The 144,179-nt window shown below is 43.5% G+C and overlaps 2 protein-coding genes across 4 annotated transcripts in view; one reads left to right on the forward strand and one right to left on the reverse strand.

The window, feature by feature from the left end:
- The first annotated feature begins 31,062 nt into the window (after positions 1–31,062).
- TMEM116 (transmembrane protein 116) lies at positions 31,063–110,622 on the forward strand. Of its 3 annotated transcripts, XM_069754834.1 has the most exons (11): positions 31,063–31,390; positions 37,800–37,846; positions 56,740–56,803; positions 60,398–60,523; positions 86,074–86,166; positions 88,231–88,280; positions 101,633–101,710; positions 105,940–106,069; positions 106,343–106,484; positions 107,433–107,500; positions 108,385–110,622. In XM_069754834.1, the coding sequence occupies exons 1-11, from the start codon at positions 31,325–31,327 to the stop codon at positions 108,580–108,582; spliced, it is 1,062 nt and encodes a 353-aa protein (XP_069610935.1). In that variant the 5' UTR covers positions 31,063–31,324; the 3' UTR covers positions 108,583–110,622. The 3 variants fall into 3 exon arrangements, with proteins under 3 accessions (XP_069610935.1, XP_069610945.1, XP_069610940.1); XM_069754844.1 differs by lacking the exon at positions 107,433–107,500 and having other exon boundaries at positions 31,195–31,390; XM_069754839.1 differs by lacking the exon at positions 101,633–101,710 and having other exon boundaries at positions 31,195–31,390.
- A 33,141-nt stretch (positions 110,623–143,763) lies between these two features.
- The window catches only part of MAPKAPK5 (MAPK activated protein kinase 5), an 87,962-nt gene continuing 87,546 nt past the window's right edge, over positions 143,764–144,179 (reverse strand). Inside the window, exon 14 of the mRNA XM_069754854.1 lies at positions 143,764–143,990. Coding sequence (XP_069610955.1) covers positions 143,893–143,990 — 98 coding nt within the window. The 3' untranslated portion in view covers positions 143,764–143,892. The remainder of the gene's footprint in view (positions 143,991–144,179) is intronic.

The following is a 144,179-nucleotide window of genomic DNA, read 5'->3' on the forward strand; positions in this document are numbered from 1 at the left end:
CATATAACTGTATTATACCAGTAGCGTAGCTACCGGGGGCAGAGGGTGCGGGCGCCCCGGGCCCGGTGCTCAGAGGGGGCTACTGTAACTGTGCGCGCGCCGATACAGTTACATTCTGCGGCAGAGCAGGGAGATTTGATCTCTCTGCTCTGCCGCTATGGGGCCCCTGAGCAGGTGGGGGGCCAGGTGCCAGCAGTGGGCCTCCCGCCTGTCATCGCAGGGTCAGCTGTACCGGCATTAAGCCGGAACAGCTGACCGCAATGATGAGGGAAGGAGCGCTGCACTGCGCTCTTTCCCCCATCATCCCCCTGTCAGCGTCTGATGTCGGCGACGCTGACAGGGATCGCGATGAGTCACTGCCCGGCACCAAGACGAACAGGAGCAGCGCAGGAAGCAGGAAGAAGAGAGGTGAGCAGAGGCATAGCTAGGGTTTTGGCTCAGGGGGCGAAGCTTCTGAGTGGGCCCCTAACTAGGTAACCTTCATTACAATTCTGTGACGAGCCATAATAGTGGAGGAGAACCTCAGCAGATGACTGCGCTGTTACTGAAGATAATCTCTATATAACGACCAACATGGATATTAACGCCATATGGTTAGTGGTACATACCAGTCCTACAGAACATAGATCACAGCAGTTACAGATAATGTCTTACCGCTGACGTTCTTTATGATGGAGTCGTCACTTTTCCCGTCTTTTCCATCTGGCCCAGACCGACATGACAACTTCTTCCAAGCAGGACTTGTCTGCAGAGAATACAACAAAGACACATTTCACTTCTTATATTCCAGCCCCATCATCATCTATTCCCAACCTGCACAAACTCCTCATCCTGCTGATACTCCAATACTGAGCCGCTGCTGCCGCATGTGTCCCTATTACTGCCCCTGATACCCCAATACTGAGCCGCTGCTGCCATATGTGTCGCGATTACTGCACCTGATACCTCAATACTGAGCCTCTGCTGCCGTTTGTGTCCCTGTTACTTCACCTGATACCCCAATACTGAACCGCTGCTGCCGTATGTGTCCCTATTACTGCACCTGATACCCCAATACTGAGCCGCTGCTGCCGTATGTGTCCCTATTACTGCACCTGATACCCCAATACTGAGCCGCTGCTGCTGTATGTGTCCCTATTACTGCACCTGATACCTCAATACTGAGCTGCTGCTGCCGTATGTGTCCTTATTACTGCCTCTGATACCCCAATACTGAGCCGCTGCTGCCATATGTGTCCCTATTACTTCCACTGCTGTGTGATTCTCTGTGCCCTCTAAATTCTAAGGCACCACTTCTATAATATAGCAATGCCGGGTGCAAGTTCCCTAGAAAACAGTGCCCATATTTTGCCCCCTAGAAAGTAATATTGTCCTGTGTGCCCCTTTGATAGTCACATTAAGCTGAGTTCCCCTTTAACAATATGTGCCCACTTTACATTTAATAATGTCCCGAGTCTGCCTCCTGTACAGCTCCCCTATACACAGCATTATGCTCTCTTATACATAGTATACTGACCCCTTAGTGGCCTCCAAACTGAAGGCTCCAGCACTGTAATCTCCACACTGTATGATGCCCCTCTAGATAGCCTCCATATAGTATAATGCACCAGATCGTCCTCAATGTAGTATAATGCACCAGATAGTCCTCAATATAGTATAATGCCCCAGATAGTCCTCAATATAGTATAATGTACCAGATAGTCCTCAATATAGTATAATGCACTCCCCATAGGCAGACTCTATAGCACAAGGCAGCACCCATAGGCAGACTCTGTAGTATAAAGCAGCACCCCTATAGGCAGACTCTGTAGTATAAGACAGCACCCCTATAGGCAGACCCTGTACTATAAGGCAGCACGCCTATAGGCAGACCCTGTAGTATAAGACAGCACCCCCATAAGCAGACCCTGTACTATAAGGCATACCCCCCATAGGCAGACCCTGTAGTACAATGCAGATCCCCCAAAGGCAGACCCTGTAGTATAAGGCAGACCCCCCCATAGGCAGACCCTGTAGTATTAGGCAGACCCCCCACAGGCAGACCTTGTATTATTAGGCAGACCACCCATAGGCAGACCCTGTAGCATTAGGCAGACCCCCATAGGCAGACCCTGCAGTATTAGGCAGACCCCTCCATAGGCAGAACCTGTAGTATAAGACAGCACCCCCATTGGCAGACCCTGTACTATAAGGCAGCACCCCTATAGGCAGACCCTGTAGTATAAGGCAGCACCACCATTGGCAGACCCTGTACTATAAGGCATACACCCCATAGGCAGGCCCTGTAGTATAATGCAGACCCCCCAAAGGCAGACCCTGTAGTATTAGGCAGACCCCCATAGGCAGACCCTGTAGCATTAGGTAGACCCCCCATAGGCAGACGCTGCAGTATTAGGCAGACCCCTCCATAGGCAGACCCTGTAGTATAAGGCAGACCCCCATAGGCAGACCCTGTACTATAAGGCAGACCCCCCATAGGCAGACCCTGTAGTATTAGGCAGACCCCCCATAGGCAGACCCTGTAGCATTAGGCAGACCCCCCATAGGCAGACCCTGCAGTATTAGGCAGACCCCTCCATAGGCAGACCCTGTAGTGTAAGGCAGACCCCCCAGAGGCAGACCCTGTAGTATAAGGCAGACCCCCCAGAGGCAGACCCTATAGTATTAGGCAGACCCCCCATAGGCAGACCCTGTAGTATTAGGCAGACCCCCCATAGGCAGACCCTGTAGCATTATGCAGACCCCCTCCCATAGGCAGACCCTGTAGTATTAGGCAGACCCCCATAGGCAAACCCTGTAGTATAATGCAGACCCCCCAAAGGCAGACCCTGTAGTATAAGGCAGACCCCCCTTAGGCAGACCCTGTAGTATAAGGCAGACCCCCCATAGGCAGACCCTGTAGCATTAGGCAGAACCCCCCATAGGCAGACCCTGCAGTATAAAACAAACCCCCCACAGGCAGACCCTGTAGTATTAGGCAGCACCCCCATTGGCAGACCCTGTACTGTAAGGCATACCCCCATAGGCAGACCCTGTAGTATAATTCAGACCCCCTAAAGGCAGACACTGTAGTATAAGGCAGACCCCCCATAAGCAGACCCTGTAGTATTAGGCAGACCCCCCATTGGCAGACCCTGTACTATAAGGCATACCCCCCATAGGCAGACCCTGTAGCATTAGGCAGAACCCCCCATAGGCAGACCCTGCAGTATAAAACAGACCCCCCACAGGCAGACCCTGTAGTATTAGGCAGCACCCCCATTGGCAGACCCTGTACTGTAAGGCATACCCCCCATAGGCAGACCCTGTAGTATAATTCAGACCCCCCAAAGGCAGACACTGTAGTATAAGGCAGACCCCCATAAGCAGACCCTGTAGTATTAGGCAGACCCCCCATTGGCAGACCCTGTACTATAAGGCATACCCCCCATAGGCAGACCCTGTAGCATTAGGCAGACCCCCCATAAGCAGACCCTGCAGTATTAGGCAGAGTTCTCCATAGGCAGACCTTGTAGTATAAGGCAGACCCCCCATAGGCAGACCCTGTAGTATAAGGCAGACCCCCCACAGGCAGACCCTGTAGTATTAGGCAGACCCCCCACAGGCAGACCCTATAGTATAAGGCAGACCCCCATGGCAGACCCTGTAGTATTAGAGGCCTGCTGCATCCTGCTAAGTGTGCATTTGTCATCAGACAGGGTTTTGGGAAGGCCGTATCTCATGGTATGCATTTTTTCTTATACTACAGGGTCTGCCTAATACTGCAGGGTCTGCCTATAAGGGGTCTGCCTAATGCTACAGGGTCTGCCTATGGGGGGTCTGCCTTATACTACAGGGTCTGCCTATGGGGGTCTGCCTAATACTACTGGGTCTGCCTATGGGGGGTCTGCCTAATGCTACAGGGTCTGCCTATGGGGGTCTGCCTAATACTACTGGGTCTGTCTATGGGCGGTCTTCCTAATGCTACAGGGTCTGCCTATGGGGGGTCTGCCTTATACTACAGGGTCTGCCTATGGGGGGTCTGCCTAATACTACTGGGTCTGCCTATGGGGGGTCTGCCTAATGCCACAGTGTCTGCCTATGGAGGGGTCTGCCTTATTCTACAGGGTCTGCCTTTGGGGGGGGGTCTGCATTATACTTCAGGGTCTGCCTATGGGGGTCTTCCTTATAGTACAGGGTCTGCCAATGGGGGTGCTGCCTTATACTACAGGGTCTGCCTATAGGGGTGCTGCCTTATAGTACAGGGTCTGCCTATGGGGGTGCTGTCTTTTACTACAGGGTCTGCCTATAGGGGTGCTGCCTTATAGTACAGGGTCTGCCTATAGGGGGCTGTCTTATAATACAGGGTCTGCCTATAGGGGTGCTGTTTTATACTACAGGGTCTGCCTGTGGGTGCTACCTTATACTACAGGGTCTGCCCATGGGGTGCTGCCTTATACTGAAAAAAAACCCACAAACAGTATTTTAGCCCACCCTTTCTGGAGAGATTCCTGTAGCCCATGGGTAATCCGAGCACGGAAAGTGCTTCTGCCAGAGCACTCTTGGAATGGTAAGGATGAAAATGGTTGTCCTTCCATCCATTGTTCATTGCTGATTCTGACATGCAGTGTTTCCATTTTTAAATATTCAGAATAAAGAATTTTTCATTTTATATATTTTTCCTGAGCTGGATTCTCTTTTTCATCCTTGCTGCCTTATACTACAGAGTCTGCCTATGGGTGCTGCCTTGTGCTATAGAGTCTGCCTATGGGGAGTGCATTATACTATATTGAGGACTATCTGGTACATTATACTATATTGAGGACTATCTGGTGCATTATACTATGTTGAGGACTATCTGGTGCATTATACTGTACTATATTGAGGACGATCTGGTACATTATACTATATGGAGGCTATCTAGAGAGGTATCATACAGTGTGGGGATTACAGTGCTTGAGCCATCAGTTTGGAGGCTACTAAGGGGTCAGTATACTGTGTATAAGAGAGCATCATGCTGTGTATAAGGGAGCTGTACAGGAGGCAGACTCGGGACATTATTAAATGTAAAGTGGGCACTTATTGTTATAGGGGAACTCAGCTTACTGTGACTATCAAAGGGGCACACAGGACAATATTACTTTCTAGGGGCAAAATATGGGCACTGTTTTCTGGGGCACTTGCACCCGGCATTGCTATATTATAGAGGGGGTGCCTTAGAATTTAGAGGGCACAGAGAATCACACAGCAGTGGCAGTAATAGGGACACATACGGCAGCAGCGGCTCAGTATTGGGGTATCGGGCAGTAATAAGGACACATACGACAGCAGCGGCTCAGTATTGGGGTATCAGGTGAAGTAATAGGGACACATACGGCAGCAGCGGCTCAGTATTGGGGTATCAGGTGTAGTAACATGGTCACATACGGCTGCAGTGGCTCAGTATTGGGGTATCAGGTGCAGTAATAGGGACACATACGGCAGCAGCGGCTTAGTATTGGGGTATCAGGTGCAGTAATAGGGACACATACGGCAGCAGCGGCTCAGTATTGGGGTATCAGGTGCAGTAATAGGGACACATATAGCAGCAGCAGCAGCTCAGTATTGGGGTATCAGGTGCAGTAATAGGGTCACATACGGCAGCAGCGGCTCAGTATTGGGGTATCAGGTGCAGTAATAGAGACACATACGGCAGCAGCGTCTCAGTATTGGGGTATCAGGTGCAGTAATAGGGACACATATGGCAGCAGCGGCTCAGTATTGGGGTATCAGGTGCAGTAATAGGGACACATGCGGCAGCAGAGGCTCAGTATTGAGATATCAGGTGTAGTAATAGGGACACATACGGCAGCAGCGGCTCAGTATTGAGGTATCAGGTGGAGTAATAGAGACACATACGGCAGCAGTGTCTCAGTATTGGGGTATCAGGTGCAGTAATAGGGACACATATGGCAGCAGCGTCTCAGTATTGGGGTATCAGGTGCAGTAACAGGGACACATACGGCAGCAGCGGCTCAGTATTGGGGTATTAGGTGCAGTATTAGGGACACATGCGGCAGCAGCGTCTCAGTATTGGGGTATCAGGTGCAGTAATAGGGACACATATGGCAGCAGCGTCTCAGTATTGGGGTATCAGGTGCAGTAACAGGGACACATACGGCAGCAGCAGCTCAGTATTGAGGTATCAGGTGGAGTAATAGGGACACATACGGCAGCCGCGTCTCAGTATCGGGGTATCAGGGGCAGTAATAGGGACACATATGGCAGCAGCGTCTCAGTATTGGGGTATCAGGTGCAGTAACAGGGACACATACGGCAGCAGCGGCTCAGTATTGGGGTATCAAGTGCAGTAATAGGGACACATGCGGCAGCAGTGGCTCAGTATTGGAGTATCAGCAGGATGAGGAGTTTGTGCAGGTTGGGAATAGATGATGATGGGGCTGAAATATAAGAAGTGAAATGTGTCTTTGTTGTATTCTCTGCAGACGAGTCCTGGTTGGAAGAAGTTGTCATGTCGGTCTGGGCCAGATGGAAAAGACGGGAAAAGTGACGACTCCATCATAAAGAACGTCAGCGGTAAGACATTATCTGTAACTGCTGTGATCTATGTTCTGTAGGACTGGTATGTACCACTGACCATATGGCAGTAATATCCATGTTTGTCGTTATATAGAGATTATCTTCAGTAACAGCGCAGTCATCTGCTGAGGTTCTTCTCCACTATTAGGGCGCGTCACCGAATTGTAATGAAGGTTATCTGATTAGGGGCCCACTCAGAAGCTTCGCCCCCCCCTGAGCCAAAACCTTAGCTATGCCTCTGTATTATACTGTAGTATAGAATCATTGCCCAGCACTTAGGTAGCCCTGTCACCATGCTTTACACTGCATTATTTCTTGTCCACACTGGTTGCTGTGCACTAGTTGAACACATGGAGTGACGTTAAAGGGTTATTCCCATCTCTTAGATCCTATCTCAATAAAGTAGGTGTAAGGCCGGGGTCACACTAGCGTAGAATACGGACGAGTGCTATGTGAGAAAACATCGCATAGCACTCGGACCAGTGTCAATCTATGGGGCAGATCACATCACCATATTTTTTCTCCGGCGTATTCTACGTGCGTGTAAAATCGCAGCATGCTGCGATTGTAACAGAGACGCAGCCGAGATTCGCCAATGCAAGCCTATGGGTGAGAGAAAAAAATCACACAGCACTTAGACCATACGAGTGTTGTCCGACTTTTATGCACTGGTGTCTTTTGAAAAGCCAACAATTCATGTGCGCGTACAGTAAAATCACACTGACAGGTTAGAATAGAATAGATATATACAAATAGAATACATATATATATATATATGTCAGAAACACACACACATATGCAGTATGTATATATATTGCATAGATAGAAAGAAGAAAAGACGGTAATTCTTCTGCCATGTTCTGTAAAATCAATACAGGAGCTGACAGGATAGAAAAGATGGATTACATACAGTAAATACAAATGGAATACTGTATGTAGATGTATAGATGTCAGTGACAAATATAATTAGTACAGTGTATGTGCAAATTACTGGACGTGTATTTAATTAATAAAAGATAATTTTTGGTAAAAAAATGGCGTGGGCTCCCTCGCAACCTTCATAACCAGCAGAGGGAAAGCCGACGGCTAGGGGCAGATGTTTATAGCCAGGGAAGGGGGTAATACCCATGGAGCTTCCCAGGCTATTAATATCAGCTCAAAGCTGTATAATTAGCCTTTACTGCCTATTAAAATGGGGTAACCTTAAAAAAAAAAATGACGTAGGGTGCCCTATAATTAATTACCAGCAAAGGCTAAGCAGACAGCTGTGGGCTGATATTAATAGCCTAGAAAGCCATGTATACTGCGACCGTCCAGGCTGAGAACCACTGGTGACTGAACTGCTGGGAGCGCAGCATTAGTGACTGGTGGTGGCGTCACTGAGGCTGCGTTCCCAGCTGGGATGAACTGCGGTGACCTAGGTGAGATCCCCGCTAGCACCATGAGAAAGTCACAAGGTGCAGAGGCTAGTTCACCAGGAGAATGTCACAGTAGTGACTTTCAATTGCGGTGAACGCGCCACTGCAACATGCGATTTTCTCACGGTGCTAGCTGGGATCTCACCGAGGTCACCGCAGTTCAGCCTGGCTTGGAACGGAGCCTCAGTGACCGGAGGTAACCTCTGTGATGTCACCTTTAGTCACTGAGCAGCAGTTCAGTCACCAGTGGTTCTCAGCCTGGACGGTCGTATCTTGGCGATATCCAGTTTGAAAACTATTTCTCCCCCAGACATGGATTACAGCGTGGGACAGAACGACGGACAGGTATGGTATATATTTTTTTTTTTTAATTTTAGTTTTATTACAGGAGAACGAGGGCTTCGGTGGAATTAGGCGAGTTTGTAAGTATGGTTTAATTAAGAATATTAACCCCTTCCCGACCCATGACGCCACGTACAGTGGGGCAAAAAAGTATTTAGTCAGTCAGCAATAGTGCAAGTTCCACCACTTAAAAAGATGAGAGGCGTCTGTAATTTACATCATAGGTAGACCTCAACTATGGGAGACAAACTGAGAAAAAATAATCCAGAAAATCACATTGTCTGTTTTTTTAACATTTTATTTGCATATTATGGTGGAAAATAAGTATTTGGTCAGAAACAAAATTTCATCTCAATACTTTGTAATATATCCTTTGTTGGCAATGACAGAGGTCAAACGTTTTCTGTAAGTCTTCACAAGGTTGCCACACACTGTTGTTGGTATGTTGGCCCATTCCACCATGGAGATCTCCTCTAGAGCAGTGATGTTTTTGGCTTTTCGCTTGGCAACACGGACTTTCAACTCCCTCCAAAGGTTTTCTATAGGGTTGAGATCTGGAGACTGGCTAGGCCACTCCAGGACCTTGAAATGCTTCTTACGAAGCCACTCCTTCGTTGCCCTGGCGGTGTGCTTTGGATCATTGTCATGTTGAAAGACCCAGCCACGTTTAATCTTCAATGCCCTTGCTGATGGAAGGAGGTTTGCACTCAAAATCTCACGATACATGGCCCCATTCATTCTTTCATGTACCCGGATCAGTCGTCCTGGCCCCTTTGCAGAGAAACAGCCCCAAAGCATGATGTTTCCACCACCATGCTTTACAGTAGGTATGGTGTTTGATGGATGCAACTCAGTATTCTTTTTCCTCCAAACACGACAAGTTGTGTTTCTCCCAAACAGTTCCAGTTTGGTTTCATCAGACCATAGGACATTCTCCCAAAACTCCTCTGGATCATCCAAATGCTCTCTAGCAAACTTCAGACGGGCCCGGACATGTACTGGCTTAAGCAGTGGGACACGTCTGGCACTGCAGGATCTGAGTCCATGGTGGCATAGTGTGTTACTTATGGTAGGCCTTGTTACATTGGTCCCAGCTCTCTGCAGTTCATTCACTAGGTCCCTCCGCGTGGTTTTGGGATTTTTGCTCACCGTTCTTGTGATCATTCTGACCCCACGGGGTGGGATTTTGCGTGGAGCCCCAGATCGAGGGAGATTATCAGTGGTCTTGTATGTCTTCCATTTTCTAATTATTGCTCCCACAGTAGATTTCTTCACTCCAAGCTGGTTGGCTATTGCAGATTCAGTCTTCCCAGCCTGGTGCAGGGCTACAATTTTGTTTCTGGTGTCCTTTGACAGCTCTTTGGTCTTCACCATAGTGGAGTTTGGAGTCAGACTGTTTGAGGGTGTGCACAGGTGTCTTTTTATACTGATAACAAGTTTAAACAGGTGCCATTACTACAGGTAATGAGTGGAGGAAAGAGGAGATTCTTAAAGAAGAAGTTACAGGTCTGTGAGAGCCAGAAATCTTGATTGTTTGTTTCTGACCAAATACTTATTTTCCACCATAAAATGCAAAAAAAATGATAAAAAAACAGACAATGTGATTTTCTGTATTTTTTTTTCTCAGTTTGTCTCCCATAGTTGAGGTCTGCCTATGATGTAAATTACAGACGCCTCTCATCTTTTTAAGTGGTGGAACTTGCACTATTGCTGACTGACTAAATACTTTTTTGCCCCACTGTAGGCGTCATGAAAGTCGGTGCCAATCCATGGCGTCATGGAAAGATCGCATCTCTGCAGATCGGGTGAAAGGGTTAACTCCAATTTCACTCGATCTGCAGGGACAGGGGGAGTGGTAGTACAGCCCAGGGGGGGTGGCTTCACCCCCCCGTGGCTATGATCGCTCTGATTGGCTGTTGAAAGTGAAATTGCCAATCAGAGCGATTTGTAATATTTCACCTATTAAAACTGGTGAAATATTACAATCCAGCCATGGCCGATGCTGCAATATCATCGGCCATGGCTGGAAATACTGGTCTGCACCCCCCCTCACCCCACCGATCGCCCCCCCCCAAGCCACCGATCTGTCCTTTACACTGCTCCGCTCCCCTCCGTCCTCCTGTCCGCTCCCCCCGTGCTCTTGTCCGCTCCCCCCCATGCTCCAATCCCACCCCCGTGCTCCAATCCACCCCCCCTGCACTCCGATCCACCCCCCCGGTGCTCTGATCCACCCCCCCGTGCTCCGATCCACCCCCCTCGTGCTCCGATCCACCCCCGCCCTCCGATCCACTTCCCTGTGCTCCCCCCCACCCCATCATACTTACCGAGCCTCCCGGGGTCCGTCCGTCTTCTCCATGGGTGCCGCCATCTTCCAAAATGGCGGGCGCATGCACAGTGCGCCCGCCGAATCTGCCAGCCGGCAGATTCGTTTCAAGTGCATTTTGATCACTGTGATAAAACCTTTCACAGTGATCAAAATAAAAAAAATACTAAATGACCCCCCCCCTCCCTTTGTCACCCCCATAGGTAGGGACAATAATAAAATAAAGAATTTATTTTTTTTCTTCCACTTTTAGGGTTAGGGTTAGGGTTTCGGTATGTGCACACGTATTCTGGTCCTCTGCGGATTTTTCCGCAGCGGATTTGATAAATCCGCAGTGCTAAACCGCTGCGGATTTATCGCGGATTTACCGCGGTTTTTCTGCGCATTTTGCTGCGGTGTTACAACTGCAGTTTACTATTGGAGCAGTTGTAAAACCGCTGCGGAATCCACAGAAAGAAGTGACATGCTGCAGAATGTAAACCGCTGCGTTTCCGTGCAGTTTTTCTGCAGCATGTGTACAGCGATTTTTGTTTCCCATAGGTTTACATTGAACTGTAAACTCATGGGAAACTGCTGCGGATCCACAGCGTTTTCCGCAGTGTGTGCACATACCTTTAGAATTGGGCTATGTGCACACTGTGCGGATTTGGCTGCGGATCCGCAGCGGATTGGCCGCTGCGGATTCGCAGCAGTGTTCCATCAGGTTTACAGTACCACGTAAACCTATGGGAAACCAATTCCGCTGTGCCCATGGTGCGGAAAATACCGCGTGGAAACGCTGCGTTGTATTTTCCGCAGCATGTCAATTCTTTGTGCGAATTCCGCAGCGTTTTACACCTGTTCCTCAATAGGAATCCTCAGGTGAAATCCGCACAAAAAACACTGGAAATCCGCGATAAATCCGCAGGTAAAACGCAGTGCCTTTTACCCGCGGATTTTTCAAAAATGGTGCTGAAAAATCTCACACGAATCCGCAACGTGGGCACATAGCCTTAGGGTTAGGGTTGGAATTAGGGTTGTGGTTAGGGTTGTGGTTAGGGGTGTGTTGGGGTTAGGGTTGTGATTAGGGTTATGGCTACAGTTGGGATTAGGGTTAGGGGTGTGTTGGGGTTAGTGTTGGAGGTAGAATTGAGGGGTTTCCACTGTTTAGTCACATCAGGGGTCTCCAAACGCAACATGGCGCCACCATTGATTCCAGCCAATCTTGTATTCAAAAAGTCAAATGGTGCTCCCTCACTTCCGAGCCCCGACGTGCATCCAAACAGTGGTTTACCCCCACATATGGGGTACCAGCATACTCAGGACAAACTGCGCAACAATTACTGGGGTCCAATTTCTCCAGTTACCTTTGTGAAAATAAAAAATTGCTTGCTAAAACATCATTTTTGAGGAAAGAAAAATGATTTTTTATTTTCACGGCTCTGCGTTGTAAACGTCTGTGAAGCACTTGGGGGTTCAAAGTGCTCACCACATATCTAGATAAGTTCCTTGGGGGGTCTAGTTTCCAAAATGGGGTCACTTGTGGGGGTTTCTACTGTTTAGGCACATCAGGAGCTCTGCAAACGCAACGTGACGCCCGCAGACCATTCCATCAAAGTCTGCATTTCAAAAGTCACTACTTCCCTTCTGAGCCCCGACGTGTGCCCAAACAGTGGTTTACCCCCACACATGGGGTATCGGCGTACTCAGGAGAAACTGGACAACAACTTTTGGGGTCCAATTTCTCCTGTAACCCTTGGGAAAATAAAAAATTCTGGGCTAAAAAATTATTTTTGAGGAAAGAAAACGTATTTATTATTTTCACGGCTCTGCGTTATAAACTTCTGTGAAGCACTTGGGGGTTCAAAGTACTCAGCACACATCTAGATAAGTTCCTTTCAGGGCCTAGTTTCCAAAATGGGGTCACTTGTGGGGGGTTTCTACTGTTTAGCCACATCAGGGGCTCTGCAAACGCAACGTGACGCCCGCAGACCATTCCATCAAAGTCTGCATTTCAAAAGTCACTACTTCCCTTCTGAGCCCCGACGTGTGCCCAAACAGTGGTTTACCCCCACACATGGGGTATCGGCGTACTCAGGAGAAACTGGACAACAACTTTTGGGGTCCAATTTCTCCTGTAACCCTTGGGAAAATAAAAAATTCTGGGCTAAAAAATTATTTTTGAGGAAAGAAAACGTATTTATTATTTTCACGGCTCTGCGTTATAAACTTCTGTGAAGCACTTGGGGGTTCAAAGTGCTCACCACACATCTAGATAAGTTCCTTTCAGGGTCTAGTTTCCAAAATGGGGTCACTTGTGGGGGGTTTCTACTGTTTAGCCACATCAGGGGCTCTGCAAACGCAACGTGACGCCCGCAGACCATTCCATCAAAGCCTGCATTTCAAAACGTCACTACTTCACTTCCGAGCCCCGGTATGTGCCCAAACAGTGGTTTACCCCCACACATGGGGTATCGGCGTACTCAGGAGAAACTGGACAACAACTTTTGGGGTCCAATTTCTCCTGTAACCCTTGGGAAAATAAAAAATTCTGGGCTAAAAAATTATTTTTGAGGAAAGAAAACGTATTTATTATTTTCACGGCTCTGCGTTATAAACTTCTGTGAAGCACTTGAGCGTTCAAAGTGCTCACCACACATCTAGATAAGTTTCTTTCAGGGTCTAGTTTCCAAAATGGGGTCACTTGTGGGGGGTTTCTACTGTTTAGCCACATCAGGGGCTCTGCAAACGCAACGTGACGCCCGCAGACCATTCCATCAAAGCCTGCATTTCAAAACGTCACTACTTAACTTCCGAGCCCCGGCATGTGCCCAAACAGTGGTTTACCCCCACATATGGGGTATCAGCGTACTCAGGAGAAACTGGACAACAACTTTCGGGGTCAAATTTCTCCTGTTACCCTTGGAAAAATAAAAAATTGTGGGCTAAAAAATCATTTTTGAGCAAAGAAAATTTTTTTTTTTTTTCATGGCTCTGCGTTATAAACTTCTGTGAAGCACTTGGGGTTCAAAGTGCTCACCACACATCTAGATTAGTTCCTTTGGGGGTATAGTTTCCAAAATGGGGTCATTTGTGGGGGATCTGCAATGTTTAGGCACACAGGGGCTCTCCAAACGTGACATGGTGTCCGCTAATGATTGGAGCTAATTTTCCATTTAAAAAGCCAAATGGCATGCATTCCCTTCCGAGCCCTGCCGTGCGCCCAAACAGTGGTTTACCCCCACATATGGGGTATCACCGTACTCAGGACAAACTGGACAACAACATTTGGGGTCAAATTTCTCCTGTTACCCTTGGCAAAATAGGAAATTCCAGGCTAAAAAATAATTTTTGAGGAAAGAAAAATTATTTTTTATTTTCATGGCTCTGCGTTATAAACTTCTGTGAAGCACCTGGGGGTTTAAAGTGCTCAATATGCATCTAGATAAGTTCCTTGGGGGGTCTAGTTTCCAAAATGGGGTCAATTTTGGGGGAGCTCCAATGTTTAGGCACACAGAGGCTCTCCAAACGCGACATGGTGTCCGCTAACAATTGGAGCTAATTTTCCATTCAAAAAATCAAATGGCGCGCCTTTCCTTCCGAGCCCTACCGTGTGCCCAAACAATGGTTTACCCCCACATATGAGGTATCAGCGTACTCGGGAGAAATTGCCCAACAAATTTTAGGATCCATTTTATCCTATTGCCCATGTGAAAATGAAAAAATAGAGGTGAAAATAAATGTTTTGTGAAAAAAAAGTACTTTTTCATTTTTACGGATCAATTTGTGAAGCACCTGAGGGTTTAAAGTGCTCACTAGGCATCTAGATAAGTTCCTTGGGGCGTCCAGTTTCCAAAATGGGGTCACTTGTGGGGGAGCTCCAATGTTTAGGCACACAGGGGCTCTCCAAACGCGACATGGTGTCCGCTAACGATGGAGATAATTTTTAATTCAAAAAGTCAAATGGCGCTCCTTCCCTTCCGAGCCTTACCATGTGCCCAAACAGTGGTTTACCCCCACATGTGAGGTATCGGTGTACTCAGGAGAAATTGCCCAACAAATTTTAGGATCCATTTTATCCTGTTGCCCATGTGAAAATGAAAAAATTGAGGCTAAAATAATTTTTTTGTGAAAAAAAGTACTTTTTCATTTTTACGGATCAATTTGTGAAGCACCTGAGGGTTTAAAGTGCTCACTATGCATCTAGATAAGTTCCTTGGGGCGTCTAGTTTCCAAAATGGGGTCACTTGTGGGGGAGCTCCAATTTTTAGGCACACGGGGGCTCTCCAAACGCGACATGGTGTCCGCTAAAGAGTGGAGCCAATTTTTAATTCAAAAAGTCAAATGGCGCTCCTTCCCTTCCAAGTCCTGCCGTGCGCCCAAATAGTGGTTTACCCCCACATATGAGGTATCAGCGTACTCAGGACAAATTGGACAACAACTTTCGTGGTTCAGTTTCTTCTTTTACCATTGGGAAAAAAAATTGTTGCTAAAAGATCATTGTTGTGACTAAAAAGTTAAATGTTCATTTTTTCCTTCCATGTTGCTTCTGCTGCTGTGAAGCACCTGAAGGGTTAATAAACTTCTTGAATGTGGTTTTGTGCACCTTGAGGGGTTCAGTTTTTAGAATGGTGTCACTTTTGAGTATTTTCAGCCATATAGACCCCTCAAAGTGACTTAAAATGTGAGGTGGTCCCTAAAAAAATGGTTTTGTAAATTTCGTTGTAAAAATGAGAAATCGCTGGTCAAATTTTAACCCTTATAACTTCCTAGCAAAAAAAAATTTTGTTTCCAAAATTGTGTTTATGTAAAGTAGACATGTGGGAAATGTTATTTATTAACTATTTTGTGTCACATAACTCTCTGGTTTAACAGAATAAAAATTCAAAATGTGAAAATTGCGAAATTTTCAAAATTTTTGCCAAATTTCCGTTTTTTATCACAAATAAACGCAGAATTTATTGACCTAAATTTACCACTAACATGAAGCCCAATATGTCACTAAAAAACAATCTCAGAACTGCTAGGATCCGTTGGAGCGTTCCTGAGTTATTACCTCATAAAGGGACACTGGTCAGAATTGCAAAAAACGGCCAGGTCATTAACGTCAAAATAGGCTGGGTCATGAAGGGGTTAAAGGAGTCTGTGTCATTCTTTCATTAAAGGACTTTTTTCTGGGTGTCTGTATTTTTTTACAATGTGACTATGGGGTTAGTAATGCGGGCGTCTTACTGATGCCTCTCCATTACTAACCTTGGGTCTTGATGTCACCTGACAATACATAGGTGACATCAACCCCCTGCAACTATCACCCCATTTGCCACTGCTACAGGGCAAGTGGGAAGAGCAAGGCTAAGTGCCAGAATTGGCGCATCTTAGAGATGCACTTTTTCTGGGGCGTCTGAGAGCTGATGCTTTTAGCCTGGGGGGGCCAGTATCCATGGCCCCTTCCTAGGCTATTAATATTAGCCCACAACTTTCTGCATAGCCTTTGCTGGTTATTAATTATAGGGGGACCCTATGTCATTTTTTTTAGGGTCCCCCATTTTAATTGCCAGTAAAAGCTAATTATACAGTATATACAGGGGTTGGACCAAATAATGGAAACACCTGGAAACATCAACAAAAGTTAGTTTAATATGGTGTAGGTCCACCTTTTGCGGCGATTACAGCCTCAATTTGCCGAGGTATGGGTTCATACAAGGTGTGAATTGTTTCCAAAGGAATTTTAGCCCATTCTGCAGTTAAAACACCCTCCAGTTCTTTGAGCGACGATGGCGGTGGAAATCGATGTCTAACTTGAATCTCTAAAATCGACCATAAATGCTCAATAATGTTGAGGTCTGAGGATTGTGGGTGCCAGATGAGATGCTCAACTTCATTAGAATGTTCCTCGTGCCATGCTTTAACGATTCTAGCTATATGAATTGGTGCATTATCATCCTGAAAGATGACGTTCCCCTCCGGGAACAGTGCTTGAACCATTGGATGCACTTGGTCGCCCAAAATGCCTAAATAATCTCGGCTGTTAATTTTTCCATGAAGGGATATCATTGGCCCGGCGGATCTCCATGAAATAGCACCCCAGATCATCACAGAACCTCCAACATGTTTTACGGTTGGGAGAAAGAAGTCTGGATGGAATGCTTCTTTCGGCTGTCTCCAAACGTACACTCGGCCGGAAATAAGGTAAACGATGATTCGTCTGAGAATATCATATGTTTCTTACTGCTCGAGGGACCAATTCTGGAGGTTTCTACACCTCTCTAAACGCTTGGAAATATTTGTCATTGAGAGCAGCGGTTTTCTAATTGCAGCTCTTCCGTGGAATCCAGATTTGTGCAACTCCTGACGAACAGTTTTCGTAGAAACTGGGTTCTGTAGGTGTTCATTGAGCTCAGCAGTGATTTTCAAAGCCGTGGTCTTGCGATCCTCTCTCACAATTCGCTTTAGAGTCCGACGGTCTCTCTCAGTCAACTTTGACTTTCGACCTGTGCTTTGCTGCAGACGTTCTTCCTTCGCTTTCAAACGCAGTCATTACTTTGGAGACAGTACCTCTTGACACGCCAAGCATTCGGGCACTTTGTGTTACACTAGCGCCTGCCATACGAGCACCAACAATTTGGCCACTTTGAAAATCCGAGAGGTCTGCCATTGGTACAGGTTCTCATCAATGTTCTTACAAATCTGCAAAACAAACAGTTAATTTACATACACATATCACAGAACACAAATAATCAACTACAAAACATTACCATATGTCACAGTTTGCATGTTTATAACATGTTCGAAGATTATGATGCCAAAACATTAGGTGTTTCCATTATTTGGTCCAACCCCTGTATATCTGTTTTGACGAATATTTCCTTTGAAAACGATCTGTAAATGACTATATACTACCATGTAGGTGACTATATTTCCAGTCTGAGTGCAATCTGACACAACATCGGATCACACTCACGCCAATATTATACTATGGGCAGTACACATGTCCGAGTTTTCCTCGGACAGAGTCTGAGAAAAAAAATCTCAGCGTGCATGATTTGCATCTGATATTTGTATCCCACTTGACCATGCAAGTCAATGAGTCAGTGGAAAAAAATCTGACTGCATTCAGATGACATCTGAGTGCATTGCAATTTTCATGGACTGACGGAGAGGATAGAAAATTTTTTTTTACAATTTTCTCATCAAAGAAAATACTGTGATCACACTGTTATAAAACTGTGATCAGAGTGTGATCCCAATAATCGGCCCGATACTCTTGGATGAGAGAAAGTACTGAAATACTATTGTGTGAACCTAGCCTTACAGGGACCGTTCATGGGGATCTGGCAAATCTAGACTTTGCACTAGCCACTACACTTATCAAGTCCTATCGAATGATAGGAATGCTTTTCACCCTTTCACCCCTGTATAATTGGAATTTGTGTCAAAACCAGATATAAGATCTGATGAAGGTCAGAAGGATAGCCCTGAGTCTAAACCAGCAGATCGGAACCAGAGGTAAATCGTAAGGCAAGAGAGGGGTTAATCAGTCCAAGTTCAAGTGCACATATGAATCCAAAGGGTCATCCGTGAGAAAAGTGAGATAAGCCATATCTGATATCAGAATCATTTCCAAGAGTGTATAGCACCAAAAACTGTAAGAATGCTTATAAATGATAGGGTCAAGATGTTCATATGAGCTTTGTACAAGGCACTATGTGCTCTGTTTGGTCTGCAAACCCATCCTGCTGTTAACTTGCTGACCAATCCCTGCCACTAGCTCACCAGCATGATGCCAACACCGCCCACTCTGCCATTAATGGTGCTCGCTGGATAAGATGGTGCAGGAATGGGGCTAAGCGAGTGTGTAACAATAACATGGTAAAGAATAAGAGTACCAAAGCAATAATTAAGAGGAATATAAAAAAACTACCATATATTTACTAAAGCAGTAGAAGATGGACCACCAAAGAACTGCTCCATATCTACTAGAAGATAAAGGTCGGCCAGCTGGAAGAAAAGGTAGTGGATATAAGGGGCATTTATATTGCAAATTAATTGTTGAAAAACTATCGCTCATCTGGTGAAATGATCTTTTGTGCAGCATAAAGATCATCATTCTCGGTGATGTATCGTCCTATGTAAACAGGACTTGCACTGCTGAGAACAATGGCAGCCTATTCTCACGGAGTGATCTAGTATAGAATGCTCAGTGCGCATCATTTACTTTGGTCTGCCCGTGTAAACAGGAATTCAAACTACCACTGATAGGTAAAAATGTACAAAATTGGCGGTTACGTCATGCTGGCGATTGTTTCCCGACCAGCAGTTTAATAGCCTGGTAGGCTGCACTGTTTGGGCAGGCTGTGCTAAACGATGTGGACTGAACAATCTGTGATCGCTCTGTGCACATAGGCTGTATGTTCGCAGCTCATCATTCTGACTAAGGCTACTTTCACACTGGCGTCGGCACCGGGCCGTCGCCATGCGTTGGCCCAACGTACCGACGGACAGTGTGTTAATGTAGCACAACGTGGGCAGCGGATGCAGTTTTACAACGCATCTGCTGCCCCATTGTAATGTCCGGGGAGGAGGCGGCGGAGTTTCAGCCGTGCATGCGCGGTTGAAAATGGCGGACTCAATGTACAAAAAAAGTTACATGTAACTGTTTTTGTGCTGAGGGTTCGCCAAAACACGACGCATCCGTCGCACGACGGATGCGACGTGTGGCCATACGTCGCAATGCGTCGCTAATGCAAGTCTATGGAGAAAAAACGCATCCTGCGGGCACATTTGCAGGATGAGTTTTTTCTCCAGAATGACGCATTGCGACGTACAGCAAACAACGCTAGTGTGAAAGTAGCCTAAGCCTGCTTAAAAATCATTGCACCTGATGATCGAGCATTTTACTCATCAGGTGATTGACAGCCTGTTTACAATACAAGAGTATCATGAAACGAGCGAGCCTTGGATGTAAATGCACCACAGTCATTAGGTTGCGACAGAATGGACTGAGCAAAGTATTGGAGGCATTTTCAGGAATTAGTAAAAACTGATAAGGGATTACGTACTGATATCGTGCATAATAACTCACCCCATAATGTACTTTTCATATGGCCCTAGTGGGAGCCTGAGTGTGTCTCTGACTGTGTTTTAGTAAATAATTGTATTCCCAATGAAATGCAAAATCTGCATCTTTTCTTAACCCATTACTTGCCAAATTAGAAATTTTAATTTTACTGATTTTTCAGAAAAGGGCGTCCCAATATTCAATTAAAAATGACAATGACATGATTTCCTATTTAGAAAACATTCATTTTACAAACACAACACAAAAAACTGGACCTGATTATAAAAATTATAAAATCTTAGTTGCTAGAAGCAAAAGATTAGGCGGCCCAAAAAAAAAGGACATTGGTAGATAATGGGTTAACAATCTTCTTTGTGCCACTTCTCAGTTTGTTTGGAAACTGTCAAACTGAGTAGGAACTCACTAGTGATGGGAGGAAAAATAACGCACAGTTGGTATATTATTCATACATTTCCAAAAGGAATTATAAAGGAGCAGAACAAGCCAGAGTTCTAAGAAGAGATGTACCAATAATATATCATATGTAATAATAATATTTCTTAAATCAGGCATGGCAGAGGCTGAAAGGTTCTCTTTAACAAGGAGACATACTTAGATGAGAACTTGACTTTTATTGCCCTGACTGAACCTGAACCTCTGTTTGTCCACTGTCACCTCACACCTCACTGGTTAGCTGCACAGGACAATTATTGCTACGTGTTGTCTGGAATAGTTAGTCAGCATTTAGGTATTTAATATGAATCATTACCGCACTCTAGTTTTGTCAGCAGTTTTCCATTTGTCCAGTCTTTGTTGCAGATACTGTCCCATGTCCTTTATTCCTTTCAGTTTGACCGAATTTGGAGTAGCAATCCCGCTGCATGTGACTTCTCCATGTCTTTGATCGATTAGTATTTGCAGTATTTGCATGAAGCCCTTTTATGTTGGCATGCAAAGGCACTTTACAGAAAGCATTTTAATAACACTTCTTAAGTGTTCCTACTTGAATGTTTTAGGTGTTGAGAGGTAAAATTTTACTGCCAAGTCAAGGATGAATGTAGGAGCACATACAGTAAGTTCAGCACTGTCAGAACAGGTCCAAGACAACACCAGGACAGAACTCTCCGGCAGGTTGAGTAAGGGAGGAAGACTCTGCATTGACAACGTATTGACAGGGGAGAATTATTTAAAACTAGTGCAAGGTGAAAGAAGAGGAGTTATCCATAGAAAGCAATCATATTGCTACACTTCATTGCCAAAATGGCTCTTTGAAATAAGAGCAGGAATCTGTTTGGTTGCTATGCATTGCTGCACTTTTACCTTTCAGCAATCTGAATAGCGTTGTCAACTACAGAACATCCATTCTTAAATGACATAGTTCGGCCGCCATCCCCTAAAAAAATAAATACAACACATATGGCCTAAAAGTCCCATGGCTTCCATAACTATCTATACACTGATGAAACCCAGATCTACCTCTCTGGCCCAGACGTCACCTCTCTGCTGTCCAGAATCCCAGAGTGTCTATCAGCCATATCCTCCTTTTTCTCCTCTCGCTTCCTAAAACGTGTGGACTAAATTAAACTCATCATCTTTCCTCCATCTCTCCTGACACCCCTACCCGATCTATGTGTCACAATTAACGACAACACCCTTATCAGAAGTCTTCTGCCTCAGAGCTACTCTCTACTCTGCCCTCTCCTTAAAGCCGCACATCCTGCTGCCTCCAACTCAAAAATATTTCCAGAATCCATCCTTTTTTCAACTCTGAATCTTCTAAAATGTTAGTACATGCCCTCGTCATCTCCCACCTCGACTACTGCAATATTCTCCTCTATTGCCTCCCTGCTAACATTCTCGCTCCTCTCCAGTCCATCATTAACTCTGCTGCTTGACTTATCCACCTCTCTCCACGCTACTCCTCTGCTCTCCCATCTGCAAATCACTTCATTGGCTTCCAATTTCCCAACATCTCCAGTTCAGACTGCTAACACTGACCTAAAAAATTGTCCATAATCTGTCTCCTCTGTATATTGCCGAACAAGTCTGCAGATATCTTCCAACATGCAACCTCTGGTTCTCCCAAGACCTCCTCCTCTCCTCTACACTGACCCAATTGCCTCCAAGACTTCTCCCAAGTGTCCCACATCCTCTAGAGTTCTCTGCCTCAACATATCCGACACAATCGGAACCTTCAGAGAGAACTTGAAAACCCACCTCTTCAGGAAGGCTTACAGCCTGCAATGACCCTGCTGCCACCTCACCACCGCAACTCTCAACCTGATGTCTCCTTCTCCATTATTCTTAACAACAGTGGGCCCCAACCTGTATGTGATGGACACCATACCAGACTCACTACCGGAGACTGCACTTGTCCAAGAATGGGCAGGAGAACCCTGGGGAGGAGTCCTACAGAGACGAGTGAGCGCGGTTGGGAGTGTGCTGCAGGTGAACAGGACCTGCAGCACATGACCAACGGGCAAGTGGCTGGAGGCGGAGAAAGGCCCCGGTCTCCCTGGGACGATAATGGGGCAGGCAAGCCTGTAGGCGTGTCAAAACTTGCCAAGGTCAGAAGCCAGAGAACAGCGCGGTAACCAAAAGGGGCAGATGAGTAGAGTGGTCAGAGACAAGCCGGGGTCAGAATTTAGAAGACGGAGCAGTACCAAAAGGACAAGTAAGAGGGCAGTCAGGGGACGTAGCCGAGGTCAAAAGCATGAGTGTAGCAGACAGTACAGAGTCAACAGGCAGATAGCAAACGAGGAACAGACCGGGTCATTCACAAGTAAACATACAAAGCCAGGCAATGTGCACAGAAACACAGGGGTCAGCTGCCCAGCCGAGAACGGATAAACGTATAACTGACAACCAGCACAGCACAGAGGCCACAAACCCTAGAAGTACTGCCAAAGAACTACTGGGCAAACTATGACACTGTAGTTCGAGAGCCACAAGTGTCTCATAGGTCCATGATGTGTGGCTTGCAGCTGTCTGCCAGCTTGGGGCATTAAGATGCAGCTGTTAAGAGTAGATGTCTAGATGGTAACTTTTGAGTGTAGCCCTGCACAGCTGCAGGATGTCTCAAGCAGTCATAGTAACATAACATAGTTAGTAAGGCCGAAAAAAGACATTTGTCCATCCAGTTCAGCCTATATTCCATCATAATAAATACCCAGATCTACGTCCTTCTACAGAACCTAATAATTGTATGATACAATATTGTTCTGCTCCAGGAAGACATCCAGGCCTCTCTTGAACCCCTCGACTGAGTTCGCCATCACCACCTCCTCAGGCAAGCAATTCCAGATTCTCACTGCCCTAACAGTAAAGAATCCTCTTCTATGTTGGTGGAAAAACCTTCTCTCCTCCAGACGCAAAGAATGCCCCCTTGTGCCCGTCACCTTCCTTGGTATAAACAGATCCTCAGCGAGATATTTGTATTGTCCCCTTATATACTTATACATGGTTATTAGATCGCCCCTCAGTCGTCTTTTTTCTAGACTAAATAATCCTAATTTCGCTAATCTATCTGGGTATTGTAGTTCTCCCATCCCCTTTATTAATTTTGTTGCCCTCCTTTGTACTCTCTCTAGTTCCATTATATCCTTCCTGAGCACCGGTGCCCAAAACTGGACACAGTACTCCATGTGCGGTCTAACTAGGGATTTGTACAGAGGCAGTATAATGCTCTCATCATGTGTATCCAGACCTCTTTTAATGCACCCCATGATCCTGTTTGCCTTGGCAGCTGCTGCCTGGCACTGGCTGCTCCAGGTAAGTTTATCATTAACTAGGATCCCCAAGTCCTTCTCCCTGTCAGATTTACCCAGTGGTTTCCCGTTCAGTGTGTAATGGTGATATTGATTCCCTCTTCCCATGTGTATAACCTTACATTTATCATTGTTAAACCTCATCTGCCACCTTTCAGCCCAAGTTTCCAACTTATCCAGATCCATCTGTAGCAGAATACTATCTTCTCTTGTATTAACTGCTTTACATAGTTTTGTATCATCATTTTGTATCATCAGTCATGTGATATTATAATGTCATGTGATTGTCAGGAGACACAGTGGGGAGATTGGAGGATTATCAAGATGTAAGTATAGTTTTTTTTATTTTCTGGAGACTGGATCTAGTAACCTCTTCAGGTCATATGACATACATGTATATCAGTAGATATAGAAAAACTGACTGAACAGCAATCTAATCTGAACTGGTACATAACCAAAAAAGTCATATAGCAAATAGAGCAATGGCTGCACTCAAAATTAATCTGTGCCAGAGCAAGGAAATGTGTGATACATGAAATGGGAATAGCATAATGCAGGGCCGTATTTGCCACTAGGCACTTGAGGGCACGTGCCTAGGGTGGCGGGATGCGGGGGGGCGCCCTTGAGCTAGGTTTTTTTTTATTTTTATAAAACTCCGGGATCAAGTTTCCGCCCCCCCTCCTCCCTCCCTCCTTCCCGCCCCCCCTCCCTCCTTCCCGTCCCCCTCCCTGCCTCCCTGAAGACGTAATACTCACCTTCCTCCAGCGGTGGCTGCAACTGCGTCTCAGCGCCGTCCTGTCTTCAGCGGTCACATGGTACCGATCATTAAGGGTGATGAATATGCGCATATTCATCTCACCTTAATTAGCGATACCATGTGACCGCTGAAGACAGGAAGGAAGACGCTGCAGAGATGCCAGGAAGTTCTGTGCTGCGCGGTGAGAGGTAAGTATGACAGGGAAAAAAAGTGGGGAGCCGTGAACACAGGGGAGAAGGATGGGGAGCCGTGCACACAAGGGAGAAGGATGGGGAGCCATGCACACAGGGGAAAAGGATGGGGAGCCATGCACACAGGGGAGAAGGATGGGGAGCCATGCACACAGGGGAGAAGGATGGGGAGCCATGCACACAGGGGAGAAGGATGGGGAGCCATGCACACAGGGGAGAAGGATGGGGAGCCGTGCACACAAGGGAGAAGGGTGGGGAACCATGCACACAAGGGAGAAGGATGGGGAACCATGCACACAAGGGAGAAGGATGGGGAGCCGTGCACACAGGGGAGAAGGATGGGGAGCCATGCACACAGGGGAGAAGGATGGGGAGCCGTGCACACAAGGGAGAAGGATGGGGAACCATGGGGAACCATGGGGAACCATGCACACAAGGGAGAAGGATGGGGAGCCGTGCACACAAGGGAGAAGGATGGGAAGCCATGCACACGGGGAGAAGGATGGGGAGCCGTGCACACAAGGGAGAAGGATGGGAAGCCATGCACACGGGGAGAAGGATGGTGAGCCGTGCACACAAGGGAGAAGGATGGGAAGCCGTGCACACAAGGGAGAAGGATGGGGAGCCGTGCACACAGGGGAGAAGGATGGGGAACCGTGCACACAGGGGAGAAGGATGGGGAGCCATGCACACAGGGGAGAAGGATGGGGTGCCATGCACACAAGGGAGAAGGATGGGGAGCCATGCACACAGGGGAGAAGGATGGGGAGCCATGCACACAAGGGAGAAAGGTGGGGAGCCATGCACACAGGGGAGAAGGATGGGGTGCCATGCACACAGGGGAGAAGGATGGGGAGCCATGCACACAGGGGAGAAGGATGGGGAGCCATGCACACAGGGGAGAAGGATGGGGAGCCATGCACACAGGGGAGAAGGATGGGGGAGCCATTCACGCAGAGGAGAAGGATGGGGAGCCATGCACGCAGGGGAGAAGGATGGGGGAGCCATGCACGCAGGGGAGAAGGATGGGGGAGCCATGAACGCAGGGGAGAAGGATGGGGGAGCCATAAACGCAGGGTGGGAGGATGCGGGAGCCATGCACGCAGTGGAGAAGGATGGGGGAGCCATGCACGCAGGGGAGAAGGATGGGGGAGCCATGAACGCAGGGGAGAAGGATGGGGGAGCCATGAACGCAGAGTGGGAGGATGGGGGAGCCATGCACGCAGGGGAGAAGGATGGGGGAGCCATGAACGCAGGGTGGGAGGATGGGGGAGGCATGAACGCAGTGTGGGAGGATGGAGTATAAATATGGAGTATAAATACTGGGCCCTATAAGGGGGACACAGTGTGAGAGGACAGTGTGAAGAGGGGACCGGTATAGAAAGGAGAGGTCAGTGTGAAGAGTATGTACCATAAGAGGGACAGTGTGGGGGTCATATTTTGTGCAGACAATATAGTGAGGGGCAATTTTTTATTTGGGAGCATTATAATGACACTTGTATCTTTAAGGGCGTCATGTGGAGACTTTCTGCAAAAGAGCGGCGAAGATGGAAGTCTGCAGAGACGGCTGTGGATGAGAAAAAACTCATCATGGGATCTGGACAAGATGAAGAAAAGGAGAACGGCTCCAGAGGCGACGTCATCTATCAGGTACCTGGATGTAAATGTTATTTGTGATGCTAACTCTCATGTTTTTATATATGTTAGGAGATTTAAAGGGACACTGTCACCTGAATTTGGAGGGAAAATTTTCAGCCATGGAGGCGGGGTTTTTGGGTGTTTGATTCACCCTTTCCTTACCGGCTGGCTGTATGCTGGCTGCAATGTTGGATTGAAGCTCATTCTCTGTCCTCCGTAGTACATACCTGCACAAGGCAATCTTGCCTTGCACAGGCGTGTACTATGGAGGACAGAGAATGAGCTTCAATCCAATATTGCAGCCAGCATGCAGCCAGCGGGTAAGGAAAGGGTGAATCAAACACCCGAAAACCCCGCCCCTATGGCTGAAAATTGTTCCCTCCAAATTCAGGTGACAGAGTCCCTTTAAAGGGGATGTCCAGGCTTGTGATGAGTCTGCAGTCATTCTTTGTGACTGCAGACTTCTGAATTCTCACAGTGCACACTGCACGCTGTCAGGATTCTCTCATGCTGGGGATTTACATTAATGCGATCACGTGCTGACTAGACATGCGTGACCTCCGTCAATGAAAATGAACTGAGCGAAGCCGGGCACATCTAGTCGGAATGTGGTCAGAAGTATACAAATCACATACTTGTGCTGACATGACCGTCCACCGGCAAGGGAGAATCCTAAAAGTGCAGTGCATGCGTTGTGAGAATTCAGAAGCTGCGATGTCAGGATTCAGCTCTGCAAGTTCCAGTAGTCGTCACATGGACACGTCACTCATATGCGATTTTCAGACTTAGAGTATGTGTCCGCGTTCAGGATTGCATCAGGATTTGGTCGGGATTTTTCATCAGTATTTGTAAGCCAAAACCAGGAGTGGGTGATAAATGCAGAAGTGGAGCATATGTTTCTATTATACTTTTCCTCTAACTGTTCCATGCCTGGTTTTGGCTTACAAATACTGATGAAAAATCCTGACCAAATCCTGATGCAATCCTGAACGTGGACACATACTCTTATGGTCCTGCGACAACGAGCTTCTCTTCTGCTTCTCTTAGTTTTTCACTGAACATTGAGAGCATTAGGGAGAGGAGCTCGTGGGCACATGACTGAGTGTGCAAATCACATGTGTCCTTGGCGGAGGGGGGCACCAAAATGAATTCTTTCTTTCCAGGTGCCAGAAACCCTAGATACACCTCTGCTGGTATGCTACTGCGAGCGGCGATTACCGGGTCCGGTGGAGGGAGGTCTGTGCACAAGCAGTGAGGCAGGGACTGAGGGTGTGCACAGAGAGGATGGAGACCCGGACACTGCCCGTCCCAGTCTACGCCGTAGCCTAGAGCCTCATTATCATAGGAATATGTCAGTTAATAAATTGCTTTTCTGAAGCTTTATAGTGTAGTTATAGGTCAGGGAGGGTTGGATAGGGATGAGCTAGCAAGGTGCAGGGACAGGTAGTGATGGCTACTTGCGAACATGTGCGGCAATTGCGGTTTTGCTCTTACGATGATACATAAAACACTGCTAGCAGTGTTTTTTTCTCATTGCTGCAAGTACCGCATTTGCCGGATGGCGGCAAAACCGCAAGTGCCGCACATGTCTGTAAGTCCCATAGGGAATGAATGAGGCCGAACGCAGTGTTGCCATAAGTGTTCCATTACGCGGCAGATGCGGAAAAACTGTCGGATCTGCTGCAAAAGGCGACTTTCACATCAGCGATTTTTGCCAAAGTCACTGCCGATAGTGTCATACTCACCAAAGGGGGAGGCAGCGCTAAAAGTGCCTAGGGCAGCAGAAACTCTAAATACGGCCCTGGCATAATGGCTTGTGAAATATATGAAAAAACACGAGATTCTTAGCACAAGATTTGGCCAAAAGTTGTGAGCCCATCCACCAATCGTCAAGGTAATCTCAGAACGGATGGGTACCTGAGCTGACTGCCTAGTGTGAACACTTACCTATGGCTAATAACGTGGTAAAGCCTGCTTTTATAGGAAGCTCAGAACCAACTGTGTTAGGATGTAATTAAAATCACAGCATGGTGAAGGGCGGGGCGTTCAAGTCAGAAAAAATGTACATAGTAGATATAGAAAAACTGACTGAACAGCAATCAAAGACCAGCTAAGGTTACTCTCTTTGCTGATTATCTTATTTACTCAGCAGCACCTATCTTCTGTTTCTTTTTAGAAAAGTAGGCGGCATTTTCTCTAACAGTACGTACTTAATCCTTTATTTTCTATTTCATGGTTTGTTTTACTTACTCTGGGATCTTTTTAGATTTTAGCACAATTTTCCTTCTGTAGGTAATTGAACTCTGCTCTGCCCTCCGGTTCTTTAGGAGGAACATGAAGCACTCAATGGCTTTTCAGGCAGCATAGGTCCTAGTTGCCATTGTCTAGTCCAGGAGTCTCAAACACACGGCCCACATGCGACCCGTGAGGCAAGCGTTGTAGACCTCTTGGCATTGCAGGTAATCCAACGACGGTAACCTTTTACTCCAGCTGAATGTGCGCCCTTAGACGCACATTCAATTGAAATTATGTACCTGCTGAGGTGGGAGAGTGGCAGTGGCAGAGATGAGAGTCACAGGAGGCAGGAGCCGGCTGCCGCTGCTAACCCATGTGCCGCTGCTAAAGAGAAATTAATATTCACAGTTCTCCACGCCCATGGGAGTGGAGAGCAGTGAATATTTATTTCTCTTTAATACTGGACACAGTAAGCGCAGTCGCTGGCTTTCTGCAGAGGCCTGTCAATCACATGTGTTCGCTACTAAGGAGAATGAATATTCACTGCTCTCCACACCGGGTCTATATGAGTGGAGAGAAGTGAATATTCATTCCCTTAATTAGTGGGCACACATGATCACTCGGTCCCAGAAAGCCGGTGGCTGTGCCCGCTATTAAAGATCAATGAATATTCACTGCTGTCCACTCCTATAGTCTCAGTGTGGAGAGCAGTGAGTTTTCTGGCAGCTGTCCTCTACTTGTAAGCAGTGCATGATCTCATGGCCATGCGCTGCTTACAAGCAAAAATCAGCAGATGGCATCAGAACAAGACGCTGCGAGGGAGCGCAGGGAAGGTAAGTAGGATGTTTTTTTTTTATGTTTTTCTGAAGGGGCCATGCATACCATGATAGGGATGAGGGGACCATGCATACCAGGATAGAGATAAGGGGGCCATGCATATAATGATAGGGATGAGGGGGCCATGCATACTAGGATAGTGATGAGGGGGCCATGCATACCATGATAGGGATGAGGGGGCCATGAATACCAGGACTGGGATGAGGAGGCCGTGCATACCAGGAGAGGGAGGAAGGGGCCGTACATACCAGGATGGGGATGATGGGGCCATGCATACCAGGAAAGTGTTGAGGGGGCCATGCATACCAGGATAGGGATGAGAGGATCATGTATACCAGGATGGGGAAGAGAGGACCATGTATACCATTATGGGGATGAGGGGACCATGAATACCAGGATGGGGATGAGCTAGAGACTATATAAGGCTTCCCCAGTCTAGTGTTTCACTGGCTGGGCCCAGTCCTTTTGTCTGCCCTTATTCACACTGAGGTCAACATTGACACAATGTAAGGTTTTAATATTAGACAGTGTAGGACTGTCCCGATCAGAGTTACCGTGACGAGGTGGGATGGCTTTTGTGCTATTTTTTTTTTAATCAAAAAACAGTATTACTAAAAACTCTGTAAAATATTTAGAATTGAGAGTCCTCAGTGGTTGAGGACTCTCAATTTTTATCAACCACTGAGGACTCTCAATTCTAAATATTTTTCTATCTACTGGCTAACACGGTACCAAGATATATTTCTTTCCTGTATAAAAACTCTGTTATTTAAATGCACTTTTGCTTTTTTACTTAGTTACATCAGGGTTTTCGTTTACTTTTTTCTCTTGTAGGTTTTAATGTTTTGTGGCCAGTTAACATGCGTTTAACCTCTGCATGTGTACCAACTCAAGTAAAGCTCAGTTTTGTGTTTTTTTCTTCTTCTCTGTATTGTTGCATTCTGTGCAAGCCGGGGTGTGGCCTCCCTGTTTCTGAGCTAGAGACTATATAAGGCTTCCCCAGTGTTTCACTGGTTGGGCCCAGTCCTTTTGTCTGCCCTTATTCACACTGAGGTCAACATTGACACAATGTAAGGTTTTAATATTAGACAGTGTAGGACTGTCCCGATCAGAGTTACCGTGACGAGGTGGGATGGCTTTTGTGCTATTTTTTAAATCAAAAATGAACTCTCGGTTCACTCACACCCATATAAGCCTATGGGTGTGAGTGAGACAGCGCACACCGCTCGGATATCATCCGAGTGATGTGCGTTATAAGCGGACCCCAGCAATGGAGGAGATGGAGAAATTCATTTCTCCGCCTCCTCCGCAGCTGTGCTCCGATCCTCCCTGTGCGAGAGGCTCGGAGCACAGACGCATGACACTCTGCTCCCGCTCTGCTGCGAGCAGGAGCCGAGTGTTATTAGCATATCACATTCAATGATCTCGTATCGGATGCAATACGCCAGTGTGACGCCGGCCTAAGCCCTATGTCGGACGCATTGCTAGCGCTCGCCCAAAATGGGCGTGCGCTAGCGATGTGCCGTCATTGAGTGACGGACCCTGGGACGCGGGCTGCAGCGTTTCCAGGTCCGTCACCGCTTGTGCAGATAGAGCATCCGCTAGCTCTATCTGTGCTAGCGCGATCACATTTCGGCACTTGCGTTAACGCTGCCCGTTTAACGCATGTGTTGAACGGGCTGCATTAACGCAATGTGAACCTAGCCTTATAAATAATCTTGTGACGGAGAATATATAACTTGGTGCAGGAAGACTGACCATAAAGGACCTATGTAAGAAAGAAAATGGAGTAATTCTTTGCCTTTATGAATCAGCCCGAGTGTCCCTATTCGATGACAACAAGCAGGGGGTATTGAAAACTGTGACAGAATATTCTGGGAACTTGAATACATTTTCAATATACAAAAAGCAGGCATTATTCACATAAACCCCCTTTAATTTCAGACTGCAGGACCCCCTGTCTGTGCATGGGGAGAGGTGACTGGTTCCCCATTTTATTACTGGGGTCTGCAGTGACCCGTGCAGTCAGTCAGGCAGCCACCGTGATCTCGCGCCCGCCGCCTCAGTCTCCTCAGTGTCGGCCACGCCCACCGCGGTTATATGCTGCGGCGGCCGCTGCCAGTGCTGTGTGCGGTGCCGGGATGGGCAGAGCGGCGGTCACCTCCGGGCTCCTCACCGCCTGACATACCCAGCTACCGAGAGTGGCCGGGGACCTTCCTCCATGGCTGCAGACGTGGACTATATTGTTATGTGGATGAATATTTCAGAAGCAGATGAACTGGCCGAGGTAAGGGATGCGCGGCGACATTACACACAAGCACCGAGCGCTAGCGGACACTTGTCACCTTACGGGACCGGAGCGGAGCAGCCCCATAATCAGGCACCGGCAGCCGTCAGGTCCCAGCATCTGGATCGAAATGAGAAAAATAGTCATTAGATATTAGATACATCGATAGAATATGGCTAGATATAGATATGTGAAAGAAATGACAGATATTACACAGATATGGGTGATGGATGGATAGATATGAGAAAGACATTACATAGAGAGATATTAAATAGATTAATAGAATAAAAATATGGAAATATATATATAAAATAGATGGACAGTTGTGTTTCTTCTCTGATTTCTGGTGAATTATATAAAATAGATGGACAGAAAGACAAAAATATAGGTAATTATATTAAATAAATAGGTCATTTGTGTGAGATATGGTTGATCGATGTAGATGCCTATGTGTATCCGATCTCTCCTCCGTATCAGATAATTCACTGTGTAAGGAATTGTGACTTTATTTGTAAATCCGGTTCCCGGAGGAAGATTGTTTGTAATTATACTTCTACCTTCTTCTACACGAGCTGCATATCTGGGCCATGTAACAAGAAAATCATAGGGAAGGCACTTTAATAATATCAGCAGAATTGTAGCAGAAATTATGCCAAATTTATATATAACAAGTAACATTTTTGGCAGACTTGAGTGCTATTTAGACAATGAAGCGCAGATGTTCTTTGTATGTAGGTCTGTGTTATATACAGAAAAATACGTTACATCTTAGTAAATTGGGTCCATCATTTGCTCCAGGATTATCTCACAAGTCACTAGTGTCACATATACGGTATATAAAGAAAGGACTTCTCCTTCCATAGGTCCTTTTCTGCCTTTGGCTTCAAAAATGCAGGTGATTCCAGCATAAAGTTAAGACTTTGTTCCCACAATGAGTACTTGATGTTGCAGAATTTCTGCACCTACTACCTAAATTATGTTATTTGCTTTTTTTATTGCACTTTTGAGTGCCTTTTTACATGCAATTCTATCACACTTTGACGCTGCATTTTTTTTTTTGTCTTTTTGGTATGTCATGTTTTAAATAAAACTGCTTTGTTTTTTTATACTTCCTTTTATATGGCATAATTAAAACTTTATTGATACAGTCAAGTGTGGATCACGTGGATTTTAGGGCGTTTCCAGTAGAAAATGCAGTTAAAAAGGCATATGTGCTTTTTACCTGTGGATTTTCCACATCTAATTCAAGTCAGTGGGGAAAATCCGCACATAAAACCCGGTATACCTACAAGAGAAATTGAGATGTTGCAGATATCAAATACACATCGCAAGTCAGTTTACACTATGCAAAAAAAAAGCACACGGGGCATGAGATTTCTATAAATCCCAAACAGTTTGCTGGAACTGTAAGGCTGCAGTCACACTATCAGTATTTGGTCAGTATTTTACATCAGTATTTGTAAGCCAAAACCAGGAGTGGAACAATCAGAGGATAAGTATAATAGAAACATATGCACCACTTCTGTATTTATCACCCACTCCTGGTTTTGGCTGAGAAATACTGATGTAAAATACTGACCAAATACTGCTAGTGTGATGGCAGCCTAAGACGCTGTGTTATTTTGTGCAGCAAAAATACTCCGCATCAAAAACTTCTAAAAAAACGGAGTAACGTTAGAAAGAAAAATCCACACTTATGCCATAATTTGGTGGCAATTAAATACATGGCTTGATGTATAAAAAGTACCTTTAAGGGTCATCAAACTGAAGGAAATAGATCAAGAGCCGTGACAGTCTAAGTTCACCCGCATGCATTAGGGCACTGCAGCAAGGATTTTTTTGAATCCCTGAAAAACAGGATTCTGAAAGATATCCCAACACAGCCCTGACAGAGGCATTCACTATTGTGACACTGACAGAGTCACTGTGACTGAGTGGTCTCTTTAACAACAGTGTTCATCGTTTCAGACATGAGCAAAAACTTGGTCTGCCACAATTTTGCTTATGTCTGAAAAAGACAACACTGCCAGAACGGAGGCATGATAGTGTCCAAAATAACTCCCTTGGCATCATATTAGCGAATAGCCCCATCAGGGTTTCCATCGTGATCCTATTTTTGGGGGGATTCCAACAGTAGCTCCAGCGAAGTGCTAAGCAGACAACACTGTATTGTGTGAACCTAGCCCTAGTATAACACTGTAATGAGGTAATATCTGTAAAGCATTGTGGAATTGATGGCGCTATATACAAGTGCTTCTCCCAAAATTAGAAGGTCATCAAAAAGTTAATTTATTTCAGTTTTTCAATACAAAAAGTTAATCTCGTATATTATAGTCATTACAGAGTGATCTATTTCAAGTGTTTATTTCTTTTAATGTTGATGACGATGGCTTACGGCCAATGAAAACCCAAAAGTCATTATCTCAGTGAATTAGAATACTTTATAACACCAGCTTGGAAAATTATTTCAAAATCCGAAATGTTGGCCTACTAAAATGTATGTTCAGTAAATTCACTCAGTACTTGGTCGGGGCTCATCTTGTATCAATTACTGCATAAATGCAGCGTGGCATGGAGGCAATCAGCCTGTGGCACTGCTGAGGTGCTATGGAAGCCCAGGTTGCTTTGATAGCAGCTTTCAGCTCGTCTGCATTTTTGGGTCTGGTGTCTCTCATCTTCCGCTTGACAATACCCCATAGATTATCTTATGCGGTTAAGGTCAAACGAGTTTGCTGGCCAATCAAGCATAGTGATACTGTTGTTTTTAAACCAGGTGTTGGTACTTTTGGCAGTGTGGACAGGTACCAAGCCCTGCTGGAGAATTACATTTCCATCTCTAAAAAGCTTGTAGGCAGAGGGAAGCATGAAGTACTCTAACATTTCCTGGTAGACGGCTGCACTGACTTTGGTCTTGATAAAACACAGTGGACCTACACCAGCAGATGACATGGCTCCCCAAACCATCACTGATTGTGGAAACTTCACACTAGACCTCAAGCAGCTTGGATTGTGGCCTCTCCTCTCTTCCTCCAGACTTTGGGACTTTGATTTCCAAATGAAATGAAAAATTTACTTTAATCTGAAAACAACACCTTGGACCACTGAGCAACAATCCAGTTCTTTTTCTCCTTGGCCCAGGTAAGACACTGCTGGCGTTTGTCTATTGGTCATGAGTGGCTTGACACAAGGAATGTGACACTTGTAGCCCATGTCCTGTATATGTCTGCGTGTGGTGGGTCTTGAAGCAATGACTCCAGCAGCAGTCCACTCCTTGTGTATCTCCCCCAAATTTTTGAATGGCCTTTTCTTAACAATCCTTTCAAGGCTGCGGTTATCCCGGTTACTTGTGCACCTTTTTCTACCACACTTTTCCCTTCCACTCAACTTTCCATTAACATGCTTGGATACAACAATCTGTGAACAGCCAGCTTCTTTAGCAATGACCTTTTGTGGCTTACCCTCCTTGTGGAGTGTGTCAGTGACTGCCTTCTAGACATCTATTAAGTCAGCAGTCTTTCCCATGATTGTGGAGCCTACTGAAACAGACTAAGGGACCTTTTTTAAAAGCTTAGGAAGCCTTTGCCGGTGTTTTTTTGTTAATTATTTTAATTTGCAAAGATAATGACTTTTGGGTTCTCATTGGCTGTAAGCCATAATCATCAACATTAACAGAAATAAACACATGAAATGGATCACTCTGTTTGTAATGACTCTATATAATATACGAGTTTCACTTTTTGTATTGAACAACTGAAATAAAATAACGTTTTGATGATATTCTAATTTGTGAGAAGCACCTGTGAGTAAGTAAAATAGATAAAAAAAATTTCCCCAAATCACAGCATATTATTCTTCTGTTATGGACCATGCATTCCAAAACTAATATCAATAGAGGAGTTTTCTATATATTTGTGACTTTTCTGGAGAAGCAACAAAACTGGTTTTGCCTTCTGGATAGAAACCACCGTTGTGTGTGAGACTAGGGCCAAAATGACTCATTTGTGTCTGGTTTGCATCTGTTAGTAAATTCTTACCATTTGGATTAGGAATGACTGTTGCTACAACTGAACTTATTCCTTTCCATTACTTGATAATATTATTATCAATAACAATCTTTATTTCTATAGTGCCAAGATATTCCATAGCTCTTTACAATACATAGAGGACATGTGCAACCGATATCATATATTATAGCGTACACATAATCCAACTACCCATTAGTGTTGAGAACCCTGCTTTGGGAGGTAGGGGCAACTCAAGAAGTAAAAGTGCTTGTTTTGTACATTAGTCCAGCCATCTTTGATAAAAAGAAAACAAGCAGTACACAGAGCTGCAAGACCCAGTCCCCAGCCGGCATCTGTGTGTACAGACATCTAGGGCATAGAGTATGGAGCAATAGTTCTGGAGAGCTGAAATGCCACTGTGTTATGGGTGAATAAATGGGCACATTCTCCTGCAGTTGCTGTAGTGTTGCGACTTCTTTACAAGTTGTTTAACTGGATTAAAGGGATTTTCTCCTACTTTGATATTGATGTAGGAGAGCTGATTTGCAGTACCCTGCAGCAGCCAGTGGTGTTCTGATCCATACCCTGTTTGTTTCCGACCTCTGCTGATAATGCAAACAGCTAATCGGTGGGGGTTTTGGGTGTCGGACCCCCAACGATCTGATATTGATGACCTTTCCAGAGGGAGCTTCACAATCCGATTTCTCGTTGCTGCATCAGTGCTTTGGGGTCATAAAGGGATAGATTGGCTTATTTTTTTTAAAGGCTACACAATTATATTAATGGTTTGGAAGGATAAAAGTTTCTGAAACGTTCTCTTTACAAAATAAAAATCTGTGTTGCTGGCATTTCCACCAATTTTCACAAAAAAACTCATTTCAGTATCGAGACAAAATAGCCAGTTTCCTACTCCACACTGATGAGGGGCAAATACCCCGAAACAGCTGTCTGTGGATGGATACCATGTTTTGGCATAGTTGGTTTTCCTTTTGGATGCTGCCCTTCCCGTGGTTGTTCCTTCCCGGTGAAAGACCTGGCTATTTATTGCTTGCGTTGAGAAACACGTGATGGTGTCTCCGTGGCTTTTCTACATGCGTTTGCATATTTCCCATAAGGGATGGGGGCAGTGTTCTGGATCACTGCGTTGAGAAACACGTGATGGTGTCTCCGCGGTGTTGGATGTTTTGATCTCTCCGAGGCCATTCATCCTTATGTTTTTAGAGTACCAGAAGCCAAACTTCCACTGGTCTGCTCCTCTCCACTTTTGAGGATCATCAATGTACATTGGCGTCAACACCATTCTTCAATTTAAAGAGTGGTGGTCATTTGCGCCTGTCTTCAGGATCCCAGATGAGAGGTCATTGACAAGAATGGTGTCTAGTTACAGTCTCCTCCTTGTTACATATGACCTTTAGATTTTTAGCAGCACAATCTAAAGTTACTGTTTGTATGATTGTGTATTCAGCAAACGGCATAGATTATGTTTCTTTCTCATGCTGTAGGACTTCACAATAGTATTCTATCAGTACAGAACAATGCCGGAGTGATGTATGTATGTGCATCAGGTTCCCTGTAATGCATCAGTGGCTTTCCTGCTTTGAGTGGGTGCTTCACCTATTGATGCAATGATGATAATTTTCAATAATGTTCCAAATTTTCCTGGTTCTTTGGATTAAGTGAGCATTTGTTTCAGGACATATTTCAGTAGCTTAAAGGGGTGTTCCCACTTTTAGAAAAGTGGACCCCAAATGTCTCCTGTAATGTAAAATAACAAAATCAGCTAGTACTGCCCCTCTCTGGGTCCAGTGCCAGCTCTCTCCACTCTTGCTCCAGGTTCAGTACTTTGGCTTCAGCAGGGATGTCACATCAGCAGCTCATATCACCACTGCAGCCAATCCTGCCTTTACAACCAGAAGAACTGTGGAGCTCAGTGATTGGCTGCAGCAGTGACGTTGCTCACATCATCGCTGCAGCCAATCAGTGAGCAGCAGGAACAATTTATATGACATGACACATTTGGGGTCCACTTTTCTAGAAGTGTAAATCACCTTTTGCTGAAGAACTAGATGTCAGGAACCAACATTGACAAAACCTCTGCACCTGTTAGCCAAGTCTAAAGTCTTAAGTGTATAACTAAAAGACAACAGTTCTTGGGTGAGGTCCTAAATACAGTATAATGGTAAGATATGCCTACAAGCGGAGGAACTACAACAACATATATATCTACATATATCATGTTTTGCCCCTCAGCGACTGTACTGAAAAGTAACATACAGTGCATTGATGTGCTGTGATATGTTACACTACTACATTGTGCTGCAGGATTCCAGTATTATGACATGCAGCACTATTTATCTATGTATTTTGCTCTAACTAACGTTGGTAATATTTTCCTTTTGTTGCAGGTGTACAGAAATGTGAAATGGATACAAGTGGTTACTTCTATGCTAAGGTACAAGCCACTACATAAATGACATAAAGGCATCAGTATATGCCAGTATCATTTCCTGGGTTCGTGCTATTGATACAGTGTGTATGGAAAGTCTTTTCACCCCTGTTATAGTGCCTTGTTTATTTCATGTAAAAAATAATGCCAAGAAGAACTGTTTCAGAACTTTTTTCACCTTTAGGCCTGGGTCACTCGCACGTCGGTCGATTTTCTCATGCGAGCGAATCGAGCCGATGCTAATGACTAGTGATGAGCGAATATACTCGAGATTTTCCGAGCACGCTCGGGTGTCCTCCGAGTATTTTTTAGTGCTTGGAGATTTAGCTTTTCTTGCCGCAGCTGAATGATTTACAGCGATTAGCCAGCATAAGTACATGTGGGGGTTGCCTCGTTGCTAGGGAATCCCCACATGTAATCAAGCTGGCTAACAGATGTAAAACATTCAGCTGCGGCAATAAAAACTAAATCACCGAGCACTAAAAAATACTCGGAGGACACCCAAGCTTGCTCGGGAAACCTCGAGTAACAAGTATATTCGCTCATCACTACTAATGACATTTGGTTCAAACTCTGTCAGAGTTTGAGCTGAGTGTGATCTTATTCCTTAGCATGAGAAAATCTTATAACAAATACGGATAACTTAGTTTCTCCATCTTCTCTTTTCTCTGTGTCTTTGGTAATCAGACTGCATTCAGATGACATCCGAGTGCAGTTTGATATTTCACACACATCCGTAGACTTGGATGGGTACACATAATTCGATCATCAGATGCCCTCAATGGTTTTCTATTGCCGAATTGGCATGAGAAAAAAATCAGAGATCTGCAGAGCCTCGTAGAATAACATTGGGCCGAGTGCTATCCAATAAAACATCGCATAGCACTGGGCCATATACGCTAGTGTGAGCAAGCCCTTATTGTCACCAGTGATCTGTACAAATGTATTAACAAACAAGCTGAAATAATTTTAAGAAGGAAAATAAAAATCACAAAACTAAAATAATGTGGTTGTGTAAGTGTGAGCACCCTATTATAATTGGTGATGTGGTTTGATGTGGTTGTGATCAGAATTAGCCAATCATATTTATGCTTATGTTACAGAGTAGTCAATATACAGCGGCCACCATTTACAGTGATTCTGATTAACCCCATATACAGTTTAGTTGTTTTAGTAGGATTCTACCAACATTTTCTTAGCTGCATTCGACAGCAAAATTCATTGTCTATAAACAGCTTACAACAAAGCCAAGGGGTCTCATTGTTGGATGTTATCAGTCAGGAGAAAGGTGCAAAAAATTTCGAAAGATTTAGATATACCATGGAGCACTGTGAAGACGGGTCATAGAGAAGTGGTTTAAATTTGGCACAGCTGTAACATTCCACTACAACCGTTCCATAATAGTTATGCAATGTCATTATTTTAGTTCTTTCCCCCCCCCCCTCAAAAAAAAAAGATTTTGGCTTGTTTTTCAATTTAATTGTACAGATAATGGGTAACATTAGAGGTGGAAATAATGTTTTTATAAAATTACAAAATATGTGAAGTTCTGTCTTGTGAGCCATAAATGTTTATTATGCTAAAAAGCTTTACATTGTGACCAGATATATACATATAGTACAAGGTTGAGCCAAGCGTATTGGAGAAGTAGAGATGATGGCCTAAGGCTACTTTCACACTAGCGTTTTCTGCAATCCGTCACAATGCGTCGTTTTGCAGAAAAAACGCATCCTGCAAAAGTGCTTGCAGGATGCGTTTTTTCCCCATAGACTTGCATTGACGACGCATTTGCGACGGATTGCCACACGTCGCATCCGTCGAGCGACGGATGCGTCGTGCTTTTGCGGACTGTCGGGAGAAAAAAACGCTACATGTAACGTTTTTTTCTCCTGACGGACCGCTTTTTCCGACCGCGCATGCGCGGCCGGAACTCTGCCCCCACCTCCCCGCACCTTACAATGGGGCAGCGGATGCGCCGGAAAAATGCATCCGCTGCCTCCATTGTGCAATGAAGCAAACGCTAGCGTCGGAATCTCTCCCCGACGCATTGCGACGGGGAGATTCCGACGCTAGTGTGAAAGGAGCCACTTGATAAGGTGCAGCACTGGCATTAGCGTTGTGGAGACAGTGTGCATCCATAGCAAGCAGAATGGATCTTGGTTTTATCTATAACAACTGGGCTGCAGAGGGAACCTATCTATGTTGTCCATATGCCATAACATGTTAATGCAGGCTGTTGGCTCATCCAGAGGTTATCTTACATAAAGACTTGCATTTCGCTGAAATTCTACTTTCTGCAATAAATATTAATCTTTTTATAAAGACTGTTCTGTTTTCTACTATTTTTTCACTGCTTACACAGTCTTTGCTTACTGTCATTCTGTAGGAACTTTCATTGTATTTACTAGTGAATAAAACTCTGTCCATAATTATTTAATCTCTAATAACTATACTGTAATGCTATGTGCCACGTTGAGCATTTGCTTGCAGAAATTTCTGCAAGGTTTCTGCATCTCTTGCTAGCAAAAACTTGCATTTTGCCACGGTTTTTGGTGTGTTGTTGCATCCGTTGTTGTACAGCAATGAAGGCTTTTTTGAGCTAAATAAAAATATTTGAAAAAAGTAAATGAAAATGTTTTGTGATGTAATTTCCTGGTTTAACCCCTTCTTTTTCATTGTGATGCAGTGGCATCAGGGTAATGGGATTATGGCTTGGTGTCAGCATCTGTCAACTAGGTTTAGTAATGAAGAGGTGTCAGCCAGACACCCTCATTACTAAATTGGTAAATAAAAAGTTAAATAAACACACACACACATTGTTACCAGGCTATATTGGAATATTAACAGAATAAATCTGCTGCAGGCTGATATTAATAGCCTAGGAAGGGACCATGGATATTGCCCCCTCTCAGACGAAAAACATCAGCTCTCAGCCGCCCCAGAAATGGCGCATCAATAATATGCGCCCCCTTATCTGGCGCTTAGCCTCGGTTTTCCGAATTGCCTTGGGGCGGTGGCAAGCGGGGTGATAGATTTGGGGTTCATGGCAGCCTTGTATTGGCAGCTGACATGAAACCTAGGTTAGTAATGGCTAGGCGTCTATAAGTCGCCCCCATTACTAACCCCATAGTAAATGTTTTTAAATAAAATACACCCAGAATAAAGTCCTTTATTTTGAAAAAATTACACAGACTCCTTTATTAAATCTAAATTCAACATACTCACCAAATGCATAATCCCCGATGCCCATGTCCCCTGTAAACAATCATATGCTCTCCTGCCCGCCATAGTACATGTAATCTAGAGTGTCCCACGGTGATCTCACTTGTAGAACTGTCACATTGGGAGATATGACTGCTCTAACTGGCCACCGGCTACGTACCGACAGCAGCGTCATTGCTCCCGCAGTGTATAGTGCTGAGCTGCCTTGACAGGGGTCACACAAGTTCACCACCGCTGCGTGAGAACTTTCACTTTTTTATACCTGCATTTTTGCTGCGGATTTGACTCAATTGAAGTCATTGGGTGAAAAATGCTAAAAATTTGCGCAAAGAATTGACATGCTGCAGAATAAAACGCACTGCAAATACTCAAAGGAAAATTACTGATTATGTGCACAGCACTTCAGGATTGTCATTGAATTCGCTGGCATAAGGTTGCCCTAGCGTTTTGACCCATTTCTGCTTGGAAAAACGCTGCAAAAACACACCGGGTCCACACAGCCTGACTTTAATTTATCCACTACCAGTAGTAAATAATGAACGTTTCTATTAAATGGCAGCAAACAAAGATCTTTAAAACTATGATCACTTTGACATAGAAAGTATATTGGCAAACAGTTTAAGTTTCCAGGATACAAAGAAAAACAATTATTTGTTGAAATAGTAATGGTCCGCTGTCTTCAGTGTCTTTTGCATGAATTATTTTAAAGTCGAGATTACTGCTCTTCCTCTCCTCGGCATCTTGCAGCTAGAACATTTTAACACAGAATATGCTGAAAATGATATCACACACGATTCTAGCTAAAGAGATGCTTGGCATGGTCCTCGGATATGCCATGAATGTATAGTAGTTTTATCCCATCAATGAAAGCCCCAACTTATCTGGATAACAAAGGATATGGATTCCCAGTTGTAATTTTTAGCCAAGTTCACACGTCACGGATTTATGGTGTGGATTCTGCACCGCAAATCCACAGCAATATACTTAGTGTACAATACAAGTAAATGGGTTTTTTAAAATTGCAGTCACATGTTGTAGCAAAAAATCCGCATGAAAGCATGGTACGGATTTTAAATCAGCAGAATGATCATTATTTTGCTGATTTTCATTGCGGTTTTCACCTCATTCATTGCTTAGTAAATGGCGCATAGGAGAAGTCTGCAAAAAATCAGTGTTTAGTCGCAAATTTGTAACTAAATCCACAGTGGAGATTTTCTGCAACGTGGTAACAGTCTAAAACCAATCCCATGTGACAGAATTCAGTCACAAACAGGCGGAATGTTAAGGGAATGTGAGCTGCAAATATGCATAATACTCTACATGATAGACTGGAGGAGTCAATGAAACAAGTATTAGTATATTTTTTACATTAATTTTTGGGCTGATAGATGCTTACGTCTACAAATTGGCACCTGTATGTTAATATAATTCTTAATAATGTACACACATGGACAACACTGTTGGTACCCTTATGGGAAAGTAATAAACACCCACACTGGTCACTGAAATAACTTAAAACTGTCAAAAGTATAAATTTACTGTCAATCAACCAATAAAAATCAGACATTGCTTTTGAATTGTGGTTCACCACAATACTATTAAAAAGAAATATGAAAATTGCCTGGACATGAATGATGGTAACCCCTAGAAAATTTTTTAAATAATTTGACCATAAGGACATGTTAAACTTGCAATCAGTCAGTCTGCCTATCTAAAGGGTGAAAAGTAGTCACTGTACTGTTTGGTATCATGGTGTGTACCACACTGAACATGGACCAAATAAAGCTATGGAGAAAGTTGTCTCAGGATATAAGAAAGAAAATAATAGATAAACACATTAAAGGTTCCTGTTATTACAGTTGCACATATTATTCATAAGTTTAAGCTCTGTGGGACTGTAGACAACCTCCCTGGACATGGCTGGAGGAGGAAATTTGATAACAAATTAAAGTGATGGATGATACAAAGTATAACCAAAGAGATTAAAGGCGATTTTCAAAGGTCAAGGTGCATTGGTGTCAGATCACATCATCTGTCACTCCCTTAGCCAAAGTGGACTGAATAGAAGATGACTGAGGAGGAAATCACTGTTGAAAGCAAATCATAAAGAAGTGTTAGAATCTGTTTTGTTTTGACCATCCGCCATCTTGTTGTGGTTTTCTGGCTGCTGGTCTTTTCCCCCTGGTGCTTGGTTGTCCTAGGTCAGGTGATTGTATCACCCTTTATTACCCAGCACCTGCCTCCCATTCCTTGCTGGACAACAGTGTTAATCCGCTAGAGTTCTGGCTAGGTGCTTTGATAGCTTTCTGTGTTTGATTTTATGCAGTTCTGGGACCTCTGGTTCTGCTATCTTTAGTTTCTGTTATCAGTTGGTTTCTGCAGCCTTCTCTGTGTTTCCTATTAGGAGTTGACCTGTTTTTTTTATACCCAGTCCTTAGATCTTTTAGGGATCTCCTTCCCCTTATCTATAGGTCTTCGCTGAGTTTAACCTAGGATCGTCGGTGGGACTATTCGCAAGGAATGGGTCGCCCACTCCAACGTAGGGTATCAGCCTAGTCTCAGTGCAGGGTCAGTTTTCCCCCTTCTATCCTAGTTCTGTGCTGCAGTTCCGTAACAGGTTGTCCAGCCACACATATAAAAAAAAAAAATAAATCCCAGGTTCTTTCAATATGTGCAGCGTCCAGGAACTTGCTCAACGCTTGCAAGGGTTAACTTCAGAAGTAGCCAACCTACAACAGCACGTGAGTAATTACTCTGGAGCACGCTCTGAAGAACCTAAGGTAGTATTACCTGAGTTTTTTTTTCTGGTAAACGGCAGGAATTTTTTATGGTTAAAAAGCGATGCGTCCGACATAGGAACTAATGGCGGCGTTAATGGACTGCGTTATGCCGCGGTGTAACGTAGTCAGTCTAATGGATGCCTGCAACGCAATGTGAACCCAGTCTTATAATGCTGGACTCAGTCTCTCAGGATGGCCCCGTCGACAGTGGGGAACTGATGCAACTTGGGGCGATGTCCTCTCGTTCCCAGGAGAGGGAGAAGAGGTTCGCTGAAGGGCTATGCTTGTATTGTGGTAAGGCTGACCATTTTATTAAGCAATGTGAGGTTCGCATATGGAAAGAAAAAAAAAAAAAGGTCAGTAGGAGTAACACTACAGTTCGTATTGCGTTTTTATGGTCTGAAGGAGTTTTTTTTTTCTGGTAATACCACATATCATGGTCATTCCATTGATTTTCAGGTATTGGTGAATTGTGGTTCTGCACTTAATTTGATTGATCAACAATTCCTAGACAAATATAAGTTTGATTCTGAACCATTGTCATCTCCTATTCCTGTTGTGGCTATTGATAACACTCCTCTGAAACATGGGTGTATTTCTCGAAAGGTTACCGGGTTCTCACTTATTGTGAATATGGAACATCAGGAATGTATAGACTTGTTTGTCCTTGCTAAATTACCTTGCCCAATCGTCCTGGGTTTACCCTGGTTAAAAATGCACAATCCTTTGCTGGTCTGGTCGTCTAGTACTATAAGGTCCTGGGGTAAGGGGTGTTATGGTAATTGTTGTAATGTTCACATTGTTGCTGTTGTGAAGAAGGAGCTACCTGAAGCCATTCAGGATTTCTGGAGGGTATTTTCGGAGGTTGAGTCGCAAGCTCTACCACTCCATAGAGATTAAGACTGAGCTATTGAGTTCGTCCCAGGTGCCACACTTCCTAAGAGTCATTTATTTAATCTGACGATTCCCGAGAGGGAGGCCTTAAAGGAATAACCACAGACTAGTTTAGCTGCAGGTCATATAAGACCCTGTAATTCCCCTGTGGCTGTAGGATTCTTTTTTGTAAAAAAAGGATGGGGGCCTTAGGCCGTGTCTGGATATTCGAGAGATTAATAAGATCACTGTGCGGAATCCTTACCCATTGCCGCTAATTCCGGATTTGTTTAATCAACTAACCGGAGCAAAGTGGTTCTCTAAGATTGACCTTCGTGGGGCATATAATTTGCTGTGGGTGAAGGAGGGCGATTAATGGAAGACAGCCTTTAATGCCTCGGAAGGTCATTTTGAGTGTCTGGTGATGCCTTTTGGCCTTACTAATGCGCCTGCGTTTTTTAAAAATTTAATTAATGACATTCTGAGGTTGTTGATTGGTAGGAGTGTTATTGTTTATTTGAATGATATTTTGATCTATTCACCTGATATGGAGTCGCATTGGCAGAGAGTCCGCGAAGTTCTACAGATTTTGAGCGGAAACTCACTCTTTGCTAAATTGGAGAAGTGCGAGTTTGCGGCACAGAAAATGAGTTTTTTTGGGGTACCTTGTCTCCAGTGATGGGTTTGAGATGGACCCGGTGAAGGTTCAGGCAGTGCTGGAGTGGCCTAGGCCTGAATGTTTGAAGTCGGTTCAGAGATTTTTAGGGTTTGCTAATTATTACAGAAAATTCATAAATAATTTTTCTGTGATCGCTAAACCTATAACTGATCTCACCAAGAAGGGTTCTAATACTGTTCAATGGTCCTCTGAGGCTGTTAAGGCTTTTGAGCATCTCAAGGAGAGGTTTAGCTCTGCTCCTGTTTTGACCAAGCCATTTCTGATCGAGGTTGATGCCTCTTCAGTAGGGGTGGGGGCAGTTCTGTCCCAGGAGGGAGAGGATGGGGTGCATCCCTGTGCTTTCTTTTCTAAAAAAATGTTTGGACACTGAGCTCAACTATGATGTTGGGAACAAAGAGTTGCTGGCCATTAAACTCGCGTTTGGCCATTGGCGAAATTTTTTGGAGGGGGCTAGACATCTGATACAGGTTTTTACTGATCATAAGAATCTGATATATCTGGATGCTGCTAAGCGTTTGAATGCCCGTCAAGCTGGGTGGGCACTGTTTTTTGCCCGGTTTCATTTCTCCGTCACATATATCCCTGGAACAAAGAATGTTAAAGCGGATGCTTTGTCTCGTAGTTTCTCTCCAGCAGTTAATACTGAGAAGGAGGAATGTATTTTGCAGAGAGGGGTAGTGGTGGCAGCATTGGGTTCTGAGTTGGAGAGTAGCATCCTAGAGGCCCAGAATGCTGCACCAACTAACACTCCATATGGTAAATTATTTGTGCCTAGAGCTTTGTTTGCTGAATGTCATGAGTCTCGGTTGGCGGGTCATCCAGGGATTTCGGAAACTAGAAAGTCGATCGGTCGAAGTTTCTGGTGGCCAGGGTGGCAAAGAGAAATCATCAAGTGGGTGCGTCAGTGTACTGTATGCGCTAGGTCGAAGGCCTCACATGCCCCGGCTGCAGGGTTGCTGTGCCCTTTGGAGGTTCCTTGTTCGCCATGGTCACATCTTGCTATGGATTTTATCACCGATCTGCCGGTCTCTGAGGATTTTTCTGTCATCTGGGTTGTGGACCGGTTTAATAAGATGTGTCATCTGGTCCCGTTCAATAAATTACCCTGCGCCAAGACTATAGCTAAGGCATTTGTGAAAGAAATTGTCAGGCTCCATGGGGTTCCCACAGACATTGTTTCCGATAGATGAATGAAGATTTTTTAGCCTTTTCGGTCTTATTGCAACAAAACTGCAAATAGGGACTTTATCGCAGGGAGTTTTGCCATGTGGTTCTTCCCTATCGCCTACCATTAGATCTTTGGTACCTTAATGGTCCAGGGGGTCTTCCAGTAGACTCCATTTGATCCGGCCAGACTTTACTGTCATGGAAGGTCGCCTTTTTCTCTGCGGTCACGTCATTCAGGCGAGTCTTCAGAGCCAGCCGCTCTGTCCTTTCAGACTCTTTTCCTTATTGCCATCAAGGCAAGGTTGTCCTCATGCCGTCCTCGTCCCTTGTTACCAATGTGGTATCGTACTCCCTCTGTTACGAGGACATCGTTCTTTCCTCGTCTTGTTCGGCCCCAGTCCACAAAACGGAACGGGTTCCCGATACTCTGGACGAGGTGAGTGCTCTGAGAAGGTACGTATCGAGGGCGGTGTCCTTCCGAAGGTTGGACACTTTATTTGGGCTTCCTGACGGTTGCAGGAAGGGTTTAGCTGCTTCATTGGCCATGTGAGCCTGGTGGATTTGTTACTCCAACAGGGGTCCTTCCGCGTCAGAGGTCAGCCTATCCCAGTGGGGATCAGGGCACTCCCCACTTCATCGATAGTGGCTTCTTGGGCCATTAGGCACCAGGTGTCGGCAGAGCAGGTCGACAAGGTTGCAGTTTCATCCAGTCTGCACACATTCTTGAAGCACTACAATATTCACACCCTGACTTCCGCAGATGTGAGTCTGGGCAGGTGGACTCTGCAGGCCCAGTAGCGCATTTTTTGCGATTACGCAGGGCCTGATCTGTTATGTTGTCCCCACCCAGGGACTGCTTTGGGACGTCCCATGGTCTGTGTCCCCCAATGAGGCGAAGGAGAAATAGGAATTTTTGTGTACTCACTGTAAAATCCTTTTCTCCGAGCCAATCATTGGGGGAAACAGCACCCACCCTGTTAATGGCTCTTTGCTTGTTCTGTAATTTGACATGTTATATTCTTATATGTTATTATTGATCTCCTACTGCTTTTGCAATAAACTGGTTCTCTGGGAGCCAGCAGGAGGGTGTATACTGCAGGGGAGGAGCTAACTTTCTTTGTAATACTTAGTGTCAGCCTCCTGGTGGCAGCAGCATACACCCATGGTCTGTGTCCCCAATGATTGGCTCGGGGAAAAGGATTTTACGGTGAGTACACAAAAATCCCTATTTTTGGTCAGCACATTTTCATTAGTTGTTTGTTTTTTATTTTTCTGCTGAACCACAATTCAAGAGCAATGTCTGATTTTCATTATTTGATATTATTTAAATTGAAAATTACTTCTGTCTGTTTCAAGTAATTTCAGTGACCATTGTGGGTTTTTCTTACTTTACCAAAAGAATACCAACAATGTTGTCCATTTGTGTATACAGTCCCGAATAGTGAAAACAACACTTAATAACTTACCTGCGTTAGCAATTATTCTGCATTCCTGCATCACAGTTCCCCTACGGTACTCATCAGCGTCATAGTCTTAATAATTTGATGATGGTTGGATGCCTTGTCATGTCATATAAATCACATTGTCTAGCTCAGTATACAGTATGTGTGTTCTAGCTTAGCTACCTCTGCATGTTTTACATGCCATCATTGGATGCGTACGCTATGTAGACTGACACTACGTCCTGCAGGTGAGTTAAAAACATCAGGCAGTATGAAGACTTTCTGGCAGTAGTAAATGACTTCCTCTGGATGAACATGTTAGAGCATGTTAGGTTAGGCTATGGGTTGAACTGGATGGAATTAATGTCTTCTTTCAATTTCAAGGGTATGTGCACACGTTCATTTTCTTTTGCATTTTTTCGGGATAAAAACGCTATAAAAATGCATAAAAAACGCATACATATGCATCCTATCATTTAGAATGCATTCTGCAATTTTTGTGCACACGATGCGTTTTTGTCCGCAAAAAAAAAAACACATCGCTGTAAAAAAAAGCAGCATGTTCATTAATTTTGCAGATTTTTCGCGTTTTTCCCGCTATTCTATGCATTTGGAAAAAACGCAAAAAAAAAAAAAAAACGCACCAAAAACGGATTTCTGGCAGAAATGTCCGGTTTTTGTCAGGAAATTTCTGCTAGAAATCCTGACGTGTGCACATACCCTTATAACTACTGTATATTACTATATTACTAAAGTCTCCAAACCATGAGCTAAAAAGGTTACTGAGTAGATAAATATTACCAAATGCACAGCTGTAAGGCAGTTCATTTATGTTGCTACTGATGCTTCCTATAAAACCATAACATGATGTCCAATGATGGTTTCTAATACAGTCATGGCCGAAAGTGTTGACACCCTTGAAATTGTTCCAGAAAATGAAGTATTTTTCGCAGAAAACTATTGCAATTACGCATGTTTTGTTATACAATTAGTTGTTTCATTTGTGTGTATTGGTACAACAGCATAAAAGATCAGAAAAAAGGCAAATTAGACATAATTTCACACAAAACCCCCAAAATGGGCCGGACAAAATTGTTGGAACCCTCAACTCATATTTGGTTGCACTCCCTTTGAAATTAGTAACTGCAATCAATTGCTTTCTATAACCATCACCAATCTTCTTATACCTCTCTACTGAAATTTTGAACCACTCCTCTTTTGAAAACTGTTCCACATCTCTCATATTTGAAGGGTGCCTTGTAACAGCAATTTTAAGATCTCTCCTTCAGAACTTTTCAGCGCTATATTTCCATCCATTTCTGGGTTCTTCTTGAAGCGTGTTTGGGGTCGTTGTCCTGCTGGAAGACCCATGGCCTAGGACGTAAGCCCAACATTCTGACACTGGGCACTATTTTGTGAGCCAAAATCCTTTGGTAATCTTCAGATTTCATGATGCCTTGCATACAGTCAAGGTGCCCAGTGCCAGAGGTAGCAGAGCAACCGCAAACATCTTTGAACCTCCACCATATTTGATTGTAGGTACTGTGTTCTTTTCTTTGTAGGCTTCATTTTGTTAAACAGTAGAATGATGTGCTTTACCAAAAAGGTCTATCTTGGTCTCATCTGTCCACAAGGCAGTTTCTCAGAAGGATTTTGGAAGGATTTTGTCTTCCTCTCATACATTTTGGCAAACTGCAGTCTAGCTTTGTTATGTCAATGTGTCAGCAGTGGGGTCCTCCTGGGTCTCCGTCCATAGTGTTTAATTTCATTCAAATGTTGACGGATAGTTTGCACTCACATTGATACACCCTGAGCCTGCAGGACAGCTTGAATTTCTTTGGGATTTGATTGAGGTTGCTTATCCACCATCCGGATTATCCTATGTTGCAACTTTTCGTAAATTTCTCTTTGCTGTTCTCTTCCAAGGACAGTATCTACAGTGCCATGGGTTGTAAACTTCATGATTATGTTGCGCACCTTGGATAAAGGAACATCAAGATCTCAAGCAATGAACTTGTAAACTTGAGTTTGTTGATATTTTTCAACAATTTTGGTACTCAAGTCCTCAGACATTTCTCTTCTCCTGTTTCTGTTCTGCATACTTAGTGTGGCACAAAATGCAAAGAATGAGTCAACGTCTCCTGTTTTTATCTGGTTTCAAGTGTGATTTTCATATTGCCCACACCGGTTACTTGCCACAGGTGAGTTTGAGTGAGCATTAAATGCCTGAAACAAAGTTGTTTACCCACAATTTTGGAAATGTAACAACCATTTTGTCCAGCCCATTTTTGGAGTTTTGTGTGAAATTATGTCCAATTTGATTTTTTTTCTGTTTTATTTGTGTTGGCCCAATACACAAAGGAAATAAACATATCTGTAACAAAACATGTTTACTGTAATTGAAATAATTTTCTGTGTGAAATGCTTTATTTTCTGGAACAAAAATGTACTCATACATAACAGTATAATATGTTAAACAAACAAATCCACTTCACCACATATCTTAAAATTATCTTAGACTACTACTCTAAATTGAATAAGTAGTTAATAAAGTGCAGCAAACACCTGGTATCCTTCATAAAATACCATTATGAGATTAAGGTTTCTCATGCCTTTAAAGTTCAAAAAAAGGGGAGAAAGCGGAGACTGCTAAAGAGCACAAAACAGTATTGGATCTTCTTAGGCCTGTTTCACACGTCCTGATATTTCCGGTACCGGAAAAATCAGTACCGCAGATGTCCATGTGTGTAATACTTGTGGCAATTGTGTGCCGAACCAGTACTACACATACTGGCGCCTGAGAAGCAGCTGTACAGTACGCGCTGTTCCCCGGCGCTGGGTGCTGAAGTCAGCTCTCATCATTTTCCCCTGCTCTGCCGGCAATCAGCACAAGCAGGGGAGAATGATGAGAGTTATATTCAACTGATAACAGCGACAGCAGGCAGTGGCTGATGGGACTATTACTCCCTTCATCCTACACCTGCTGCTGTTAATAACAGTGAGAGCAGGAGTGGCTGATGAGAGTATTCATCAGCCACCACCTGCTCTATAAATTAACGATTAAATAAATGGCGTGGGCTCATCTGTATTTTTATTCTTGCCAGGCAAAACTTACAGCTGGTGGCTGCAATCCTCAGCTGTCAGCATTAGCAAGGCTGGTTATCAAGAATAGAGGGGTCCACACTCTTATCTTAAAAAATGATTTAAATAAATAATTTAAAAAAAAATGGTGTGAGGTTCCCCCATTATTGACAACTAGCCTTGCTAAGGCAGACAGCTGGGGGCTGGTATTCTCAGGGTAGTAAGGGGCCATAAATAATGACCCCCCAAGTCTAAAATTAGCAGTCCGCAGCAGCCCAGAAAACTTCTTGAAGAATGTCTTTTGGACAGATGAAACAAAGCTTCCTGGAGAATGTCTTTTGGTCGGATGAGATAAAACTGGAGTTTTTTTGAAAGTCAAATCAGCTGTATGTTTACAGAAGCAAAAAAGAACCATACAAGGAAAAGAACATAGTTCATACTGTGAAACATGGAAGCAGCTCGGTTATGTTTTGGGGCTGCTTTGCTGCATCTGGCACAGGGTGTCTTTAATCTATGCAGAATGCAATGAAATCTAAAGACCATGAAGGCATTCTGGAGCTAAATATGCTGCCCAGTGTCAGACAGCTTGGTTTGAAATGCAGGTCATGGGTCCTCCAAAGGATAATGACCAAAACAAATAGCTAAAAACAGCTGGAACAGCTTTCTCGCGAGGAGTGGGCCAAAATATCTGTGGACAGGTGCAAAAGTCTCATTGAAAATTACAAAAATTGTTTACAGTGATTGTCTCAAAAGGTAGTGCAACAAAATATTAAGTTAAAGGAATCATCATTTTTGTTCAGCACATTTTCATTAGTTGTTTGTTTTTTATTTTTCTGCTGAACCACAATTCAAGAGCAATGTCTGGTTTTCATTATTTGACAGTAAATTTAAATTAAAAATGACTTCTGTCTGTTTCAAGTAATTTGTGACTATTGTGGGTTTTTCTTACTTTACCAAAAGAATACCAACAATTTTGTCCATTTTTGTATACAGTCCGAATAGTGAAAACAACACTTAATATCTTACCTGCGTTAGCGATTATTCTGCATTCCTGCATCACAGTTCCCCTACGGTACTCATCAGCGTCATAGTCTTAATAATGTGATGATGGTTGGATGCCTTGTCATGTCATATAAATCACATTGTCTAGCTCAGTATATCTATGTTCTAGTTTAGCTACCTCTGCATGTTTTACATGCCATCATTGGATGCGTACGCTATGTAGACTGACACTACATTTTGCAGGTGAGTTAAAAACATCAGGCAGTATGAAGACTTTCTGGCAGTAGTAAATGACTTCCTCTGGATCAACATGTTAGAGCATGTTAGGTTAGGCTAAGGTTAAGACTTTTTAGCAGTTGTAAATCACTTGATAAAGACTCCAAACCATGAGCTAAAAAGGTTACTGAGTAGATAAATATTACCAAATGCACAGTTGTAAGGCAGTTCATTTATGTTGCCACCGCAGCGCTTTACACACATTATCATCGCTGTCTCTGATGGGGCTCACAATCTAAATTCCCTATCAGTATGTCTTTGGAATGTGGGAGGAAACCAGAGAACCCAGAGGAAACCCACGCAAACACGGAGAGAACATACAAACTCCTTGCAGATGTTGTCCTTGGTGGGGTTTGAACCCAGGACTCCAGTGCTGCAAGGCTGCTGTGCTAACCACTGCGCCACCGTGCTGCCCTGTGATGATGTCCAATGAAGGTTTCTAATACAGTCATGGCCGAAAGTATTGGCACCCTTGACATTGTTCTAGAAAATGAAGTATTTTTCACAGAAAATTATTGCAATTACACGTTTTTTATACGCTTATGTGTTTCCTTTGTGTGTATTGACACAAAGAAATAAACAGAAAAAAAGGCAAATAGGACATCATTTCACACAAAACTCCCAAAATGGGCCGGACAAAATTGTTTGGACTCTCAACTCAATATTTGGTTGCACACCCTTTGGAATAGATAACTGCAATCAGTTGCTTCCTATAGCCATGAACAAGCTTCTTATACCTCTCAACTGAAATTTTGAACCACTCTTCTTTTGCAAACTACTCCAGATCTCTCATATTTGAAGGGTGCCTTCTCCCAACAGCAATTTTAAGATCTTTCCTTCAGAACTTTCCAGTGCGTTATGTTCATTAATTTCTGGGTGCTTCTTGAAGTATGTTTGGGGTCATTGTCCTGCTGGAAGATCCATGGCCTAGGATGTAAACCCAGCTTTCTGACACTGGGCACTATTTTGTGAGCCAAAATCCTTTGGTAATCTTTGGTAATCAGATTTCATGATGCCTTGCATACAGTCAAGGTGCCAGAGGCAGCAGAGCAACCCCAAACATCTTTGGACATCCACCATATTTGACTATAGGTACTGTGCTCTTTTATTTGTATGCCTCACTCTGATTTTGGTAAACAGTAGAATGACATGCTTTACCAAAAAGGTCTATTTTGGTCTCATCTGTCCACAAGGCACTTTTCCATAAGCATTTTGGCTTACTCATGTACATTTTGTCAAACTGCAGTCTAGCTCTATGTCAGCAGTGGGGTCCTGGGTCTCCAGCCATGGTGTTTCATTTAATTTCATTCAAATGTCGACGGATAGTTTGTGCTCACATTGATGCAACCTGAGCTTGCAGGACAGCTTGAATTTTTTTGGTACTTGATTGAGGCTGCTTATCCACCACCCGGATTATCCCATATTGCAACTATTCATCAATTTTTCTATGACGCTCTCTTCCAAGGATAGTAGTTACAGTGCCATGGGTTATAAACTTCATGATTATTTTAGCACCGTGGACAAAGGAACATCAAGATATCAAGTGATGAAATTGTAACATTGAGACTGTTGATATTTTTCAACAATTTTGGTTCTCAAGTCCTCAGACTTCTCAAGTCTTCTCTTATTTCTGTTCTCCATGCTTTGTGTGGCACACAATGTAAAGATTGAGTCTCCTGTTTTTATTTGGTTTAAGCTGTGATTTTCATGTTGCTCATACCTGTTACTTGCCAAATCTGAATTTGAGCGAGCATTACATGCTTGGAATAAAGTTGTTTACCCACAATTTTGGAAATGTGCCAACCATTTTGTCCGGACCATTTTTGGAGTTTTGTGTGAAATTATGTCCAATTTGACCTTTTTTCTGTTTTATTTGTGTTGGTCCAATACACAAAGGAAATAAACATATGTGTAACAAAAAATGTTTACAGTAATTGAAATAATTTTCTGTGTGAAATGCTTTATTTTCTGGAACAATTACAAGGGTGCCAACACATTCGTCCATGACTGTATGTACTCACACATAACAATTTAATAAGTTAAACAAACATATCCACTTCACCACATATCTTAAAATTATCTTAGACTACTACTCTAAATTGAATAAGTAGCTAATAAAGTGCAGTAAATACCTGGTATCCTCCCTAAAATACCATTATGAGGTGAAAGTTTCTCATGCCTTTAAAGTACAAAAAAGGGGAGAAAGCGGAGACTGCTAAAGAGCACAAAACAGTATTGGATTGTCTTAGTCCTGTTTCACACGTCCTGATATTTCCAGTACTGGAAAAACCAGTACCGGAGATATCCATGTCTGTGAGTGTAATACTTGTGGCAATGTGTGGCAACCGTGTGCTGCATCAGTACCACACATACCGGCATCTGAGAAGCAGCGGTACATTTAGCCCTGTTTCCCGGCACTAGGCACTGAAGACAGCTCTCATCATTATCCCCAGCTCTGTTGGCAATCAACACGAACAGGGAAGAATGATGAGAATTATATTCAACTGATAACAGCGACTATTAGATGCGCCAATTCTGGCGCTTTGCCCAGCTCTTCCCACTTGCTCTGTAGTGGTGGCAAGTCAGGTTCATATTTGTGGGGTTGATGTCACCTTTGTATTTTCTGGTGACATCAAGCTCAGAGGTTACTAATGGGGAAGCACCGGTGATCAGGAAGGATATAATGGAACTAGAGAGAGTACAAAGGAGGGCAACAAAATTAATAAAGGGGATGGGAGAACTACAATACCCAGATAGATTAGCAAAATTAGGATTATTTAGTCTAGAAAAAAGACGACTGAGGGGCGATCTAATAACCATGTATAAGTATATAAGGGGACAATACAAATATCTCGCTGAGGATCTGTTTATACCAAGGAAGGTGACAGGCACAAGGGGGCATTCTTTGCGTCTGGAGGATAGAAGGTTTTTCCACCAACATAGAAGAGGATTCTTTACTGTTAGGGCAGTGAGAATCTGGAATTGCTTGCCTGAGGAGGTGGTGATGGTGAACTCAGTCGAGGGGTTCAAGAGAGGCCTGGATGTCTTCCTGGAGCAGAACAATATTGTATCATACAATTATTAGGTTCTGTAGAAGGACGTAGATCTGGGGATTTATTATGATGGAATATAGGCTGAACTGGATGGACAAATGTCTTTTTTCGGCCTTACTAACTATGTTACTATGTTACTATGTGTAAGACACCTATCCATGTGGGGTTGATGTCACCAGATAATACAAAGGTGACATCAACCCCACAATATGAACCCCACTTGCCACCGCAACAGGGCAAGTGGGAAGAGATGTGCAAAGTGCTATAATTGACACATTTATTAGATGTGCCTTTACTTGGTGGTTACAAGCTGCTATTTTTAGGCTGGGGGGTCAATACCTATGGCCTTTTGCCAGCCTGAGAATACCAGCCTTCAGCTGTGAGCGTTAAGGGGACCTCACGCTGTTTTTTTTTTAAATTATTTGTTGAAATAATTAAAAAATACAGCATGTGGACCCCTCTATTCTTGATAACGAGCCTTGCTAACGGTCACAACTGAGAGTTGCAGCTCTCAGCTGTCAGTTTTGCATGGCTGGTTATCAAAAATACAAGGGAACCCATGCCGGATTTTTCATTTACTTGTAGTGCAAGCAGGAGGTGATGAATACTCCCATCAGCCACTGCCTGCTCTCACTGTTATTAGCGGCAGCATGTGTAGGCTGGAAGTAGTAGTCTCGTCAGCTGCCGCCTACTGTAATTGTTATCACTTGAATATAACTCCCATCATTTTCCATTTTCCTTTGCTCGCGCTGATGACCGGCAGAGCAGGGGAGATTGATGCGAGCGGTCTTCAGCACCCAGCGTTGGGGAACAGCGCTAACTTTACTGCTGCTTCCCTGGCACCAGTACATGTGGTACTGATGACACACGGATGTGTCATTAGTATGCACGTGTGTAGAACATTTTTTGGCCCGTGCTGCTGTTAAAAAAAATCGACATGTCAACATATTTTGCGTGTGGACACGCGGTCCGTGGAAACACTGACATGTGCACAGGCCCATTCGCTTGAATGGATCTACGAATGTCTCTGGTACATGTGAAAAGGATAGTTTGGTAGGGCCGGACAGACCCCATTATAAGTCAGTGAAATCTCTAGGGTGCCGCTGGTGTCCATCATATAATGAACCTGGCAAACTATTGTGTTTTCTGCTATGAACAGAAGCAAAAAGACCAAGATAAAAGGTGCATAATAGAACACATTAGCTTTCCAAGTAATTGTCTGGATTTTACTTCCTATAATAATTTTCCAATCTAATTGTTTTTATGTGAAAATACAGCTTACTAATTGAAATAAATGATTGTATATTTCATGTTTTCTCTCCAGTATTGTAGGTTCGGGCTCAATCATTGGGTATGCTGTATTTCAGAATGCTGTTAGATCACCAGAGGTGAGTAAAATATGTTGTATTTTTAGCATTGGTCTTAAAGAGTAATTCTTAACAATGTCTTCTCACACTAATGGGTATATCACTAAGATATGCTAATATGTATGTTGGGGGCCCTATGTCTTGGACCTCTGCCATCCTTTTCAGCTTTTTCTCTGCACAGTAGCACTTCAGTCCAACCGAAATGCAGGAAACCATGGCACAGCTGTGTTGAAGTGAACAACAATGGACAGGAATGCCAGGGTGCAGGAAAACAGAACCAGTTATACCTTCATGTAGTGATATACTACTGTATGTAACGCTCGCGCCGAGACTGGTTGGCGCGGGCACCTGGGGGTGTGGCCCCACTGGACCACAGACCGAACTTCCTTGGAAGGGGCGTAACTAAGTAGCTTCCTAGGTGTTTGCTGGAGCCTTTGATGGTGAGGTCAGACTTGTGCAATAGGAAGCTACCAGGTACCACTCCAGGGTGGAGTCGGACTGTGGATGCTGATCCCACCGGGACAAGACACGGGCAGGCAGGCATGGCTGTGACACTGGCTGACAGACGGGTATGGCAGAAACCCTGACGGGCGGACGGGCTTGACGGAGATACAGGCAGGCAGACGGGCGCGGCTGGCACTCAGGCTGACAGGCAGGCACGGCTGGTACTGGCAGACAGGACTGATACTCTGGTAGGAACTGGTATTCAGATGGATGTATGGAAACAGGTAAGAACCTGTTCAGACTGGAGAATATAAAGAAACAGGTAAAGACCTGTATGGCAAGTTGCAGAATAAAGATAGAGCAAAAGTGGAAGCAAAGCAGAATCACAGGAGGCGGAGTAAGAGTAGGAAGTGGAGCTAAGAGAAGAGAAGGCAGAGCTATGAGCAGAGAAGGAGAAGGCAGAGAGTAGAGAAGGAGAAGGCAGAGCCAAGGATGGAGCCGCAGGGGGTGGAGCCAAGAGCGGAGACGCTGGAGGCGAAGCCAAGAGCGGATATGTTGGAGGCGGAGCCAAAAGCGGAGATGCTGGAGGCGGAGATGCTGGAGGCTGAGCCAAGAGCGGAGATGCTGGAGGCTGAGCCAAGAGCCAGAACCGCAGGAGGTAACGCCAAGAGTAAAAGAATGCAGAACCACAGGTTGTGGCGAGGAAAGCCGAGAGGCACAGAACCACAGGTTGTGGCAGAACAGAGCAGAGATGCAGAGCCACAGAAAGTGGCAAGCAGAGCAGGAAGATAAGGCGGAGGTACACACAGCAGAGTGGGAAATGACAAATGACAAAGGAGAAACAGGAACGGACATAGACCAGAGTTTAGACAGGAACGGACACGAATACACAAACAGAACACAGATGAAGGCCTGCAGTATTGCAGCCCTCTTAGACAGGAAACACACGACCTGGCAGCTCAGTAGCAAGTGCTAACTGAGGGGAATAGTTTGCTCAGGCATCCTCCAATGGGTGAGGATGCCTTAAGTATCAGAGGCCTCAAGGCTATTGGCCAGGAACACCCAAGGGAGGTGCACACAGTCTCAATAAGAATCCGGAGTGGCTGGCGCTGCCCCCCTATGCACACAGCCAGGAAGTGTACACAGAGCAAGCCGCCATGAAGCATATGGCATGGAGCCGGCAGCAGACAGATCTCACAGCATGGTACTGGGTGAGTGAGTAGACAGGCAGGTGGGGAATGGAAGGCCATGCAGTGATGCCGGCAGGGTTGTTACACTGTATCTGGAAAGAAAAGCATTTAAAGGGCCCATTAATTTTTTAGATCAGCTTTGGGTACATGTGAAAAACATTATTAGTGAATGAACATAAGGCTCCCTGATAATATTTCTTTATGTAATGAAAAGTAATATCCTAATTTATTGTTTTGCAACCAATATCCAGATATATTTCTAATTAAGGTTTATGACACCTAATATTTCTACCATATCAATAGCCTTCCTGATGATCGTTGGGACTTGTAATAGGCTATAAGGCCCACTTGGGTAATTGGATTATTCATGCCGACATTCAGGCCTCATTGACACGGCAGTATTTTTGCATCAGTATTTCATCAGTATTTGCATGCCAAAACAGGAACGTCTCCAGAACACAGAACAGCTGTCAGTCTTTCAAGTATAGATTTACCTTAATTATAGATGTCACTCCGGGCTTTGACATATAAACACTGATGCAAAATGCTGACCTGTGAATAAAGCCTAAATGGATTGTGAAAAAAAGAGACAAAAACTGTTGCTTATGTTAGATTTTTATGTTCTAGAAAAAAAATACTTTCATGACCGGGCCAAATTTTACAATTTTGACCACTGTCACTTTATATGGTAATAAATCTGGAACGCTTCAACAGTTCCCACTAATTCTAAGACTGTTATATCGTGACATATTGTTCTTCATAGTAGTGGTAAAACGTCTTCGATTATGATTTGTGTTTATTTGTGAAAAATTCAGAAATTTGTTGAAAATGTGGAAAATTTTTCAATTTTCAAACTTTTAATTTTTATTCCCTTAAATCAGAGAGTTATATCACACAAAATAGTTAATCAGTAACATTTCCCACATGTCTACTTTACATCAGCACAATTTTTTAATCATATTTTTTTTCTTGTTAGGAAGCTATAAGGGTTAAAAGTTGACCAGCGATTTCTGATTTTTCCAACAAAATTTACAAAACCATTTTTTTTCTTGGACCACCTCACATTTGAAGTGACTTTGAGGGGCATATGAGACAGAAAATATTCAAGCGTGACACCATTCTAAAAACTTCACCCCTTAAGGTGCTCAAAACCACATTCAAGAAGTTTATCAACCTTTCAGAGGATTCACAGGAATTTTTGGAATGTGGTAGGAAAAAATGAACATTTAATTTTTTGTCACAAAAATTTTACTTTAGACCCAAAATTGTTTATTTTCACAACAGGAAAAAATGGACAACAAAATTTGTTGTACAATTTTTCCTGAGCATTCTGATACACCTTTTTACTTCTAATCCGCATTTGTCAGGGGTATAAGGTTGTTTGTGCCCCACACACATAATTGGTTTAATTCTGCTGTAATATTTTAAATGAGTTGTCTCATCTCAAATACATTTGATTGCCTGTGCTTTACGTACTCTCGCTATGTTACAGTCACGTCAACAGTGCTGCAGCCAGTCACTGAGATCATCTGCTATGCTGATGGAAATGACAAAAGCCACAGAGCTCAGTGACTAGCTGCCATGCTGTTGACGTGACGGCTCCCCGGCAGCCAAACGACGGAGTCCGAAGCAGCGCCGGAGAAACATTGCTGTACCCTGGGATGGTAAATGAAGTTTAGTTGGTTTTCTTTTTACAACAGAATAAGCCAGCAGGCAAATCTTTTCTGAAAGGAAACAACTTGTTTAATGAAATTTCAGATTTAAGAACAGTTAATTCCATCTCTATTCTCCAGTCTCTTGGAATTTGCTCTCATTCGGGGATACACGTGAATCCACCGAGTATTACAATATGAGATTTTAAGTAATCTCATGCACACCCCACGGACATATACTAGCCCACTGTAGGGTTCATTTGTGTTGCATATTCAAATATTGTATTGCTATATTTGGTCCAATTTTATGTGATTTTTTTTCTTACTAGGTTCGGCCACTGTTTTATCTCAGTCTCTCTGACTTATTTCTGGCTTTTTGCTGGCTCATTGGGGTGGTGGTCTACAAAGCAGATACCTCAGGTTTGCCATGCTTCAACCTCCAGGCAGTGGGCCAGGTAAGACATCATTCACTGAGCATTACAGATTGAAGACAGCCTACGTTTATTGCAATTTGTTCATCTTATATTATTTGTTATCATTTTATAAACTACCATAAAGTGGTATATTATTAGAGTCACCAAACTCCAATTAGTCATTTAAGCTAGGGGATAAAAATAGCTCTTATTGCAGTGTAAGGATAGATCTGCACATGGCAGAGACTCCAAGATAATATACAATCTATAAATATATGGAATAATGAAAACCCCACATATTTATTCAAAATATAGTATTTTATTCATTCACATAAAAAAATATATGTGTAAAAAATGATGTCCAAAGTGAAGATTCAAGAAACACAGGTGGATGCACACAATATTACATATCTCTGAGAAAAAATATGCAAAGTGAAGAAGCGTAATGATTCCAATAGGTACAGTCATAACGGAGAATATCAATAAATCGTGTACAGTATTGAACAAACAGATATACTTACATGTCACAATGAAGCTAGGGTGAGCCAAAGTGCCGGATATTTCAAGAGAAACCACCGATATATAACCCATTTTAAATTAAAAACTATAAAAAGTTATTTGACATGATAAAGTTCAACAATAAAGTGCTTGGCTATAGCTAGTGTGCTCCTGTGTAAATCTAAACACACATTTCACATTCTTGCTTTTTGAGGGTAACATATTACTGTGTAGCGTTCCATTATGTACTCTTCCCAGCAGGTGCTATCAGGAAACTGTGATGGAGCGCATTTGCAGCAATGTCTACATTAGGAAAAGTGGAGTGTGAGATCCCAAATCATCTAAATTGGGTTGAGGCCGGTTGATTGTAGAGGCAGTGTCATCTAACCCAGCATTCCATCCCTCTCATTCTTGGTAACATAGCATGGAGGCACAGGCCTATCTACAATAGGTGCAGGTGTTGCAATCACACCTGGGCCCTTCAGTGTAAGGGGCCCAAAAATCCATTTGGCCCACATGATAAGACCAATACTAATTAACCAATAATTAAGTGCCTAGTTTGAGCTTTTGCATTTGGAGCCCATGAGCTTCAAGTTATGCCACTGCCTGGAGTTGTTTTGGGTCAACACAAATGATGGTCCCCAATAACATGGGATGGCATGTCATTGCAGAATACTGTGGTTGCCATGCAGGGTTAGTATGCCTTGAATTTGGAATAAATCACTAAGAATTTCACCATGAAAGAAAACCAACACTATCACACCCCCTCCTTCATGCTTCATGGCAGGTATCATACATGTAGAAACCATCCACTCACTTTTTCGGAGTCTCACAAAGACATGGCTGTTGGGACCAAAAATCTCAAATTTTGATTCAGCAGACCACAGTACAGCTATCCACTGATCTATTGTCCAGTTGTTGGACAGTTCATGTTGCTTGATCCAAACAAGTTTCTTCCATTTTTAAGGTCCTCAACAGTGTCTTCTTTGCAGCAATTCGGCCATAAAGGCTTGCTTCTTGTAATCTTTCGGCCAGGTAATATTGAGATGTGCATGATACCTCATTTTTGGGCATAATTTATCAGAGCTATTATCTGAGGTGCTGTCAGTCAGTTTGCTGTTTCTGAGGCTGGTCACTCTACTGAACAGCAGCATTGGTATTTTTTTATCTCGCTTTCTTGGGTGGTTCTCATGAAAGCCAGTTTCATCATAGTTATTAGATGCTTTTCTTGACTGCACATAAAGATGCTGTCAAAGTTTTATCTATTTTACACACTGACGGCCTCTTATGTCTTTGATAGACATTTCTCTTTACTTTTCTTATAGAGAACACAGGCGCATGTGACCAAGTGAGCACTCCTGTCTATGGGATAGTCAGGCGAGATTACTGCTGTCTGAAAGATAGGCCAAAGCACCATTCGATCAACAGCTGTGGGCTTTAGATGTCTCTATTGTGCTATTCCTCTATTATGCCTCCTATGAATTTGTGAGTAAATTAACAAGTAGGTGTTACTAACTGAGGGGGGTCCCTACAAAGTATTATGACACTGTCCAATCAGCACTGACTATCACAGTATTTAGGGACAGACCCTATTGCCAAGGGTATTCATAACAACCAGTCTTCAATTTATTTATAACCAAAGAATAATGATCCAGAACTGTTATTTCATGGGAAATACAAATATTTACTAACACATGTGAGTCCTATTAAGTTATAAGATCCAAGTAAGCGATTGTCCTTCACCATTGGTGGCTCAGTATGACCCCAACCCCCCACATGGTCCAAAACAATGAAAGTTCCAAAAATTTTGAGGCATCGGAGAATTTATACTGTGATAAAACATAGCTTTTATTCTATCCTTAAAGTCACATAGCAAAGACCCAAAAATAAGGTAGACAATGCAACAAAGCGTGATAGGCCTTTATCAAGCCAGAAATACACATAATAAAAATTCAGCTATAAAATGCAGATGACACGTTTTATACATCAGGGGGATTGAGCCCAACCTCTTCCTCCTCCTCCTCAGAGCCCATCCCGGTTATCATCAAAGCCATCTAATCATCAGACAAAAGATTGAAACACAATAAAATCAAGTGCAATTATACAAATGTAAGCTGTGCTACAAGGGGAAATGGAGTTATATTCATACCAAAGTACTAAAAAGGTTCAGAGAAATAACGGATATAATCAATATATCAAAAGGGACTTGTGTAATATATATTGCTGCACGTCTACAGATGACCTCACTGTTTGAGTATCTAACCAAATCCCCAAGGAAGGCAGAATTACATGATCTCCATTATCAGAATTCCCAGGGGTATCTAATCACAACCCCCATGCCTGTATTGAAGCTGTCACAGTCATCGTCCAATCAGATAGCAGAAGCATTCAGGCGGATGGAGACTAAATGACATCATCCAAGAGAAGACGATGATGACATATAGTTAACTCAATAGGTCATGTGACCAGGGTCAGATACTATCCTCTCAATATGTTGTAATTGACTTGTGGGAAGCAAATCTATCGTTTTTGGATGAAAGCTATCATGGTGAAGTAATGAATTCCTTGGTTTCGTGAACAGGTCAATATACAGTTTATTTTCCTCAATGCCCTGTGGTAGTCGCATTAAACCTGACCATGTTGAATTTTTTTAGCAAGTATTTGTGCTCAGAAAGGTGCAAAGTGCATGTTAATGCAGACAGGAGAGCACAGTTTAATCCCTTCAGAGATTAACAGCAGTGTTTAAATGCTTAACAGCCACAGCCAAAGCTCATATGTTAAGGTACCTTCACACTTAGCGACGCTGCAGCGATACCGACAACGATGTCGATCGCTGCAGCGTCGCTGTTTGGTCGCTGGAGAGCTGTCACACAGACAGCTCTCCAGCGACCAACGATGCCGGTAACCAGGGTAAACATCGGGTTACTAAGCGCAGGGCCGCGCTTAGTAACCCGATGTTTACCATGGTTACCATCGTAAAAGTAAAAAAAACAAACACTACATACTTACATTCCTCTGTCTGTCCCTGGCTCTCTGCTTTCCTGCACTGACTGTGAGCACAGCGGCCGGAAAGCAGAGTGGTGACGTCACCGCTGTGCTTTCCGGCTGGCCGACGCTGACACAGGATGCAGGAGGAGTGCAGAGAAGCACAGCGCCGGGGACAGACAGCAGAAGGTAAGTATGTAGTGTTTGTTTTTTTACTTTTACGATGGTAACCAGGGTAAACATCGGGTTACTAAGCGCGGCCCTGCGCTTAGTAACCCGATGTTTACCCTGGTTACCAGTGAAGACATCGCTGAATCGGCGTCACACACGCCGATTCAGCGATGTCTGCAGGAAATCCAGCGACGAAATAAAGTTCTGGACTTTCTGCAGCGACCAACGACATCACAGCAGGATCCTGATCGCTGCTGCGTGTCAAACACAACGATATCGCTAGCCAGGACGCTGCAACGTCACGGATCGCTAGCGATATCGTTGTGAAGTTGTTTAGTGTGAAGGTACCTTTAGAGACAGATGCCGGCTATGTATTATAGCTGGTATCTGCTGCATGTGGAGAAAGCTCAGCTCCTGAGCCCTCTCCATACCTAATCAGCTCTGCAATCACGTACATGTACTTGACATTGGGTAAGGGTTTAAAGGGTTATTCTCAAGTTGTGTCTTGAGCAGCCCACAGCTTTCCAGTCTCCTTAATTCCCTGTTGCTGGAGGGACGTGTATTCCTCTTTGAATGACAGCTCTGGTAGTAGTTTCATCCTACTGATAAATTTTATACTGTTAGTGTGACACACTAATGGTTAGTATGTAAAGATGACAGGGCCTTTATACAGCCTCAAGTGACAGCTGCTTTTGGTAGAGGATTGTGATTTTTGTCAGACTGATGGTTCAGGAGCTGATAGGGAGGTGAACCTCTATGTACTCCATAGTAATCAATAGGCTGGTGTGAGCTGACTGGTATCTCAAGAGTTAAATGGGTTATTCAGGATTTTTTGTTTCTTTTTTTAATTATGGGTCTAAGTACTAATAGGCAAATTGTTACTATCTTAAAACCTAACAAATTGATTTGACTAACCATTAAATAGCCCCAAAAGGATTAACATGCTATTTGCTTTATTTTTAAGACACCAATTTGACAAAACAGGATAAAAGAAACCTATAAAGACAAAAATAAAAAAATACACACACGTATCAGCAATATAATAAGTAAATATATTTATATATAAGGTTCAAGTGCACTAAAAACAGGTATATAAAGATAATAGTTGTAATTAAAAAATAGTGGAGGATAAATATCACAACCATAAATGTGGGTCATTTAAAAATAAGTGATGAAAATAAATGATTGACCCGGGTTGATTGTGGAGATGCTGCCGCCGCACCACACTTCAGTGTACGTTTCACACGAGCTTCCTCAGGAAGTGAACAGGTTTTATAGTTATTATTCTGCGTGAATTAGTGCTTTATTGCACCTCTATATGTTTTTGATTAGGGTTATATTCCCTCTGCTATAAGTTTCAGGTAGTTGCTACGTACATGCATGTTTACCCAGCGCCGACCTCACAGACCGCTCTGGTTGGTGATACCGCGGCTTCCTCTGACATCACGTCAACAGAGTAGTGGCTTCTCTTCCCTGCTGATGGGTGATTAACAGACAGCTCCCCGCTGCCTAACTGCAGGGAGCAGGCAGGCTGTCAATCATCATGACCTTCCTCTTCTCTGCTGATGGGTGATTAACAGACAGCTCCCCGCTGCCTAACTGCAGGGAGCAGGCGGGCTGTCAATCATCATGACTTTGGCAACCAAATGCCATCGACAGAGCATCCTGGAAGAAGAAGAGCTGCTTTGTTGGGATAGAGCAGCTGAATTACCAACATTAGCAGTCATTGACTATTCTGAGCCGATTCCGGGTAGAACAGACAGGTAGTTAGCAACTAGCTTCCTGTTAGTTGTTAGGCAAGTAGATAAAAATGTAAATAGTATTGGGTAAACCCTTTAATGCCTCAGCCTTATATGTAACTACTATGCATATGGCCAGGCTCTGGTGGTCGGTCTTCTCAGCAGCAAGCTGTACACTATGTAAGATTAAAGCTGCTAGTGCAGCAGAATGACAGCAGTGTTGTGAATTCTGTGGCAGAGCTCCCTACTGTGGTCACAAGTGGTACTTCGGCTGATTCTCTCCGTGAGCTTCCGTTGGTGGAGGAAAGTGGTACTGCGGCTTCTGAGTTTCCTTCCTCAGGTGATGTGGTGAAGTCGTTAGGTGCTGCTCTATTTAACTCCACCTAGTGCTTTGATCCTGGCCTCCAGTCAATGTTCTAGTATTGTACCTGTTTCCTCCTGGATCGTTCCTGTGGCCTGCTGCTCTGCATAGCTAAGTTCCGCTTTGCTATTTTGTTTGCTGTTTTTTCTGTCCAGCTTGTCTATTTGTTTTTTCCTGCTTGCTGGAAGCTCTGGGACGCAGAGGGTGTACCTCCGTGCCGTTAGTTCGGTACGGAGGGTCTTTTTGCCCCCTTTGCGTGGTTTTTGTAGGGTTTTGTGTTGTCCGCAAAGTTACCTTTCCTATCCTCGCTCTGTTCAGAAAGTCGGGCCTCACTTTGCTAAATCTATTTCATCTCTACGTTTGTCTTTTCATCTTAACTCACAGTCATTATATGTGGGGGCTGCCTTTTCCTTTGGGGTATTTCTCTGAGGCAAGGTAGGCTTATTTTCTATCTTCAGGTTAGCTAGTTTCTCAGGCTGTGCCGAGTTGCATAGGGAGCGTTAGGCGCAATCCACGGCTGCCTCTAGTGTGGTTGGAGAGGATTAGGGATTGCGGTCAGCAGAGTTCCCACATCTCAGAGCTCGTTCTATGTTTTTGGGTTATTGTCAGGTCACTGTATGTGTTCTGACCTCTATGTCCATTGTGGTACTGAATTACCTTTCACAACAGTACTGGAGGCACAAAGTACTAATGATTCTCAATAGAGGGAAAAAAGAAGTTCTGAGACCATTTTTTTTTCTCTGCACTGTGTTTTGCCTTTTTTTTCCCCTAGACATTTGGGTGGTTCAGGACACAGGTGTAGCGATGGACATTAAAGGTCTGTCTTCATGTGTGGATCAGCTCACGGCAAGAGTACAAAATATTCAAGACTTTGTGGTTCAGAATTCTATGTTAGAACCGAGAATTCCTATTCCTGATTTGTTTTTTGGAGATAGAACTAAATTTCTGAGTTTCAAAAATAATTGTAAACTATTTCTGGCTTTGAAACCTCGCTCCTCTGGTGACCCAGTTCAACAAGTTAGGATCATTATTTCTTTTTTACGTGGCGACCCTCAGGACTGGGCATTTTCTCTTGCGTCAGGAGATCCTGCATTAAGTAATATCGATGCGTTTTTCCTGGCGCTCGGATTGCTGTACGATGAACCTAATTCAGTGGATCAGGCAGAGAAAAATTTGCTGGCTCTGTGTCAGGGTCAGGATGAGATAGAGGTATATTGTCAGAAATTTAGGAAGTGGTCCGTACTCACTCAATGGAATGAAGGTGCGCTCGCAGCTATTTTCAGAAAAGGTCTCTCTGAAGCCCTTAAGGATGTCATGGTGGGATTTCCTATGCCTGCTGGTCTGAATGAGTCTATGTCTTTAGCCATTCAGATCGGTCGACGCTTGCGTGAGCGTAAATCTGTGCACCATTTGGCGGTATTACCTGAGCTTAAACCTGAGCCTATGCAGTGCGATAGGACTTTGACCAGAGTTGAACGGCAAGAACACAGACGTCTGAATGGGCTGTGTTTCTACTGTGGTGATTCCACTCATGCTATCTCTGATTGTCCTAAGCGCACTAAGCGGTTCGCTAGGTTTGCCACCATGGGAACGGTACAGTCAAAATTTCTTCTGTCCGTTACCTTGATCTGCTCTTTGTCATCGTATTCTGTCATGGCATTTGTGGATTCAGGCGCTGCCCTGAATTTGATGGACTTGAAGTATGCTAGGCGTTGTGGGTTTTTCTTGGAGCCCTTGCAGTGTCCTATTCCATTGAGAGGAATTGATGCTACGCCTTTGGCCAAGAATAAGCCTCAGTACTGGACCCAGCTGACCATGTGCATGGCTCCTGCACATCAGGAGGTTATTCGCTTTCTGGTGTTGCATAATCTGCATGATGTGGTCGTGTTGGGGTTGCCATGGCTACAAGTCCATAATCCAGTATTAGATTGGAAATCCATGTCTGTGTCCAGCTGGGGTTGTCAGGGTGTACATGGTGATGTCCCATTTCTGACTATTTCGTCATCCACCCCTTCTGAGGTTCCAGAGTTCTTGTCTGATTACCGGGATGTATTTGATGAGCCCAAGTCCGATACCCTACCTCCGCATAGGGATTGTGATTGTGCTATCGATTTGATTCCTGGTAGTAAATTCCCAAAAGGTCGACTGTTTAATTTATCTGTGCCTGAGCACGCCGCTATGCGGAGTTATGTGAAGGAGTCCTTGGAGAAGGGGCATATTCGCCCGTCATCGTCGCCATTAGGAGCAGGGTTCTTTTTTGTAGCCAAGAAGGATGGTTCACTGAGACCTTGTATAGATTACCGCCTTCTAAATAAGATCACGGTTAAATTTCAGTACCCCTTGCCGTTGTTATCTGATTTGTTTGCTCGGATTAAGGGGGCTAGTTGGTTCACCAAGATAGATCTTCGTGGTGCGTATAATCTTGTGCGTATTTAGCGAGGCGATGAATGGAAAACTGCATTTAATACGCCCGAGGTCCATTTTGAGTATCTAGTAATGCCATTCGGACTTGCCAATGCTCCATCAGTGTTTCAGTCCTTTATGCATGACATCTTCCGAGAGTACCTGGATAAATTCCTGATTGTGTACTTGGATGACATTTTGATCTTCTCGGATGATTGGGAGTCTCATGTGAAGCAGGTCAGAACGGTGTTTCAGGTCCTGCGTGCTAATTCTTTGTTTGTGAAGGGATCAAAGTGTCTCTTTGGTGTTCAGAAGGTTTCATTTTTGGGGTTCATCTTTTCCCCTTCTACTATCGAGATGGACCCTGTTAAGGTCCAAGCCATCCATGATTGGACTCAGCCGACATCTCTGAAAAGTCTGCAAAAGTTCCTGGGCTTTGCTAATTTTTATCGTTGCTTCATCTGCAATTTTTCTAGCATTGCTAAACCATTGACCGATTTGACCAAGAAGGGTGCTGATGTGGTCAATTGGTCTTCTGCTGCTGTGGAAGCTTTTCAAGAGTTGAAGCGTCGTTTTTCTTCTGCCCCTGTGTTGTGTCAACCAGATGTTTCGCTTCCGTTCCAGGTCGAGGTTGATGCTTCTGAGATTGGAGCAGGGGCTGTTTTGTCGCAGAGAAGTTCTGATTGCTCGGTGATGAAACCATGCGCCTTCTTTTCCAGGAAGTTTTCGCCTGCTGAGCAAAATTATGATGTGGGCAATCGAGAGTTGCTGGCCATGAAGTGGGCATTCGAGGAGTGGCGTCATTGGCTTGAAGGAGCTAAGCATCGCGTGGTGGTCTTGACTGATCATAAGAACTTGACTTATCTCGAGTCTGCCAAGCGGTTGAATCCTAGACAGGCTCGTTGGTCGCTGTTTTTTGCCCGTTTTGACTTTGTGATTTCGTACCTTCCGGGCTCTAAAAATGTGAAGGCGGATGCTCTGTCTAGGAGTTTTGTGCCCAACTCTCCGGGTTTATCTGAGCCGGCGGGTATCCTCAAAGAGGGAGTAATTGTGTCTGCCATCTCCCCTGATTTGCGGCGGGTGCTGCAAAAATTTCAGGCTAATAAACCTGATCGTTGCCCAGCGGAGAAACTGTTTGTCCCTGATAGGTGGACGAATAAAGTTATCTCTGAGGTTCATTGTTCGGTGTTGGCTGGTCATCCTGGAATCTTTGGTACCAGAGAGTTAGTGGCTAGATGCTTTTGGTGGCCATCTCTGTCGCGGGATGTGCGTACTTTTGTGCAGTCCTGTGGGATTTGTGCTCGGGCTAAGCCCTGCTGTTCTCGTGCCAGCGGGTTGCTTTTGCCCTTGCCGGTCCCGAAGAGGCCTTGGACACATATCTCTATGGATTTTATTTCAGATCTTCCAGTCTCTCAAAAGATGTCAGTCATTTGGGTGGTCTGTGATCGCTTCTCTAAGATGGTCCATTTGGTACCCTTGTCTAAATTACCTTCCTCCTCTGATTTGGTGCCATTGTTCTTCCAGCATGTGGTTCGTTTACATGGCATTCCAGAGAATATCGTTTCTGACAGAGGTTCCCAGTTTGTTTCGAGGTTTTGGCGAGCCTTTTGTGGTAGGATGGGCATTGACTTGTCTTTTTCCTCGGCTTTCCATCCTCAGACTAATGGCCAGACCGAACGAACCAATCAGACCTTGGAAACATATCTGAGATGCTTTGTTTCTGCTGATCAGGATGACTGGGTGTCCTTTTTGCCTTTGGCTGAGTTCGCCCTTAATAATCGGGCCAGCTCGGCTACATTGGTTTCGCCGTTTTTCTGCAACTCTGGGTTCCATCCTCGTTTCTCTTCAGGGCAGGTTGAGTCTTCGGACTGTCCTGGTGTGGATACTGTGGTGGACAGGTTGCAGCAGATTTGGACTCATGTAGTGGACAATTTGACCTTGTCCCAGGAGAAGGCTCAACGTTTCGCTAATCGCAGACGCTGTGTGGGTCCCCGACTTCGTGTTGGGGATTTGGTTTGGTTATCTTCTCGTCATATTCCTATGAAGGTTTCCTCTCCTAAGTTTAAACCTCGTTTCATTGGTCCGTATAGGATTTCTGAGGTTCTTAATCCTGTGTCTTTTCGTCTGACCCTTCCAGATTCTTTTTCCATACATAACGTATTCCATAGGTCATTGTTGCGGAGATACGTGGCACCTATGGTTCCATCTGTTGATCCTCCTGCCCCGGTTTTGGGGGAGGGGGAGTTGGAGTATATTGTGGAGTAGATTTTGGATTCTCGTGTTTCAAGACGGAAACTCCAGTATTTGGTTAAGTGGAAGGGTTATGCTCAGGAAGATAATTCCTAGGTCTTTGCCTCTGATGTCCATGCTCCCGATCTTGTTCGTGCCTTTCATATGGCTCATCCTGGTCGTCCTGGGGGCTCTGGTGAGGGTTCGGTGACCCCTCCTCAAGGGGGGGGTACTGTTGTGAATTCTGTGGCAGAGCTCCCTCCTGTGGTCACAAGTGGTACTTCGGCTGATTCTCTCTGTGAGCTTCCGTTGGTGGAGGAAAGTGGTACTGCGGCTTCTGAGTTTCCTTCCTCAGGTGATGTGAAGTCGTTAGGTGCTGCTCTATTTAACTCCACCTAGTGCTTTGATCCTGGCCTCCTGTCAATGTTCTAGTATTGTACCTGTTTCCTCCTGGATCGTTCCTGTGGCCTGCTGCTCTGCATAGCTAAGTTCCGCTTTGCTATTTTGTTTGCTGTTTTTTCTGTCCATCTTGTCTATTTGTTTTTTCCTGCTTGCTGGAAGCTCTGGGACGCAGAGGGTGTACCTCCGTGCCGTTAGTTCGGTACGGAGGGTCTTTTTGCCCCCTTTGCGTGGTTTTTGTAGGGTTTTGTGTTGACCGCAAAGTTACCTTTCCTATCCTCGCTCTGTTCAGAAAGTCGGGCCTCACTTTGCTAAATCTAAGGACAACAGAAATAGAGGATGGAGGAGACCAGGTCAATTTGCCTTTTGGAAGAAAACTATATGTTACTTTCAAGAAGTGAATTTTCATGTACTCCAGCATACCAGACTTTATGCATTTATAAAGAACTAGTAATCCCCTGCCAGCTTGCATATCAAGAAGGCAAATTCTCTTTGTTGCACAATAATATTACTATGATATCTTGATACAATGTGATGTGTTTTGTTCTGTATTTGGACTTCTCATGGGAAAAGTATACAAAAAAATCTAATTACGGTATATGCAAAAGTTACTAGTCAGTAAATATTGGTATTCACAACTAGAAGTATTAACACCTGTGATGCTGTAAGAATATACAAGGCTGTACCAGTTTGTAGGTACAGGTATGTTTCTCATTTTGATGATATTACTAATAATGATTAAAAAAATTTATTCTTATATTTACTCACAAAAGAAAAGAAAAAAACATAATAATTTCTAAGACAAAAGTTGACATTCTTTTGTCTAATGAAGCCTCTTTCATACCTGTGACATTGACTGTCCGAGAAGGGACCACAATGCCCAGATTGGCTGCAGATCTCTAGAGCCACACCCAACAGCTTCACAGGCATATAAAAGGCTACATATTGGCCTGTCAGTAAACTCTCGGACAATCCGGACATTATCTTAGACATCTGAAACCAGCCTTACTAGCATATTTTGGGATGTTTTTATCTTTTTCCATAGGTTTTTCTTACCTGTGATAGCCCTCCATCACATATTGTTTGTTTTCAGTTTTCTTAAAAGCATATAAAGCATATAAAAAAGGCACCGAACGTGCAAAGCATTTTTGTGGGTTTGTATATGTCATTTTTGTAGAGGTGTTTATTTTGTCTGTTTTTCTGCTTTCCCTGTGTGTATTTTTTTTTTACTTAATTCATTTGACCTTTTTTAAAAATGCCATGGTCTTGAAAAATGGCCCAAACTGATTTATTTCAAGAAAAAAAAAAACAATAAGAGAAACTTGATATGAAAAATGGCACTAAATACATCACAAAACATTGTGATGCTGATAGCCTCCTTGAAAACTCATTGGTTGACACTCTGAACGCTATCAGTAGGATAGAGAACATGGAAATACTGAAATGGCCTTTTCACTCTTATTGACCACGACAGGAAAGATGAAAACCTGCTGATGGCTGGAGGCGTGGGTCTAGATTTAGCCAAATACAGAGTTTAGCTATCTCTTGCATTCTCAGAAGCAATGAATACAGCAGTGGTGGGTTTTGCCGAGCTCGACAATATTTAGACGACGCACTTCAGAGCCCTGATTTGGGATCATGGGGTGCCAATGGTACAGTAGAATAGGTGTTTGGATAGGTGAGACAACCCCTTTAACATCATGCTCAATGCCATTCCTGGTTGTAAGGAAGATAGTTTGCTTTTCATTCTCCCCTTTCCTGTGATCGGATAACTCTTTATGACATATTTATTTTTCAATCCATTTCTCTTCATTTTCTTTGTCCTCCCTGCTTTTATTTTCACTCTCTTCATACCTATATTTATTTAAAGTGTCTGTATTATATGTAAAGGCGAAGATAAACGGCTGTATAACATGGACTGGCCGTTGTCCCTCCTGACCTTAGCATCACAGCTGCATAGAAATACATACTGTCAGTCTCAGATCAAGAGAGCCGCCGGCCAGTCCGAGCATTGCGATGCGATCATTGTCTGTGTTATACGGCCATCCGACTTTGCCCTTACTGCCTGACTGTACAGCAAAATTCAAAAGGATTTTCCAGTTTCAGAAAAACCCTGTCCCCATGCCCTGTTTGTTTAAAACACAGCTTTACTCACCCTCCCGGGATCTTTGCTGAGTCTACGTCGCTGCTCCTGGTGTCTGTTATTGTCTGCACGCTGCATTGAATCACTTAAGGTACCGTCACACTCAGCAACTTTGCAAAGAGAGCGACAACAATCCGTGACATTGCAGCGTCCTGTATAGCGATCTCGTTGTGTTTGACACGCAGCAGCGATCTGGATCCCGCTGTGCCATCGCTGGTCGGAGCTATAAGTCCAGAACTTTATTTCGTCGCCAGGTCGGCGTGTATCGTCATGTTTGACATCAAAAGCAATGACGCCAGCAACGAGCATAGGGTCCCTAGATGTGTGTCGGATCGGTACACTCCGGCTGTTTGACATGGAGCTAACAACCAGCGAGAACGAGAAGTGAGTCGCCGTTACCTCACTGGATTGCTCCTGCATCGTTCTGGAGTTGCTGTGTTTGACGTCTCTACAGCGACCTAAACAGCGACGCTCCAGCGATCTAGTTTAGGTCGGCTCGTTGTCTATATCGCTGCAGCGTCGCTGAGTGTGACGGTACCTTAAGTTCTGCAGCTCTGAAAAAGCAACTATGGGAAACAAGACAGTCATGCTAATGTAAGAAAATATGAAAACTTAGGGCCTCGATTCATCAAAACTTTTACTCCAGAATACATAAAAAGCTTTGAGAAGTGGCAAACTTTAGGCGCATCATGAGGCTATGCTAAAGTTTTCGTTACCTACGTTTTTTTCACGACATTTTGGACCAAGCTATGATAAAGCAGACAAAGCTGGAGTGGGATGGAGGCATGACAACCCCCACTCCTCAAATTCATTCAGATCTGTGGTATACCTTACTTCAGTCTCCAGTAATGGTACCGTCACACTAAGCGACGCTGCAGCGCTACCGACAACGATGTCGATCGCTGCAGCGTCGCTGTTTGGTCGCTGGAGAGCTGTCACACAGACAGCTCTCCAGCGACCAACGATCCCGAGGTCCCCGGTAACCAGGGTAAACATCGGGTTACTAAGCGCAGGGCCGCGCTTAGTAACCCGATGTTTACCCTGGTTACCAGCGTAAACGTTAAAAAAACAAACACTACATACTTACCTTCAGCTGTGTGTCCTCCGGCGCTCTGCTTTCCTCTGCACTGTCAGCGCCGGTCAGCCGGAAAGCAGAGCGGTGACGTCACCGCTGTGCTTTCCGGCTGGCTGGCGCTGACACAGGATGCAGGAGGAGTGCAGAGAAGCACAGCGCCGGGGACAGACAGCTGAAGGTAAGTATGTAGTGTTTGTTTTTTTAACGTTTCCGCTGGTAACCAGGGTAAACATCGGGTTACTAAGCATGGCCCTGCGCTTAGTAACCCGATGTTTACCCTGGTTACCAGTGAAGACATCGCTGGATTGGTGTCACACACGCCGATCCAGCGATGTCAGCGGGAAGTCCAGCGACGAAATAAAGTTCTGGACTTTCCTCAGCGACCAGCGATCTCCCAGCAGGGGCCTGATCATTGGTCGCTGTCACACATAACGATTTCCTTAACGATATCGTTGCTACGTAACAAAAAGCAACGATATCGTTAACGATATCGTTATGTGTGACGGTACCTTAAGGCTCAAATGGAGGTGCTCATCACCTTTCAGACGCACTGGATTTAAGAAGCGTGCGCCTCTGACTCCAACACGTTATCTCATCAAGATCGGTTTGAAAATCGTGTCTTAGTCTATCGGGGTCTGAGTCTTCATTAGATATGGCATTTTTGAATGTTAATGTATAGACCAGGGCTGCATTTTCTCATTTACAAGCTTATAAGTGGGGAAAATCTATCAATTCCATTGTTTAAATCTGGCCATTCTGCTAAATTCTTATGATGTTCTTTTAATCTCAGCTGAATTTTATCTTGTCATGTAGATAATCTTTTTTTCAAATCGAAGATATCAAACAAAGTTGTCTTGAGAATTACATCTACCGTATATACTCGAGTATAAGCCGACCCGAGTATAAGCCGACCCCCCTAATTTTGCCACAAAAAACTGGGAAAACTTTTTGACTCGAGTATAAGCCTAGGGTGGAAATGCAGCATTTACCGGTGAATTTCAAAAATAAAAATAGATCATTATTTCCCCATAGCTGTGCCATATAGTGCTCTGCACCGTTCATTATTTCCTCATAGCTGTGCCATATAGTGCTCTGCACCGTTCATATTGTCCCATATCTGTGCCCCATATATGCTCTGCACCGTTCATATTGCCCCATATCTGTGCCCCATATAGTGCTCTGCACCGTTCATATTGCCCCATATCTGTGCCCCATATATGCTCTGCACCGTTCATATTGCCCCATATCTGTGCCCCATATATGCTCTGCACCGTTCATATTGCCCCATATCTGTGCCCCATATATGCTCTGCACCGTTCATATTGCCCCATATCTGTGCCCCATATAGTGCTCTGCACCGTTCATATTGCCTCATATCTGTGCCATATAGTGCTCTGCACCGTTCATATTGTCCCATAGCTGTGCCCCATATATGCTCTGCATCGTTCATTTTTGTCCCATAGCTGTGCCCCATACAGTGCTCTGCACCATTCATATTTCCCCATAAATGCTACACATAAATCTGTGCCGCTGCTGCAATAAAAAAAAAAAAGCCATACTCACCTCTCTTGCTTGCAGCTCCCGGCGTCCGGTCCCGGCGTCTCTCCGCTCTGACTGATCAGGCAGAGGGCACCGCGCAAACTATATGCGTCATCGCGCCCTCTGACCTGAACAGTCAGAGCGCAGATAGACGCCGGGAAGATGGGGCGGCGCCCGACGGCTGGAACGTGGACAGGTGAATATGACATACTTACCTAGTCCCAGCGATCCTGGCGCTCCCCGCCTGTCCCACGGTCTTCTGTGCTGCAGCCTCTTCCTCTATCAGCGGTCACCGGCACCGCTGATTAGAGAAATGAATAGGCGGCTCCACCCCTATGGGAGGTGGAGCCGCCTATTCATTTCTCTAATGAGCGGTCCCACGTGACCGCTGAAGAGGGGAAGAAGCTGCAGCACAGAAGACCGTGGGACGGCAGGGGGAGCGCCAGGATCGCTGGGACTAGGTAAGTATACCTCAGCGCCCTCTCCCCCTCACCCGCCGACCCCACCGCTACCCTGACTCGAGTATAAGCCGAGAGGGGCACTTTCAGCCCAAAAATTTGGGCTGAAAATCTCGGCTTATACTCGAGTATATACGGTATCTATATAGTTTAATTCAAATATCATCGCTGCCCCAGATTCTATTTTGTCATACAGTATTGCACATTCCTATATATCTGCACATATTTTGACATTTTTAGATAAAATAGCAAAAATGTTCATGTGGTATTGTTTGTGCACAAGCGCAGGGCTCGGAAGGGAAGGAGCACCAATTGAATTCTAGACCACAATTTTGTCTGGAATAGATTGAGGATGCCAGGTCACATTTGAAGAGCACCTAACATGCCAAAAACTACATAACTCCAGAAATGACCCCATTTTGAAAACACACCAATTAAGGAACTCATCTAGGGGTGTAGTGAGCGTTTTTAACCCTAAGGCAATTCACCGAATTCTATAACATTGGGTTAAGTCAATGGAAAATTGCCGATTTTTCTACTAAAATGTTGCTTTAATTCCAAGTTTTCAATTTTCAAAATACTTTGGGCCCAGCTCCTTTTTTTTGGAAACACACACCCGTAAATTTAGTGGGCTCTCATTTCTACAGAAATGCCAAACCTGTGGACACTAAATGTGGTTTAGGCCCACTAATGGGCTCAGAAGAAATGGGGGCATTTGAATTTGAGAGCGCAGAGTTTGCTGGATTTATTTAAGGCCATAGCCCTTTTCCAGGCGCTTGTGCTACAAGTAACATGGAAGCGCCCTATATTTCTATATTTCCTGAGTGAAGAATTGCTTTTTATGTGGATTGAGTTGAAGCTTTTTTTGGTAACATTTTACATAACATTTTGGATCACATTTATCCGGCGCTCTACACCAGGGGTGCCAAACTGCATTCCTCGAGGGCCGCAAACCATGCGTGTTTTCAAGATTTCCTTAGCATTGCACAAAGTGCTGCAATCATTATGTGTGTAGGTGATTAAATTATCACCTGTGCAGTACAAGGAAATCCTGAAAACATGACCTGTTTGCAGCCCTCGAGGAATGCAGTTTGACACCCCTGCTCTACACTAAGAACTTATATCAGGGCTTCTGTCTAAATCTTGACGTGATTCAGATGAAAGCCCCGAGGGATCCGTTCACTATAATGAGCAGTAGAGTTACTCTGGACTCCGTCTAGCCTGCATTCAGCAGTATCTTTTCAGGGATGCAGAATACTGTGGAACCGAGCCTTACTGCGATCTCTGGGAGGCAGAATAAACAAAACAATAGCAGGTCAAGAATTGATGCTGTGCAGTATAAGTGATTAGACGACTTTATTTTTCTGGTCGGTTCGATTACAGCGATACTAGATTTGTATCTCCTTTTTTTATGTTTTGCCACTTTTCCAAAGTTAAAACTATTTTATAGAAAAAAATAATTATTTTTGCATTGTTCTATATTCTGAGAGCTATAACTTTTTAATTTTTTTATTTTTCCACTTATGGAGCTGTATGGCAGCTTGTGTTTTGCCTGACAAGATAACATCTTCAGGTATACCATTTTTATTTCCATTTGACTTTTTGATCGCATTTTATTTATGGCAGTGTGATGAAAAAGCTTATTTTTTTGCCATTTTTATATATTTTATTTACGGAGTTCACTGAAGCAACATTTTGTCACTATTTAAAGCAATTTACACCAGAATTCTGGTGAAATTGCTTTTGCTGAATAGTGGCCAAAGTCTTTTACACAAAGGTGAGTTGCCAAATTTAAGAGGAAAATGCTTCGGGGATCAGCATTTTTTGTCCTTCAACATCTTTTTGGTAATTTCCTGAGCTCTTGTTCATCGTTTTTGATTGCTAATGTCTTTTGCACTGGCATCTTCCCGGGGTGTGGTTTGAGCCAAGGTGCGCCGTGAGCTGGGAATAAAACCGGCACATGTGCATTACAGTACATTAAAGAGCAGAGCAAAGTACGCCCGCACAGGAGTGAGAATGGGGGCACTGTAGGGATGACATAGGACGTGTCATCCACATGAAGCACGGCAGGAGGATGATGATTGTGGGGATAGAGGAGGAGCCGAGCAAGACCAGTGATGCCCATTGCCTCGGACTGCGCTGTATAGGGGAATTATAAAAGGTATTTTGTTGGGGTATGCAAAGGGTGTTGGGGACTAATATATATTTTGCTAGACTGCTGTAAAAGATGCATTAAAGGTGGTAACATTAGTTTAAATTGGGAAAACCTGGTGACTATTGAAGTTCACCCTTAGTTTAGTTTGGTGGAATAGGTAAGGAATGCAGTAGTTATAGGGGTTGTCCACTTTATCTTTATTTTAACATGGGCTAGGCACATGATTTTGTGCCATATACTAATATATAAGTTCTAGTGCCCCTCTTCTCCATTATGGAGCACCGTCTGCTTGTTAGGGCAGCCTTTCTCTCAGACTGCACAGTTCTTCTCTTTGCAGAGAATGTAACCAGACTTGTCCAGCTGCCTCCTCCAATTAAAAAACATGAGTGCCGAGCAGTTGGTGATGAAGGCTGCACTAACTAAAGTAAAGCTCAGTCATTAATCACGCGTTCAGCATATTTATAGTCTAGGATTGTTGACAGATCCTGCAGCACTCATTAAAAAAAAAGTTAAATCTGCCTGGCAAAAACACCACACAGCAAAACCACAGCAACCTGCTTTAAAAACGCTTGTGGTCTTGAGCTGTACTGTAACAGGTGTTAAAGGTATATTTAACAAGAACAGAAAAATTGCTATAAAATTACAATAATAATGTAATCTAACAATAGAAAAAATGCAATGTGGAAACCTAGTGTTAAAGAGTTAAGGCCCCTTCACATTAAGCGACGCTGCAGCGATACCGACAACGATCCGGATCGCTGCAGCGTCGCTGTTTGGTCGCTGGAGAGCTGTCACACAGACCGCTCTCCAGCGACCAACGATGCCGGTAACCAGGGTAAACATCGGGTAACTAAGCGCAGGGCCGCGCTTAGTAACCCGCTGTTTACCCTGGTTACCATCCTAACAGTAAAAAAAACAAACAGTACATACTTACCTAACGCTGTCTGTCCTCCAGCGCTGTGCTCTGCTCTCCTCCTGCACTGGCTGTGAGCACAGCGGCCGGAAAGCAGAGCGGTGACGTCACCGCTCTGCTTTCCGGCTGACCGACGCTCACAGCCAGTGCAGGAGGAGTGCAGAGCACAGCGCCGGGGACAGACAGCGTTAGGTAAGTATGTACTGTTTGTTTTTTTTACTTTTAGGATGGTAACCAGGGTAAACATCGGGTTACTAAGCGCGGCCCTGCGCTTAGTTACCCAATGTTTACCCTGGTTACCAGTGAAGACATCGCTGGATCGGTGTCACACACGCCGATCCAGCGATGTCCACGGGAGATCCAGCGACGAAATAAAGTTCTGGACTTTCTTCAGCGACCAACGATCTCCCAGCAGGGGCCTGATCGTTGGTCGCTGTCACACATAACGATTTTATTAACGATATCGTTGCTACGTCACAAAAAGCAACGATATCGTTAACAATATCGTTATGTGTGAAGGTACCTTTAGTCCGTGCATATATTGATTACCTATCCTTATGATGGGTGATCAATATCAGATCTGTAAGGATCAACACCTAGCACACCCATTAATCAATTGTTATCAGCTAATCTATGGCAATATTGAACAGAGATAAACAGGGCAGCTCCTTTCAGTATGTAGTGACTGCTGCATAGCACTGCAGATACAGTGGGGGAAATAAGTATTCGGTCCCTTGCTGATTTTGTAAGTTTGCACACTGACAAAGACATGAACAGTCTATAATTTTAAGGGTAGGTTCATTTTAACATTGAGAGATAGAATATCAAAAATAAAATCCAGAAAGTTATATTGTATAAATTATATAAATTTATTTGCATTTTGCATTTCTTGTCTGATATAATTCCATTAACGGAGCGGGCTAATATCTAACGAGGTACTGGTGTCCATCCTACCAGGCTGACCAGGCCCTGTTTCACCGGTGCTAGTGAAAGGGGCCTCTCAGCCTGTCAGGATTGTGAGCGACTGCGGCGCCACGTCAGCGGCTTTGTGGGCCACATCCTCTCACTCTCCGTTCCTCCCTGGAACCCTGTGGACTGAGGGTGTTTTTGTAAAACTGTGCCAAGCTGAACTTACGTGTCCCCAGTTGGTACACAACGTCACGTTGGTGCAAGTGCGAAAACCGAACCCCGTGATCCCTCCCAACTTAATAGTGACGTCAGGCAGGGTGGCAGCGGTGGGATTCTGCATGATCTGTCTGGTGCCATCCTTCACAACATCTAAATCGATGTTTGCTAAGATAAAAAATAAGAAACTCCTTATATTAAAGTGTGAGGTTTGGATTATGCGGAAGGGATTGCTACTTTATGTTTTCACATGGCATAAATTTATATTACTTCAACAATTTGTCTGAATACCCATAGAAGAAAGCCAGATAAACAGACTGACTCTCTGAACAGGAAGAGTTCTTGTAGAAAAACCCCTTTGAATTATGTAGATGTTTATTTATTAGTATTCGCCAAACATAAAATAAACTTTGCAGTTGATGAATAGGAAATAAAGTACAATGGAATAAAATGTATTATACTTAAAAAAAAAATTATATTTCGAGTTTAAAGGGAACTTTTATTTCAACAATCTTTACATAAATCTATACCGTAGGCTATTACTTTGTAATAGATCTCATGAAAAATTAGATTCTTTCTCCATTGATGAGCTACTTCTTCTCCTTAACCATGATTGCTGAACTCACCATCAATTCTGAAGTTCAACTCTGTGGCTGCCAGTATAGGGAGGTGTCAGGTTACCACTCCTATTATATGCTATGTAGAAGGGAGTAGAGGAGCAGAATAGAAAAGAAGCAAAGGGAGGAGACACATAAAGATTGTGCTGAGCTATGTAGCAAGTCTTTTACCTCATCCCAAAGCTGGTTTCACATCTACACTGCTCAATACTGTTTTATAGGTTCATGCATACCACTTCTAATTTTAGCCATGTCCTAACTATGCAATTATGAGCAGAAATCCATCTGTATATGCGGTGTATGGGAGTCACCATAGCAGCTACTCTCCTCCCACCAGCTAAGAGTCAATTCCAAATGAAGAGATATAGTTTGCAGAGTGCAAAACTAATGAAACTGCAAGATGAAAGTCATATAATGATCTGAATTATTCCTCATGTACACCCACAGGAAGTTTTTTTTAAGTATTTATTGCCCTTTAAAGGTAGTCTGTCAGCCCAAACTACTACAAACTAAGCATGTGTCCTTGTAGGGTATTTAACCCCTCTAAAAAAAATTACACCTTTTGTGTTCTACTCGCTGCGACTGTTCTGCAGAAATTGAAGATTAATCATAAGCACTGTTCTGCCCACTGGTTTTCCCTGCCCCCACCTCCCTCACTGGTGATTGATTGCTTGAGGTTTCTCTGCAGACAGTGCTCTCCAGGTAATCCTGCCATGTCTATAACCAGTGAGGAAGGCTGGGGCATACAAAAGGCCACAACAAATGTGCACAGATCACCCTTATTAGCATATCTGATTTAAACTTCAGTTTCCGTAAAATTGAGGCAATGATTAGAACGGGTATACGGGTATACAGGTGGATCTCACAAAATTAGAATATCATCAAAAAGTTATATTTATTTTAGTTCTTCAGTGCTAAAAGTGAAACTCATATATTAGAGTCATTACAAGGAGAGTGATCTATTTCAAGTGTTTATTTCTGTTAATGTTGATGATTATGTCTTACAGCCAATGAAAACCCAAAATTAATTATCTCAGTAACTTAGAATACTTTATAACACCAGCTTGAAAAAATGATTTTAACATCCGAAATATTGGACTACTGAAATGTATGTTCAGTAAATGCACTCAATACTTGGTCGGGTGTCCTTTTGCATCAATTACTGCATCAATGCGGCGTGGCATGGAGGCGATCAGCCTGTGGCACTGCTGAGGTGTTATGGAAGCCCAGGTAGCTTTGACAGCAGCCTTCTGCTCTTCTGCATTGTTGGGTCTGGTGTCTCTCATCTTCCTCTTGACAATACCCCATAGATTCTCTATATTCTCTATGGGGTTAAGGACAGATGGGTTTGCAGACCAATCAAGCACAGTGATACTGTTGTATTTAAACCAGGTATTGGTACTTTTGGCAGGGTGGACAGGTGCCAAGTCCTGCTGGAGAATGAAATTTCCATCTCCAAAAAGCTTGTCGGCAGAGGGAATCATGAAGTGCTCTAAAATTTCCTGGTAGATCGCTGTGCTGACTTTGGTCTTGATAAAACACATTGGACCTACACCAGCAGATGACATGGCTCCGGAAGCCATCATTGATTGTGGATACTTCACACTAGACCTTAGAAATCAAGGTCCCAGAATCTGGAGGACGAGTGGAGAGACAGGGAATCCAAGCTGCTTGAGGTCTAGTGTGAAGTTTCTACAATCAGTGATGGTTTGGGGAGCCATGTCATCTGCTGGTACAGGTACACTGTGTTTTATCAAGACCAAAGACAGCACAGCCGTCTACCAGTAAATTTTAGAGCACTTCATGATTCCCTCTGCCGACAAGCTTTTTGGAGTTGGAAATTTCATTCTCCAACAGGGCTTGGCACCTGTCCACACTCCCAAAAGTACCAATACCTGGTTTAAAAACAACAGTATCACTGTGCTTGATTGGCAAGCAAACTCACCTGACCTTAACCCCATGGAGAATCTATGGAGTATTGTCAAGTGGAAGATGAGAGACACCAGACTCAACAATACAGACAAGCTGAAGACTGCTATCAAAGCAACCTGGGCTTCCATAACACCTCAGCAGTGCCACAGGCTGATCGCCTCCATGCCATGCCGCATTGATGCAGTAATTGATGCAAAAGGAGCCCCGACCAAGTATTGAATGCATTTACTGAACATACATTTCAGTAGGCCAACATTTCGGATGTTAAAATAAATTTTTCAAGCTGCTGTTATAAAGTATTCTAATTTATTGAAATAATGACTTTTGGGTTTTCTTGGCTGTAATCCATAATCATCAACTTTAACAGAAATAAACACTTGAAATACATCACTCTATTTGTTATGACTCTATATAATATATATGTGGCGCCCCAGGGTCCTGGTCATCACAGTGGCATTGCTTTCCTCCAGAGGAGAGTGATGCTACATTTGGAGGCAAGAAAGGATAACTATAACCAGGTACCACAAACATGCAACACATTCACACTCCAGGCCACCAGGGGGAGCTTTTATCCTATTTACTAGGTGAATCCCCATATATATATAACTGTTAGTCTGTAGGGAAAGTCAGTGAGTTCCAGATATCAGTCTGAGGAGGACAAAGGGGCAACGGAGCTGTGCATGCCGCAGAGCTGCAGCTCCCAGAAAGAGACATTTTGAAGGCAGAATTGATTGCAATGAGCATGCAGGAGAGGAAGCACAGGAGAGGATACCAGAGGGGGACCAGCCCCGAGCGGGCTGCCTCCATCTGAGAAGCAGAAACACCGGTAGCCGAGACACTGAGGTTGTAAGGACCTCCATGCCTTACTTCAGAGACCGGCAGGACAGCTAATTGCACGGTACCTGTCCGCACCCACACCCAGGAGGCACGGTGACACCCCACAGAGCCGGATCATCTAAGAGATCCTATAAACAGGCTCAAGTCACCAGTCATATGGGTTTTGTCCTATCCTATCCTGGGGACAGAGAGAGATAACATCTGTGAGGACCTTATGTGAAGCTTAGCAGTAAGGGACTACACCACTACAGCACAATGGAAGGCGTCTATTCTCCACCTGGATAAGGGGACTCTGGACTTGCCTCCGAACCGGCCAGACCCTACCTGCCCTGTGGTCTGGTGCCCTGGACTGTGGCTGCTGAAACCAACAGTAAACAAGGTAAAGAGACTGCAATCCGGTGTCCTCTTTCTTCTCTGCACTTCTCACCATACTACCATCTACACACCGGGAGCCCTGGGGATATACTTCACCTGTGGGAAGATAAACCGTCTAGCTGCCATAACATCACCTCAGTGGACCCCTTAAAGCAGCGTCGGTCCCCACTGACCGAATACCACAGGTGGCGTCACGAACATAAACTTTATCTCTTTAAAGACCTTACCCTGCGCCCAGGGCCACGGAACGAGTCGCCACCGTGACCTCCCCCTGTGAAACAGCAGGACCCGGTACCCGGTACAGCAGGCTGCCCTGTCGGGGCGACCCGTATGAGTTTCACTTTTTGTATTGAAGAACTGAAATAAATATAACTTTTTGATGATATTCTAATCTTGTGAGAAGAACCTGTATAAATAAATAATCTTTATTTTTATATAGCGCTAACATATTCCACAGCGCTTTACAGTTTGCACACAATAATATCTGCATGTATATGATGTCTTTTTCAGGCAGGTGAACACGCTAAGTTTTTCGAGAGAAAGACGCTTGAGGAAATGCCAGTGTTTTTCTTCTTGAAGGGTCTTCATCTTGAAAAACCCTGCTTGTTTGCCCACCTGAAAAATACTTTGTGAGCACATTTTTATAGGCTATATATCCACTGCAGGGCGGTGTGTTTGATGGCAATCTGTCGGGTTAAACTGAGTATAAACTAAATAAAGTTATGTAAGCTCTCATTGACCTATTGGATTGTGCAAATGAAGAGTAGGAAAAGGAATGTCTTATTTGATTTAACATATTAAGTGGTTTGTACATTTTCTCAAGCACCTAAGGAGTTAAATGATTGAAATTTTAAAATAGGGAACATTACTATCCATGCTCCTGTTACAGGTACACCCATTGTTAGTTCCCAGGCAGCAAGTTTATTAAAGAAATGGCGACAACTGAAATGTCCTTTCCACTTAACTGAAAAGTAGTGGACCCAAAACAAATATCGAGTAGGGAAAAAAAAGAGAAAAAGAGAAAGGCACTTTTTGAGAATTGTATTAAAGGGATTTTCACTATACAGTAAAATAAAGCTCAATGGACCAAGGGGGCATCACATAATAAACCTGTACTTAGACGGGCGCTGACATCCTCTTCCATCATGCATCATGTACTGCCCCTACCTGATGTTAATGTCAGCAGTCTAGTGTGGGACACAGCTGCACACCTATGGGACGTGAGTACAGTTTTTTATTACTCCCCTGTGCAAATGGGGCCTCATTCTTAATATATTAGAAAAACTTTTTAAAATACAAGGTTTGTCACACATCCCAACCATATACAGTAGGTTTACTTTGACCTCACGGAGATTTGCTTTAGGAGAGTACTGCCAGATGATGATGCCCGTTCTTCTCTGGGCTGATATATCTGAGTTGCTTCTTCTTCTGTGGGGCTTATTGAGGTAAATGGGACAATTTCAGAAATTTCTACAAAAAATCTGCTGCGCGTGAACGAAACCTTGAAACTGAAAATATAGTTATCTTCCATTAGTAGATACATTATGGCCAGTTGTAATCTTATTATGTCTAGAAAGTCATAATTAGCATTTGTCATCTTAAGTAACGTTTCATAAGATGTCTTGTTCTTCCCTGCAGATGTTCTATCTTTCAACAATTTTGTATACAATCAACTTTGTGTGGCAGACCTTCAGTAATTTCAGAAGAAGAATAAGCCACGACTTAAATCAGGTCAGTCAGCACATGTCAAATAAAGCTTTGATTTATGCTTAAAGGTTGTCCTACCCGATTTTATTTTTCACTAACCGCTTACAATGATCTAAAATAGGAGTAATACTGACTTTACAAATCCACTATGGCTTTGTTCAATGCTTCCCTGCTCCCTCGCTAGTTTTTGCTCCCCAGGCTCCAGCATTGATATGGCGTGTTGACACGTGAGCACTGCAGCCAATCACTGTTACTGAGGTCTCCTACTGATTGGCTACAGTCTTGCCTTTGTGTACACTTTAGATTTTGTATTCAGTAGCGACTGAAGCATTTAAGGAACTTGAGAGAAGGACGGTTCTCACTTTGTCTATCTATTGGCCATTCAGGATGAGTTTGCACGTACATACACGGGCAATGGTGTGACAAGTATTAGCATTAGTATTATTCGATTCATTCTGCCCAATCCACAGGCAGCACGAATTAGACACCGACTATGTTATTGCAGCAAATTCTGCATCATTTCTGAGAAAACATACTTTGAGAAACTGCCAGGAAATGTGTCTTTTGAATGGCCAGTCCAAGGCGGGAACCTCGCAGTGTATCCTTTTCCTGCTCCCTTAATCTGACAGATCTCTCCTTAAGGGACCTGCCTGGGACTCGGTATTCCGAGATGCATAGTCCACTTTTCAAAGTACCAGTATCTTTTCTCTGAAACACTGCAGCATTTCAGAGTAAAGCATACTGTACATGGCTACATTGACACAGGCAGGTCCGACCCCTGCGGCCTGTTGTCTGGGCAGCATGAATCTACTGTCGGTTTCCATTGTAAGGAAACCGGTCCCGGGTTTTCCCTAAATTATCCTCTGCCACTGTCTTTTGTTCCTCAGTAGCAATGACCCTACAACGCTGTGATATAAACCCAGTTTCCCTACTTACCTCAAAAAAGTGTTTTATAATTGTTCCGCTCTGTATGCTTATGTGCCAGACAGCCCAATGGGTGTCTCCAGACAATGCTTGGCGTCCCCTCTGTATCATCAATGACCACTCCAGCCTTTATTGACATGGATGATGCTTCCTGCGCCATCAAAGCTTGTACAAATCCCGCACTTGTGCAATTATGATCTAGCCCTGCATGATTTGCCGTGCCCTGTCGAGGGCAGCACATCCCCCTCATCTGCACGTGCTCTGTGTGGGCTGTGGATGATGTAGGACATGTCACTCATATCAATAAAGATGGAGGGGCGATGATTGCGGGCATACTCCGAAGACGCTCGTCAGATCTCTCGTCACCCATTACTATATGGTGTGGGACAATTGCAAAAGACTTTTCATGAGTTATGTGGGGTAACATGATTTATGTAAAGGGATGTAGGGATGTTTTCTCAGAGAGCTAAAAGATGGTGGTAATTGACTGTACAGGAAAAACCGGTGACAGGTTCCATTTTAAAAATGCTTCAGAAAAAAAAGAAGAAAGATTAGCCTCCTACCTAAGTCACACTATAATCTGCATTGTTGGTGAATCAGCAATGATTGATCAGCCGGTATCAGATTATTTTGTTTCCTATTTGGGGCGGGAAGAAGGCTGTTTTTTACAGCCGCCAATAGTCGCACTGCAAAGAAAGTGTGAAGAGGAGTAAGAAGAGGATCGATTTCCCGAAGTACAGGTATGTGATGATGCTGAAAAGGGACAAGGGCTATAATTGAATGCAACAAGATAAAACTGAATGCTTTCTTCATTGCAGTCCTAAATCTAAATTATGTATTTTTTGACCTTCTGATTATTGTGAACACTCTGCCTGCCTTGTGATCTGACATATGCCTGTAGGTATTTACTTAGCGCTGACTTGTGGACATGCCCTGCCTGCACTCAGGTGAAATGACAGCCTTGGGCCTGGTTGTGTTTTCGAATAGCTCTGTCTGGCGTCTGTTCATAGAAAATATAACCAAGAGTTACCGAAAACAAACAATAGGTTCCTCGTGTTGTCATTTCCTTATTTAGATAGCAGTATGAAGGTCAGAATCAATGGGTGCGTCCTATATAAGCCAGTGTAAAAACACAAAAATTAATTATTTATATCTTCTTCCTAGATTTCAGATACAAGATGTTGCATTGGAAGAATCGCAACAGTTCTATGCAGGTAAAACCAGTTTATCATTATTAGCAGTTTTATAATCTCATTCTCCCTAATTACCAATAAATAATGCATTTTTCATCATGATGTCATGAAAAAAGCGTTAGTCTGGGGTCACACGGCTGTCGATTCCTCTCATGCAAGAGAATCAGGTCGATTATTGGGTAAGAGTATGTCAGAGTTTGATTCGACATCAAAGTCAATCACAGCAAAACTGCAGAGCAGACCAAGAAAGTAATTTCTCCATCTTCTCCATTGCCGGCGTCCACGATAATCGGACTGCACTTGAATGACATCTGAATGCAGTCTGATGTTTCACATGCACCCATAGACTTATACAGTATAGGTGAGTGTAATCCGATTCTCGGATGAACTCGCAGCATGCCAGCGATGGGAGGGGGTGGCTAAAAAATAACTTTTATTGTGGAGTTATTAAAGGAGTGAAAGACACATATTGTCGGACACTGTACACAATTAGGACAGATTCTAATTGTGTACAGTGCCCGACAATACAGTATGTGTTTTTCACTCTTTTTATAATTCCACAATAAAAGTTATTTTTTAGCCACCCCCTCCCATCGCTGGATCCTCTCTTCCTTTTCTAAATCATTATGGCTGCTCAGCCTCATCCATGCAAGACATTGGCTGGCATCACGGACTCCAAGCACAGTTAATGGTTAGCTAACTACACTTTTCTTATAGAATAACATTGGTCCTAGTGCAATCCAATTCTTAATCGGATTACACTTGTCCGATTTATAGTCTCGCCTGAGCAAGCTCTTACTCCTAGATATGTTTGAAAACTATCCAGCTGTTTAAACAGGAGTATGCTCATAAATGTGCACAACAATGTTATCTGTAGCCCAAATACAGTTATGGTCGAAAGTGTTGGCAAACTTGAAATTGTTCCACAAAATGAAGTACCGTATACTCGAGTATAAGCCGACCCGAGTATAAGCCGACCCCCCCTAATTTTGCCACAAAAAACTGAGAAAACTTAATGACTCGAGTATAAGCCTAGGGTGGGAAATGCAGCAGCTACCGGTAAATGTCAAAAGTAAAAATAGATACCAATAAAAGTAAAATTAATTAAGACATCAGTAGGCTAAGTGTTTTTGAATATCCATATTGAATCAGGAGCCCCATATAATCATCCATAAAGTTTATGATGGGCCCCATAAGATGCTCCATATTAAATTATGCCCCATATAATCCTGCATAAAGGTTAATAATGGCCTCATAAGATGCTCCATAGACACGTTTGCCCAATATAATGCTGCACAAATGTTGATTATGGCCCCATAAGATGCTCCATAAAGATATTTGCCCCATATAGTGCTGCACAAACCTTGATTATGGCCCTATAAAGATACTCGCCCCATATAGTGCTGAACAAATGTTGATTATGGCCCTATAAAGACACTTGCCCCATATTGTGCTGCACAAACGTTATGGCCCCATAAGATGCTCTATACAGACACTTGCCCCATTAAAGTGCTGCACAAACGTTATGGCCCCATAAGATGCTCCATACAGACACATGCCCCATTATAGTGCTGCACAAACGTTATGGCCCCATAAGATGCTCCATACAGACATTTGTCCCATTATATTGCTGCACAAACGCTATGGCCCCATAAGATGCCCCATACAGACACTTGCCCCATTTGCTGTTGCTGCGATAAAAAAAAAAAAATCACATACTCACCACTCCGTCGCTCAGGCCCCCGGCACTTTCAATATTCACTTGACTTCGTTCCGGTGCCGCTCCGCTCCATCTTCAGCACTGACTTTCAGGCAGAGGGCGTGCACTAACTACGTCACCGCGCCCTCTGACCTGAGTGTCACTGCTGAAGACAGAGCGGCGGCTGGAACGAGGAGCAAGTGAATATCGCGCAGCGCAGCGCTCCCCTCCCCGTTATACTCACCTGCTCCTGGCGTGGTACAGTCACTGCTTCCCGGCGCTGCTGCTTCCTGTACTGAGCGGTCACCGTTACCGCTCATTACAGTAATGAATATGAGGCTCCACCCTTATGGGAGGTGGAGCCGCATATTCATTACTGTAATGAGCGGTACCATGTGACCGCTCACTACAGGAAGAAGCTGCCGGCTCCGGGGAAAAGACGTGCAGGGACCGTGCCAGGAGTAGGTGAGTATAATTAGACATCCCCCGCTTCCCCTCCCCTGCCGACCCCTGGGTATGACTCGAGTATAAGCCGAGAGGGGGACTTTCAGCCCCAAAAAATGGGCTGAAAATCTCGGCTTATACTCGAGTATATATGGTATTTCTCCCAGAAAATTATTGCAATTACATGTTTTGTTATAGACATGTTTAATTATTTTTTGTTTATTGGACTAACACAAAAAAACTGAGGAAAAAAAGGCAAATTGGACATCATTTCACATAAAACTCAAAAAATAGGCCGGACAAAATTGTTGGCACCTTTCCAAAAATATGGCTAAACAACTTTATTTCAAGCATGTGATGCTCATTCAAGCTAACCCGTGGCAAGTAACAGGTTATGGGTAGTGTTGAGCATTCTGATACTGCAAATATCGGGTATTGGCCGATATTCGCTGTATCGGAATTCCGATACTGAGTTCCGATATTTTTGCGATATCGGATACCGGAATCGAAAATTCCCATAGTGCAATGATGCACTATAATGGAGTGTGGGCGGTGCGTGGGCGGAGACCGTGGGGGGTCTGTGCGGGCTTGCCAGGGCTCTGTGTGGCTTGCCGGGGCTCTGTGCGGGCCTGCCGGGGCTCTGTGCGGGCATGCCGGGGCTCTGTGCGGGCTTGCCGGGGCTCTGTGCGGGCTTGCCGGGGCTTTGTGCGGCCTCCTGGGGCTCTGTGCGGGCTGCCGGGGGGTCTGTGCAGGCATCGTCCGATGGGACTACAAGTCCCATTGGACGATGCCTTCAACAGTGACAGTGATTGACACATTAGCCCAGTGGTCCCCAACTCCAGGCCTCGAGGGCCGCCAACAGTGCAGGTTTTCAGGATTTCCTTAGTATTGCACAGGGGTTGGAATCATCACCTCTGCAGATCACCACATTACCACCGATGCAATACTAAAGAAATCCTGAAAACCTGCACTGTTGGCGGCCCTCGAGGCCTGGAGTTGGGGACCCCTGCATTAGCCAATGATGGGACAGTAGTAGTCCCATCATCCGGCTAATGTGTTGAATGTAAAAAAAAAACAAAAACACTACATACATACTACATACATACTACGTACATACTACGTACATACTACGTGTTGTGAATTCTGTTGTCAAGCTCCCTCCTGTGGTCATGAATGGTAACATAGTAACATAGTAACATAGTTAGTAAGGCCGAAAAAAGACATTTGTCCATCCAGTTCAGCCTATATTCCATCATAATAAATCCCCAGATCTACGTCCTTCTACAGAACCTAATAATTGTATGATACAATATTGTTCTGCTCCAGGAAGACATCCAGGCCTCTCTTGAACCCCTCGACTGAGTTCGCCATCACCACCTCCTCAGGCAAGCAATTCCAGATTCTCACTGCCCTAACAGTAAAGAATCCTCTTCTATGTTGGTGGAAAAACCTTCTCTCCTCCAGACGCAAAGAATGCCCCCTTGTGCCCGTCACCTTCCTTGGTATAAACAGATCCTCAGCGAGATATTTGTATTGTCCCCTTATATACTTATACATGGTTATTAGATCGCCCCTCAGTCGTCTTTTTTCTAGACTAAATAATCCTAATTTCGCTAATCTATCTGGGTATTGTAGTTCTCCCATCCCCTTTATTAATTTTGTTGCCCTCCTTTGTACTCTCTCTAGTTCCATTATATCCTTCATGAGCACCGGTGCCCAAAACTGGACACAGTACTCCATGTGCGGTCTAACTAGGGATTTGTACAGAGGCAGTATAATGCTCTCATCATGTGTATCCAGACCTCTTTTAATGCACCCCATGATCCTGTTTGCCTTGGCAGCTGCTGCCTGGCACTGGCTGCTCCAGGTAAGTTTATCATTAACTAGGATCCCCAAGTCCTTCTCCCTGTCAGATTTACCCAGTGGTTTCCCATTCAGTGTGTAATGGTGATATTGATTCCTTCTTCCCATGTGTATAACCTTACATTTATCATTGTTAAACCTCATCTGCCACCTTTCAGCCCAAGTTTCCAACTTATCCAGATCCATCTGTAGCAGAATACTATCTTCTCTTGTATTAACTGCTTTACATAGTTTTGTATCATCTGCAAATATCGATATTTTACTGTGTAAACCTTCTACCAGATCATTAATGAATATGTTGAAGAGAACAGGTCCCAATACTGACCCCTGCGGTACCCCACTGGTCACAGCGACCCAGTTAGAGACTATACCATTTATAACCACCCTCTGCTTTCTATCACTAAGCCAGTTACTAACCCATTTACACACATTTTCCCCCACACCAAGCATTCTCATTTTGTGTACCAACCTCTTGTGCGGCACGGTATCAAACGCTTTGGAAAAATCGAGATATACCACGTCCAATGACTCACCGTGGTCCAGCCTATAGCTTACCTCTTCATAAAAACTGATTAGATTGGTTTGACAGGAGCGATTTCTCATAAACCCATGCTGATATGGAGTTAAACAGTTATTCTCATTGAGATAATCCAGAATAACATCCCTCAGAAACCCTTCAAATATTTTACCAACAATAGAGGTTAGACTTACTGGCCTATAATTTCCAGGTTCACTTTTAGAGCCCTTTTTGAATATTGGCACCACATTTGCTATGCGCCAGTCCTGCGGAACAGATCCTGTCGCTATAGAGTCCCTAAAAATAAGAAATAATGGTTTATCTATTACATTACTTAGTTCCCTTAGTACTCGTGGGTGTATGCCATCCGGACCCGGAGATTTATCTATTTTAATCTTATTTAGCCGATTTCGCACCTCTTCTTGGGTTAGATTGGTGACCCTTAATATAGGGTTTTCATTGTTTCTTGGGATTTCACCTAGCATTTCATTTTCCACCGTGAATACCGTGGAGAAGAAGGTGTTTAATATGTTAGCTTTTTCCTCGTCATCTACAACCATTCTTTCCTCACTATTTTTTAAGGGGCCTACATTTTCAGTTTTTATTCTTTTACTATTGATATAGTTGAAGAACAGTTTGGGATTAGTTTTACTCTCCTTAGCAATGTGCTTCTCTGTTTCCTTTTTGGCAGCTTTAATTAGTTTTTTAGATAAAGTATTTTTCTCCCTATAGTTTTTTAGAGCTTCAATGGTGCCATCCTGCTTTAGTAGTGCAAATGCTTTCTTTTTACTGTTAATTGCCTGTCTTACTTCTTTGTTTAGCCACATTGGGTTTTTCCTATTTCTAGTCCTTTTATTCCCACAAGGTATAAACCGCTTACACTGCCTATTTAGGATGTTCTTAAACATTTCCCATTTATTATCTGTATTCTTATTTCTGAGGATATTGTCCCAGTCTACCAGATTAAGGGCATCTCTAAGCTGGTCAAACTTTGCCTTCCTAAAGTTCAGTGTTTTTGTGACTCCCTGACAAGTCCCCCTAGTGAAAGACAGGTGAAACTGTACAATATTGTGGTCGCTATTTCCTAGATGCCCGACCACCTGCAGATTTGTTATTCTGTCAGGTCTATTAGATAGTATTAGGTCTAAAAGTGCTGCTCCTCTGGTTGGATTCTGCACCAATTGTGAAAGATAATTTTTCTTGGTTATTAGCAGAAACCTGTTGCCTTTATGGGTACTTCGGCTGGTTCTGTCCATGGGGCTGTGGCTTCTGAGTTTCCTTCCACAGGTGACGAGGTTAATTCGTTAGCTGGCTGCTCTATTTAACTCCACTTAGATCATTGCTCCATGCCACCTGTCAATGTTCCAGTATTGGTCTAGTTCACTCCTGGATCGTTCTTGTGACCTGTCTTCCCAGCAGAAGCTAAGTTCCTGCTTGTTTTTCTTTAGTTTGCTATTTTTTTGTCCAGCTTGCTATTTTGATTTTTGTCTTGCTTGCTGGAAGCTCTGGGACGCAGAGGGAGCACCTCCGCACCGTGAGTCGGTGCGGAGGGTCTTTTTACGCCCTCTGTGTGGTCTTTTTGTAGTTTTTTGTGCTGACCGCAAAGTTACCTTTTCTATCCTCAGTCTGTTCAGTAAGTCGGGCCTCACTTTGCTAAATCTATTTCATCTCTGTGTTTGTATTTTCATCTTTACTCACAGTCATTATATGTGGGGGGCTGCCTTTTCCTTTGGGGAATTTCCTTGAGGCAAGGTAGGCTTATTTTTCTATCTTTAGGGCTAGCTAGTTCCTTAGGCTGTGTCGAGTTGCATAGGGAGCGTTATGTTGTGAATTCTGTGGCAGAGCTCCCTCCTGTGGTCACAAGTGGTACTTCGGTTGATTCTCTCTGTGAGCTTCCGTTGGTGGAGGAAAGTGGTACTGCGGCTTCTGAGTTTCCTTCCTCAGGTGATGTGGTGAAGTCGTTAGGTGCTGCTCTATTTAACTCCACCTAGTGCTTTGATCCTGGCCTCCAGTCAATGTTCTAGTATTGGACCTGTTTCCTCCTGGATCATTCCTGTGGCCTGCTGCTCTGCATAGCTAAGTTCCGCTTTGCCTCTGATGTCCATGCTCCCGATCTTGTTCGTGCCTTTCATATGGCTCATCCTGGTCGTCCTGGGGGCTCTGGTGAGGGTTCGGTGACCCCTCCTCAAGGGGGGGGTACTGTTGTGAATTCTGTGGCAGAGCTCCCTCCTGTGGTCACAAGTGGTACTTCGGCTGATTCTCTCTGTGAGCTTCCGTTGGTGGAGGAAAGTGGTACTGCGGCTTCTGAGTTTCCTTCCTCAGGTGATGTGAAGTCGTTAGGTGCTGCTCTATTTAACTCCACCTAGTGCTTTGATCCTGGCCTCCTGTCAATGTTCTAGTATTGTACCTGTTTCCTCCTGGATCGTTCCTGTGGCCTGCTGCTCTGCATAGCTAAGTTCCGCTTTGCTATTTTGTTTGCTGTTTTTTCTGTCCATCTTGTCTATTTGTTTTTTCCTGCTTGCTGGAAGCTCTGGGACGCAGAGGGTGTACCTCCGTGCCGTTAGTTCGGTACGGAGGGTCTTTTTGCCCCCTTTGCGTGGTTTTTGTAGGGTTTTGTGTTGACCGCAAAGTTACCTTTCCTATCCTCGCTCTGTTCAGAAAGTCGGGCCTCACTTTGCTAAATCTATTTCATCTCTACGTTTGTCTTTTCATCTTAACTCACAGTCATTATATGTGGGGGCTGCCTTTTCCTTTGGGGTATTTCTCTGAGGCAAGGTAGGCTTATTTTCTATCTTCAGGCTAGCTAGTTTCTCAGGCTGTGCCGAGTTGCATAGGGAGCGTTAGGCGCAATCCACGGCTGCCTCTAGTGTGGTTGGAGAGGATTAGGGATTGCGGTCAGCAGAGTTCCCACGTCTCAGAGCTCGTTCAATGTTTTTGGGTTATTGTCAGGTCACTGTATGTGCTCTGACCTCTATGTCCATTGTGGTACTGAATTACCTTATCATAACAGCGTTAGGAGCAATCCACGGCTATTTCTAGTGTGTGTGATAGGATTACGGATTGCGGTCAGCAGCGTTCCCACGTCTCAGAGCTCGTCCTATATTATTTGTAACTATCAGGTCATTCCGTGTGCTCTTAACCACCAGGTCCATTATTGTCCTTACCACCAGGTCATAACAACTACGTATATATTACGTACATACTATGTACATCCATACTACATACATACTACATACAATACGTTCATATATTACATACAATACATACATAGACATACAGTACATATAACATGGAGTACATACTCACCATTGCTTGTCATTTTGATCCCTGAAGCCAGTGTCGCCTGTAAAAAATATTAAAATAACAAACAACCAATATACTCCCTGTCCGCAGAAATCCACGAGTGTCCCACGACGATCTCCCGTGGAGAACGGCAGCATCAGCTTTAGGGGCTCCAGGAATCCAATGACGGGAGGAAGGTATCCTTCCACACTGTATTCCTCCATCGCTGTAAAAAAATAGTCCCTAGCCTCACTTTTGGCATTGCTGTATAAGAAATTTTCCCACGCAGCAATTGCCATAAAGTGAGACTACGGCGGACAGGTAGTATACGGTTTATTATTTTACATTTTTTTGCAGGCGCTGAAGTATGGGAAGTATAGTTAAATGAAGAATATTAAAATACTTTTTTCCTAATGTGTGTGTTTCCCTTTATTACTATTGGATTAATAATGGATAGGCGTCTTATTGACACCTCTCCATTATTAACCCGGCTTAATGTCACCTTACAATATCAAGGTGACATTAACCCCTTATTATCCCATATTCCACCGCTACACGGGAGTGGGAAGAGAGGAGCTAAGTGCCGGAATTGGCGCATCTTACATCTTACATTTCTGGGGCGGCTGCTGACTGGTATTTGTAGCCGGGGGGGGCAATATCCATGGCCCCTCTCTAGGCTATGAAATCAGCCCGCAGCTGTCTGCGTAGCCTTTCTGGCTATAAAATATAGGGGGACCCTACGTAATTTTTTGGGGGGTCCCCCTATTTTAGTAGCCAGTAAAGGCTACGCAGACAGCTGAGGGCTCATATTCATAGCAGGCTACAAATATCGGCCTCCGGCCGTCGGCTTTCCCCCTCTGGCGCAGAAAATTGCGCGGGAGCCCACACCGTTTTTTTTTTTTAATTCAACGCTCATGAAGGCTACTTTCACACTTGCGTCGGTACGAGTCCGTCGCTATGCGTCGGGCCGACGTACCGACGCACGATGTGAAATTTGTGCACGACGTGGCAGCGGATGCAGTTTTTGGTGCAGTTTTAGATGCAGTTTTTGGTGTAGTTTTTGATGCAGTTTTGATGCAGTTTTTGGTGCAGGTTTTGATGCAGGTTTCAATGCAGTCTTTGGTGCCGTTTTTGCGCGGTTTTGATGCAGTTTTTGGAAATAAATAAATAAACGGAAAATGTGCATGATTTGAATGGAAACATGCATGAAAAAACGGATTCAGAGGCTGGATTCATCATTTCACATCTCAGTTTCATCCGTTTTTTGCCGGATCCATCGCTGTGCGTTTTTTCGCCGGACAGAAAAACCGTTCCTCTGTATGTGTTTTCCGTCCGGCGGAAACAGCTTTTTTGACGGATTCGGCAAAAAATCGATGAAACGTGTGGCCATCAGGCGCAATCCGGCACTAATACAACTCTATGAGAAAAAAACAGATCCGGCAGAAAAAAACGGATTCTGTAAATGTGCTTGCAGGACGTGTTTTTTACCCATAGACTTGTATTAGCGACCGTCGGCACGAAAAACGTTCAAGTGAGCGTTTTTTTGTCCGTCGCATCCGCCATTTTCTACCGTGCATGCGCCACCGAAACTCCGCCCCCTCCTTCACGGACTTCAGAATGGGCAGCGGATGCGTTGAAAAACTGCATCCGCTGCCACGTCATGCACAAATTTCACAACGTGCGTCGGTACGTCGGCCTGACACATTGTGATGGACTCGTACCGACGCAAGTTTGAAAGTAGCCTTAATGAGCGTTCAATTTAAAAAAAAAACGCGGAAAAAACGGCATGGGCTCCCGCGCAATTTTCTGCGCCAGTGGGGGAAAGCCGACGGCCAGGGGCCAATATTTGTAGCCTGCTATGAATATCAGCCCGCAGCTGTCTGCGTAGCCTTTACTGGCTATTAAAATAGGGGGACCCCCCAAAAAAATGACGTGGGGTCCCCCTATATTTTATGGCCAGAAAGGCTACGCAGACAGCTGCTGGCTGATTTCATAGCCTAGAGAGGGGCCATGGATATTGCCTCACCCCCCCCCCCCCCCCGGCTACAAATACCAGTCCGCAGCCGCTCCAGAAATTCTGACACTTAGACCCTCTCTTCCCACTCCCGTGTAGTGGTGGGATATGGGGTAATAAGGGGTTAATGTCACCTTGCTATTGTAAGGTGACATTAAGCCGGGTTAATAATGGAGAGGCGTCAATAAGACGCCTATCCATTATTAATCCAATAGTAATAAAGGTTTAATAAAACACGCACACATTAGGAAAAAAGTATTTTCATATTCTTCATTTAACCATACTTACCATACTTCAGCGCCTGCAAAAAACGTAAAATAATAAACCGTATACTACCTGTCCGCCGTAGTCCCATTAATAACGAGTGTCCCACGACGATCTCCCCTATAGAACAGTGACATCGGGTGATGTCACTGCTCTATAGGACCCTCAGTGACACACTGACAGGAGACAATGGCTCCTGCAGTGCATCACTGAGATGTTACTATAGTTCAAAGTCTCACTTTATGGCAATTGCTGCGTGGGAAAATTTCTCATACAGCAATGCCAAAAGTGAGACTAGGGACTATTTTTTTTACAGCGGTGGAGGAATACAGTGCGGAAGGATACCTTCCTCCAGTCATTGTGTTCAGTACTGTTGAGTATGTACTCTATGTTATATGTACTGTATGTATGTATTGTATGTAATGTATGAATGTATTGTACGTAGTATGTATGTAATTTTTTTTTTTTTTAGATTCAACACATTAGCCGGATGATGGGACTACTACTCTCCCATCATTGGCTAATGTGTCAATCACTGTCACTGTTGCAGACATCGTCCGATGGGACATGTAGTCCCATCGGACGATGCCCGCACAGAGCCACGGCAGCCCGCACAGACCCCCGGCAAGCAGCACAGAGCCCCGGCAAGCCACACAGAGCCTCGGCAAGCCTCACAGATCCCCGGCAAGCCGGCACAGAGCCCCGGCAAGCCGCACAGAGCCCCGACAAGCCCGCACAGAGCCCCGGCAAGCCCGCACAGTGCCTCGGGAAGCCCGCACAGAGCCCCGGCAGGCACGCACAGAGCCCCGGCAGGCACACACAGACCCCCGAGACCCCCGTACAGATCCCCGGCAGGCACGCACAGAGCCCCGGCAGCCCACAGAGACTCCCAAGACGCCCGTACAGATCCCCGGCAGGCCCGCACAGACCCCGCCCGCACACACAGACACGCACAGTGTCCGCCCACGCACCACCCACACTCTTCCCCTCTCCGGAACAGGATGTAGAAGGACAGAAAGGGCTTATTTACATTCCGATATTTGTGTCCCATTGACTTGCATTAGTATCGGTATCGGCGATATCCGATATTTTTTGAATATCGGCCGATCCAATCCGATACTGATACTTCTTGATATCGGAAGGTATCGCTCAACACTAGTTATGGGAAATATGAAAATTACACCTAAAACCAGATAAAAAGGGGAGAAGTTAAAGAAGTTGACTAAATCTTTGCATTGCGTGTCTGTGTGTGCCATACTAAGCATTGAGAACAGAAAGAGAACTGTCTGAGGACTTGAGAACCCAAATTGTTGAAAAATATCAATAATCTCAAGGTTACAAGTTCATCTCCAGATATCTTGATGTTCCTTTGTCCACGGTGCACAACATAATCAGGAAGTTTACAATCTATGGCCCTGGACGTGGATGGCAGAGAAAAATTGCTGAACAGTTGCAATACAGAATAGTTCAGATTGTGGATAAGCAGCCCCAATCAAGTTCCAAAGAAATTCAAGCTGTCCTGTAGGCTCAGGGCAAATCAGTGTCAGCACGAACTAGCTGACACAGAGACATAAAAGACTAGACTAGAGTGCAGTTTGCCAAAATGTATGTAAGCCAAAATCCTTCCGGAAAATCACCAACAAAGAAAAGAACATAGTACCTACAGTCAAATATGGTGGAGGTTCAAATATATTTTGGGGTTGTTTTGCTCCCTCTGGCACAAGATGCCTTGACTGTGTGCATGAATGGGAAGATTACCAAAGGATTTTGGGTTGCAATGTAGTGTGCAGTGTCAGAAAGCAGGACAATGACTCTAAGCATACTTCAAGAAGCACCTAGAAATGGATGGAAACAAAGTGCTGGAGAGTTCTGAAGTGGTCAGCAATGAGTCCGGACCTAAATCTCATTGAATACCTGAGGAGAGATCTCCAAATTGCTGTTGGGAGAAGGCACCCTTCAAAAATGAGAGACCTGGAGCAGTTTGCAAAAGAAGAATGGTCTAGAATTCCAGCTGAGAGGTGTAAGAAGATTGTTCATGATTATAGAAAACGATTGATTGCAGTTATTTATTCCATAGGGTGTGCAACCAAATATTAAGTGGAGAGTACCAACAAATTTGTCCTGCCATTTTTAAGATTTTGTGTGAAATTTTGTCCAATTTGCCGTTTTTTTTTGGTGTTACAATACACACAAAGGAAATAAACATGTGTATAACATAACATGTAATGCAATAATTTCCTGGGAGAAATACTTCATTTTATAGAACAATTTCAAGGGTGCCAACACTTTTGGCCGTGAATGTAAATGTTTAGACCTCCAGAAACTAAACTGGGGCAGGATAGTACATGGACCCGAATGTCCAGCTTTGCTGCCCATTGCTTTAGTTTTGCTTGGTCCCGTGTTCTGTAAATCAGACTGCATGCCAAAAGTTTTTTTGATTTTACTTTGATCTGTTCATGACCCTCTTTTGGATCACAGATGTGTTGACCCACATTTCACCAAGGCAAGTTCTTTAAAAGGACACATATGTTTAAAGATTAAAGGGATTTTTCAATTAGAGGCAATTCCCTTTCACTCATTTGGAGCTAATAGAGGGGGGTATCCTTCTCAAGATCCTCATCATTCAGAAACATTACAAAGAGTTTTTCTTTCTCTGGATTACATAGACAACCTATTGATTTGAATAGACAATATGTAACGTGTAATTTTCCCTGTAGGGGTGCGGCTGGAAAACTAAATGCTTACCAGTAGATGTGCGGCAGTATATGGCTGTGTACACACGTTCCGGATTTTTTGCATTTTTTTGCTATAAAAACGCGATAAAACACTTAAAAACGCATACATATGCATCCCATCAATTATTATGCATTCCGCAATTTTTGTGCATATGTTGCTTTTTTTCAGCGAAAAAAAAAATGCATTGCGGTAAATAGCGCAGCATGTTCATTAATTTTGCGGATTTTTGGTGGATTTCCCACTATATTATTGCATTGGGAACCTGCGGAAAAAAACACAAAAAATCTGCAAAAAAAAAAAAAATGCGGAAAAAAAAACGCATGCGGATTTCTTGCAGAGAATGTCCTTTTTTTTTTCAGGAAATTTCTGCAAGAAATCCTGACGTGTGCACATAGCCTTTTAGTTTAGTGATGGGGCTTTATCAGGGGTACATTGTGCTAAATAAAGAACTGATAACACAAAATATTACTTTCAATAAAGTACATTCTGTTAATGATTAGCTATTCTATACAACTGTATTTCACTATATATCTAATGGTATCATTCTGTTTTAGTGTAATTCCTGTTTTATTCATCTTTCCTGTATTTTATTATGGGAACATGAAGGAATGCTACGGGAACAGAAGCCACAGGTAATACCTATTAGCTAGTTTCTATAAAATAATACAGAAATATTTTAAAAAAATAATACTTAGCTAAGGATGACAGCATATAAGAAAAGATGCGTATATAGAACAAATATAACAATCTTTATTTAAATAGGATTTGCCATTTCCGACTGCACATGCGTGGCTGGAACTCCACCCCCTCCTCCCCGGACCTTATAATGGGGCAGCGGATGCATTGTAAAACTGCATCCGCGACGGCCCCGTACCGAAGCTAGTGTGAAAGTAGCCTTAGGCTTCTTTCACACTTCCGTCTTTCCAGATCCGTTGCAATGCGTCGTTTTGGGAAAAAAATGGATCCTGCAAATGTGCCCGCAGGATCCGTTTGTTTCCCATAGACTTGTATTAGCGACGGATGGCCACACGTCACATCTGTCGTGCGACGGATCCGTCGTGTTTTGGCGGACCGTCATCTGGAAAAAACGTTTAATGTATCGTTTTTTGTCTGCATCGGGAAAACGTGTCGAGACGGATCCTGCGGCATACGTCGTTAACTATAATGGAAGCCTATGGACGCAGGATCCGTCGTGACACGTCGTATGACGGAATCCAGCGCTGGAATCCGTTTTTTTTTTACTCTGAGCATGCTCAGAATCAGGAATTTGTGTCCAATTGGCCAGACAGGCCCCAAATCTATATAAACCTGGCCTGGGGAGTCACCCCCAAATGTGCCAGCAAGACTCCTGCCAGCCTGAAGACAGCCAGCCAGTCAATATATTGGTTTCCCTATTTTCCAGGAGCCAATCACATTTGAGAGACTCTCATTTTTAGGCATGGAAAACGGATCCATCAAAAAACGGATGGTAAAAATGGACAAAACTGATGCAACGGATCCACTTTTTCCGACGGAACCGTGTAGCGGATCCGTTGAAGTACTGGATGCGTTGCATCCGTCGATACGTCGTGCCGACGCATTGTGACGGATTCAAAAAAAGGAAGTGTGAAAGTAGCCTAAGCTACACACAGTGTCAGGTCGGCGCTGTTATACTGATTACAATGATACATTGGTTGATGAAATTCATCTTGTGGTTGTTTAATCGTTATTTTCAGTTTTGAGTTAATGATATGCTCGTGCTCCAGGGCAGCCAGTGGGGGTCTTAATGTGGTGCTCTGATTAGATATTCGTAATGCAGACTGCTGACAGGTCACTGATCCCTCACTGACCTGCCCCCTAGTTTACATAATGAATATCTGTACATACTGAAGTAAGAAGAAAAAATGCTTCTGCAGGCAGGCAATCTCCGTGAGCTGCTAGTGTGCAGGCGCGGGCGGCACCATCTTGGAGGAGGAAATTTTTGTTTTCTTCTCCAGCAAGATGACGTCGCTGGTGCCTGTGCAATAGCAGCTATCGGATCTCTATACACACAAAAAGCTGCTACTGTGCAGGCGCAGCAGGTGCCATGTTTAAATTGATTTTTTTTTTACTTGCTCAATAGCATCAAGAATAGTTATTAACTGGGCACTAAACATGCGATTATGCTTCAGCGCAGGTGTCACGGCTGGCACCTGCCTGCAGAAGCATTTTTTTATTTTATTTCTGAAAGTAAAGATTAAAAAAAAATTACCACAAGGCTGATTTCATCGACCAAGGTGTCATTTTAATCAGTATAACTGTACCGACCTGACACTGTCTGTAGATGACTCTGCACAATGCTGCCGGTTCCCTTTAACCGTTTCCCAATATATGATGTAATATTACGTTGTGTCCCCCTCTTTGATGTGGGCTCAGTTCCCCGCCCAGCAGATGATAGCTGTGCTAGACTTCATTCAGACGTCCATTTTATACGTACGTTTTCTCTTCATGTCTCACAGATAGGACACATACCCATTATAGTCTATGTGGCTGTTCACATGTCTGTTTTTTGCTGACCCCATGTCTGCAAAAAACCACGATGACATGTCCATTGTTTATGGGCGTCACCAATGAAAATTTACTGTACAATTAATTCTATGTATGCGGGAAAGCCCTGGAAGTAGACGGATTGCATCAGTGCAGGCTATGATTAACATTGCAATGAATAGGTGAAGCTCTGTAATTCATTTATGTGTTTTTTCATAAGTGGAAAATCACTGCCGAAACTGATGGTGAAAGCTGACACAGAGAAAACACTGGTGATAAAAATTGGATCCTAAAATACTGATGACAGACATCTGAATGAGGCTTTACTCAGCCATAATCTGCCTTTGACAACTGCAGGGGAGCTGTTCTAACCGGGCTTGATATCCAGGGGTCTGCTGAAGAAACCCGTGCCTGTCATGATGGTGCTATTACAAAAGTCAGCCCATTCGTGGTGTTCATAGGAGATTGTCATTTTTGCAATATATTCAGGAATACTGTTAATATTAGTGATCAGATGATGGCAGGTTTATGTCTCCTAAGGGGACCTCAAAATACAATAAAAATAATAATATATACAGTAAAACAATTTTAACAAAAGGGTAAAAAACTGTGGAAGTGAATAATAGAGTTGTGTCTTCATGCAGCTGTTATCAAGCATGGCATATTACATACTAACCAGTAAAAAGGAACCTGTCATCTGATTTGTGCTGCCCAAACCAAGGATAGAATATAAATCAAATCCTGGCTGCGTGATTGATGTCGGGTATATTTTTTTTCTGAAATACTTCAGCATATCAATTATAGTTATAAGATCCTATAAGGAAAGACTTGCATTTCAGAGAGCATAAACCTGGCTACATCCGTGCAGACTGGCTCTGATTCGTGCTTCTCAGTTTGGGCAGAATGAATCAGATGACAGATACCTAAGGGTATGTTTCCATGTGCGTTTTTGACGCTTCATTTTGCCGCAGCGTCAAAAACGCAGCGTCCAGATGTTACAGTATAGTGGAGGGGATTTCATGAAATCCCGTCTCCACTATGCAGGAAAAAACGGATGCGGCAAAGCCGCGAAAAAGCACATGTGGCACGTTTTTTCAGAACGCAGCCTGTTGTTACAATGAGCAAAACACGCAAGAACAACGCAGGTGACCTGCCAGTGACCTCAGGTGCAGATTTGGTCAGGATTTTACTTGCATAAAATCCTGACCAAATCCTGAAGCAAGCCTGAACGTGGACACATACCCTTAGGGTACCATCACACTAAGCGACGCTGCAGCGATACCGACAACGATGTCGATCGCTGCAGCGTCGCTGTTTGGTCGCTGGAGAGCTGTCACACAGACAGCTCTCCAACGACCAACGATCTCGAGGTCCCCGGTAACCAGGGTAAACATCGGGTTACTAAGTGCAGGGCCGCGCTTAGTAACCCGATGTTTACCATGGTTACCAGCGTAAACGTTAAAAAAAACAAACACTACATACTTACCTTCAGCTGACTGTCCTCTGGCGCTCTGCTTTTCTCTGCACTGTCAGCGCCGGTCAGCCGGAAAGCAGAGTGGTGACGTCACCGCTGTGCTTTCCGGCTGGCCGGCGCTGACACAGGATGCAGGAGGAGTGCAGAGAAGCAGAGCGCTGGGGACAGACAGCTGAAGGTAAGTATGTAGTGTTTGTTTTTTTTAACGCTTACGCTGGTAACCAGGGTAATCATCGGGTTACTAAGCGCGGCCCTGCGCTTAGTAACCCGATGTTTACCCTGGTTACCAGTGAAGACATCGCTGGATCGGTGTCACACACGCCGATCCAGCGATGTCAGCGGGAAGTCCAGCGACGAAATAAAGTTCTGGACTTTCCTCAGCGACCAACGATCTCCCAGCAGGGGCCTGATCGTTGGTCGCTGTCACACATAACGATTTCCTTAACGATATCGTTGCTACGTCACAAAAAGCAACGATATCGTTAACGATATCGTTATGTGTGACGGTACCTTTACACTTAGTTCCACAGGAGCTGTAGAATCCTGTATGCAGTGTGCTCCCCCTGGTGGTGGATGCTGGCAGCCAGAATGTTATTATCTAACTTGTATTTTATGGCTCTCTAATGCAATTAGGATAATTTGGTTTCTGTAATAGAAAAACATATCCACTGTGAAGCATATTTTAGATCTATATTTGACCTATTATATTCACGCTTTACTCCTTTATTGTTGTAGACCTCCCATATAATATCATTAAATGTTCCCTAAAAGATATATGTAGTGCATGCATCCGTATGATGGAAGTCAGGCACTTATAAACAGTGTTTGTCACCTACATCGCACGCTATGTTCTCTGCTGACTTTTCTCCATGTTTCTCACAGCTGTTTGGTGCTGAACATTGGATCCCAGGTTACAGACAACACTCACAGATATGATGACTGTGCGGTCTTACACACCTATACCACATCTGTCTTCATGACCTCGTTCTGCCTTGCAACCTTATGCATTTTGGTAAGTAATTACAACATAACACAAAGATGGCCTAAAAATGTCACAAAATTGGCATAAATTACGACAGGAATGTACTCCAGCACACGCTTCCTCAAGACTGGGGTGTGAAAGAAGTGCAGTGTGTCCCGTGATCACTAGTATCTTTGGACACTGGCCTAATACTTTGCGGGCACTTCAGCTGGTTTATCCATCTTTCCAATGATCAATAATGCTTTAACTGGTGTGACGCTGCATTCATCCCTGCCATAACCTGTACATTTCATCTCTTTCTAGGCAATAGTAGCATACTCCTGTCGATTGTTCAAAATGTATCAAAAAGACTCAAGACCAGAACAAGACCATTGGGCCGTCATCACTGCTACCAGGCATAGCTTCCTACTGTTTCCGTCCATCTTTCTTTTCTGTAGCTTACCAGGTCAGTGTGCTAGTCACAAGTCCTGTATTTCAGCAGTGTTACATTTAAGGGTTTTTCTGACAGTGAAAACTGACTTCATATTGGAACAGACACCATTTTAGTCATAGTCTGATACTGACAGTATAATAATGTTGTAGAACATTTGTAGCACTGGGATAATTCATCAAAGGGTTAAGAGAGATTGTTTTAACAGTTTTCACTTAAAAGGATCTGTCGCCAGATTTTACAGTTCAGACTGCGTGCATTATTGAATAGATCTTTTAGATATCATGAATTTTTGAGCCTTTTATACTTACTTTAAAAACATTGTGAAAATGGCTTTTTAAGTTTGCCTGTATCATTAAAATGAGAATGTTAGCTAAAGCTTGATTCAAAGTACTCAATTATTATTAGGATTTTACAGCCTTTCTGACGTGGATATATGTTAATAATGGATGCAGTGTGTATGGTGACAGATCCACTTTAAAGAGGATCTGTGACACCCAGAAACACTATTTACCTGCAGATACAGGGTTAATCTGCAGGAAAATAGCATTTCAATCCTGTTTAGCCGGCTTACTGGAGCAGCGGCTACTGGGAGAAATTTATGTTTTATTCTCCCTGCACCCGCTTGCAGTTTTTTCCATATGAGAACAAAGAATTAGGCATGTTCACTGACTGATCCTTTTTATCCTAACTCCTGCATCTGGGAAACATCCCTAACATCTGGTTCGGAAGAGTTTCCTCTTTACCTATATAGGCACTTGGTAAAGCAATGACTTTTCTTTTATATATTTTTGGTACTTTTTTCCAAAATTATCAGACAATTCTGTAATATATAATATTTACCGTACATTGATTTAGACACTTAAAGGATCAAATGTGAGAATTAATTTGAAGTATTTGTTGAATAAAATGTATAAATAGATAAATATAATAATTATCAATGTGTCTTTTTTTCAATCACAGTTGTCACACTGACCCTTGTTAGCTTAAAGGGGATACACAGTAGCTACCAAGCATTGTGTTATATCCAGGTGAGTTAATAAGAATGACCTTTAACATAAAAGGGTTTTTCGGTTTTAGTTACTGAAGCTTCTTCACTGTAAGAAGACCAGTTTTCCAGTATACTTTATGAATCAAACCCCTATGGCTCACAGAATGTTTGTTCACTGTCATTGTATGGGATCCGTCACGACTGAATAGCGGGAGAAGGGGCAGTACTCTGCTCTTAGAGAGTATGCTACATTTTATTAATTGGTTAGACACCGTTTATGTCTTTTATGACAGTGGTCCCTAGGACCTGTGATATTATGGACTAGATATGGACAGATATGCAGTAATGGACGATGGGTCTCTTACTTACCAATGCATCGTTGTTTTTGGAATCAAGGATAGTGCTTTCGCATTGACCAATAATATGGCAATGTAAATTAAGCTTTTGGTCCAGCGTGATTGAAACCCAGATAGCTGGACCTCCCGTAGAGGTCCGAACTTGTGTTACTTAGAAAGTAATTTTTTGAATGCAAATGAAATAAAATAACATCGAGTATGAACTCCCTTGTGTGAACCTCGTCCCAACATGTGAAGCCACGACACAGATCAGATCCCCATGTACGGTATAGAACAAAAGTGAGTACACCCTTCACATTTTTATAAACATTTTACTATATCTTATTATTATTATATCACAATTTGGCCATATTCACTTAGGGGTGTACTCACTTTTGTCACTGGAGGTTTAGACATTCATGTTGAGTTATTTAGAGGGCGCACCAAAGTTACACTGTTATACAAGCTGCACACAGACTACTTTACTTCGTGTCATATCTTCAGTGTTGTCCCAAGAAAAGATATAATAAAATATTTACAAAAATCTGAGGGGTGTACTCACTTTGCTATTAAAACTTCCATCTTTCAGGCATTTACTGCAATTTCCCAAGGATTTCTGAACAGCCTGGCATATGGATGGACACAGCAAATGATTCGCTGCCTGAAACAGAATAGTTGCCGCGATGTGGATACCCAGACACCTCTTCTTCGCTCTCAGAAAAATCTTTATGCCAGCATGCAGACATCTAACACCTACATAGCGCCGCGCACGGTTTCTGCATTTTAATGGCCAATATCAATAATCGTGGACCATGGATTCTATAAAATACATTGGAATAGATGTAATACTAGCTGGTGACACAATCCTGAAGAAGGATTCCTTCTATGAATTGGATTGCCTTCTCTGGTAGAAGGATGGAGATCAGTCATGCCTTGGAGTAATGGTTAAGATGTGCCACAAAGAATCGAACCAGTGAACGTACGGATGCCCCCAACAATGCCAATCTATGAAGACATCTTGAAGTTGTTTGTGAATTAAGGTCTTTAAGCCATTTATATGAATGAAAGATAATATTTATAGAAAGAAAAGTGCAGTTGAATCTTCACAAACTTGTAGGAAAGGCACAGTCTACTCTATTCCATAGCACAGTGCAATGAGAGGCCAGTGACCGGTGTCAGTTTTAGTGACACCAGAGATATTTATTGGTAAAAATACTCGCCTATGTTATATGGACAGAGGCAGTATTATGTTATCTGTTCTTTGGGTCTAGTGAAAGGGAAAAAAGCTGACAAATAGGAAACTGCAGAAACTCCTGCAAGAAGGGTATGGAAATAATTTATTTGAAGTGAAGTCGCTGCTCTTTCTTGTTGTCTGTTTTGCTTATATCAATTATGATCGTTGTATCACAACATATCGCTTCTCTTTTGTACGACAGATACATTAAAATAGTGCAGAAAGCAGCACAGCATGTATACATACAAATGTGAGCACTCAGCATGCAGCATGCATCTCTCCGCGTGAGCCCTGCAGCCATAGTGGAGGTATACACAATTAATGGCATCACCAGTATTGGCTGAGGAGGTATTTCAGGATCTGCTGGGAGTAGATGACAGCCAGGGTTACCTGCTATTCACACCCTCCGTACACTGCTGTATGCACTATGATCCAGGCAGCAGTGTGCCGATTTAGGGTATGTTCACCTGTGCAAATCTCCCGCTGTCATGTAGCAGCAAATCTGCAATGAGTTACATGCAGGTTCTTAATGGATTCAGGGTATGTGCACACGTATTCTGATCTACTGTGGATTTTTCCGCAGCAGATTTGATAAATCTGCAGTGGAAAACCTCTGCGGATTTATTGCAGATTTACCGCAGTTTTTCTGCGGTTTTCACTGCGGTTTTACAACTGCGGATTTCTATTGGAGCAGTTGAAAAACCGCTGCAGAATCCGCAGAAAGAAGTAACATGCTGCAGAATTTAAACCGCTACGTTTCCGCGCGTTTTTTTCCGCTGCATGTGCACAGCGTTTTTTGTCTCCCATAGGTTTACTCATGGGAAACTGCTGCGGATCCGTAGCAAAATCCGCATCGTGTGCACATACCCTTACTTCAGATTCTAGACTTTGCATTGCGTCATAGCCACCATGTGTGAACATACCTTTAAGAAAGAAAAATGTCACATTGCAGCCATTTTATAAGGTTCATGAAAATGCACTAATTGATATCACTCTTTAAAGGTGACCTTCCACCTCCAGAAACGCTGTTAACCTGCAGATATAGTGGCGATCTGCAAATAAATAACATTTAAATCCTGTTCAGTGGTCTTACTGGTATCGTGTGCTTCTCTTTCCTGCAGCCGCTCGCCTACGGTCATTGGAGTGGTGCGGGGACTGACAGTCACTGTGGACGCTCCTCTGGCACACTGATTGACAGGCTTATGCAAAACAGACCGTCAGCCATAATCCCGGGGACTGACTACAGCACACTCATATGGAGTGGCGACTGTAACTGCTCCCGGCACTGCGCCAACGACTGGAAGCGAACGGCTAGAGAATAAAACTTTCTCTCTTTATCTGCTGTCCCAGTAACACTCCCAGACATGAGATTACTGCGAGTTACCACTATATCAGGGGGTTTATAGCGTTTTTGGAGGTGACAGGTTCCCTTTAAGTGATGCGGCACGTACCAGGTTGATATTACTGGTACCCAGCCATATTCTTAAATAGAAAGTTAGTAATAGTACATTTTATTTGTGTTAAATCTGTTTTTATTACATGGTTTTATATTGTTTTTATTTTGTAAAGAAATAAAGTATTTTCTTTGTGTAACCGTTTTCCCTTTTCTATCGGAGCACTAGATTTCTCCACATGCTCATGCATTATTTTCTAATCCATTGCATTCCTTTTTTCTTGCCTGTTTTCTACTCCTTAAGTTTTCATTAAAGGGGTTGAATCAACTTTTTAGATGTGTAAAGTTGCAAAGTGCATGTAAAAGAAATCAATCATGCAAGTTACCTGTCTTTAAAAATCCTCTCCAGTCTCACAAATGGAGACATTTTTAATTTTATAGTTTTTTGTTGCGTAAGTGGCTGGCTGCTAAACATTGGATGGATGTATGCGTTTTACAAATTGTTTTAAAGGGAACCTTTCAGCAATTTTTCTTTTGAGATCCCTGGGGAATATGGTGCCTGTTCGAGATCTTGGGCAGGGGAGCAGATTATAGAGAAGAGTGACCTTCCAAGTCAGACAGGAGGCCAGCGGCCGGAGGAGGAAGATGGAGAGAGGCCAGAGAACTGTACAGGCCAATCCCCCTGCATTTGTGAGCCTTTTTGCATAAACATTAGCCGATGGATGTCTAGAAAATGGGGAAACAAACTTATAATACAAAGGTATAGATCTAACCAACATTTCAGATGCTTTACACAATGACGTAGAGTAGGGGCAAAAACTTGCTGATGGGTTCTCTTTAAGACCTAAGAAACGCATACACTAAGAATGCAATTTATTGTGACCGGACCACCCTTTAAGAGATGTGTTATGTACATTATTATATATCCACCCCTAAACATTATGGGTCTGATTCATCATTGCAGTTTCTCCACTCTTCTGGGTTAATTTGCTCCTTTTTAGTTTTTAGTGGCTTTAATATTTGCACCTCATTGTCTATACATTTTGTGCCACTTTTAAGTTATTTTTTTAAGTCCTTTTTTAATTTTTCCTCAACAACTTTGCTTATTCAGATGTTTTAGACATATTCATGAAATGCAACTTTTACCAAATGTCACATATTTCGGCGCATCTCATTCTTCTCCAGGAGGCTAAAGTTTCTAGGGGAGTTTTCAATTTGGTGCAAAAGACAAAAGTAAAAAGCATTTTACATTTTGTGTCAAATTCATGATCCTTGTGTGCCGTTTTGAAGAACTTGGCACCAAAAAAACATCAATTAATTAACTAATACCAAAAGACACACAAAAAAGGAAAAACAACTTTAATAAATCACAAATGTTGAATTGAGCCTTTTGAGATCCATTTTTGCTATGTCAAACTGGTAATTGCTTGTGCTTTCCTGTTGGCAAACTCCAGTGCTGGTACTTCAATCACATAAGTGACCACATTGTGACATCAGCCTTCTTTCACCTACACATTGCCCAGCACAGAATGTGGCAAGCATTGCTCAGGAGGAATTTCTTCGCCCTGAATCACAAGTTTCCACAGCACACTATGTACATCGACGGTTGCTACATTTCTTTTACGTATTACACTAAGCAAGCACTTGATAATCATACTTCAACTAAGTGACATAAGTTATGCCAATGTGCGTGTCACACAAGCCGTCCTGCGTACTAACGGAGACCATGATGACCGCTAATGTTTATCCAAAGTGTGTGAGTTCTGCCTAAGAATAGATGAGGCAGCAGACGCTGCGTCGCCGAAGCAGGTCACTCAGAGGAGACATACTGGAAATCTAGAATCTCAATTTGTAGATAAAATATATAGCAAATGTCACTTTTTTTTACCTTCCTCTCAAGAGTTCAGAAATGAGTCTTAACCCCTTTACCCCAAGGTGGTTTACACGTGAAAGGGAACATGTCACCAAGAACAATGCTGTTAACCTGCAGATTAACCCTATATCTGCAGGTTAACAGCATTATTATGCTGTCCGGCACCTGCACGCAGCCAAATGCAGTGGGGAGAAAATTATCTTTATTCTCCTCGCCAGCTTTTACTAGCATTTAGTATTCAGTCATGAGGGGCGAGGCAGAGCCGGTCAAGTCAATTCTCTGAGTATACAGAGAGGCCGCTGTAACCGCCCCACCTGGCTCTGACTGACACTGGCTCTACGTTACCGCCAGCTGTCAGGGCCGGGGGTGAAGAGCAGAATCTCTCCCTCGAGTGACCCCATTTTGGAAATTATGCCCCTTAGGGAATATATCTACAGGTGTAGTGACAATTTTGACTCCATGGGTGTTTTCCAGAAACAAGCAGCAATGGATGTGAGTGAAAATTGCAAACTGCCATTGTAGTGCCCAGTACATTATGCCCAGCTCATACTTCTGGAGACATGCACCTTTAATCTAGGCAGGCTCTCATCGCTACAGAAATGCCAAACATGTGGGTGCTATATGTGGTTTAGGCACACTGGGGCTCAGAAGGAAGGGGGAATTTGGATTTGGAAGCGCAGAATTTGCTGAATTTGTTTTGGAGGGTGAGGAGCCATTTCGCTTTTCAAGAGTCTTTGTATTACCAGTAACTTGGAAGTCCCCTATATTTCCGTTAACAGATGACGGATCTGAGTGGGGATGTGTTTTGTTTTTTTTGTGGATTGAGTTGAAGCTTTTCTTAGGAACATTTTACATAATGTTTGGGATTACATTTATAGGGTGCCTTACGCTGAGCACTTATATTGGGGGTTTCCATCTAAATCTTTGACTGACGAGATTCCCAGAGGGATCCATTCACTATAATGAGGCAGCAGAGTTACTCTGGACTCCATCTGGCCACTGTTCAGCAGTGTTCTTTTCAGAATTGCACAAAACTTTGGCCAACTGCACTTTCATGCAATCCTAAAAAGACAGACACCGCCGGATAACAGGCATCCACAGTGCCTCCATCTGCCTCATTATAGGGAATCTTTTGTCGGGAGTTCCGTCTGAATCACCTACTTCAGAGATTTACATGGAAACCCTGTTGTGAGCCGAACCTTCCTGCGATCTTTGGGACGCAGAATGAACAAATCAACAGCAGATGAAGAATTGGTTTTATTTTTTTTTCATGCTGTTCCTCGTGCAGTATAAGTGATTAGGCGACTTTATTCTTCGGGTCTGTGCAATTTCTGCGATACCAGATTTATATCAGGATTTTATGTTTGGCAGCTGTCACACACTAAAAGACATTTTTTATTGAAAAAACTAGTTTTTGCATCGCCATATTTTGGGAGCTATAATTTTTCCATATTTCGTGTGATTGGAGTATGTGGAGTCGGGAAGGAATTTTTTTCCCCAATGTGGAGCTTACTCTTTGCCACATGGGTTTTTTTTTGCCTTCCTCTGGATCAACATGTTAGGGCATGTTAGGTTAGGCTATGGGTTGAACTAGATGGACTTATAGTCTTCCTCCAACCTTAATAACTGTGTAACTATGTGAGGGCTTATATTTTGCAGGACGAGTTGATGTTTTTATTGGTACCATGTTCGGGCACATGACATTTTTTAAAACTTTTTTTTTTTTTAAACACTTATTACGTGCTAGTGTCCAAAGGAAATCTGCAATGACAGGCATGGGGTTCTTCTGAAGACCCCGGGCTGTCATACCAACTATTGATGAGTGAGCACACTCATGTGCTAACCAAGTGTCTTTGGTGTGCTCAAAAAAAAAAAAATACTTAAGCATTTTTTTCGAGCACACCGAAAATACTCGATTAGGACACAAGCGAGCTTGGATAACATCTTATCCGAACACGCTCGCTCACCACTAATGCCAACCCATCGGTGCCGGTGATGATGTGATGGAGGCGCCGATGGGCAGTGTTTGTGACACGCTTCCGGTAAGCGCGAGTTAAGTGCTGCTGTTGGTGATTGACAGCGGCACTTAACAGCCACGGGTGGATCATGATTCCACATGCAGCTGTTAGGGGCACATGACAGCTGTCATGTGTCTGAAAGATGCGGGTTCAGCGGCCGAGCCCGCATCAGACGGAGGGAGGCGACCTATGATGTATCTGTACGTCATAGGTTGTAAAGGGGTTAAACTATAATTTTTATTACAGTTTAAGTTTAGACAATATGTGCAACAACAAATATCAAACAATCATAAAAATTGACAAGGCAGCGTTGTAATATAAACGTGTATAAGACATAGATGAATAATTTCAAGGCCCTGCAAACCAAATCCTGTTCCACTGTATTGCAAGACCTCAAATGTTGCTTAGGGCACCGAAGAACCTATCCCTGAAAGCTTACACATACAACCCCTGGAAAAATATGGAATCACCGGCCTTGGAGGATGTTCATTCAGTTGTTTAATTTTGTAGAAAAAAAGCAGATCACAGACATGGCACAAAACTAAAGTCATTTCAAATGGCAACTTTCTGGCTTTAAGAAACACTAAAAGAAATCAAGAACAAAAAAATGTGGTTGTCAGTAATGGTTACTTTTTTTAACCAAGCATAGGGAAAAAATTATGGAATCACGCAATTCTGAGGAAAAAATTATGGAATCATGAAAAACAAACAAAAAAACACTCCAAAACATCATTAGTATTTTGTTGCACCACACTGGCTTTTATAACAGCTTGCAGTCTCTGAAGCATGGACTTAATAAGTGTCAAACAGTACTCTTCATCAATCTGGCTCCAACTTTCTCTGATTGCTGTTGCCAGATAAGCTTTGCAGGTTGGAGCCTTGTCGTGGACCATTTTCCTCAACTTCCACCAAAGATTTTCAATTGGATTGAGATCTGGACTATTTGCAGGCCATGAAATTGACCTTATGTGTCTTTTTTCAGGAATGTTTGCACAGTTTTTGCTCTATGGCAGGATGCATTATCATCTTGAAAAATGATTTCATCAAACCCAAACATCCTTTCAATTGATGGGATAAGAAAAGTGTCCAAAATATCAACATAAACTTGTGCATTTATTGAAGACTAGATGGTGGCCCGATTCTAACGCATCGGGTATTCTAGAATATGTATGTATATATATATATATATATATATATATATATATATATATATATATCAGCCGCATAGTATATAGCACAGGTCACGTAGTATATAGCAGCCACACAGTATATAACACAGCCACGTAGTGTATAACAGCCCACGTAATGTATAGCACAGGCCAAGCAGTATAACAGCCCACGCAGTATATAACACAGCCCACGCAGTATATAACACAGCCACGCATTATATAACAGCCCACGCAGTATATAACACAGCCCACGCAGTATATAACAGCCCACGCAGTATATAACACAGCCCACGCAATATATAACAGCCCACGTAATATATAGCACAGCCCCCGCAGTATATAACAGCCATGCAGTATATAACAGCCCACGCAGTATATAACACAGCCCACGCAGTATATAACACAGCTTCCATTCCTAGAGATGCATTGCAAAATTACCCAGATGACTTAGCAGTCTAGCGAGACCGCTAAGTCATCTGTGTAACTTTGCAATGCATCTTTGGGAAAGGAAGCGGGCGGCAGCCGCTTCCCGCATCGGTGGACGACGGAAGGTGAGAATAGCAGGTTTTTTGTTTCTTTTTATTATTTTTAACATTAGATTTTTTTAAAAAGTTGGTCACACAGGGTTAATAGCAGTGTTAACAGAGTGCGGTACACCGTGGCATAACACGGTCCGTTAACGCTGCCATTAACCATGTGTGAGCACTGACTGGAAGGGAGTATGGAGTGTGCGCCGGGCACTGACTGGACGGAAGTAGGGAGGGACTAATTCTCGGCCGGGCTGTGCCCATCGCTGATTGGTCGCGACCTGGCGGCCGCGACCAATCAGCGATATGGGATTTCCATGACAGACAGACAAACAGACGGAAGTGCCCCTTAGACAATTATGTATATACTAGATTGTGGCCCGATTCTAATGCATCGGGTATTCTAGAATATGCATGTCCCCGTAGTATATGGACAATGATGATTCCAGAATTCGTGGCAGACTGTGCCCGTCGCTGATTGGTCGAGGCAACCTTTATGACATCATCGTCGCCATGGCAACCATTATGACATCATCGTCGCTGTGCCCGTTGCTGATTGGTCGAGGCCTGGCGGCCTCGACAAATCAGAGACGCGGGATGTCTACGTCCTTTATGACATCATCGTCGCTGTGCCCGTTGCTGATTGGTCGAGGCCTGGCGGCCTCGACCAATCAGAGAAGCGGAATTTCCAGGACAGACAGACAGACAGACAGAAAGACAGACAGACAGACAGACGGAAAAACCCTTAGACAATTATATATATAGACTAGATTGTGGCCCGATTCTAACGCATCGGGTATTCTAGAATATGCATGTCCCCGTAGTATATGGACAATGATGATTCCAGAATTCGCGGCAGACTGTGCCCGTCGCTGATTGGTCGAGGCAACCTTTATGACATCATCGTCGCCATGGCAACCATTATGACATCTACGTCGATACTGTGCCCGTCGCTGAATCAGAAACGTGAGATGTCTACGTCCTTTATGACATCATCGTCGCTGTGCCCGTTGCTGATTGGTCGAGGCCTGGCGGCCTCGACCAATCAGAGACGCGGGATTTCCAGGACAGACAGAAAGACAATTTATATGCATGTATATATTTTTTTTTTTAAAAGTTCCTCTGGGGGTGCGCTTGCGCACTGAGTAGCGCTCTGTACATGGTGCAATTTCGCCCGTGTTGTTTTTTGTAAGAAACTTTAAAACATTATTTATTACATGGTCAGTGTACACTGGCTTAGTCTTCTTCTTTATTAAATGTACGCTATGCTCTTATGCAGCTGCGCAGTGGTGAATCGCATAAGAATGAGTTCATAGCCCCGGAAGTGATGACGCAAGTACGCTGTGTTCTTGTGCGACTGCGCACTGTGGAACGCAGTGAATCGCATATGGAGGAGTCCGTGGCTCCAGGGGTGATGACGCGGGTGCGCTGTGCTCTTGTGCGACTGCGCACTGTGGAACGCAGTGAATCGCATATGGAGGAGTTCATAACCCCGGAAGTGATAACACCGGTTCATTGTTCTGTGCCTTTTTAATAAGCTCAAAATTAAATGAGTATGGTCTCGCTTATAGCGCAATAGCGCCTTACATCTGTGAGAGACCGGGGCGCTGGGATATTTGAAGGCGCTCGAGGGTCCATTATAGGAATGTGTCACATGATATTGTGAGGCTAAACTATGACCCCGGAAGTACCGTTTAGGCCGGAATGAGCGGGGAAATCAGAGCTAAAAAGAAGGTATTTGTTCTATATAAGCTGGACACACTGCCTGCAACATAGGGCTGATTTAGTTCTGTGGTATTGGATGGACATTGTTCCCCACCGCATGTTAATGGGTTAGAGTGTGATCCTTATCTTCCTGAATCGTCACTCAGATAAGTTCTCTTAAATGCCTATAAGTATGTCTCCTGATGAACTGATTTCAGGGAAACGCGTCTTTCAGGGAAACGCGTCGAGATCTTCATACTTTAAAGAGAATTTTATTCTTGTTATTGCACGTTTTAGATTTTGTTTATTTATTTACACTGTTTGGAGTGTTATTTTGGGATTTGTTATGTTCTATTCTTATTAAGTATTGTTTTTGCCCCTAACTGTACATCTTGTATAGTACTTTGTTATCCCCTTACAAGTAGCCTAGGGTTTTACTAGGGGTAGACTACGTGGAGTGGGGGCGCCATTTGCGCAGGATCTTAGGGTGCCAACCCCCACTGGCAGGTAGGGTGAACTAGGGTGCTGATATAGGCTTCCTTAGTTTGTTGCTTATTACTACTTATGCAACATCCAAACAAGTGTTGGGGTATGCACTTAAGTATCTGGGTAAGTGCAATATGTTTATCTTTAGGAACTGTTAGTTTATGAGTGTTTGCTCTGCTGTTTGATTTTTTCTATTTTTCTTGCACGTAAGGGTCTATTAGGGTGATTTAGGGATAGCCTACGTTGAGCGGGGGCGCCATTGCGCAGGTTATATAGGGTGCCAACCTCCGCAGCAAGGTAGGGGACAGATAGTCGGGACCCTAGGGATCGAGAGCACCCTGTATCTTTATCTTATATCTCTGTGTCAAACAGTAGATACTGGTTTTAGGTTGTATGTGGTATGTGTTTTTTATTATAAAGAAAATTATTAAATGTTAAGTTTTATTGTGTATCTTATTCTATTCATATATGGTGTTCCTTCGCTGTGAATTTTTGTTTTTTGTTGGCACCTTTATTATTTGTTCTGTGATATCAGACAGAAAGACAGACAGAAAGACAGACAGACAGACAGACAGAAAGACAGACAGACGGAAAAACCCTTAGACAATTATATATATAGATAGATGTAATGACAGCCATTTCGCCAGTGCCTTTACCTGAGATGCAGCCACATATCATCAATGACTGTGGAAATTTCAATGTTCTCTTCAGGCAGTCATCTTTATAAATCTCATTGGAACGTCACTAAAAAAAAAGTTCCAGCATCATCACCTTGCCCAATGCAGATTCGCGATTCATCACAGAATAGGACTTTCATCCAGTCATCCACAGTCCACGATTGCTTTTCCTTAGCCCATTGTAACCTTGTTTTTTGTGTTTAGGTGTTAATGATGGCTTTCGTTTAGCTTTTCTGTATGTAAATCTCATTTCATTTAGGCGGTTTCTTAAGGTACCGTCACACATAGCGACGCTGCAGCGATACCGACAACGATCCGGATCGCTGCAGCGTCGCTGTTTGGTCGCTGGAGAGCTGTCACACAGACAGCTCTCCAGCGACCAACGATCCCGAGGTCCCCGGTAACCAGGGTAAACATCGGGTAACTAAGCGCAGGGCCGCGCTTAGTAACCCGATGTTTACCCTGGTTACCATCCTAAAAAGTAAAAAAACAAACGCTACATACTTACCTACCGCTGTCTGTCCTCGGCGCTCTGCTTCTCTGGTCTGGCTGTGAGCGCCGGGCAGCCAGAAAGCAGAGCGGTGACGTCACCGCTCTGCTTTCCGGCTGACCGACGCTCACAGCCAGAGCAGGAGGAGAGCAGAGCACAGCGCTGGAGGACAGACGGCTGTAGGTAAGTATGTAGTGTTTGTTTTTTTACTATTAGGATGGTAACCAGGGTAAACATCGGGTTACTAAGCGCGGCCCTGCGCTTAGTTACCCGATGTTTACCCTGGTTACCAGTAAAGACATCGCTGAATCGGTGTCACACACGCCGATTCAGCGATGTCTACGGGGAGTCCAGCGACGAAATAAAGTTCTGGACTTTCTTCCCCGACCAGCGATCTCCCAGCAGGGGCCTGATCGCTGCTGCCTGTCACACTGGACGATATCGCTAGCGAGCACGCTGCAACGTCATGGATCGCTAGCGATATCGTCTAGTGTGACAGTACCTTAACAGTCCTGACACGGACGTTGATTCCAGTTTCCACCCATTCATTCCTCATTTGTTTTGCTGTGCATTTCCTGTTTTGGAGACATATTGATTTAAGTTTTCAGTCTTGACGATTTGATGTCTTCCTTGGCCTACCAGTATGTTTACCTTTAACAACCTTCCCAAGTTGTTTGTATTTGGTCCAGATTTTAGACACAGCTGACTGTGAACAACCAACATCTTTTGCAACATTGCATGATGATTTACCCTCTTTTAAGAGTTTGATAATGCTCTCCTTTGTTTCAATTGACATCTTTCGTGTTGGAATCATGATTCAGTGCACTTGGTGCAACAGCTCTCCAAGGTGTGATCACGCCTTTTTAGATGCAGACTAATGAGCAGAACTATTTTGATGCAGATTTTTTTTGGGGGGTATCGAAATTTACAGGGTGATTCCATAATTTTTTCCCTATGCTAGGTTAAAAAAAAGTAACCATTGCTGACTACCACATTTTTTGTTCTTGATTTCTTTTAGTGTTTCTTAAAGCTAGAAAGTTGCCATTTGAAATTACTTTAGTTTTGTGCCATGTCTGTGATCTGCTTTTTTTCTACAAAATTAAACAACTGAATGAACGTCCTCCAAGGCCGGTGATTCCATAATTTTTGCCAGGGGTTGTAGAACGAATTTATAACTAATATTACTCACTATAACCATTGTTATTGATCAAAAGTAGGAAACAAATTAAAGACAGTAGACATGGACACACAAGGGAAGGAGAAGGGAAATTATGAAGGGGCTAATTATCTTGTTGAGCCCAAAAAATCCTAATTAGCCCAGGTTGTCTCGCTTAAGTCAACCATTACATTTAGAATAGCAGTCATATGTTCCACATGGCTAGCTTTGGAGATTCTACAATGCAAATCCTGGGTAGAGGGAGGTCGAGTACGCTTCCAGCGGTGGTAAAATTTTGGGGTACACAAAATTTTTTGATTGCTTTCAGCTTAAGGCTGGGAATACATTCTTGTGTTCTACGTTGAGCACAAAAATGCGATTCAGATGAAACCGCTGATGGCACCACTTACTATAATGAGGCAAATGGAGACACTTGGGACTCTGGCATCTATTCCAGCGGTATCCATCTTTTTAGGCATGTGTAGAACTGTGGTCAACAACACTTGTGCGCTAAAAAGACGCCTAAAATGATAGGACTGTCTATTCTATGTTCTGGCAATATCTTAAGTGCTCCCATATGCTTCATAAGTGAGTGGTTCCTTATGGGGTTTGTCTGAATCGGGTATTTGGGGATTTACACTAAAAACCTGATGTAAGTGTACAGAGGAGAGCACAGGATAAATATGAACTGAGCCTTATTTTGATTTTTGGGCGGTAGAATGAACAAATAGACAGCAGTACAAGAATAGTTGTTCTGTTTTTTTGAGCAATATAGGTGATAAAAATAAAAAATCTGGTATCACTGCTTTGTTTTGCTGCTATCACACAATACAACTGCTTTTTTTAAAAGAAAAAAAGTTATTTCATTGAGAGCTGTAACTTTTTTTTTTTGGGGGGGGGTGGTAATTGAAGCTGTAAGAGGGCTTATTTTTGTAGTGAGTAGTTGTTGATTTTATTGGTACCATTTTGGGACATATAACATTTTTTATCGCATTTTACTTAGATTTTTTTTGCGCAATTCCTCTGTCTGAAAAAGTGATTTATTCTTCGGTTCATTACGATTACAGCGATACCAGATGTATATAGGTTTTTTTTTTGTTATTTTACGCCTTGCTCTTTTTGCACACTAAAATAATATTTTACAAAAAGTGTATATTTTCGCATCACCATATTCTGAAAGCTGTTACTTTATTTTTGTGCTCAATGAGCCATAAGGCTATATTCACACTTAGCGGTTTTTACCGCGGAACCGCCGCGATTTTGATGCTGCGGGTCCGCAGCAGTTTCCATAGCGTTTACAGTAACATGTAAACCCTATGGAAACCGCAAACTGCTGTGCACATGCTGCGGGAAAAACCGCGCGGGAACGCAGCGGTTTACAACCCGCAGCATGTCACTTCTTTGTGCAGAATCGCTGCGATTCTGCACCCATAGGAATACATTGAACCGCTTACTTCCCGCATGGGGCTGTGCCCACGTTGCGGGAAGTAAGCGGATAATGTGCGGGTGGTACCCGGGGTGGAGGAGAGGAGACTCTCCTCCAGGCCCTGGGAACCATATTTGGGGTTAAAAAATAAAAAATCTGGTTATACTCACCCTCTGATGTCCGGAGCTCCTGGGCGCTGCACGCGGCTGTCCGGTCAGAGTTGCTGTGCGACCAGGACCTGCGGTGACGTCGCGGTCACATGACCGTGACGTCACGAAGGGTCCTTCTCCCACAGCATCTTAGGAACCGGACCGCCGGGTGCAGCGCCCAGGAGATCCGGACATCAGAGGGTGAGTATAACCAATTTTTATTATTTTTAACATTACTATTGATGCTGCATATTGCTGCATATGCAGCATCAATAGTATAGGCGGAAACCCGCAGCGGAAAACGCGGAACAAACCGCGATAAATCTGCAGGGAGAACCGCAGTTGTTTTGCCCTGCAGATTTATCAAATCCGCTGCGGGAGAACCCGCAGGGACCCGACGCAAGGTGTGAACATAGCCTAACAGTGCTTGTTTTTTGCAGGGCAATTTGGTGTATTTATTGATACTTTTTGATCTCTTCATTTTTTTGTGCATCAGTATAATGAAAAAGCAACATTTTTGGCATTTTTTTATTAATTTTTTTTTTATAGGGTGTGCCGCACAGTATAAACTACATTCCAGTTTTATAGTTTGGGTTATTCTGGAAGCGGCAATACCAATTAGGTGTACTTTTTTTGTTTATTTTGTTTTAACACAAAGGCTCCAGGGAGGGGGTCTTGCAGGCCACTGTACCCTGAGGTCATCAACTGACCTCAGGGTGCCGTGCAACCTATCAGCATCTGCTGCAATTATGATTCTTGGGACAGATAGTGTTAGAGGGTTATTTTTAACCCCTTTTTAACCATATAGATTCTGCTGTCACAATTGACATCTGCATTTAAGGAGTTAATTGGATGAAAGGGTTAAATGTCTCTGATCGGTTCCAGGGCCAATGCCGCAGGGTGTCAGCTGCTATTTACTTATTTCGTACCGCCATTTTAAAATGGCGATGAGGAATAAGAATACTTAACGGACAATGTTTAATGCGCATCAGCGGTCATTAAGGTTAAATCAGCATTAAACTTTGTTTCTAATTTTATTTTATTTTTTAAGATGAGGGTCATATGTTACACCGAGACTATGAGATGTCAAACAAATTACGGTACTACTAATACCTTAGGGTACTGTCAATCTACTGAAAAATTGCTGCCATAGAAATATTATACCCTAGGTGTACACACCAAGGCAAATGTGGTATTCTATTCTGTGGATGTAAATGAAGAGGCATTTCTCTGTCAACCATGTCAGGATCCCTTGCTTGTGACAACTTGACCTCTGAATGTACAATTAGACTAAGCCTGGGAGAAAACAAGTGTCTAAAAGCTTGTTAGAATATATGGTAAAAAGCCAGTATGCAGATGCTATATAATAAGCTACTAGTGAATTAGTGACATATAAGGGTATGTTCCCATGGTCAGTAATCGGCAGCACTTTGGATACAGCACATGTCCGCTCCGTCCAAAGTGCTGCCGGCTTTTGAATGCAGGCGATTCCGCATGTGTTCATTGAACCATGTGGAATCACCACACCCAATACATTGGATGGGGACATTTATCTTGCAGAGAGGGTCTCCGCAAAATAACTGGAAAGATGCGCCGCATCCAACCCGCAGCGTTTACTGACCGTGGGAACATACCCTAATGGGTATGTACATCTTCACACTTATTTTAGAGCGGACAATCCCTTTAATGGTGACTTCTTACAATGTGAAGTCTGCAGTCACTCTCTGTGACTGCTGACTTATGAATCCTCCAAGCACACGCACTGTGTACTGCAAGGATTCACCAATTTCTGAGCCAATGCTGAAATCTGCACCTTAAATTTATTGACTGACCATCCTAACTCTTGGTCTTTCTGTAACAATTGTTGCAATGTGTGCAACCTGTAAAGCGCTACGGAATATGTTAGCGCTATATAAAAATAAAGATTATTATTATTATTATTATTATTAACAATTCAATTCCAAAACCCTTGTCCATAGAAAGCCGTTATTCTCAAAGAGAATTATGTCTGAGAAGCTAAAAAAGGTCTTCAAAACCCTGACATAAATATTGGTTGGTACTTTTTTCTACACCCTACTAAAGGTAGAGACAACATTTTTTGGAAAGTCCCTTTGACGCAAGGAGCTGCCACTCAAAAACCACACAGTCAGATGGAAATTCCTTACCCCAGGGAACAAGTCTGGATCCTGTCAAAGTAGGTCTGAGATTTCTCAAAGAACCCATGGATTCACCACTGCCATTAGCCTTAACCAAGTGAACTCATGTTCTCTTGGGTCAGAAAGGCTGTAAGACTACTTTGGCTTCGTCCAACCAAATTTTCCCTCAATGCTAATGGAATCTAGGTGATTGGTGTAAAAGCATAAGCTAATTTGTGAGACCATTTGTGGAGAAACACCTTAATCCCATAGGGGGGGATTCCCAGTGGTTTAGGGAGAAAAATCTTGGCACCTTCCTCTTGACTGTTGTTGCAAAAATGTCTATCAGTGGCTGATCCTATAACAAAATGATCTTTTGAAAGACTGCAGGATTCAGTGATGATTCGTCCTGGCTTAATTGGTGGCGACTTAAGGTACCATCACACTCAGCAACTTTGCAATGAGAACGACAACGATCCGTGACGTTGCAGCGTCCTGGATAGCGATCTCGTTGTGTTTGACACGCAGCAGCGATCTGGATCCCGCTGTGCCATTGCTGGTCGGAGCTAGAAGGCCAGAACTTTATTTGGTCGTCAGGTCGGTGTGTATCGTCATGTTTGACATCAATAGCAACGATGCCAGCAACGTTTTATATGGAGCTAACAACCAGCAAGAACGATAAGTGAGTCGCCGTTACGTCACTGGATCGCTCCTGCATCGTTCTGGAGTTGCTGTGTTTGACGTCTCTACAGCGACCTAAACAGCGACGCTCCAGTGATCGGCTCGTTGTCTATATCGCTGCAGCGTCGCTGAGTGTGACGGTACCTTTAGGTAGTCTGCATTTACATTGTCTTTTCCTTTTAGTCATGCTGATAGAGAAATTTTCATTCTGCCACTGCCATAATCTTTCCTTCTTCGGTCATTAGTGACCTGGATCTTGTGGATTTTTTTTTTTGTTATATAAAACACTTCTGTTCGGTTGTCCAAAAGAATTCCCATGTTGCGACCTTCCAACCCTGGTAGAGCTTCTACCAGGGCCAACCTGACCACCAACTCAGATTTGAAGATGTTTTGTCTCAGAGCTAGAGGTCACTGACCCTGTAAGGTTCTGTCGCCCAGATGTGCCCCCCCAACCAAAAGGGCTGGCATACATGGTGATTACTGATGGATTCATAATCTCTCAGGGAACTCCTTTTAGAAGATTTCTCTGCAAAGCTACCAAACTAGGGACTCCAGGGTCTCCCTCAAAGTCCAAATTTACTTGTCTAGGCATCCCCTGCATAAATTATCTGCTTACAAAATCTCTCATTTAGGCCAGGATGCACAAGAACAGGGACCCCAAGACGGACATGGCACCCCTCAGAGATTTTTGGATTCCTGAAGAGACTGGAAACAATCTTGATTATTTTGACTATTTTCTCTTCTGGAAGGAAAGATCTCTGTTTGCACAAGTCTAGCAGAATTCTCAGAAAAAACTTGACTCTATTCTGAAATCAGCCTTAATTTTTTTGTTTACTACCGTTCTGAGAATGCTAGGATGTTGGCTATGTATTTCACTACCTGACTGCAATTTAACTTCATCCTTCCCACCACCAAGAAGTCCTTTAGATACAGAATGAACAATATATCTTTTTCCCTGACGGGCTGATATCTCTGTAATTATCTTTGTAAACACTCTCGGGGCCATAGCCAACCTGAAGGGAAGAGCCTGAAATTGAAAATGATGTCAGTACCCCTGAATATTCACAGCTATCTTTAGGAATTTTTGATGTTCCTGGAGGATGGGTGTGTAGTATGCGTCACAGCATGATTGCGCATGAGATGTTGAAATATCAGCACCTAGTGCCCGATCAGTGCAGGAGCTCAGCGCTGACAGTGACCGAACTTCTGCACTAACAGCCAAGAGCGGTGTCAGCGCCACCCCTGGCTGTTAACCTCCTAAATGCTGCGAATGAGCGAGATTGCAACATTCAGGAGGTAGGCATAGGGACGGAAGCTCTGCCTTCAGATCGGCACCCCTGCGTCATCCTGATGCTTGCCATGGTGACCCTGAGTTGTCATAATGTCCCATGAATCACCAAGCTATGGAGGAGCTTCTGAGGCCATGCTCACAGCATGGTGTCAGAACCTTTTAGTATAGGTATAATGCACTGAAATGCTGGTGCATTGCAATGCATTATACCTGCAATCAAAGTAAAAAAAAAAGTGAAAGTCCCATAAAGTTATTAAGTAAAAAATTATAATAAAAAAGCAAAAACCCAAATATATACATAAGAAAGTGCAAAATAATAAAACAATTACACTAATAAATACACACATTTTATGTAAAAAAAAAATCAAACATACAAAAAAAGTACACGTTTGGTATCGCTATGTTTGGAACAACCTAATCTATAAAAGTGTGACTAGTTAATCCATTCAGTGAACGCCGTAAAAATCCCCACAAAAAAAGAGAAAATTATGCTTTATCACAATATTGCTGGAAAAACAGGGATTTTTGTGTACTCACTATAAAATCCTTTTCTCTGAGCCAAACATTGGGGGACACAGGACCATGGGTTTTATGCTGCTGCCACTAGGAGGACACTAAGCAAATACACAAAAAAGTTAACTCCTCCTCCGCAGTATACACCCTCTGCTGGCTCTCTTGTGAGCCAGGTCGGTGCCAAAGCAGTAGGAGCTCACAAACAAAATTGCAATATGTCAAAACCACTAAAGACTACAAGCCAACGGGCTAACAGGGTGGGTGCTGTGTCCCCCAATGATTGGCATGGAGAAAAGGATTTTACAGTGAGTACACAAAAATCCCTGCTTCTCCTTCGCCTCATTGGGGGACACAAGACCATGGGACGTCCTGAAGCAGTCCCTGGGTGGGAAAACATCACAACAGGTGAAACCTCACGTACCCAATACTTAAAGAATTAAGTGGTTAAATGAAGCCTACAGATGCGAAACTGCCGATCGCAAAATCTGTCTGCCGACGGCCGCATCAGAGGAGGCTTGAACTTGAATGTTGTAATGTTTAGCGAATGTGTGAAGACTGGACCAAGTCGCAGCCTTACACACTTGCTGTGCGGATGCCTGGTGCCTTATGGCCCAGGAGGCCCCCACTGACCGAGTGGAGTGTGCCCTAATCCCCGTGGGGATAGGCTGGCCTTTGACACGGTAAGCTTCTTGAATTGCTGAACGAAGCCATCTGGCTATCGTGGCCTTAGAGGCAGGCAAACCCTTTCTGTGACCATCCGGAAGCACAAAAAAGGCATCAGCTTTGCGAAAAGACGTCGTTCTGGAAATGTACTTTCTGAGAGCCCTCACCAAGTCCAGAGTGTGAAGGGCTTTCTCAGTATGATGGACTGGAGCTGAACAGAACGAGGGCAGGACAATGTCTTTATTCAAATGAAAAGATGAGACAACTTTAGGTAAGAAGGACCGAGATGTCCTGAGCACCACATTGTCCTGGTGGAAAATCAAAAATGGAGGTTTGTACGATAAAGCTGCCAGTTCCGAGACCTGTCTGATGGATGTTATTGCCACTAGAAAGGCAACTTTCCATGAAAGGAGAGAGAGGGAAACATCCTGTAATGGCTCGAAGGTAGTCTCTTGTAAAGCACTGAGGACCAAGTTAAGGTCCCAAGGTTCTAAAGGTCTTAACCTGAGGCTTGGAAGCTATCCGACGCTGGAAAAGGACAGAGAGGGCAGAGATCTGGCCTTTGAAAGAGGCCAGCACTAGGCCTGAATCCAGACACGCTTGGAGAAACTCCAGAATGGAGGGGACGGAAAACACCAATGGGGAAAGACCCTTATCTTTACACCATAAGAAAAAAGTTCTCCAAATGCGATGGTAAATACGCATGGAAACAGGCTTCCTAGCGTTGATCATGGTAGATGCCACTTCACGGGAGAACCCGGCTTGGGCTAGGATCCAGGATTCAATGGCCAGGCCATTAAAATCAGAACTCTCGAGTTCTGGTGGCAAATGGGTCCCTGGGAGAGAAGGTCCGGAAGATCTGCTAACCTCCAGGGAATGTCGGCGACGAGATGCATTAGCTCCACATACTAAGCTCGGCATGGCCAGTCTGGAGCGACAAGGATCACCGGAACGCCTTCCGCTTTGATTTTTCGGATGACCCTTTGGATCAGTGGAAGAGGCAGAAAGATGTAAGGGAGACGAAATTGGCTCCATGGGAGAACTAGGGCATCTGAGCCGATGGCTAACGGATCGCGGGATCGGTCTACAAAGTCCTGAACCTTGGCATTCAGCCTGGAGGCCATGAGGTCCACATCTGGAGTGCCGAAACGCTGGCAAATCCCGAGAAAGACTTCCAGGTGAAGAGACCACTCTCCTGAGGCTATGCCCTGGCGGCTGAGAAAGTCCGCCGCCCAATTCTCTACCCCCGGAATATGAACTGCAGAGATGAGTGATTGATTTGACTCGGCACATTGTAGAATGTGCGAAATCTCGGTCATTGCTCTTCTGCTGCGTGTGCCTCCCTGGCGATTGATGTACACCACAGCCGCGGCATTGTCTGATTGGATACAGATGGGATGTCCTGCCAAGAGGTGATGGAATCGATGAAGAGCCAGCGTTATCGCTCGGATCTCGAGGATGTTGATGGAAAGGTTGGCTTCCTGAGCAGACCAACGTCCCTGAGCCGCATGGTGATGAAAAATCGCTCCCCATCCAAGGAGACTGGCGTTGGGGGTCACTACCAGCCAGTGAACCGGGAGGAAAGACCTTCCCTGATCCAAAGACGACTTTGCAGTCCACCACCTGAGAGATCGCCTGATTCTGGGTGCCACGCGAAAGCGGCGACTCGGGGAGGCTAGATTCTTGTCCCATGCTGAGATCAAAGCCTGCTGCAGGGGACGGAAGTGAAATTGGGCAAATGGCACTGCCTTGATAGATGCCACCATTTTCCCGAGTACCTGCATGGTGAACCGCAGGGAGTGAGAGCGGCCTAGAGATAGCAATTGGGCTCCCCGGATTAGAGAGGAAATCTTTTCCGGAGGAAGAATTACCAACCCTAGGGAAGTGTCCAACATCATCCCCAAAAAGGGAACCCCCCTCCTTCCTGCCCCCCTTTTTTCTGGGCCCATACATGTATCAATGTCCTCTCAGCTATTCCTTGGAGCTGTCTGTATAGTTCCCTTTTGGCCAGCCGCATCTATGCATGCCCAGATTTGTGTGCGCGCAAAAGCGTGTAGCATATATCTGGCGGCGCAGTCGCAGTGTTCGTCTATATTACCTTGCCCGTATATTTGCTCTTGTGTTCCGGCCTGCGCAGGTGTGGCTGGGTGGTTTGCATCTCAAGCCGCGCATGCACAGTCCGGCATTTCTTTGCCTTCTGCCCTCACACTTGGGTACTTCGTATCAGCCTGTACAGGCGCAGTTGTGGTCACCGCGATCCGGTCCGCGCGGCTGGCTCATTTATCTGCTTCCGGCCCAGGTGCTTCTGTGGTTTATCAGCCCTGCTATCAGGTTCGCATATACTTGTTTAGTATGTAAGCAGGGGCCTACGTGCACACCCTAATTCCCCTGATGAAGCCCTATCAGCGAGGGCGATACGCGTGGGGCCTTTGTCCTGGTCCATTCACTTGGCATATGGGTATATCTCTCCCGTCAGTACCGAACAACTGGTATTTATCGTTTGTGCACTCTTTAGGATGTGTCTTATGGGCTTGTATATTATTTGTTCACAAATGCGTTTCGGTTAAGGGCTTATAATTTCTTGGAAATCAGTGTTTGCTTCACACATCCTTTCAGGATACTCTGGCGGGGGTTAATTTCTTGGGCAGGGTATCAGGTTTAGTATTAGCAGTCCCATGAGCCAATAGATATGTGGTGCTTTGTTCGGACTTTGTACTGTATATATATTATTCTGTGGATTTCATTGGTTATGGACTAGGTCTTTTGTTGTTGTTGTATTTTAAATATGTTTTAATATGTATGTGGTGTGCTAATAAAATTCATGTTTTTGATATTTGTATATACTGCGTGGTGTGCATCTTTACAGTGGCACTTTCTTCAATTATAGCATCCCCAAAAAGGGGACTCGCTTGGATGGAACTGGTGATTTTTCCATGTTCACCAGCCAACCTAGACGAGACAGAGTGTCGGTGGTGACAGAGACGATCTCTTTGCAAGCCCACTAAGACGGACCTTTGATGAGAAGATCATCCAAATATGGAAGAATCACCAGGCCCCGGGAGTGTAGGATAGACATGACGGCTGCCATCACTTTTGTGAATACCCTGGGGCGGTGGCAAGCCCAAAGGGCAGAGCGGTGAATTGAAAATGATTGTCTCCAATCGCAAAGCGTAGGAATCTTTGATTACTTTTGAAAATTGGGATTTGAAGATATGCATCCTTGATGTCGATTGACGCCAGGTATTCCTTTTTCCAAAAAAGAGACGACAGAGCGTAGGGATTCCATCCTGAAGTAGCGCACTGAGAGGAATTTGTTCAACCACTTCAGGTCCAAAATGGGATGCATGGTTCCGTCTTTCTTGGGGACCACGAATAGGTTTGAGTAGAAGCCCTTGAACCTTTCTGTGGGAGGAACTGGAACGATAACTGTGCTGTTGCGGAGGGCTTGTAAGGCCTGGTAAAAGGGAACCACGTGCGCCTTGGACCTTGGAAGGCGAGACTGAAAGAAGCGCGCAGGAGCTAAAGTCTATTCTGTATCCAGAAGACACAAGATCTCTGATCCACTGATTTTGAGCGACCGATAACCATACTTGGCAAAACAAGAGTAGACGGCCGCCTACCCTGCCTGTGTCTACCGGACACGGCCAGAAGTCATTGAGAAGAGAATTTTTTACGAAGGGGCACTTTTGGGCCTGGATTGGGGAGATCTATTTCTCCAGGAATTAGAAGGTCTGAAGGAAGGTTGCGGAAGACCAGCCTGTGGTGCCGCGAAAGGTTCGGAAGCAAACCTGGGATAGGTTCCGAAAGGGGCGAGTGGGCCTACGTTGAGGGAGGAATTTGCTTTTTCCACCAGTAGTGTCTGAGATAATCTGATCGAGTTTATCTCCGAACAGGCGACCGTACTCGTGCAGCAGTGAAGTCAAGGATTTCTTTGAAGCAGAGTCTGCACACCATTCTGCGAGCCACAATGCCCTCCTGATAGAAACAGCGTTTGTGGCCGCATCTAGAGAGGCAGAAATAACGTGTATATATATATATATATATATATATATATATATATATATATATATATATATATATATATATATAGTACAGACCAAAATTTGGACACCTTCTCATTTAAAGATTTTTCTGTATTTTCAGGACTATGAAAATTGTAAATTCACACTGAAGGCATCAAAACTATGAATTAACACATGTAGAATTATATACTTAACAAAAGTGTGAAACAACTGAACATATGTCTTATATTCTAGGTTCTTCAAAGTAGCCACCTTTTGCTTTGATGACTGCTTTGCACACTCTTGGCATTCTCTTGGTGAGCATCAAGAGGTAGTCACCGGAAATGGTCTTCCAACAATCTTGAAGGAGTCCCAGAGATGCTTAGTACTTGTTGGCCCTTTTGCCTTCACTCTGCAGTTCAGTTCACCCCAAACCATCTCGATTGGGTTCAAGTCTGCTGACTGTTGAGGCCAGGTCATTTGGCGTAGCACCCCATTACTCTCTTTCTTGGTCAAATAGCCCTTACACAGCCTGGAGGCGTGTTTGGGGTCATTGTCTTGTTGAAAAATAAATGATGGTCCAACTAAACGCAAACCGGATGGAATAGTATGCCGCTGCAAGATGCTGTGGCAGCCCTGCTGGTTCAGTATGCCTTCAATTTTGAATAAATCACCAACAGTGTCACCAGCAAAGCACCCCCACACCATCACACCTCCTCCATGCTTCACGGTAGAAACCAGGCATGTAGAGTCCATCAGTTCACCTTTTCTGTGTTGCACAAAGACACGGTGGTTGGAACCAAAGATCTCAAATTTGGACTCATCAGACCAAAGCACAGATTTCCACTGGTCTAATGTCCATTCCTTGTGTTCTTTAGCCCAAACAAGTCTCTTTTGCTTGTTGCCTGTCCTTAGCAGTGGTTTCCTAGCAGCTATTTTACCATGAAGGCCTGCTGCACAAAGTCTCCTCTTAACAGTTGTTGTAGAGATGTGTCTGCTGCTAGAACACTGTGTGGCATTGACCTGGTCTCTAATCTGAGCTGCTGTTAACCTGCGATTTCTGAGGCTTGTGACTCGGATAAACTTATCCTCAGAAGCAGATGTGACTCTTGGTCTTCCTTTCCTGGGGTGATCCTCATGTGAGCCAGTTTCTTTGTAGCACTTGATGGTTTTTACAACTGCACTTGGGGACACTTTCAAAGTTTGCCCAATTTTTCAGACTGACTGACCTTCATTTCTTAAAGTAATGATGGCCACTCGTTTTTCTTTACTTAGAGTTTGTATTATGGCAAGAAAAAAAATCAGCTAACAGTCTATTCAGAAGGACTATCAGCTGTGTATCCACCATACTTCTGCTCAACACAACTGATGGTCCCAACCCCATTTATAAGGCAAGAAATCCCACTTATTAAACCTGACAGGGCACACCTGTGAAGTGAAAACAATTTCCAGTCACTACCTCTTGAAGCTCATCAAGAGAATGCCAAGAGTCTGCAAAGCAGTCATCAAAGCAAAAGGTGGCTAATTTGAAGAACCTAGAATATAAGACATATTTTCAGTTGTTTCACACTTTTTTGTTAAGTATATAATTCCACATGTGTTAATTCATAGTTTTGATGCCTTCAGTGTTAATTTACAATTTTCATAGTCCTGAAAACACTCTGAAAACATAGTCCTGAAAACAATCTGTCCTGAATGCTGCAGCCAGGATCATATTCCTCACCAACCGTTACACCGATGCCTCTACCCTGTGCCAGTCATTACACTGGCTACCCATCCACTCCAGAATCCAGTACAAAACTACTACCCTCATCCACAAAGCACTCCATGGCTCAGCACCACCCTACATCTCCTCCCTGGTATCAGTCTACCACCCTACCCGTGCCCTCCGCTCCGCTAATGACCTCAGGTTAGCATCCTCAATAATCAGAACCTCCCACTCCCGTCTCCAAGACTTTACACGTGCTGCGCCGATTCTTTGGAATGCACTACCTAGGTTAATACGATTAATCCCCAATCCCCACAGTTTTAAGCGTGCCCTAAAAACTCATTTGTTCAGACTGGCCTACCGCCTCAATGCATTAACCTAACGATCCCTGTGTGGCCTATTTATAATAAAAAAAAAAAAAAAAAAAAAAAAAAAGGTTCCTCGCATCATGTTCTCATACACTTTATGCAGTATTAGCCCTCTGTGTCTGTACTGCTACATACTTAGGCAGGTAACTGGTTCATGCAGCTTTACATGAACACCTGAGCCTTACACTATAGCTGGTCCGAATAACTAAAGCAATTGTTACCATCCACCTCTCGTGTCTCCCCTTTTCCCCATAGTTTGTAAGCTTGCGAGCAGGGCCCTCACTCCTCCTGGTATCTGTTTTGAACTGTATTTCTGTTATGCTGTAATGTCTATTGTCTGTACAAGTCCCCTCTATAATTTGTAAAGCGCTGCGGAATATGTTGGCGCTATATAAATAAAATTATTATTATTATTATTATAAAACACAGAAAAATCTTTAAATGAGGTGTGCCCAAACTTTTGATATATATAACAAAATAATAAATCCAGAACGACCCGACCTATAAAACTGTCCCACTAGATAACCTCTTTAGTGAACAATAGCGCACCATCCCTCCAGAGTCTCGCCCTATGGCTACGCAGTACTATACAGCCACATTTGGGGTATTTCAACATTCAGCTGAAATTGTGGGATACATTTTAGTGCAATTTGTAACCTTTTTTTCATGTGAAAATGGGCTAAAACAAAATTTTTGTGGTAAAAAAAACAATTTTTTCCTTCCTTGCCCAATGGTTCATTGCATTCCAAAACGTCACTCCTTTTCTGAACCCTGCCATTATTTTACCCCCACAAAAGGGATATCTGCAAACAAATTGTATGGTGCAATTTCCTGTTACCCCTATGAAAATGCAAAATTTTCTAAAAAACATTGTGGGGAAAATTTGATTTTTCATTTTTTCACGTCTGAATGTTACAAATTTCTATGAAGCATCTGGGGATTCAAGGTGCTCACCACACAACAAGATAAGTTCCCTGGTGGGGTCTAGCTTCCTAAATGGTGTCACTTTTGGGGGGGTTTCCATTGTTTAGCCACATCAGGTGCTCTCCAAACGTGACATGGCATCTGCTAATTATTCCAGCAATTTTGGCATTCAAAAAAGTCAAATGGCACGCCTTACCTTCCAAGCCCTGCTATGCGCCCAAACAGTAGATCCCCCCCCACCACACACGGGAAATCGGCGTACTCAGGAGAAATTGCACAAGAAATTTTGGGGTCCATTGTTTCCTGTTATCCTTGCAAAAATAAAAAAAATTGGGTCTTAATTAACATTTGTTTGACAAAGTTAAATGTTAATTTTTTCCTTCCGCATTCCAAAAATTTATGAGAAAAGCCTGAACGGTTAATAAACTTTTTGAATGTGGTTTTGAGCACCTTGAGGGGTGTAGTTCACAGAATGGTATCACTTTTAAATATTTTCTGTCATATAGGCCTCTCAAAGTCAAAAATGTTTTTGTACATTTTGTTGGAAAAATTAGAAATTGCTGGTCAACTTTTAACCTTTATAACTTCCTAACCAAAAAAAATTAATGTTTCAAAAGTTGTGCTTGTGTGAAGTTGACATGTGGCAACTATTAACTATTTTGTGTGATATAATTCTGATTTAAGGGCGTAAAAATTAAAAGTTTGAAAATATTCAAAATTTTAGACAAATTCTCATTTTTTTTTTCCACAAATAAAGTACAATATGTCATGAAAAAAAATCTCAAAATCAGCGGGATACATTGAAGAGTTCCAGAGTTATTAACAAAGTGACACTGGTCAGAATTGTAATATTTGGCCCAGTCATGCACATGAAAGCAGGTTGACGGATGAAGGGGTTAAGTTTACAACAGCCCTAAAGTAGAGGTCTGACTTCCTCAGTATAGAGGACTGTAAAATCCACTCCCTTTTTTGTTATCTGACCAGGAGCAAGGAACCCTCCTGGTCCGATAAAAAAGGGGAGTGGATTTTTTCTGTACCAAGGATAGGAGTTCTCAGAAGGGTGCTTTCACACTGCATTTTGTCACGTACTTTGGTCCCATTGGGGTGTACCTCCGAACGCCCTCGCAAAAAGGGATTCTGCGGGAGTGCACAGATGGGGCCTTAGACTATAATGGTGCCTTAGACTATAATGGTGCCGACAAAGTGAACATTTGCTCTGTCTTGCGTCATTTTCGGGTGTATATGCCTACTGAAGGCGGACACTCATGTATTAGACTGCGTCCGAGGGTTAAAAAACAAAAAACATTGGACATGTGCACAGCCCCATAGAATATCATGGGAATGAGTGCAAGTGAAAACCACAGGTGCCAGTGAAAACCACAGATAGAACTCGTCTGTAATCGGTTGTGCCCTCAAGATGAATTGGTTGTGTAACAGACACCACCGATTTCTAAATGTGTCCATGACATGAAGAGGCCAGAATACAGAGTGGATCAATTGTGTAAACTGTGGTCAAAAATTTTGTGAATGTGCAGTTGCTCTTTAATAATTGGATCCATTTTTTTTTTAAGCATGTAGATTAAAAATGAAGAGACAGACATTTCGGTAAAATCTTTTTATATACATTAATGCATATTTACATTATAATACTGATCTGAAAAAATGACATACAGTAAACATCGAAAGATAAATTAAATATGCTTACTACACTAAAGAAACGAGATTAAGAATGATGAAACACAGCAACAGATTAGACACTAATATTCTTCCCCGGTTTATTCTCCATCAGAGTTCCTTGATCAGAATTGTTTGAAACGCAATAATTCACTTAGCCTCTGTATAGGCCTGACGAGAACTTACATGGAGAATAAGAATAACCTGCTAACAACAAATAAAGGCAAATTTTCTGCCAAATTCTTTAATTAGTGCATTTGTACAGTCATGTCAGGATTAGGATTTTAGCACCCAAGTTTAAAATGAATAAATCTCATACATTAAAAAAAAAAAGGTTTCCAAAATAACTAAAGTAGTTGAACTTGCAAGATGTGTAGGCATGTCAGCAAGTGGTAGAAATGGTAGATTATACAATACATTCAGAGTTAGCATCTGAAGAAGGTATATAGACCTGTTCTGTATTCTGTTTTTTGGTGGTATGTCATGGATCAGGGTCTTACCAATGAAGCCACAATGATAGATTTTAGGTGGTTCTTGTAGTCATAGACCTTAGAACATCCCCACTGTGCATAACATAAACCTTTGTAGGCACATTTCCTGTACACAAAGGGGCCGATTCATAAAAGAATGGCATTTCATATGCAAGTCTTAATGAAGGACTTGATGAAGCATGAAGTGCTGAATTCATAAAGCGGCGCAAACCACTTAATAGATTCGGCACATCTCAGTGGAATGTGCCTCATTGGAAAAGCTACTCCAGTCTGTGACTGGAGTAGCTTTTACCAAAAAAAGGCAGACACTTTTGTACATTTTGACAGGCGGCCGTGGTGTAGTCAATATCTTCCCCGACTCCTCCCTAGCGCAACAATTAGGCAGAAATACATTAAACTGGTGGGAACAGATCAAAAGCCATGTCATTTTTATGCAACTCAATGTTGAGCAAAATAATGTGAGATTTTTCAGTCTTTTATGCCAGTTGTCTGTTGTAAAAGCTTTAACAAATCACCAAAAAGAGCCCAAACATGTCAATAGCAGGTAAGAAGGCTAAACAAAAAGATTATAGTCCTTTCCATTAATGTAATGTAGACAGATGTGGTGGGAGTTCAGCGTCAAACATGCAAATTCTGTAGCTGGTACATTTAAGAAGGATCAAATTCAATCAATCACATTTCCTTACTTGCATTAATGGCTTAATTCAAATTAGTTTTAATATACAGTATGCACGCATCGTGGACTCCACCTAACCTAGAAATATGGGACATCTTGCTCATTCTACTTACAGTGTGTGACCTGCCTAGATAAGCTTGGTTCATCTGTGTGTTCGTTTCTGACAATGCTACCATGCTGGGAATATAGAATGTCATAAATTAAGCTATTTAATAAGAACAAGGGGAAAGGATTATAGGGGTTTTTTCCCACCGCCAACTTAAATCTTTCAACTGGTCCAACAACTAACATAAATGGCTCCATTTACGCAATATTGGAAATCTCCTAATGCTTTGGGATGGGATTACACAAAGTTTTCACAGTTGTGAATATATGTAAAAGACAGTCATGAGCACACATCTTGCCCAGATCACCACCATGCCTCGCTGATGGAACACTAAAATGAAGGTAACATGGTTCAGTAACTTGTTACATACGCAACAAAGTCAATGTATCAGCTGATGGATGTAGACAATTCTTTGGTTGCATTTAAAGTAAAGGATATAAAAGTATTTCTCTTGCAGGACATTAAATGGACGTGCTTGACACAAACGAATGCACTGGAGTGAATAATATTGAGTGACTGAAGGGCAGATAGATGGGGTCCGTCATAAAATAAGGATAAACTCTTCTAAATTACAATAGTTTGGATTTGCCTTCCAATTAAAAGGATTCCATGATTATCTCCAATAAATCAAACTATTAACACTCAAACCATCGAGACAAACAAGATCACTTTACACAGGGTCAACTCCACAGACAAAACGTTCAAGTCCTTAAACCTTTCTGGACTAAATGTAAAGTCCCCAAAAAATCCAGCCCTCCTCACACAGCATTATGTCAGCTATATAGAAACTAGAACTGGCGCCGGGGTCAGTAAAGGTGAAGTGCAAATCAAAGGTTGCGTAGCTTGGAGTGAGGATTTTAGTCTTTGACTAAAAGTTGTAAAACTGTACATGTATGCATATAAAGCTTCAAGTGTACACTAAACTCCTGACGTCAGCACCATGAAACGTATAATAATAATAATCATCATCATCGAGACAAAAACCTGTTGAAATAAATAAAATCCCAATCATCAGCGAATCAGAAAATTCAATTACGAATCCCAGTTTTCTTGTTTAAGGATCTCAAGATGGGATTTCTGTTCACTTCGATGTCCAATGGGTCCCAAAATTAACTGTAAATTGACAAGAAACTTTTGGATATAAGACCTACGGAAATAAAATAGCTGTGCAGCCTATAGTGACCAATTATTCTAACAACCTGATTGGTCGATTGTTCTTTATTGTTGGTTTTGTCAATGATCCCATTTTACCATGTTTGCTCATCACTACTGCGGTCTACACATTATACTATTAATAAAATTGTGCTACGCATAGAAGCATTCTTGAAATTTCTCAAAACTGTGTTTCTGGGTAATTTCCACCAACAATGACAGAGCGACAGAACACAGCTTAGTCTACAATTTCAAAAGAAATACTGTTGTTCGAAAAGAATGGTTGTGCTTGCGCCAATTGGAACATTTTTGTTACTCCTATTGGAGACCACCTACCTACTGGAGATAGGAACAGAGACCCTCTCACTGTAGGCAGCCAGGTGTCTCAGCTGGCACACCAAAACAAGGGGGACTTTTAAAAGAGGAGATTGACTTCTGATGACCCCGGGGTTTTTATATTTTATATGAGTAATAATATATAACTATAGCCAAGCCGGTAGCTGGAAGCGCAGCGCACTGTATACGGCATGCTTTATGGCAGTTCCCACTGATCTTGTAGCATCCAACAGATATGCAATAAACTAAAGGAATTTCTGTCCCAGAGATATTTTCATTCAGTCATTCTGTAAATTATTCTTTTTAAGGGAGAATGATAAATGTATTTGTAGAAAAAAAAAAATCATGTTGTACTCATAATGACCCAATCATCTTTAGGATTCTAGCAGCAGGACAGATTTCACAGAAGATTGGTAAACTGTTCTTTTGCCTTTCTACATGACAGAATCGGTAAATAATTTTATTACAATTATTAATTTTATTTGGTTGCTAGGTACATCTATTTAATCCCCTTTTCATAGCCAACGCAAAAACTGAGGGTCATACTATGTGTAATCCACTCGTCACCATAATCCAAGCCTACAGTACCTCCTGACCACCAGTGATCTGATATTGATAGCCTATCTAACAATAGCCCAGCAATACTTTGATTCTGGAAAACCCCTTTAATGAAACGCTACATAATATTTTCAACTTTTTGCTCCTGATGGTCCTCCTACTGCATGACGAGTTGCATCTTCAGAGAGCACCCCCTTTTCCTCCAAAGCTGAGGTCCTTATGACCAACACACAACTTTCACCAATAGGTACTGTCTGTAGGTATGCCTACTTTTCATATGGAAACCAGTCGATATGGTAATTGGCTTTTACGGGTAATACCAATCTACATCAGTATAACAGGAAATCCAGACAGTGCCGGGTACCGTTATAAGTAAGATATAAAAAGTCCATAAAAAAAGTATAGAAAACCAAATTCCTGCCCGGAGGGTCTCATCACATGTCATCTTTGAAGGTTAGAGCTTATATTTTATATAGAGGACCGATACGTTGCCACCCTATAGAGTAATGTCCAACCTGTTAAAAAGCCTTGACTTCCCTAGTTAATGTTTTTTTCCTAGTTAGGCTTTTAATAGTTTAGAATTCTAGTAGTTACTAGAGAGAGTTTTCTTCCTTCTGGAGGAAAGCTCATTTGCATGCTTTCTCATGAAGGCTAAACTCTATAAGCCAGCGAGATATCCACAAGTAGACTCAGTAACTTCAAGAACTTACTCTTAAAGCGAACCGGTCCGTAAGAATGTGGTTAGGAAACTTGAGGTAATGCAGGATGGGGCAGAAAACACATTTCCAACTATACCTTATTCTGTCGTTATCTGGTGTGCGCTTCGGTTTAATTCATATGCAAATTAGGCTAGCAAGAGCCCTGGTGGGCAGGTCAGTGCACTTGCAGTTCACGTCTCCTCTTTGTCTCCCCCCACTGGCGACAGCCCCGCATGTTGATGGCGGATAGGAAGGTGACATCATGCAGCATAGTCTCTAAATCCGCTGCCAATCAAAAGGGGAAGAAGGAAAGCGGAGCAGAGGACTGTAAGTGCACCAATATGCCCACCAGTGCACTTGTGAACCTAATTTCATATATTAGGAATACAAATTTTGGCAGAATAATAAAATAGGTATAATTGAAAATGTGTTTTCCTGCCATATTATATAATAACTAGATTGTGGCCCGATTCTAACGCATCGGGTATCCTAGAATATGCATGTCCCCATAGTATATGGACAATGATGATTCCAGAATTTGCGGCAGACTGTGCCCGTCGCTGATTGGTTGAGGCAACCTTTATGATGACATATTCGCCATGGCAACCATTATGACATCTACGTCGGCCTCGACCAATCAGAGACGCGGGATTTCCAGGACAGACAGACGGAAAAACCCTTAGACAATTATATATATAGATAATATTATTATTATTATTATTAAGGGAGGAAAACACATTTCCAATTATACCTATTCTGTTATCTGACCCTGCATTGTGCCAAAATATACTACAGTACCTTAGGTGTATAAGGCACGTTCTTACTGACAGGTACCCTAGGGCTCATATATCTTTAATGGATTCACAGCTGGACAGAACTCCATTCAGGACTCTTATAAATCTGGTTTTCTTGTTGAATAAGTGATAGCCTTTAAAAGCCAATATATGATGCTCCGAGAACCAGCAAAGAGGAGGCAACAGCTTTTGTAGCAGTTTTTCTAGAGGATTTACATGTCACAGTCTGATCTCTACAGTAATGGTCATCAGCTAGAAGTGTCCTTGATTCCAGCATAGAAGAAAATAGATATTCACAAAGTGGATAGGACCACTGAGGACCACCTCCACACGTCAGCAGATTGAAGAATATGTCCTACAAACTAGTAGGACATTATTGCGTCTTTAAATATTCTACCAAAAAGCAGCTTTGCAGACAGAAAAGAAGAATAAAAAGTAGACTACGATACAACACAATAACATATACAGACATAAATGAAGAACAAACGATCTGGAAGAATTCGCAAACTATACGCCAATGCACATTCAACTAATATCTCTGGTACAAAAGAGCTGTAGAAGATGAAGCCAGGGGATATACCCCCCACAAAGAAAACTGTGCAACAAGACACCAACACTGTTGCTAAGAAATATAGAGAACCCTAGAATTGGCACTTCAGTCTGCAGCTCATCGCTGCGAGTTTAGGCAACGAGTTTATGCCACATATGCATATTTTGTATTGAAGAAAGGGTTAAAATAGAAAAACAAAACGCTATCTACAACACAATCTATTAAAGCTGAAAGCTTGTGCAGTTAAAAGTGAAAGATAAAAACCACACAAAAATTAAAGTGATAAAAAAATTCATTCAACATTTGAACAGCTCTTAAAACAGGTCGGGATCTGATTTACTATGTTATAGTACAGCAGCGCCACCTATTGGGAAAAAAAAAAAAAAATCTCACAATTCCAGGGTTGGTAATTTCGGGAAAGTTCTGCCCATATAGGTAGGCTTTACCGATATGTTAAAGAGCAATCATCATTATCATTTTTTTCAGAAGTAGTACACATGAGAATATGAAACTTTGTCATATATAATTTTAACCAGAAAAAATAGGCTCATTTGTCCTACAGGGACTCTGTATTCAAATGGTAATTTCTGCATTCAGTGAAGATAGATTATTCCCAAAACAGAGATTGAAGATGATCGTTTGTAGTCGTAGGATTCTATGGCTAGGGAAAGAGGGAGGAGGAGGAGGAACGGGGGCGGAGCCAGACATTCCGCTGCAAGTTCCCCTGCAGCTCAAGTGTAACTGTCATTTCAGGAGAACTTGCAGCAGAAGGTGTGCTCCTCTCCTCCCTCATAGCCCTAAGATTCTATGGCTAGGGAAAGAGGGAGGAGGAGGAGCTGGAGGCGGAGCCAGACATTCTGCTGCAAGTTCCCCTGCAGCTCAAGTGTAACTGGCATTTCAGGAGAACTTGCAGCAGAAGGTGTGCTCCTCTCCTCCCTCGTAGCCGTAGGATTCTATGGCTAGGGAAAGAGGGAGGAGGAGGAGCTGGAGGCAGAGCCAGACATTCTGCTGCAAGTTCCCCTGCAGCTCAAGTGTAACTGGCATTTCAGGAGAACTTGCAGCAGAAGGTGTGCTCCTCTCCTCCCTCGTAGCCGTAGGATTCTATGGCAAGGGAAAAAGGGAGGAGGAGCTGGAGGCGGAGCCAGACATTCTGCTGCAAGTTCCCCTGCAGCTCAAGTGTAACTGTCATTTCAGGAGAACTTGCAGCAGAAGGTGTGCTCCTCTCCTCCCTCATAGCCGTAAGATTCTATGGCTAGGGAAAGAGGGAGGAGGAGGAGCTGGAGGCGGAGCCAGACATTCTGCTGCAAGTTCCCCTGCAGCTCAAGTGTAACTGGCATTTCAGGAGAACTTGCAGCAGAAGGTGTGCTCCTCTCCTCCCTCGTAGCCGTAGGATTCTATGGCTAGGGAAAGACGGAGGAGCTGGAGGCGGAGCCAGACATTCTGCTGCAAGTTCCCCTGCAGCTCAAGTGTAACTGTCATTTCATGAGAACTTGCAGCAGAAGGTGTGCTCCTCTCCTCCCTCGTAGCCGTAGGATTCTATGGCTAGGGAAAGAGGGAGGAGCTGGAGGCGGAGCCAGACATTCTGCTGCAAGTTCCCCTGCAGCTCAAGTGTAACTGTCATTTCAGGAGAACTTGCAGCAGAAGGTGTGCTCCTCTCCTCCCTCGTAGCACCCATCTCCATAGAACTGGATGAATATGACCAGTCATCTCCTCTTTCAGTAATATGAAAATCTGTCTTCGCTAAAGACAAATTTTACCCCAAATTCAGAATAAAAAAAAAAAAAAAAAAATCAATCCAGAAGGGTAAAAAGGCAGATTTCTGATAAGAGATATTGCAAAGGTTGCTATTTTCATGTGTCCTATTGATATATGACATAAAATATAAACCCACAGCTACTCTTAAAGTATTGGTAGTATGTGAAAGTCATATTTCTTTCTGAATTACACTGGCATGTTTGCAGAGCAGCTGGTGAACAATGCAAAGGCATGTGCCCTTTCCGATTATTCCTGAGGATAGCGCTAGCCAGTGTAACCACGTCCGTTACATTCCACTAAGCATTCTTCAAGAATGGAACTGTATTGACCACCATTCACACCTGCACCGCAGGGCTCAGGCAAGTTATGGTGGTATCTGGTAGTGTAAGGGTCGAGCAGCTGCTAGCTACCTAGGAGTAAAGAATGGAGAGGGCTCATACCTTTATGGAGTACTACAAATCCCTGCTAGGATTGTACCTATTAACAGTACAGTAGTGTGAAAAAAAATATTGAAATCAGTTCATCATTTTTCTAAATATTTTACAGTACCAATGATTTCTTTTTTTAAACGCCTATCTACATGTATGCTGTATTTTCAAGCACTGTGGAAATTCAGTGATATAATTTACATAAAACTATTTTACAGTTATTTAAGATGCAAGATTTTTTATCTTCTAAAAAAGAAAATAAAACAATAAAAAAACAAAAAACACCACTTTAGCTAAGGGGATTCTTCTTGAGAATTTGTTCGCTCCTCGATAACTTGTTTGACTATTTCTGCAAGTTTGAGACGATCGACTTTGTCTGTAAATCCTTGGCCTGAAACGGACAAATAAAGGTTAATGTGAAAGGATCTTGTATAAAATAAGTGGTTATAAAACAAACATGCTCATTCCCACCCCCCTTCCAAAATAAAACAAAATCCCCAAAGTCAATACTGGCGTGAGTGGTCTCCATTCACATGAGGACAGGCATACAATGCACAAACAAGCTATCAAAAGGAGACAA

This window comes from Ranitomeya imitator, chromosome 1 (assembly GCF_032444005.1).
Source record: "Ranitomeya imitator isolate aRanImi1 chromosome 1, aRanImi1.pri, whole genome shotgun sequence".
NCBI classification, from domain to species: Eukaryota; Metazoa; Chordata; class Amphibia; order Anura; family Dendrobatidae; genus Ranitomeya; species Ranitomeya imitator.

What these genes read in the sequence shown, in the direction of transcription:
- TMEM116 (XM_069754834.1), top strand. Translation starts at nt 31,325, where the DNA reads ATGGCTGCAGACGTGGACTATATTGTTATGTGGATGAATATTTCAGAA. An exon ending in TAAGCCACGACTTAAATCAG is followed by an intron (nt 86,167 to 88,230) that starts GTCAGTCAGCAC and finishes TCTTCTTCCTAG; the next exon opens with ATTTCAGATACAAGATGTTG. An exon ending in TTGCAACCTTATGCATTTTG is followed by an intron (nt 106,070 to 106,342) that starts GTAAGTAATTAC and finishes ATCTCTTTCTAG; the next exon opens with GCAATAGTAGCATACTCCTG.